At 45.6% G+C, this 144,179-nt stretch overlaps 1 protein-coding gene across 1 annotated transcript; it reads right to left on the bottom strand.

Annotated features, from left to right (window-relative positions):
* Positions 1–37,224: 37,224 nt before the first annotated feature.
* LOC121002577 (phosphatidylcholine translocator ABCB4-like) lies at positions 37,225–132,370 on the bottom strand. The gene is made up of 6 exons (XM_040434020.1): positions 132,201–132,370; positions 130,838–130,964; positions 90,168–90,365; positions 50,885–51,091; positions 50,651–50,797; positions 37,225–37,536 (listed from the first exon to the last, which is right to left on the bottom strand). The coding sequence occupies exons 1-6, from the start codon at positions 132,368–132,370 to the stop codon at positions 37,339–37,341; spliced, it is 1,047 nt and encodes a 348-aa protein (XP_040289954.1). The 3' UTR covers positions 37,225–37,338.
* Positions 132,371–144,179: the final 11,809 nt, after the last annotated feature.

The raw sequence follows: 144,179 nt of genomic DNA, 5'->3' as shown, positions 1-144,179 counted from the left end.
AGTATGGGGGATGCACGGGAGAAATCTTGGAGTCGATTGTGGGAAGAGGCAATAAGAGGAGAGGAGAGAAGGAGGTCTTGTGAGGATCGAAGAGTGCATGTGGGGATGTATCTGGAAAGTAGCTCAGAGATGTAGGGAGGGGACAGGTTATGGACGGCCTTGTATGTATTTGTTAGTACTTTGAAGTGAATTCGCTGGGCAATGGGGAGCCAGTGAAGGGATTGGCAGAGGGGAGAGGCAGAGGAGTAATAGGGGGAGAGGTGGATTAGTCGGGCAGCAGAGTTGAGGATAGATTGGAGGGGTGCGAGAGTGCTAGAAGGAAGGCCACAGAGGAGAATGTTGCAGTAGTCTAGGCGAGAGATAATGAGGGCATGTACAAGAATTTTCACAGATTCAAAGTTAAGGAAAGCACGGATGCGGGAGATGTTTTTGAGTTGGAGGCGGCAGGTGGTGGAAAGAGCTTGGATTTGCGGTCGGAAGGAAAGTGCAGAATCCAAGGTCACTCCAAGGCAGCGGACTTTGTTGACCGGGGAGAGTGAGCGATCTACATAGAAATAGTTGTGTGGGTGCAGGGCACAATCGTTTTACCCTGCCCTGAGCCCATTGACCAAAAAAAATAATAACTTTTATAATTCTGTTAGTTAGGTGGGCAGCGGCGGCGGCCATTTTATGCAAGCCCAGTGCACCAGCACTGCATCTGAGCTTTTGGGAAATCTACAACATCTAAATTAGTCAGTGTGCAATTTAAGGTAGAAATACACCCATCATTTTCTGGGGTTTTGAAAACACACTTTTTTGCCCAAAAATTTTATTTTCCTGATCTGCAAGTGTTAAATTCAAGTTTAATAAATACACCTTTCATATTCTGTTACAAAAAAAAAAAACTTTTTGGGCAATCTACCACATCTGCATTAGTCAGTGTGCTATTTAATCTAGAAAAACACCTATCATTTTCTGGGGTTTTAAAAACATACTTTTTTTTGCCAAAAAACTGTATTTTCCTGATCTGCAAGTGTTAAATTCAAGTTTAATATATACAGCTTTCATATTCTGTTACCAAAAAAACTTTTTTTGGGCAATCTACAACATCTGGATTAGTCAGTGTTCAATTTATGCTAGAAATACACACATCATTTTCTGGGGTTTTAAAAACACATTTTTTTTGCCAAAAAAAAATGTATTTTCCTGATCTGCAGGTGTTAAATTCAAGTTTAATATATACAGCTTTCATATTCTGTTACCAAAAAAACACTTTTTTGGGCAATCTACAACATCTGGATAAGGCCTCATGCACACAACCGTTTTTTTTTTTTGCGGTCCGCAAAAACGGGTTCCGTAGTTCCGTGATCCGTGTCCATTTATTCTTCCGTGGGTCTTCCTTGATTTTTGGAGGATCCACGGACATGAAGGAAAGTAAAAAAAAAGTCGTTTTGGTGTCCGCCTAGCTGTGCGGAGCCAAACGGATCCGTCCTGACTTACAATGCAAATAAATGGGGACGGATCCGTTTGACGTTGACACAATATGGTGCAATTGCAAACGGATCCGTCCCCCATTGACTTTCAATGTAAAGTCAGGAGTCCCTATTATACCATCGGATCTGCGTTTTCTCCAATCCGATGGTATATTTTAACTTGAATATACTAAGAACTGTGTACATGACCGCCCCCTGCTGCCTGGCAGCACCCGATCTCTTACAGGGGGCTGTGATCAGCACAATTAACCCCTCAGGTGCCGCACGGAAAACGGAACAACGGACACGGATGCACACAACGGTCGTGTGCATGAGGCCTTAGTCAGTGTGCAATCTACAACATCTGGATTAGTCAGTGTGCAATTTAAGCTAGAAATACACCCATCTTTTTCTGGGGTTTTAAAAACACACTTTTTTGCCAAAATAAAATTATTTTCCTGATCTGCAGTGTTAAATTCAAGTTTAATATATACAGGTTTCATATTATGTTACCAAATAAACACTTTTTGGGCAATCTACAACATCTGGATTAGTCAGTGTGCAATTTATGCTAGAAATACACCCATCATTTTCTGGGGTTTTAAAAACACACTTTTTTGAGAAAAAACACTATTTTCAGGCCTTGAAGCATCAGCAATTGTGAAATTACAGGCTTATATATTGCTGTCAAATTCAGTTGTTAAACAAAAAAAATTGTTGACAGCCTTTGATGCAGATGTCTTTGTGAGATACACCCTTAATACATTTGGGTTAGATTCAGAGATTTGAAATACAGCCATTTGGTGCACCAATATTTAATTCAGTCCTACACTAATTCAGGCCGTGTGAGATACACCCTCTACATACAGGGGTTTGATTAAGGCATTTGAAATACAGCCATTTAAAATTCAGCCATTTTGGGCAAATAAATATTTAATTCAGGCCTATACTAGTTCAGGCCTTGTGAGATACACCCTCTACATACAGGGGTTTGATTCAGGCATTTGCAATACAGCAATTTGAAATACAGCGATTTTGGGCAAAGAAATCTTTAATTCAGGCCTACACTGATTCAGGCTGTGTGAGATACACCCTCTACATACAGAGATTTGATTCAGGCATTTGAAATACCGTCATTTGTTGCACCAATATTGAATTCAGGCATACACTGGTTCAGGCCATGTGAGATACACCCTATACATACAGGGGTTTTATACAGGCATTTAAAATACAGCCATTTGGTACACCAATATTGAATTTAGGCCTACACTGGTTTAGGCCGTGTGAGATACAGCCTCAACATACATGGGTTTGATTCAGGCATTTGAAATACAGCCATTAGAAATACAGCCATTTTGGGCAAATAAATATTTAATTTAGGACTACACTTATTCAGGCCGTGTGAGATACACGGTCTACATAGAGGGGTTTGATTCAGGCCTTTGAAATACCGCCATTTGGTGCACCAATATTGAATTCAGGCCTACACTGGTTCAGGCCGTGTGAGATACACCCTCTAAATATAGGGGTTTGATTCAGGCATTTGAAATACAGCGATTTTGGGCAAAGAAATCTTTAATTCAGGCCTACAATGATTCAGGCTGTGTGAGATACACCCTCTACATACAGGGGTTTAATTCAGGCATTTGAAATACCGTCATTTACTGCACCAATATTGAATTCAGGCATACACTGGTTCAGGCCATGTGAGATACACCCTCTACATACAGGGGTTTGATTCAGGCATTTGAAATACAGCCATTTGAAATAAAGCGATTTTTGTCAAAGAAATCTTTAATTAAGGCCTACACTGATTCAGGCCGTGTGAGAAACACCCTCTACATACAGGGGTTTGATTAAGGCATTTGGAATATCGCCATTTTGTGCAACAATATTGAATTCAGGCCTACACTGGCTCAGGCTGTTTGAGATACACCCTCTACATACAGGGATTTGATTCAGGCATTTGAAATACAGCCATTTTAGGCAAATAAATCTTTAATTCAGTCCTACAATGATTCAGGCTGTGTGAGATACACCCTCTACATACAGGGGTTTAATTTAGGCATTTGAAATATCGTCATTTGGTGCACCAATATAGAATTCAGGCATACACTGGTTCAGGCCGTGTGAGATACACCCTATACATACAGGGGTTTTATTCAGACATTTAAAATACAGCCATTTAGTGCACCAATATTAAATTTAGGCCTACAGTGGTTCAGGCCGTGTGAGATACACCCTCGACATACATGGGTTTGATTCAGGCATTTGAAATACAGCCATTAGAAATACAGCCATTTTGGGCAAATAAATATTTAATTCAGACCTATACTGGTTCAGGCCGTGTGATATACACCCTCTACATATAGGGGATTGATTCAGGCATTTGAAATACAGCCATTTTGGGCAAAGAAATCTTTAATTTAGGCCTACACTGGTTCAGACCCTGTGAGATACACCCTCTACATATAGGGGTTTGATTCAGGCATTTGAAATAGTGATTTTGGGCAAAGAAATCTTTAATTCAGGCCTACACTGATTCAGGCTGTGTGAGATACACCCTCTACATTCAAGGGATTAATTCAGGAATTTGAAATACAGTCATTTGGAGCACCAATATTGAATTCAGAAATACACTGGTTCAGGCCGTGTGAGATGCACCCTCTACATACAGGGCATTGATTCAGGCATTTGAAATACAGCGATTTTAAGCAAAGAAATCTTTAATTCAGGCCTACGCTGATTCAGGCCGTGTGAGATACACCCGCTACATACTGGGGTTTGATTCAGGCATTTGAAATACAGCCATTTGGTGCACAAATATTTAATTCAGGCCTACACTGATTCAGGCCGTGTGAGATATACCCTCTACATACAGGGGTTTGATTCAGTCATTTGAAATAACACCATTTGGTGCACCAATATTGAATTCAGGCCTACAGTGGTTCAGGCCGTGTGAGATACACCCTCTACATATAGGGGTTTGATTCAGGCATTTGAAATACAGCGATTTTAGGCAAGTAAATCTTTAATTCAGACCTACACTGATTCAGGCTGTGTGAGATACATCCTCTACATACAGGGGTTTGATTCAGTCATTTGAAATAACACCATTTGGTGCATCAATATTGAATTCAGGCCTACACTGGTTAAGGCCGTGAGAGATACACCCTCTACATACAGAGGTTTGATTCTGGCATTTGAAATACAGCCATTTGGTGCACCAATATTGAATTCAGGCCTACACTGATTCAGGCTGTGTGAGATACACCCGCTATATACAGGGGTTTGATTCAAGCATTTGAAATACAGCCATTTGGTGCACCAATATTGAATTCAGGCCTACACTTGTTCAGGCCGTGTGAGATACACCCTCAACATACAGGGGTTAGATTCAGGCATTTGAAATACAGCCATTTTAAATACAGTCATTTTGGGCAAAGACATTTTTAATTCAGGCCTACACTGATTTAGGCCGTGTGAGATACACCCTCTACATACAGGGTTCGATTCAGGCATTCTAAATACAGCCATTTTGTGCACCAATATTGAATTCAGGCCTGCACTGGTTCAGGCCGTGTGAGATACACCCTTTACATTCAGGGGTTTGTTTCAACTAGGGATGAGCGAACCCGAACTGTATAGTTCGGGTTCGTACCGAATTTTGGGTTGTCCGCGACACGGACCCGAACCTGAACATTTTCGTAAAAGTCCGGGTTCGGGTTCGGTGTTCGGCGCTTTCTTGGCGCTTTTTGAATTGCTGCAAAGCAGCCAATCAACAAGCGTCATACTACTTGCCCCAAGAGGCCGTCACAGCCATGCCTACTATTGGCATGGCTGTGATTGGCCAGTGCAGCATGTGACCCAGCCTCTATATAAGCTTGGGTCACGTAGCGCTGCACGTCACTCTGCTGATGCAAGTGTAGGGAGAGGTTTCAGCTGCGACGTTAGGGCGAGATTAGGCAGTGATTAACTCCTCCAAAAGACTTCATTCAGTGATCGATCTACAGCTGTGGTTCATTGAACTGCTGCTATTCAATTGCTCACTATTTTTAGGCTGCCCAGAGCGTTTTTCTGTCACTTTTTTCTGGGTTGATCGGCGGCCATTTTGTGTCTTGTGGTGCGCCAGCACAAGCTGCCACCAAGTACATTTAACCATCAATAGTGTGGTTATTTTTTGGCTATATCCTACATCAGGGTCAAGCTGAGCCTGTCACCAAGTGCATTTAACCATCAATAGTGTGGTTGTTTTTTGCCCATATACTACATCAGGGGCAAGCTGAGCCTGTCACGAAGTGTGTTTAACCATCAATAGTGTGGTTATTTTTTGGCTATATCCTTCATCAGGGTCAAGCTATCATCAAGTGCATTTAACCATCAATAGTGTTGTTATTTTTTGGCTATATCCTACATCAGGGTCAAGCTATCATCAAGTGCATTTAACAATCAATAGTGTGGTTATTTTTTGGCTATATCCTACATCAGGGTCAAGCTATCATCAAGTGCATTTAACCATCAATAGTGTGGTTATTTTTTGGCTATATCCTACATCAGGGTCAAGCTATCATCAAGTGCATTTAACAATCAATAGTGTGGTTATTTTTTGGCTATATCCTACATCAGGGTCAAGCTGAGCCTGTCACAAAGTTATTCTCAATAACTTCACACACAAGCTACTGTGCAATTCCAAGTCTAATTCTGTGTGTAAACGTATACCTGTCACCCAGCGCCTAAAAAATAGGCCTCAAATTTATATTCATCCAAATCTGTCATTATTGCTTTAGCTGGTCAAGTTATTTAGTGTCCGTCAAAGCACAGTTTTTGTTCTGGGTTGAAATACAATTCCCAATTTTGCAATTCTCTAAATTAGTGGTTTCTGCTGTATCAGGCCTACTTTAAATCTATCCCTAAAAGGGTATATTAGATTCAAGGTGCTGATAGGGCAATTCTCAATAACTTCACACACACGCTACTGTGCAGATCCAAGTCTAATTCTGTCCGTAAACGTATACCTGTCACCCAGCGCCTAAATAATAGGCCTCAAATTTATATTCAGCTAAATCTGTCATTACTGCTGTCCCTGTATTAGTGTAATACGGTACCTAAATAGATAGCCAGATAGTGTTAGGTGTCTGTAAAAAAAAAAAAGGCCTGAATTTGAATTCAATACATTGGGCCAAATAATATTTTTCTTATTGTGGTGAACGGTAACAATGAGGAAAACATCTAGTAAGGGACGCGGACGCGGAAATGGTGGTGTTAGTGGACCCTCTGGTGCTGGGAGAGGACGTGGCCGTTCTGCCACAGCCACACGTCCTAGTGAACCAACTACCTCAGGTCCCAGTAGCCAGCAGAATTTACAGCGATATTTTGTGGGGCCCAATGCCGTTCTAAGGATGGTAAGGCCTGAGCAGGTACAGGCATTAGTCAATTGGGTGGCCGACAGTGGATCCAGCACGTTCACATTATCTCCCACCCAGTCTTCTGCAGAAAGCGCACAGATGGCGCATGAAAACCAAGCCCATCAGTCTGTCACATCACCCCCATGCATATCAGGGAAACTGAGCCTCAAGTTATGCAGTAGTCTCTTATGCTGTTTGAAGACTCTGCTGGCAGGGTTTCCCAAGGGCATCCACCTAGCCCTTCCCCAGGGGTCGAAGAGATAGAATGCACTAACGCACAACCACTTATGTTTCCTGATGATGAGGACATGGGAATACCAACTCAGCACGTCTCTGATGATGACGAAACACAGGTGCCAACTGCTGCGTCTTTCTGCAGTGTGCAGACTGAACAGGAGGTCAGGGGTCAAGACTGGGTGGAAGACGATGCAGGGGACGATGAGGTCCTAGACCCCACATGGAATGAAGGTCGTGCCACTGACTTTCACAGTTCGGAGGAAGAGGCAGTGGTGAGACCGAGCCAACAGCGTAGCAAAAGACAAAGAGGGAGCAGTGGGCAAAAGCAGAACACCCGCCGCCAAGAGACTCCACCTGCTACTGACCGCCGCCATCTGGGACCGAGCACCCCAAAGGCAGCTTCAAGGAGTTCCTTGGCATGGCACTTCTTCAAACAATGTGCTGACGACAAGACCCGAGTGGTTTGCACGCTGTGCCATCAGAGCCTGAAGCGAGGCATTAACGTTCTGAACCTTAGCACAACCTGCATGACAAGCATGAACTGCAGTGGAGTAAACACCTTAAAAACAAGGAAGTCACTCAGGCTCCCCCTGCTACCTCTTCTGCTGCTGCCGCCTCAGCCTCTTCCTCCTGCTGCCGCCGCCTCGGCCTCTTCCTCCGCCTCTGGAGGAACGTTGGCACCTGCCGCCCAGCAAACATGGGATGTACCACCAACACCACCACCTGCGTCACCAAGCATCTCAACCATGTCACACGGCAGCGTTCAGCTCTCCATCTCACAAACATTTGAGAGAAAGCGTAAATTCCCACCTAGCCACCCTCGATCCCTGGCCCTGAATGCCAGCATTTCTAAACTACTGGCCTATGAAATGCTGTCATTTAGGCTGGTGGACACAGACAGCTTCAAACAGCTCATGTCGCTTGCTGTCCCACAGTATGTTGTTCCCAGCCGGCACTACTTCTCCAAGAGAGCCGTGCCTTCCCTGCTCAACCAAGTATCCGATAAAATCAAGTGTGCACTGCGCAACGCCATCTGTGGCAAGGTCCACCTAACCACAAGTACGTGGACCAGTAAGCACGGCCAGGGACGCTATATCTCCCTAACTGCACACTGGGTAAATGTAGTGGCGGCTGGGCCCCAGGCGGAGAGCTGTTTGGCGCACGTCCTTCCGCCACCAAGGATCGCAGGGCAACATTCTTTGCCTCCTGTCTCCTCCTACTCAGCTTCCTCCTCCTCTTCTTCCACCTGCTTATCCAGTCAGCCACACACCTTCACCACCAACTTCAGCACAGCCCGGGGTAAACGTCAGCAGGCCATTCTGAAACTCATATGTTTGGGGGACAGGCCCCACACCGCACAGGAGTTGTGGCGGGGTATAGAACAACAGACCGACGAGTGGTTGCTGCCGGTAAGCCTCAAGCCCGGCCTGGTGGTGTGCGATAATGGGTGAAATCTCGTTGCAGCTCTGGGACTAGCCGATTTGACGCACATCCCTTGCCTGGAGCATTTGCTGAATTTGGTGGTGCAGAAGTTCATTCGCAACTACCCCGACATGTCAGAGCTGCTGCATAAAGTGCGGGCCATCTGTTTGCGCTTCCCGCGTTCACATCCTGCCGCTGCTCGCCTGTCTGCGCTACAGCATAACTTCGGCCTTCCCACTCACCGCCTCATATGCGACATGCCCACCAGGTGGACCTCCACCTTGCACATGCTGGACAGACTGTGCGAGCAGCAGCAGGCCATAGTGGAGTTTCAGCTGCAGCACGCACGGGTCAGTCGCACTGCGGAACAGCACCACTTCACCACCAATGACTGGGCCTCCATGCGAGACCTGTGTGCCCTGTTGCGCTGTTTCGAGTACTCCACCAACATGGCAAGTGGCGATGACGCCGTTATCAGTGTTACAATACCACTTCTATGTCTCCTTGAGAAAACACTTAGGGCGATGATGGAAGAGGAGGTGGCCCAGGAGGAGGAGGAGGAGGAGGAAGAAGAGGGGTCATTTTTAGCACTTTCAGGCCAGTCTCTTCGAAGTGACTCAGAGGGAGGTTTTTTGCAACAGCAGAGGCCAGGTACAAATGTGGCCAGACAGGGCCCACTACTGGAGGACGAGGAGGACGAGGATGAGGAGGAGGTGGAGGAGGAGGAGGATGAGGATGAAGCATGTTCACAGCGGGGTGGCACCCAACGCAGCTCGGACCCATCACTGGTGCGTGGCTGGGGGGAAATGCAGGACGATGACGATACGCCTCCCACAGAGGACAGCTTGTCCTTACCTCTGGGCAGCCTGGCACACATGAGCCTGCGCAACGACAGCAGAGTTGCCCACATTTTAACATGTGCGGAGTACTGAGTTGCCAGCCTGCTGGATCCACGGTACAAAGACAATGTGCCCACCTTACTTCCTGCACTGGAGCGTGATAGGAAGATGCGCGAGTACAAGCGCACGTTGGTAGACGCGCTACTGAGAGCATTCCCAAATGTCACAGGGGAACAAGTGGAAGCCCAAGGCGAAGGCAGAGGAGGAGCAAGAGGTCGCCAACGCAGCTGTGTCACGGCCAGCTCCTCTGAGGGCAGAGTTAGCATGGCAGAGATGTGGAAAAGTTTTGTCACCACGCCACAGCTAACTGCACCACCACCTGATACGGAACGTGTTAGCAGGAGGCAACATTTCACTAACATGGTGGAACAGTACCTGTGCACACCCCTCCACGTACTGACTGATGGTTCGGCCCCATTCAACTTCTGGGTCTCCAAATTGTCCACGTGGCCAGAGCTAGCCTTTTATGCCTTGGAGGTGCTGGCTTGCCCGGTGGCCAGCGTTTTGTCTGAACGTGTATTCAGCACGGCAGGGGGCGTCATTACAGACAAACGCAGCCGCCTGTCTACAGCCAATGTGGACAAGCTGACGTTCATAAAAATTAACCAGGCATGGATCCCACAGGACCTGTCCATCCCTTGTGCAGATTAGACATTAACTACCTCCCCTTAACCATATATTATTGCACTCCAGGGCACTTCCTCATTCAATCCTATTTTTATTTTCATTTTACCATTATATTGCGGGGCAACTCAAAGTTGAATGAACCTCTCCTCTGTCTGGGTGCCGGGGCCTAAAAATATCTGACAGTGGCCTGTTCCAGTGGTGGGTGACATGAAGCCTGATTCTCTGCTATGACATGAAGACTGATTCTCTGCTGACATGAAGCCTGAATCTCTGTTATGGGACCTCTCTCCTCTGTCTGGGTGCCGGGGCCTAAAAATATCTGACAGTGGCCTGTTCCAGTGGTGGGTGACATGAAGCCTGATTCTCTGCTATGACATGAAGCCTGATTCTCTGCTATGACATGAAGCCTGATTCTATGTTAATGGACCTCTCTCCTCTGCCTGGTTGCCGGGGCCTAAATATCTGACAATGGACTGTTCCAGTTTTGGGTGACGTGAAGCCAGATTCTCTGCTATGACATGAAGCCTGATTCTCTGCTGACATGAAGCCTGATTCTCTGCTATGGGACCTCTCTCCAATTGATATTGGTTAATTTTTATTTATTTTATTTTTATTAATTTCCCTATCCACATTTGTTTGCAGGGGATTTAACTACATTTTGCTGCCTTTTGCAGCCCTCTAGCCCTTTCCTGGGCTGTTTTACAGCCTTTTTAGTGCTGAAAAGTTCGGGTCCCCATTGACTTCAATGGGGTTCGGGTTCGGGACGAAGTTCGGGTCGAGTTCGGATCCCGAACCCGAACAGTTCCGAGAAGTTCGGCCGAACTTCTCGGACCCGAACATCCAGGTGTTCGCTCAACTCTAGTTTCAACCATTTGAAATACAGTCATTTAAAATACAGCAATTTTGGGCAAAGAAATCTTTAATTCAGGCCTACACTGATTCAGGCCGTGTGAGATACACCCTCTACATATAGGGGTATGATTCAGGCATTTGAAATACCGCCATTTGGTGCACCAATATTGAATTCAGGCCCACACTGGTTCAGGCTGTGTGAGATACATCCTCGACATACAGGGGTTAGATTTAGGCATTTGAATTACAGCCATTTGAAATACAGTCATTTTGGGCAAATAAATATTTAATTTAGGCCTATACTGGTTCAGGCCCTGTGATATACACCCCCTACATACAGGGGTTTGATTCAGGCATTTGAAATACAGTCATTTGAAATACAGCCATTTTGGGGAAATAAATATTTAATTCAGGCCTACATTGGTTCAGGCCCTGTGAGATACACCCTCCACATACAGGGTTTGATTCAGGCATTTAAAATACAGCCATTTGTTGCACCAATATTGAATTCAGGCCTACACTGGTTCAGGCCGTGTGAGATAACCCTCTACATACAGGGTTTGATTCAACCATTTGAAATCCAGCCATTTAAAATACAGCCATTTTGGGCAAAGAAATCTTTAATTTAGGCGTACACCGATTCAGGCCGTGTGAGATACATCCTTTACATACAGGGGTATGATTCAGGCATTTGAAATACCTCAATTTGGTGCACCTATATTGAATTGAGGCCTACACTGGTTCAGGCCGTGGAGATACACCATCAACATATAGGGGTTTGATTCAGGCATTTGAAATACAGCAATTTTGGGCAAAGAAATGTTTGATTCAGGCCTACACTGATTAAGGTCATGTGAGATACACCCTCTACATACAGGGATTTGATTTAGGTAATTGAAATAACGCCATTTGGTGCACCAATATTGAATTCAGACCTACACTGGTTCAGGCCGTGTGAGATACACCCTCGACATACAGGGTTTGATTCAGGCATTTGGAATACATCCATTTAAAATACAGCCATTTTGGGCAAATAAATATTTAATTGAGGCCTATAGTGGTTCAGGCACTGTGAAATACACCCTCTACATACAGAGGTTTTATTCAGCCATTTGAAATACAGCCATTTTGAGCAAAGAAATCTTTAATTCAGGCCTACACTGATTCAGGCTGTTTGAGATACATCCTCTACATACAGGGGTTTAATTCAGGCATTTGAAATACCGTCATTTGTTGTACCAATATTGAATTCAGGCATACACTGGTTCAGGCCGTGTGAGATACAACCTATACATACAGGGGTTTTATTCAGGCATTTAAAATACAGCCATTTGGTGCACCAATATTGAATTCAGGACTACACTGATTCAGGCCGTGTGAGATACACCATCTACATAGAGGGGTTTGATTCAGGCATTTGAAATACCGCCATTTGGTGCACCAATATTGAATTCAGGCCTACACTGGTTCAGGCCGTGTGAGATACACCCTCTAAATATAGGGGTTTGATTCAGGCATTTGAAATACAGCCATTTGATGCACCAATATTGAATTCAGGCATACACTGGTTCAGGCCGTGTGAAATAAACCCTCTACATACAGGGGTTTGATTTAGGCATTTGAAATACAGCCATTTGAAATACAGCGATTTTGGGCAAAGCAATCTTTAATTCAGGCCTACACTGATTCAGGACGTGTGAGATACAACCTCTACATACAGGGGTTTGATTCAGGCATTTGAAATACAGCCATTTGCTGCACCAATATTGAATTCAGGCCTACACTGGATCAGGCCGTGTGAGATACACCCTCTACATACATTGGTTTGATTCAGGCATTTGAAATACAGCCATTTTGAGCAAAGAAATCTTTAATTCAGGCCTACACTGATTCAGGCTGTTTGAGATACATCCTCTACATACAGGGGTTTAATTCAGGCATTTGAAATACCGTCATTTGTTGTACCAATATTGAATTCAGGCATACACTGGTTCAGGCCGTGTGAGATACAACCTATACATACAGGGGTTTTATTCAGGCATTTAAAATACAGCCATTTGGTGCACCAATATTGAATTCAGGACTACACTGATTCAGGCCGTGTGAGATACACCCTCTACATACAGGGGTTTGATTCAGGCATTTGAAATACCGCCATTTGGTGCACCAATATTTAATTCAGGCCTACACTGGTTCAGGCCGTGTGAGATACACCCTCTACATACAGGGGTTTGATTCAGGCATTTGAAATACAGCCATTTGAAATACAGCCATTTTGGGCAAAGCAATCTTTAATTCAGGCCTACACTGATTCAGGACGTGTGAGATACAACCTCTACATACAGGGGTTTGATTCAGGCATTTGAAATGCCGCCATTTGCTGCACCAATATTGAATTCAGGCCTACACTGGATCAGGCCGTGTGAGATACACCCTCTACATACATTGGTTTGATTCAGGCATTTGAAATATAGCCATTTAAAATACTGACATTTTGGGCAAATAAATATTTAATTCAGGCCTATACTGGTTCAGGCCCTGTGAGATACACCCCCTACATACAGGGGTTTGATTTAGGCATTTGAAATACAGCCATTTGAAATACAGCGATTTTGGGCAAAGCAATCTTTAATTCAGGCCTACACTGATTCAGGACGTGTGAGATACAACCTCTACATACAGGGGTTTGATTCAGGCATTTGAAATACAGCCAATTGAAATACAGCCATTTTGGGTAAAGAAATTTTTAATTTAGGCCTACACTGGTTCAAGCCCTGTGAGATACACCCTCTACATAAAGGAGTTTGATTCAGGCATTTGAAATACCGCCATTTGGTGCACCAATATTTAATTCAGGCCTACACTGGTTCAGGCACTGTGAAATACACCCTCTACATACAGGGGTTTGATTCAGGCATTTGAAATACCAGGCTTACACTGGTTCAGGACGTGTGAAATAAACCCTCCACATACAGGGGTTTGATTTAGGCATTTGAAATACAGCCATTTGAAATACAGCGATTTTGGGCAAAGAAATCTTTAATTTAGGCCTACACTGATTTAGGCCGTGTGAGATACACCCTCTACATACAGGGGTTTGAATCAGGCATTTGAAATACAGCCATTTAGTGCACCAATATTGAATTCAGGCCTACACTGGTTCCGGCCGTGTGAGATACACCCTCTACATACAGGGGTTTGATTCAGCCATTTGAAATACAGCCATTTTGAGCAAAGAAATCTTTAATTCAGGCCTACACTGATTCAGGCTGTTTGAGATACATCCTCTACATACAGGGGTTTAATTTAGGCATTTGAAATACCGTCATTTGTTGTACCAATATTGAATTCAGGCATACACTGGTTCAGGCCGTGTGAGATACAACCTATACATACAGGGGTTTTATTCAGGCATTTAAAATACAGCCATTTGGTGCACCAATATTGAATTCAGGACTACACTGATTCAGGCCGTGTGAGTTACACCCTCTACATAGAGGGGTTTGATTCAGGCATTTGAAATACCGCCATTTGGTGCACCAATATTGAATTCAGGCCTACACTGGTTCAGGCCGTGTGAGATACACCCTCTAAATATGGGGGTTTGATTCAGGCATTTGAAATACAGCCATTTGATGCACCAATATTGAATTCAGGCATACACTGGTTCAGGCCGTGTGAAATAAACCCTCTACATACAGGGGTTTGATTTAGGCATTTTAAATACAGCCATTTGAAATACAGCGATTTTGGGCAAAGCAATCTCTAATTCAGGCCTACACTGATTCAGGACGTGTGAGATACAACCTCTACATACAGGGGTTTGATTCAGGCATTTGAAATGCCGCCATTTGCTGCACCAATATTGAATTCAGGCCTACACTGGATCAGGCCGTGTGAGATACACCCTCTACATACATTGGTTTGATTCAGGCATTTGAAATATAGCCATTTAAAATACTGACATTTTGGGCAAATAAATATTTAATTCAGGCCTATACTGGTTCAGGCCCTGTGAGATACACCCCCTACATACAGGGGTTTGATTTAGGCATTTGAAATACAGCCATTTGAAATACAGCGATTTTGGGCAAAGCAATCTTTAATTCAGGCCTACACTGATTCAGGACGTGTGAGATACAACCTCTACATACAGGGGTTTGATTCAGGCATTTGAAATACAGCCAATTGAAATACAGCCATTTTGGGTAAAGAAATCTTTAATTTAGGCCTACACTGGTTCAAGCCCTGTGAGATACACCTTCTACATAAAGGAGTTTGATTCAGGCATTTGAAATACCGCCATTTGGTGCACCAATATTTAATTCAGGCCTACACTGGTTCAGGCACTGTGAAATACACCCTCTACATACAGGGGTTTGATTCAGGCATTTTAAATACCAGGCATACACTGGTTCAGGACGTGTGAAATAAACCCTCTACATACAGGGGTTTGATTTAGGCACTTGAAATACAGCCATTTGAAATACAGCGATTTTGGGCAAAGAAATCTTTAATTTAGGCCTACACTGATTTAGGCCGTGTGAGATACACCCTCTACATACAGGGATTTGATTCAGGCATTTGAAATACCGCCATTTGGTGCACCAATATTGAATTCAGGCCTACACTGGTTCTGGCCGTGTGAGATACACCCTGTACATACAGGGGTTTAATTCAGGCATTTGAAATACCGCTAATTATGTGAACAAATAATGAATTCAGGCCTACACTGGTTTAGTCCGTATGAGATACACCCTCTACATACAATGGTTTGATTCAGGCATTTGAAATATAGCCATTTAAAATACAGACATTTTGGGCAAATAAATATTTAATTCAGGCCTATACTCGTTCAGGCCCTGTGAGATACACCCTCTACATACAGGGGTTTGATTCAGGCATTTGAAATACAGCCAATTGAAATACAGCCATTTTGGGCAAAGAAATATTTAATTCAGGCCTACACTGGTTCAAGCCTTGTGAGATACACCCTCTACATACAGGGGTTTGATTCAGGCATTTGAAATACCGCCATTTGGTGCACCAATATTTAATTCAGGCCTACACTGGTTCAGGCCGTGTGAGATACACCCTCTACATACAGGGGTTTGATTCAGGCATTTGAAATACAGCCCTTTTAAATTCAGCCATTTTGGGCAAATTTATATTTAATTCAGGCCTATACTGGTTAAGGCAGTGTGAAATACACCCTCTACATACGGGGGTTTGATTCAACCATTTGAAATACAGCCATTTTGGGCAAAGAAATCTTTAATTTATGCCTACACTGATTCAGGCCGTGTGAGATACACCCTCTACATACAGGGGTTTGAATCAGGCATTTGAAATACAGCCATTTAGTGCACCAATATTGAATTCAGGCCTACACTGGTTCCGGCCGTGTGAGATACACCCTCTACATACAGGGGTTTGAATCAGGCATTTGAAATACAGCCATTTAGTGCACCAATATTGAATTCAGGCCTACACTGGTTTTGGCCGTGTGAGATACACCCTCTTCATACAGGGGTTTGATTCAGCCATTTGAAATACAGCCATTTTGGGCAAAGAAATCTTTAATTCAGGCCTACACTGATTCAGGCTGTGTGAGATGCACCCTCTACATACAGGGGTTTGATTTAGACACTTGAAATACCGCCATTTGTTGCAACCAGTGGCGGATTACAATAGGGACGTTTGGGATTGGCAGCCCCGGGCCCAGCACCGCTGGGGGGCCCAACGCTGACCCAAACGCCCACATACTGCAGCGGGGCACGGGAGCGCATAGCTCCCTGTCCCGTCCGCGATCACCGCCATAGGCTTCAGGCTTTGTAGGCCTGAGGCCTATGCGGTAGAGAAATCCCGGCGCAGGCGTGTGTGATGACGTCATCGCGCGCCTGTGCCGCGACGCAGCACTGTGACGCGCCTGACTCATCCCGCCTTCCTCTGCAAGCAAGCGCCTGGCCCTGGACATAGGTGAGTATTTATCTTTTCATTTTTTTGTTCCTTTTTTTATTTTTATTTCATTTGCCTACTTAGGGGGAGGAGTGTGGGGACAAATTACTATATGGGGCAGTGTGGGGACAAATTACTATGCGGGAGCAGTGTGGGGGCAAATTACTATGCGTGAGCAGTGTGGGGACAAATTACTATATGGGGCAGTGTGGGGGCAAATTACTATGTGGGGGCAGTGTGGGGACAAATTACTATGTGGGGGCAGTGTGGGGGCAAATTACTATGTGGGGGCAGTGTGGGGACAAATTACTATATGGGGGCAGTGTGGGGACAAATTACTATATGGGGCAGTGTGGGGGCAAATTACTATATGGGGCAGTGTCGGGGCAAATTACTATGTTGGGGCAGTGTGGGGACAAATTACTATATGGGGCAGTGTGGGGACAAATTACTATATGGGGCAGTGTGGGGACAAATTACTATGTGGGGGCAGTGTGGGGACAAATTACTATGTGGGGGCAGTGTGGGGGAAACTATTGTGTGGGGGCAGTGTGGAGAAATTGCTATGTGGGGGCAAATTACTATGTGGGGGCAGTGTGGTGGAAATTACTATGTGGGGGCAGTGTAGGGCAAATTACTGTGTGGGGGGCAAACTACTATATGGGGGGCAGTTTGGGGGAAATTACTGTGTGGGGGCAAATTACTATGGGGGGATTACTATGTGGGGGCAGTGTGGTGGAAATTACTATATGGGGGTGTTGCTATTGGGGAGGCATTGTAGGGGCAATTCTATTATTTCTGGAGACACTATACAGGGATTATTGCCTGGAGCACAATAGAGGGTGTTATTATTACTGGGGGCACTCTAGGGGACATTATAGCTGCTGTGGACACTATAGGAACATTTGGGGTAATTTATCAAACTGGTGTAACGCAGAACTGGCTTAGTTGCCCATAGCAGCCTATCAGATTCCACCTTTCATATTTGACAGCTCTTTTGGAAATCCAGTTCTACTTTACACCAGTTTGATAAATTACCCCAATTATGTCTATTAGGGTCACTATTTTTTCAGCAGTATAGTTGCTGGAGCATTGGGAAGCACAACGGGCACAGTATTGGGGGTGGCAGGATGACACTGGGGACACCAGGATGGGGAGGTTGATGGAAAAATTGAGAAATCTAACGTGTCTTTGTTACAAACTGTAGAGACGAGATGCGGCTGAAAGAATTTGCCATGGTGGTCTGGGTCAAATGGAGGAGAAGAGGAAAGAGAAGGTCTACATGAAAGGAGATGTCACTGGATGTAAGAGGTATGTGGTGCTGTATTCTCCTCCATGTCTTTTTTATTACAATTATATGTATTTTAAATTTGGGGTATTTTTTTTTTAGTCTGAAGATGTCATATGGCCTAAGAAGAGACTGTGGCGCCCATGAAGCACCGCAGCCTCTTCATACAAAAAAAAAAAAACTAAAATGGAGGGGGAGGGGGGGGGGGGGGGGGGGCCCCAAGTTGGGTAGACAGCCCCGGGCCTATCATGCACTTAATCCGCCCCTGGTTGCAACAATATTGAATTCAGGCCTACACTGGTTAAGGCCGTGTGAGATACACCCTCTACATACAAGGGTTTGATTCAGGCATTTGAAATACAGCCATTTTGGGCAAAGGAATCTTTAATTCAGGCCTATGCTGATTCAGGCCGTATGAGATACACCCTCTACATACAGGGGTTTGATTCAGGCATTTGAAATGCCGCCATTTGGTGCACTAATATTAAATTTAGGCCTACACCAAATCAGGCCATGTGAGATACACCCTCTACATACAGGGGTTTGATTCAGGCATTGAAAATACAGCCATTTGGTGCACCAACATTGAATTCAGGCCTACACTGGTTCAGGCCGTGTGAGATACACCCTCTACATACCGGGGTTTGATTCAGGCATTTGAAATACAGCCATTTGGTGCACCAATATTGAATTCAGGCCTATACTGGTTCCGGCCGTGTGAGATACAACCTCTACATACAGGGGTTTGATTCAGCCATTTGAAATACAGCCATTTTGGGCAAAGAAATCTTTAATTTAGGCCTACACTGATTCAGGCCGTGTGAGATACACCCTCTACATATAGGGGTTTGATTTAGACACTTGAAATACCGCCATTTTGTGCAACAATATTGAATTCAGGCCTACACTGGTTCAGGCCATGTGAGATACACCCTCTACATACAGGGGTTTGATTCAGGCATTTGAAATACAGCCATTTGAAATACAGCCATTTTGGGCAAAGGAATCTTTAATTCAGGCCTACACTGATTCAGACCGTGTGAGATACACCCTCTGCATACTGGGGTTTGATTCAGGCATTTGAAATACCGCCATTTGTTGCACCAATATTGAATTTAGGCCTACACTGGTTCAGGCCGTGTGAGATACACCCTCGACATACTGGGATTTAATTCAGGCATTTGAAATACAGCCATTTGAAATACTGCAATTTTGGGCAAACAAATCTTTAATTCAGGCCTACACTGATTCAGGCCGTGTGAGATACACCCTCTACATACAGGGTTTGATTCAGGCATTTGAAATACAGCCATTTGGTGCACCAATATTGAATTCAGGCCTACACTGGTTCAGGCCGTGTGAGATAACCCTCTACATACAGGGTTCGATTCAGGCATTTGAAATACCGCCATTTGGTGCACCAATATTGAATTCAGGCCTACTCTGCTTTAGGCCGTGTGAGATACATCCTCCACATACAGGGGTTTTATTTAGGCATCCGAAATACCGCCATTTGGTGCACCGATATTGAATTGAGGCCTACACTGGTTCAGGCCGTGAAGATACACCCTCAATATATAGGGGTTTGATTCAGGCATTTGAAATACAGCGATTTTGGGCAAAGAAATGTTTGATTCAGGCCTACACTGATTCAGGCCGTGTGAGATACATCCTCGACATACAGTGGTTTGATTCAGGCATTTGAAACACAGCCATTTGAAATACAGCCATTTTGGGCTAATAAATATTTAATTCAGGCCTATACTGGTTCAGGCCCTGTGAGATACACCTTCTACATACAGGGGTTTGATTTAGGCAATTAAAATACTGCCATTTGGTGCACCAATATTGAATTCAGGCCTACACTGTTTCAGGCCCTGTGAGATACACCCTCTACATACAGGGGTTTGATTCAGCCATTTGAAATACAGCCATTTGGTGCCCTAATATGGAATTCAGGCCTACACTGGTTCAGGCCGTGTGAGATACACCCTCTACATACATGGGTTTGATTCAGGCATTTGAAATACAGCCATTTGAAATACAGCGATTTTGGGCAAAGAAATCTTTAATTCAGGCTTACACTGATTTAGGCCGTGTGAGATACACCCTCTACATACAGGGGTTTGATTCAGGCATTTGAAATACCGCCATTTGGTGCACCAATATTGAATTCAGGCCTACACTGATTCAGGCCGTGTGAGATACACCCTCTACATACAGGGGTTTGATTCAGGAATTTTAAAATATTCAAATAATCACATTCTTCGTTCTATTAAAGGATAACTGTCATATTTCTTTTTTGGAGTATTGGATTGTGGTGATTAATATCACCTTGGTGGCCCTATTTCAACTTTTCACTGTGTATTCAATTACCCCATAATTCCACATTTTTGTTCCCTGTACTGCCTACTTTTACCTATGCTTAAAATAGGGTTGCTAGGCATGGTCCGTCTATTTGTTCATAGACGGAGCACACAGCGTGCAGGTTCACATTACTGACAGCCAGGGACTGTAAGTAAATGATTAAAGCCAGGTCCTCCCCAGCAGTTGATAACAGTGCCTGGGCAGTGTGCACTTCTCCCTGTCCCTGTGCTTGGCAGACGCTCCCTCACTCAGCAGAGCTTGAGAATGCAGAGTTGAAGCAGCACACACCAGGGAAGGGAGATCTGCCATCTGCTCAGTGTATAAATAAAAGCAACATGTGGTAAGAGGACCCCTTTGTGCTGCAGGAGATTAACCCTTTAGGGGGGAGGGCTCTGGTTACTGACACTTTTGGGGAGCTATTGTTACTGGCTAGAGAGGGCAGGCGGGATCAGCCTCAGGGTGAGGGCAGTGGTGGCCATCTTAACTGAATAGTGAGATTGCAGTTTTATGCAGACTGGTTGCTGAGGGCAGAATCTTATTAAATATGGGGTAAGTCAGTCTAATAATAACTGATTCTGGAATATCATGTTATTAGTAACTGCATATATGAAAATTGAAACTAGGGTCTAAATGTGACAGTTATCCTTTAAGGGATGTGGGGAGACTTATTACATCCATTTGTAAATAGATGATCATTGCTGATAAATAATTAAAATAATAATTGATAAATTATAACAAATAATTAATAAATTGCCTGCTTGGTTTTGCTGAGTCCAACAGTGCTATATATAACAAGTATACAAGTGTAGCAGAGCTGAGTTAGTTAGCTATGTAACATATTTCTGTCCAAGGAAACAGAAAATATATCTAAAAAATATAAAGGAAATAAAGATTAAAATGTGTAGATTTTAATTTGCATATGGAGTGTAATGATAGTCTATGCAGACATCCTGTTTTAAGTAATACTGTACATATTGGATCTCCTTGACTGTGGATCCACAGGCACTGCTGTCAGTGTGAAAGGGTGAAACAGCCTGTTTTTATTGTCACTGTATAATTGAGGGTTGTGTGGAGGAGCAGTACCAGGAAGAGCAGTGCAGAGATTTATGGATGTGTGGAAGATCAGGCAGAGATGAAGGGATATGGAGAGATTTATTAGATGTACTTGTGAATAGATGATAATTGCTAATAAACAAAAAAAATGAAAATAATAATTGATAAATTATAACAAAAAATAATAAATTGCCTGCTTGGTTTTGTTGAGTCTAACAGTGCTGTATATCTGTAAAGAATAAATCAAGGGAACTGGACTTACTGTAGATTTCTTGAAAACGTTTCACTCGTTCTTCCAATGAGCTTTCTCAATTCTGAGTGACTGTACAAGAATTCTCTGGGAATAAATATGTAACTGAATCAACATCTGGTAATTATACCCAGCATGGGGTCAGAGGTCATTATACCCAGCATGGGGTCAAAGGTGTTGATTCCATTATCCTAATTGGAGTCAGTAGTGATAATGACCTCCCAGAAAAAGGTGTCAAGACAGCATTGTATGTGGCAGACAATAGATGTCTAACCCCCCCACCTCTATTCAAGCTTGGCTTCTCCATTTTTACGTAGATGGCCTCCTTCACACCTCGTTTGTACCAATCGGCCTCCTTATCCAAAACACGTACTTGACTGTCTTCAAAGGTGTGACCTGTTTCTTTTAGATGTAAGTACACGGCTGAATCTTGACCAGAGGTTTTGGCTCTTCTATGCTGAGCCATACGCTGATGTAGTTCTTGTTTTGTTTCACCGATATACAGTTCTGAGCATTCCTCATTGCACTGGACTGCATACACAATGTTGTCCATCTTGTGTTTAGGGGTTGGGTCTTTGGGGTGAACCAGTTGTTGCCTCAGTGTGTTGCTGGGTTTAAAGCAGACAGGGATGTATCCTTTTGAGTTTCTCAGAATTGAGAAAGCTCGTTGGAAGAACGAGTGAAACGTTTTCAAGAAATCTACAGTAAGTCCAGTTGACTTGATTTATTCTTTACAGATATACCATGATCTGGATAAATGAGAACCTTCACAGACATAACAGTGCTGTAGATAACAAGTATACAAGTGTAGCAGAGCTGAGTTAGTTGAGATATTTCATGCAGCCTTCCTTTCACTTACTGCTTCATCTGATTACCTGCTGCACCACCATTATCATCACCTATTTAATTATTTATACACATTTGGTTATGTATCTTCGAACTTACTGTGTATGTAAACTATTAGATAGTTGAACTAACTCTACTTTGCTACTCTTGTATCATTGTGTTATCTAGAACAGATTGACTCTACCAGACCAGGCAGGTAATAGTGAGCTTAATGTAGGTTCACAGTCCTTGTACAATACACATAGAAAAACAGAGAAGGGTTAAGGAAGGGTTGATGTATGGGAGATAATTAACATACTGGCTCCTGCTTCATGCAGGACTGTCAGCTGTGGGGGAAGGGTGCAGTGGAAGGAAGACCACCTAGGTTGGTAATGTTTTGAGAGTAAGTGTCACTACCAGAGCTTTGGGACGTTCTCACAGCTCTGTTTCTCCACCCCTGTGATGATGTCACTACTAGAGCTGGGAGGAGTTCTCACTACTCTGTTTACTTTTGGTTTCTTTCACCACAGCTGTCCTTCATGTGTTTGATTTTCCTCTCTTTATATCACCCCACCTCCTATGATAGGATGTGGATTATAGTTCTCACTTCAGTTGTAGCTCTGGCTTTAGTTTCTTCACTTGTAGCTATCAGTTCACTGGACCTGTGTTCTGCTGCAGCTAGCACTCCGGATATTGCCAGCCTGTCCTTGGATCCGTCTTCTCTGCGGCTGCAACACCGTCAGCTAAGTGTGCAGACATTGTTGTGTTCCTGTTTATTTTCTGACTGGATCTGAGGTGGCCACGGTTCCCTCCATATACTGAGTAGGGCACTGGTGGCCGTGCCCCTTCCACTATTGTAGGGGTTACAGTGGTCATTAGTCTTAGGCACGTGGGCATGCCTCTTTCCGCCATTTGGATCCGGGCATGTGCTTTAGCAGAATAGGGAGAGCGTTGAGGGTCGGACAGGGGTCACCCGTTATCCTCCCTAGTTCTGGGTCCAGTCAGTAGCTCTGTACTGTGTATTACTATTGTTGCCCACATACAGCCGTGACATTATAATCCACCAAAACCGTCCTTTTTTGACATGGATCCGCTTTCTGGCCTGGTTGACCGCATGCAGGGTCTTTCTTTGGAAGTAGCGGATCTCCGTCAATCTATGACTCAGCTTCAAGCATTGGGCCCTGCTCCGGCTCATGGAGTCTGTTGCGAGCCAAAGGTCTCACTTCCGGAGACGTTCTCCGGGGGCAGTGAGAATTTTGTTCGTTTCAGAGAGGCATGCAAACTCCATTTTTGCTTGTGTCCTCACTCTTCTGGTAATCAAGAGCAGAGGGTGAGGATTGTCATCTCCCTGCTCAGGGGTAATGCTCAGACTTGGGCTTTTTCGCTGCCATCAGGGGATCCCTCCCTTCGATCCGTGGAGGGATTTTTTGTGGCCCTGGGGCAGATTTATGATGACCCGGATCGTGTTGCTCTGGCCGAATCTAACCTACGTGTTTTATGCCAGAACAAACGGTCTGCGGAGCTTTATTGTTCTGAATTTCGGAGATGGGCAGCTGATTCGGGTTGGAATGATGCTGCACTCCGGAGTCAGTTCTGTCATGGTCTCTCGGAGAGATTAAAAGATGCGTTTGCTTTCCATGAGAGACCAACGTCCTTAGAGTCTGCCATGTCATTGGCGGTACGCCTTGACAGGCGTCTAAGAGAAAGAAACGAGACCTCTCTGTCCAGCCATTGTCAGTCTAGGGGAAGTGGTGCGGACTCATTCAGTGTGCAGGGGCCTCATCCTGTCTCGCTCCCCTCTGAGGAGGAGCCCATGCAGCTAGCTCGACTTGCCCCTGATAAAAGAGGATTTAGTCCTCAGAGTATGGTCTGTTTTTGTTGTGGGGGCATAGGTCATTTGGTAAATGTTTGTCCATCTAGGAGATTCTTGAACCGTACTAAGAGCGATAATAAGAGAAAAATCTCAAAAGGTAAATCATCAAGTTCTGCTTCATCTGCTACTTTGGGCAAAGTTGATGTAGGATTTGATGCTTTTCCTCTGACCTGCAGTTCCCGTTTTCTCCTGTCTGCCAGGGTGGCGCTAGAGAGCAAAGTCATTTCTTGTGAGATTTTTGTCGATAGTGGAGCGGCCGTCAATCTTATTGACACTCAATTTGTAGCCATGCATGGTTTTCAGGTTTGCACATTAGATAAAGATATACCTGTTTTTGCTATTGACTCTGCTCCACTCTCACAGAGATCTCTGAAAGGCATTGTTCACAATATCCGGCTAGCTGTAGGTGACACTCATGTGGAGGATATATCTTGTTTTGTCCTTAACGGATTGCCGTCTCCTCTAGTTTTGGGGTTACCCTGGCTCACTAGACATAACCCCACTATTGATTGGCAAGGAAGGCAAATAAATGAGTGGAGTGACTTTTGTAGAGAGAATTGTCTCACAGCGACTTTTGCAGAGGTGTCTACTAAAACGGTGCCATCATTTCTCTCTGATTTCTCGGACGTGTTTTCCGAGAGCGGTGTTCAGGAGCTACCTCCTCACCGGGAGTTTGACTGTCCCATTAACCTCATTCCCGGCGCCAAGCTGCCAAAAGCACGCCTCTACAATCTCTCACAACCGGAAAGAATCGCTATGCGAACTTACATCTCCGAGAGTCTCGAAAAGGGGCATATTCGTCCCTCAAAGTCACCTGTGGCCGCGGGTTTTTTTTTTGTTAAAAAGAAAGATGGCTCTCTGAGACCTTGCCTAGATTTTAGGGAGCTGAACCGTATCACGATTCGCGATCCCTATCCCCTTCCTCTGATCCCGGACCTCTTCAATCAAATTGTTGGGGCCAAGGTGTTTTCCAAATTGGATTTGAGAGGCGCGTACAACCTGGTCAGAGTCAGAGAGGGGGATGAATGGAAAACGGCCTTTAATACCCCTGACGGGCATTTCGAGAATCTCGTTATGCCTTTCGGCCTGATGAATGCTCCGGCCGTCTTTCAGCATTTTGTTAATAGTATTTTCTATCATTTAATGGGGAAATTTGTATTGGTGTATCTTGATGATATTTTGATTTTTTCCCCTGATGTTCAGACCCATCAGGATCATCTTTTTCAGGTTCTGCAGATTCTGCGGGAAAATAAATTGTACGCCAAGCTGGAGAAATGTCTTTTTATGGTATCGGAGATTCAATTTCTGGGTTTTCTCCTCTCTGCTTCTGGTTTTCGCATGGATCCCGAGAAGGTCCGTGCTGTACTTGAGTGGGAGCTTCCTGAGAATCAGAAGGCATTGATGCGCTTTCTGGGTTTTGCGAACTATTACAGAAAGTTCATTTTGAATTATTCCTCTGTTGTCAAACCCCTCACTGACATGACAAAAAAGGGGGCGGATTTTTCCTCTTGGTCGGAGGAGGCGCTTGCAGCCTTTTCTAAGATTAAAGAGAATTTTGCGTCTGCTCCCGTCTTGGTGCATCCCGATGTTTCCTTACCTTTTATTGTTGAGGTGGATGCTTCCGAGGTGGGTGTGGGTGCGGTTTTGTCCCAGGGCCCTTCCCCTGCCAAGTGGCGACCCTGTGCCTTTTTCTCTAAAAAACTCTCCCCGGCAGAGAGAAACTATGATGTGGGCGATAGGGAGTTGTTGGCCATCAAGTTGGCTTTCGAGGAATGGCGCCATTGGTTGGAGGGGGCCAGGCACCCTATCACCGTTTTTACCGACCATAAGAATCTGGCATACTTGGAGTCGGCCAGGCGTATGAATCCGAGACAGGCCAGATGGTCTCTGTTCTTCTCCAGATTCAATTTTGTTGTTACATTCCGACCTGGGATAAAAAATGTGAAGGCTGATGCTCTCTCTCGCTGTTTTCCGGGAGGAGGAAACTCTGAGGACCCGGGTCCCATTTTGGCGGAGGGGGTAGTTGTTTCTGCTCTATATTCCGATTTGGAGGCCGAGGTCCAGGCTGCCCAGACTGAGACACCTGCCCGTTGTCCTTCTGGGAAGTTGTTCGTGCCTCCTGAGCTACGTCACAAACTCTTTAAGGAGCATCATGATACGGTTCTTGCTGGTCACCCCGGGAGTAGAGCCACGGTGGATCTCATTGCTCGGAGATTTTGGTGGCCGGCTCTTCGTAAGTCGGTGGAGGGTTTTGTGGCTGCTTGTGAGACGTGCGCTCGCGCTAAGGTCCCTCGTTCACGGCCTTCAGGTTCCCTTCTCCCGTTACCCATTCCTTCCCGTCCTTGGACACACCTGTCCATGGACTTTATCACGGATCTTCCTCGTTCCTCGGGGAAGTCGGTGATCCTGGTGGTGGTGGACCGTTTTAGCAAGATGGCTCATTTCGTACCTTTCCCTGGTTTACCTAATGCTAAAACGTTGGCGCAAGCTTTTGTCGACCATATTGTTAAATTGCACGGCATTCCCTCTGATATTGTTTCCGATAGAGGCACGCAGTTTGTGTCCAGGTTCTGGAAGGCTTTCTGTTCTCGCCTGGGGGTTCGGCTGTCCTTCTCTTCTGCTTTTCATCCGCAGTCGAATGGTCAGACTGAGCGCCTCAATCAGAATCTGGAGACATATTTGCGCTGTTTTGTTTCAGAGAACCAGGAGGATTGGTGTTCATTTCTCCCTCTTGCTGAGTTTGCTCTGAACAACCGTCGTCAGGAATCTTCTGATAAGTCACCATTCTTTGGTGCATATGGGTTCCATCCACAGTTTGGGACATTCTCGGGAGGGGCTCTTTCTGGTTTACCTGAGGAGGAGAGATTTTCCTCGTCTTTGTCTACCATTTGGCAAAAGATTCAGGGTAATCTTAAAAAGATGAGTGAGAGGTATAAGCGTGTGGCTGATAAGAGACGTGTGCCTGGTCCGGACCTGAATGTGGGTGATCTGGTGTGGTTGTCTACTAGAAATATTAAACTGAAGGTTCCCTCCTGGAAATTGGGTCCCAAGTTTATTGGGCCTTATAAAATCTTGTCAGTCATCAATCCTGTTGCCTTCCGTCTTGATCTTCCACGGGTTTGGAAGATACATAATGTATTTCACAGATCTCTCTTAAAACCATATGTCCAGCCCACGGTACCCTCCTCTTTGCCTCCTCCTCCGATTTTGGTTGATGGCAATCTGGAGTTTGAGGTTTCCAGAATTGTGGACTCTCGCATGGTCCGCGGTTCTCTTCAGTACCTCGTTCATTGGAAGGGTTATGGTCCTGAGGAGAGGATGTGGGTTCCGGTGTCGGACATTAAAGCCACTCGCCTCATCAGGGCATTTCATAGGGCTCATCCTGAGAAGGTGGGTCCTGGGTGTCCGGAGTCCACCCGTAGAGGGGGGGGGTACTGTCACTACCAGAGCTTTGGGACGTTCTCACAGCTCTGTTTCTCCACCCCTGTGATGATGTCACTACTAGAGCTGGGAGGAGTTCTCACTACTCTGTTTACTTTTGGTTTCTTTCACCACAGCTGTCCTTCATGTGTTTGATTTTCCTCTCTTTATATCACCCCACCTCCTATGATAGGATGTGGATTATAGTTCTCACTTCAGTTGTAGCTCTGGCTTTAGTTTCTTCACTTGTAGCTATCAGTTCACTGGACCTGTGTTCTGCTGCAGCTAGCACTCCGGATATTGCCAGCCTGTCCTTGGATCAGTCTTCTCTGCGGCTGCAACACCGTCAGCTAAGTGTGCAGACATTGTTGTGTTCCTGTTTATTTTCTGACTGGATCTGAGGTGGCCACGGTTCCCTCCATATACTGAGTAGGGCACTGGTGGCCGTGCCCCTTCCACTATTGTAGGGGTTACAGTGGTCATTAGTCTTAGGCACGTGGGCATGCCTCTTTCCGCCATTTGGATCCGGGCATGTGCTTTAGCAGAATAGGGAGAGCGTTGAGGGTCGGACAGGGGTCACCCGTTATCCTCCCTAGTTCTGGGTCCAGTCAGTAGCTCTGTACTGTGTATTACTATTGTTGCCCACATACAGCCGTGACAGTAAGACATAAATAGTAAGCATGCACCTCCGCTTCTCTCTAACTTGGGGCTGCCTTTTTTTATCCAGCACTACAGCTATGTAAGGCTACTTTCACACTGCCGTTTCTGGGTCCGCCTGTGAGATCCGTTTCAAGGCTCTCACAAGCGGCCACAAACGGATCAGTTTAGCCCCAATGCATTCTGAATGGATGTGGAACCGTTCAGAATGCATTAGTTTTGCTCCGTTCCGCCTCCATTCCGCTCTGGAGGCGGACACCAAAACGCTGCTGGCAGTGTTCGGGTGTCCGCCTGGCCGTGCGGAGCCAAGCGGATCCGTCCTGACTTACAATGTAAGGCAATGGGGACGGATCCGTTTACAATTGACACAAATATGGTAACCAAATGTGTATAAATAATTAAATGGGTGATGATAATGGTGGTGCAGCAGGTGATCAGATGAAGCAGTAAGTGAAAGGAAGGCTGCATGAAATACCTCAACTAACATGTGTTTGGTGCTAATTTTTGGGGTGTTCAGTACATTGAATCGTTTCGGCTGCTCTAAGCACTATATATGCATTATAACCCGGTGATCAAACACACGCTGCACTCAATGTGAATGGGTTAAACAGCCTGTTCTTATTATCACTGCACAATTTAGGGATGTGTGGAGAAGCAGTACCAGGAAGGGCAGAGATTGATGGATATGGGGAAGATCTGGGAAAGGATGGTCGGGCAGAGATGAAGAGACGTGGGGAGATTTATTAGAAGCATATGTGAATAGATGATGATTGCTGATAAACAAAAAAGAATTAAAATAATAATTGATAAATTATAACAAATAGTAAATTGCCTGCTTGATTTCGCTGAGTCTGACAGTGCTGTAGGTAACAAGCATACAAGTGTAGCAGAGCTGAGTTAGTTGAGATATTTCATGCACCTTCCTTTTACTTACTGCTTCATCTGATTACCTGCTACACCACCATTATCATCACCTATTGAATTATTTATATACATTTAGTTATGTATCTTCAACCTTACGGTGTATGTAAACTATTCCATAGTTGAACCAACTGGTACTCTGCTACTCTTGTAGCATTGTTTTATCTAGATCAGGTTTACCCGGCAGATCAGGCAGGGAATAGTGTGGGCAGAGGTTGCAGGATGAGGAGGAGCAGGCGGGGATGCCCAGGAATGGGCAGAGATGAAGGGAAGTGGAGGAGCGGGCAGAGATGGAGGGATGCCCGGATAAATGCTACCAGGAAAAGCTGGGCAGAGATTGCTGGATGTGGGGAAGATCTGTGCCGGGAGGATCGGGCAGAGATGGAGGGATGAGGAGGATTGGGTAGAGAGGTAGGCATGTGGAGGAGCGGGCAGAGATGGAGGGATGCCGAGGAGTAGGCATAGGTGGAAGGATGGGGAGAGGTGCCGTACCAAGAAGAGCAGGGCAGAGACTGATGGATATCGGGAAGATTTGTGTCGAGAAGATCATGCAGAGGAGCGGTGACAGAATGAGTGGGTCAGAGATAGAGGGATGCTGGGAGGAGCAGTAGATAAAACTCTTGGATCAGCTATCAGAATGCCACAAGTGTTTACTGCCTATCCTACTATACTGTAGCTCCATGCGCCATCTGCTGGTGGTAAAACCACATTACACCCTTGATTTTTCTAGCAATCCTTTTAACGCGTTCAACTACCTAAGGAAACATGATGCCGCTATGCGCTCACACCATGCGCCTGTGATCGCTAAGCCTGCTACATCTGTACATCTGTCACTGCGTAAGCAAGTGAGCAAACAGTTGGCCATTCTGGTCAGCGTGCCCAAAAGGCCAGTTCTTTCTGACTCTGCCCTCCGACTGAGGCTACTTTCACACTGCCGTTTCAGGGTCCGCCTGTGAGATCCATTTCAAGGCTCTCACAAGCGGCCCCAAACAGATCAGTTTAGCCCCAATGCATTCCGAATGGATGCCGATCCGCTCAGAATGCATCAGTTTGGCTCCGTACCGCCTCGATTCCGCTCTGGAGGCGGACACCAAAACGCTGCTTGCAGCGTTTTGATGTCCGCCTTGCAGTGCGTAGCCAAATGGATCCGTCCTGACTTACAATGTAAGTCAATGGGGACGGATCCGTTTACATTGACACAATATTGGTGCAATTGTAAACTGATCCGTCCCCCATTGACTTTTAATGTAAAGTCAGGACGGATCCGTTTGACTTACACTTAGACTTAGACTTTTTTTGACTAACTGTATGCAGACGGATCCGTACTGAACGGATACCATTGTTTGCATTTATAGGTGCGGATCCGTCTGTGCAGATACCAGACGGATCCGCACCTAACGCAGGTGTTAAAGTAGCCTGAGACGATTGCGTGTGTTAGCCAGTGCCATCCTCATCCATGTCCTCTTACTTCTCCACCTCCTCCTTTTGCAGTGGCATTATAGAGACAGTGGCAGCAGCAGCTATACAGAACGTGAATGTTTTGCAGGCAGCCTTTGTGGCATGATGGAGGCAGCTGCAGCAGTACAGAACGTGATGGTTAGCAGATCACATTAGTGATATTATGGAGGAAGCTGCAGCAGCAGCTGTACAGAACGTGATGGTTAGCAGGTCACATTAGTGATATTATGGAGGAAGCTGCAGCAGCAGCTGTACAGAACGTGATGGTTAGCAGGTCACATTAGTGATATAGAGGAAGCGGCAGCAGCAGCCTTACAGAACGTAATGGTTGGCAGGTTACATTACTGGCATGAAGGAGGCAGCAGCAGTACAGAACGTAATGGTAGACAAGTCACAGCATTGGCATAATGCAGATGGCAGCAGCAGTTGTACGGCTGATCCTTATCTCCATCATCCTCTTTCTCCATGGCAAATTCCCTTTGTGTGTCCGCAACAGCTATAAGGCAGGCAGCAAGATACGTCAACTGCTCTTCTTCTGCTGTGTTCCACTGCTGCATGTGCATCATTGTCTGTTCTGAGATATGTATGAGAGGGATGACATTGTTCATGCCACAGTTGTTCCTGCTGACATACCTTGGCGCACAGCGAGAATCGCAACGATCAGCCCTCGTTGTCTGCCATGTCAGAGTACAAGCCAGTGATGGATTTTTGTGAGAAATAATGCCAGCTATGAATCTTCCAATGTGGCCGGGAGTCAGCAGGGTGGAAGCAGTGGGAGGTTCGGAGCCAAATGTGCCCGGGGTAGAACCTACCTGCCTGGGAAGAAGTAGCGGTGCAGGGGTTCAGTCAGCATGGAGTGGTTAGACCCTTGCTACCGGTACAAAATGGGGGCCTTTTTCCACCCACTCAGAGGGAGGATAAACTGAACTACTATTGAGACATTCTATTTAGTCAGTTGGCGGCTGCCTATGTGCACCATCACCCTTCCTCACGAAGGTCTGCCTGGGAGCTCTCTGCACTCTTGTTCCACTTGTTTGGCCTTGTTAACATCACCATTTATTTTACCCTTCTTCTACTTCCATGTGCTGTTTTATTGGATTTTTCCGAAATAAACCTGAAAAGATTCAGCTTCATCTGCATCTGAAAAAATAGCAAAGTCCGGACCAAACCTGGTTCGGTCCAAACTGGTTCACTCATCCTTAGTTTCCAACATTGTGTGAACAGTTTGGTAAGGTAATTTTATGTTCTGGCATGACTGTGTCCCAGTGCACAGAGAAAAGTCTATAAAGGCATTGTTTAGTAGTTATGAGCGGCAGGGGCAGTATTCGAATTTGCGATATTTTGCGAATATTTAGTAGAATATTTGTCATATATTTGCGAATTCGCTATTATTTTCTTGATTGCGGAAATCAGCAATGTAATATTCATGTTGGCTCGCTATACAGGCGTGGGTCACTTTTGCTACATTTTCTAAGTTGCTAGAAGTTTCCTGAGACTGGAGAAAATGGTTGGCACGGCAAAACATTACAATAGCTTTATATGCAGATAGAGTGCGCCAATATATCCACGATTGCGCTAATCAGCAATTAAGGATGCACATATTTTGGTGCAATACGCGAAACTTCACATTTTAGCAGGTCTGACTGCATATTACTGATTGGTGCACTAAGTATTGTTGTGATATTACAGCACTATGTCTGTAGCATGTATGTATGGACAGCAGAACCTATCAGCTACACTATATCACAATCTAACCTACACTGACTATCTCCCACTAACTATCTGTATTATATATACAGTTTAACTATCTAATGTAATGAAGGGAAACAGAGACACTGCTGTCTCTCTCAGAAATTTAAAAAACTGTAGAAAATGGCCGCTGGGGAGGTTCTTATATAGTAAGGGGTAGGCAACTTTCCTATTGGTTGCTAGAGATGTTGCTAAGGTCAGACAAAGAGGGCCACAAGTGCAGGATTTGCCACAAGTGCAGGATTTGCTCCCCTATATATATGCACGACTGCATGTGGGTTTGAGCATTTCCTGCTTGGTTAATACCACGCTAGTCTTTTCAGTTTGTATATATAGAGATTCCTGGAGGTGTATAAACTCCAATTTAAATGTGCCTATTTTCCATCTACAGGTCACATTTAGGTGCACCTGTGAGGCCTGGGCCATATCAGCCAGTCTTGAGTGGGACTCGCAGACTCCTCCCTCCTCCCACTGCAAGCATGGCTACATGCTGGAGGTAACGGGTGAGTTGTTTGTGAGTCGGCCTTATGCTCCTGTAATTTGCCCACTGGCTCCGGGTATTGCCCATACGGCTCAGTTAGGAGAGTGTTAGGTCCCGGGCTACTTGAGAAACCTTGGCGTGGTGCCCGGGCTTAGACATGTCCTACACCGTAGGATATGTTGACTAATCTCTCAATTTTAAAATCAGTTTGAGGGTTTAGTAAGACCGCAGAGTGCACCTGTCTTTGCTATTATTTTGTTATATTGTTATATTGATTATTACATCCACACAATTGCTACCTTGTGTAGGATGTCTATTGTGGTACTTGTGGTTCGCTGCGGGCATCCTCCACCGTATGCATTTTTGCTGGGGATCGCCATTAGCAACGGGCCACAAGTGCAGGATTTGCTCCCCTATATATATGCACGACTGCATGTGGGTTTGAGCACCTCCTGCTAATACCACGCTAGTCTTTTCAGTTTGTATAAGGTCAGACAAAGACATTGCAGCCTTCTCATTGGCCCACAAGCAAGAAGCAGGGAGGGATCATGGGTTCAGATGAAAAAAAATCTAGAATATTCGAAAATGCGAATATATATCACAATATTCGAAATATTCACGAATTCTCGAAGTGCCGATATTCACGATTATTATTCACTATTCAAATATTCGCGCCCAACACTATTGTTCAGTGAGTTAGGTGTGGAAGAATAAACTGGTTCACACACAGCAGACTTCAACTCCATTGAAAACCTTTGGAATAGAATAGAGTGGAAATTGTAAACCAAGCTCTCACATCCTACAGTACATCAGTATCTGACCTCGTTGCTCTTCTGGATAAATGTGCAAAAATTCCAACAGATATGCTCCAGAATCCTCAAAAAATCCTTCTCAGAAGAGTTATTTTAGCTGCAAAGGGGGAGGGGCAGTTCCGAATTAATGCCTATACATTTAGAATATATAAGTGTATATATAGCTACTTCTATATATATATATATACACCCACCGATACATAAAGTCAACCCTAACATAGTATATGTAATAATGTATTGTGGACAGAATGTCTAATCTGTGTTTCGTAGGTACATATTTGTTCTTGGAAATATAGGACACTTTATTTAACATATGATTAATAATTATATATGATAATATATAATTTTTAATCATATGTTAAATAAAGTGTCCTATATTTCCATATTCCATATTCTTTCCACTATATATTTCAAACTTTGAGGGGTGACTCAAATTTTGGTTTGGAGCACCTATCCTGGGAGAATAGAGGTGAGCGGATCCCTTTTTCTGAATTACATATTTGTTCTTTGCTGAGTAGGTAGTTCCTTCCTGATTTTTTGTTGAGTAGGCATTTCCTTCCTGGTGTGTGCTAGTTCTGTGCTTACCATCCATCCTTTGCTCTTACTTTTGGTCCTCTATCCCTTTCATAGCTTTCAGCCTTAATAAGGCTTGTAAGCTTATTATTTTTTTTTTTTGTGAAGCCTCAGAAATAGGAAAAAAACATTATTGCAGTGAGCTACGGGGAAGAGCCAAAAGTAGTGGAGCACAGGAGTAATCGAGCAATGACTGAGATAGTAGGTACTCAGGGAGGCGGTTCTCATGCTGCTGTTCCCTTGAAGCCATGGGAAGGGTGCACTTCTCTTCCATTAGAGGCACTCGCTGGTGTGAGGGGGTCTGGTCTGGTGGTAGTTTGGAGGCCCTAAAACATTAGGAGATGGCAAAAATAATGTTCAAACTGCGCTAGAGTTTAACAATGGCTGGGTGCGGCCAGTATACTTCTCTACTCTGCCAATATAAGAAATAATAATCTTGAGCCAGGAGGTGGAGGTCCGAGAGGAGAAGGACGCGACAGTGTAGGTATAGGCGGAGACGGTTGCCAGCACTTTTTATTCGTGATGAAGCTGCTGAGAGCCTTTATAGTAGTGTAGATGTAGAACACTGCATTGCAGAAACATGCATAGGGAGTCTGCTGTGCTAGTGAAACAGTACTGAGAGTCAGTATGACACGCAGATGACAGACTCTTAGAATCACTTCACACTTCACTCATTTGGTCAGTTACGGGGCCAAAACTGACCAAATGACTCAAGTGTAAACTCAGCCTTACAGGTCAATGTTAGCGTTGGGTATAAATAATTGTGCAGTGGACCAAGATTCTACTATAGAGTGAAAGAACGCGCTCCTTTTACACCGTTTTCAGCTGATTCCACATTGATTTCTACAGAACCTGTTCTGTTACACCTTGAGACAAGTAGTGTCCCCCTGAGTGGAGAGGGTGTCAGGAGTAAGTTTGTGTTGACATCACTGTTTATTTAGCCCTTCTTCTCATCCATCATAAGAACAACCCCCAAAAAATGGATCCTGTCTGTTGAGCATCCGCCTTCACATGGTCAGCATTTGCTCAGTAATTCATCAGTATTGCTAAGGCCAAAAAAAAACAGGAGTGGATCCAAAACAGAAATGACACATGTAAATAATATTTGCATGTCTTCTGTGTTTTGAACCCACTCCTGGTTTTGGCTTCCAAATCATGATCTAATCCTGATGGAAAATAGGGATCGTGTGATACAGGCCTTACGGCTGCTCAAAAGGAAGTATCTGTGACAGATCAGAAGAAAGGTAAATTCAATGGTGATGTCAACAAGGCTAAACAGACACAATAGCAGACCAGTGAGAGTGGTGAGGTGGCAACAGCATGAGGAGTCAACATAGTGGCCCAATCACAGAATGGTGAGGTGGGGTGCAAAAGCAGTGGCAGTAACAGCACAAGATGGTGGGCGGAAGTAGGAACACATGGCAGCAGGTATGTGGCATCATACGGGTGGTAACATCCGAATAGCAGCTGAAGCAGGTGGCCAGAAGAAACGGGTCTCTTTTCACAAAGTTTTGGTATGGCACCCAGAATGATCTAGTCCGATGCATCAGGCACTGGCGTGTGAAAATCCTGGCTGATCCGTTTTCTATTGTGTCAGATTGTGTGTGAGAAAACCACTGGCGTGTGGAAATCCTGGCTGATCCATTTTCTATTGTGTCAGATTGTGTCTGAGAAAACGGATCCGTCCCCATTGACTTGCATTGTGAGTCATAACGTTTTGCTCCGCATCCCGTGATGGAAAGAAAACCGCAGCATGCTGTGGTTTGCTCTCCGGTATGGTAATGCAACCAAACGGAACGGAATGCATTTTGGAGCATTCCGTTCTGTTCAGTTACGTTCTGTCCCCATTTAAAATGAATGGGGACAAAACGGAAGCGTTTTTTTTTCCGGTATTGAGACCCTATGACGGATCTCAATACCAGAAAATAGAAACGCTAGTGTGAAAGTAGCCTAATATTAATACTTGGAGGTCTGTAATGCTATGGCCAGGATCATCAAAATGTTTGGCAACAGGGAAACTTGTCTTTTTCTCCTTTATGGAGTGACGGTCAGACCTTATCCTCGCCCCTGAGTTTCTGCCCTATTTCGCACTACTGGCTAACACGGTATCAAACCTTTTTCTTTTGATCCTATACAGTTGTGAAATTTCAGTTAAGCCTTAGGCCTAATGCACACGGCCGAACAGCCGGGCAATATGCGGACACTGGCCGTGTGCTCCCCGCATCACGGATGTGAACTTATTTACTTGAATGGGTCCGCAATCCGGAGCTGCAGTGCGGGACGGAGGCACGGAACCCCATGGAAGCACTACGGAGTGTTTCCGTGGTGTTTCTGTCCGGAAAAAAATATGACCATGTTCTATTTTTTTTGCGGTGCGGACGGATCACGGACCCATTCAAGTTGAATGGGTCTCGATTCGTCCTGGCCGCCGCACGGACACTGCCCGTGCATTGGGGACCGCGTATTGCGGTCCCCAATGCACGAAACGGCCGTGTGCATGAGGCCTTAAACAAGAAAACCATACAGACTCAAGTTGTGTGGATTTATTATACAGCACTGAAAGAAATCTATGGGCCTACTCTCTATACCTCCGATTTGATAATAAGGCACAAAGAAGTTTTTATTTCTCACATACTGTATATTTCTTTATTCTCCCCTACAGTGATTGCTTACAAGTAGAATACACAACCTCACAGCGCCACATGGAGTACTTAGAAGTTCTGTACTGGAGTACTGTAAGACTTTGCATGTGTATGAGGCCTAGTTTGAGTCTTGTGTGTTCACAAGAGCATAGTAATCAGCTTGGTTAGCCAATAGCTGGTTATGAGTGCCGTATTCCACCACTTTCCCGTTCTTAATCACTGCGATATTGTCAGCATTCTGTATGGTGCTTAATCGATGAGCAATCACTATGCATGTCCGTCCTTGCCTGGCAATATCCAGAGCTTGCTGCACAATCTGTAAAATATAAAAACTGTGAATTAATTTTTGCAATACACCTGTTGGGTCAAAATGCTCACTAGACCCCTTGGTAAATTCTGTGAGGGGCATGGATTCTAAAATGGGGGTCACTTCTTAAGGGTTTCTTTTTTATTTAATCTAAGAGCTTCTGCAGTTGTCAGCCAGTGCTGTATAAATCACCAATCTAGGCCTCAAATGTACTTGCTGCTCTTGCAGCAGAACCCTGCAGTGTGCCCAAACAGCATATTACGACCACATATGGGATTTTGCAGTATTCAGGAAGAAATGGGTAATAAATTGTGGGGTCCTTTTTCTCCTGTTACCACTTGTGGAAATGAAAGTTCTGGTGCTAAAGCAGTATTTTATTTGAAAAAAAAGCTATTTTTCATTTCCCAGTCAGGTGTTTCTAAATTCTAAAAAATACATGTGGGGTCAATGCACTCACTACACCTCTCAATACATTTTTATTAGGGTGTATTTTCCAAAATGGGGTAAGTTTTTGGTGGTTTCCACTGTATATGTATCTCATGGTCTCTTCAAATGTGACATGGTGCAAAATCTTCCCTTCAAAAGTTATATCCTTCCCTTCTGAACTGTGGTGTGCCCATACAGCAGTTTATGACCACATATGGTGCGTTTCCATTCTGGAGAAAATGTGTAAGAAATTGTGGGTGCTTTTTCTCCTGTTACATCTGGTGAAAATAAAAAATCTGGGGCTAAAATAACATTTTATTGGAAAAAAATATATATTTTTAATTTTCACAGCAAAATGTTTCTAAATTCCTGTTAGGTCAAAGCACTCACCACACCCATCAATAAATCCAAAAAACAATCCAGAAAAATGTGTTCCCTAAAAGCCATATGGCGTGCCTATCCTTCTGAGCTCTGTGGTGTGTCCATACAACAGTTTATAACCACATATGGGGCGTTTCAATAATCTGCAGAATCAGGGTAATAAATACTGAGGAGTTTTTTGCTGTTAACCCTTGAGGTATTCCCCACGGCCAGGAAAACATTAAAGCTCCCAAACAGCCATAAGAAACCCCACACAAAGAGCTGCAAAATATATAGCTGAATAAAGTCTGTGGACCATATTTATGAGTGAGTGCAACTAGATTCTAGCATAAATTGTGTTAAAATATGGTTTAATTTGGTACATATAGATTTACAGAAATTATCTGAGTGTGACTTAACGATTTTTCTGATGACAGAAACCCTTTATGTAGGTGGCTGACATTAGCGATGTGCTAATGTCAGCAGAACATAATTGTATGACTTATATCTTCCTGCCTGCAGCAGTTCGCACTAAATAATGACTTTTATAATATGCAAATGAGCCTTTAGGTGCTAGTGGGGCATTGCTGCAGCACCTAGAGGCTCCGTCCTCTCACAGTTTGGCATGCCCTTGTAAAGGTGATTGACGTCCTCGGTCTCCTCCGTGCCCTGCAAATCCCACGCCTGCGCAGTCCATTTTAGTATTAGGCGCAGGCGCAGTGAGTGAAGGACGCTCACCTGCTGCCATCCTTCACTCACTGTGCCTGCACCTAATACTAAAATGGACGGTGCAGACGTGGGATTTGCGCGGAACGGAGGAGACCGAGGATGTCAATCACCTTTACAAGGGCGTACCAAATGGTGAGAGGACGGAGCCTCTAGGTGCTGCAGCAAAGCCCCACTAGCACCTAGAGGCTCATTTGCATATGGTAAAAGTCACTATTTAGCGTGAACCGCGGTATGAGAGAGATATAAGTCATACAGTTATGCTCTGCTGACATTAGCACATCGCTAATGTCAGCCAGCTACATAACGATTTTTCTGATGACAGAAACCCTTTAATGGGAAAGCGGTGTGGCTTCATGAAAAAGAGGAAAGAGTGGGGCTTAATGTGTGCAACATTTAACACCAAAATTACACCACAATTATTGGGTAAAAATTAGTGTTGGGCGAGCATGCTCGACCGAACACTAGTTCGGCTCGAGCATCGCGATGCTCAGCACATTGCGGTGTTCGTCCGAATACCGCGTGTGCTCGAGCGCAATGCTCGAGTCTCCTCCACGCACGTTTGTTGGCTGCTACGCAGCCAATACACGTGCTAGTAAGTACTGCCATTCACTGTAATGCCGTAGCCATTTTGGCTGCTGGCATTACAGTGATTGGCTGGCCGGAACCTGTTCTCGGGTGCTATATAGCACCTGATGACACGTGATTGGCTCAGTATTAGTCAGGGAGAGCTGGAGAGCAGAAGGGAGAGATAGTGTAGGGATTGAAATAGCAATATTTTAGTTTATATACTGGTTATAGACCCAAAAGTCCTTTTAAGGATTATAGTTGTATTTGGCAGCAATATATATTTTTAGCGCAACCTGCGCTAAATAGCTTGGAATTGTTTGGCCGCTGCAGATAGCGACAATATCTGCGCTACATTTCCTGTCTAACGTGTGCACAGCCTAAAAATATCTGTGACATCCAGTGCACTTTTTCCGTAGATAGAGTCCGATGCGCACAGTTACATTACCTGCGCTATCTTCTGTATAACGTTTGCATATCCGAAATATCAGTGACATTCAGTCAAATTTTTTTGCTGCTAATGGCAGCGACATTACCTGCGCTACATCTCCTTTATAACGTTTGCCCATCCTAAATATCAGTGACATTAATTCAGTGTAAAATTTTATTAGCTGCTGGTGACCGCAACATTACTTGCGCTATACCTCCTGTATAACGTTTGTGCATCCTAAATATCAGTGACATTCATTCAGTGAAATTTTTTAGTAGGCGATGGTGACAGCGACATTACTTGCGCTATACCTCCTGTATAACGTTTGTGCATCCTAAATATCAGTGACATTCATTCAGTGAAATTTTTTATTAGGCGATGGTGACAGCGACATTACTTGCGCTATACCTCCTGTATAACATTTGTGTATCCTAAATATCAGCAACATTAATTCAGTGCAATTTTTTATCAGGCGGTGGGGACAGCGACATTACTTGCGCTATACCTCCTGTTTAACGTGTGCGCATCCTAAAAATATCGGTGACATTCTGTGTACTTTATTTGCGCATTTACTTACAAAACCTGCGCTACTGTACGTGTGACATACTTGCAAGCATATATACCATTTAATATGCGCAAGGTGAGCAGTAAGGGACGGGGAAGTGCGCAACCATCAACAAAACATAGCTTTATGTCCCAATTTGCAGGGCGGCGCAGGACACCACTCTCGAAGTCAGACCAGTGCAACCAGGTGTTCAGTTGGATTGCAGCAGATAATGCTTCCAGTCGGTTAAGCACCACCCCGTTTTCCACAAAGTCCAGTCTCAGTAGCCAAGAGTCTGGTAAACAGAATCCTCACCCTGATACTCCATCCACCCACCATGGAGAGTCTTGGCAAACAAGTGATCCCACACTCTGATATTCCGAGGAGCTGTTTTCATCACCATTCCTTAATTTTGGCCTCTCGCCAAGCCCGCTTGAAGAGAGACATGAGGAGATCTTGTGCCCTGATTTCCAAACTTTGGAGCATCCACAGTCAGAATATGATGATGGTGTGGAACAGCAATTAGTGTTTCAGGAGGTGAATGATGATGATGAGACACAGTTGCTAATAAGTCAACCACAATTAGTGTCTCAAGAGGTTCATGATGAGGATGAGACACAGTTGTCAATAACTAAGGTTGTTGTTAGGTCAACAAGTCAGGAGGATGACCAAAGCGAGGAAGTGGAAGAGGAGGTGCTGGACGATGAAGTCACTGACCCAACCTGGGAAGGTGGCAAGCCGAGCGAGGACAGCAGTACAGAGGGGGAGGGATCCACAGCACTGCAACAGGCTGGAAGAGGCAGTGGGGTGGCAAAGGGAGAAGGCGGACCACACCAAACAGGCCCACAACTGTTCCCCGGAGCACCCCCTTGCAGCAATCTCCCTTGCCAAGGGGTATGAGTTCCGGAGTCTGGTGCTTTTTTGAGGAAAATGCGGACGATAAAAGAATTGTCATTTGCAACCTGTGCCGCATCAAAATGAGCAGGGGCGTGAACACTAGCAACCTCACCACTACCAGCGTGATACGCCACATGGCATCAAAGCACCGTAATAGGTGGGCCGAACGCCTGGGTCCACAACCAGTGTCTGAGGGTCACACCACTGCCTCCTCTTCCCCTGTGTTACGAACTGGCGCTCTACATCTTGGAGGTGCTGGCCTTACCCGCCACCAGCGTTTTTTTCAGAGCGTGACATGAAAAATGAACAAGGCCTGGATTGCCCCTGACTTCTCTACTCCACCAGAGGAAAGCAGCTGAACAAAAAAAGGCACTCTAAATGTGGCTTTTATGGTGTATTGAATACACTGTATTCCCATGCAACCCTTCCACCACTAAAAAGGGTATATGGTTCATTCTCCCTTTTCTTGTCCTCCTCCTTCATCATATCAACATGATTATTAGGCTGCCCTCGCTCCTAATGTTTTAGAGGGTCAGCTCCGCAGCGGGCCCTCACCCATAATGTTTTAGAGGGTCACCAGCAGGCCCTCACACATAATGTTTTTGAAGGTTACCAGCAGGCCCTTACCCATAATGTTTCTAAGGGTCACCAGCAGGCCCTCTACTATAATGTTTTAGAGGGTCAGCTCAGCATCAAACCCTCACCCCATCCCCTATATTTTTAGATGGTTAGCTCGACAGCAGGCCCTCACCCATACATTTTTTTAGATGGTCAGCTCTGCAGCAGGCTCTCGCCCACAACAATTTTTAGATGGTCAGCTCGGCAGCAGGCGCTCGCCCACTAAATTTTTTAGATGGTCAGCTCGGCAGCAGGCCCTCGCCCCCATAATTTTTTAGATGGTCAGCTCGGCAGCAGGCCCTCGCCCACAAAATCTTTTAGATGGTCAGCTCGGCAGCAGGCCCTCACCCAAAAAATTCTTTAGATGGCCTGCTGCTGAGCTGACCGTCGCCCACAAATTTTTTTAGATGGGCAGTTCGGCAGCAGGCCCTTGCCCACAAAATATTTTAGATGGTCAGCTTGGTAGCAGGCCCTCGCCCACAAAATTATTTAGATGGTCAGCTCGGCAGCAGGCTCTCACGCCTAATGTTTTAGATGGTCAGCTCAGCAGCAGACCCTCACCCCTAATGTTTTAGATGGTCAGATACGCAGCAGGCCTTTGCTTCTAATGTTTTAGAGGGTCATCAGCAGGCCATCAATCATAATTTTTCAAGGGTGTGTATGATGCGCTCCTTTATGTGTAATAAAGGGTGTATTGGAGTGCTGGTTCCTTGTAATTTTTGGCAGCCCTTTCACTAAAAGGCTTTCCAGATTTGTAACAGGGTTGATGTTCCTGGAGGGATACACCAAATGGAAAAGGATTTAGGAAAACTAGACGAATGGTCAAAAATCGGGCAACTAAAATTTAATGTGGATAAGTGCAAAATAATGCACCTGGGGCGTAAAAACCCAAGAGCAGAATATAAAATCAGTGATACAGTCCTAACCTCAGTATCTGAGGAAAGGGATTTAGGGGTCATTATTTCAGAAGACTTAAAGGTAGGCAGACCATGTCATAGAGCAGCAGGAAATGCTAGCAGAATGCTTGGGTGTATAGGGAGAGGAATTACCAGTAGAAAGAGGGAGGTGCTCATGCCGCTCTACAGAGCACTAGTGAGACCTCATTTGGAGTATTGTGCTCAGTACTGGAGACCATATCTCCAGAAGGATATTGATACTTTGGAGAGAGTTCAGAGAAGAGCTACTAAACTGGTACATGGATTGCAGGATAAAACTTACCAGGAAAGATTAAAGGACCTTAACATGTATAGCTTGGAAGAAAGATAAGACAGAGGGGATATGATAGAAACTTTTAAATACATAAAGGGAATCAACAAGGTAAAAGAGGAGAGAATATTTAAAAGAAGAAAAACTGCTACAAGAGGACATAGTTTTAAATTAGAGGGGCAAAGGTTTAAAAGTAATATCAGGAAGTATTACTTTACTGAGAGAGTAGTGGATGCATGGAATAGCCTTCCTGCAGAAGTGGTAGCTGCAAATACAGTGAAGGAGTTTAAGCATGCATGGGATAGGCATAAGGCCATCCTTCATATAAGATAGGGCCAAGGGCGATTCATAGTATTCAGTATATTGGGCAGACTAGATGGGCCAAATGGTTCTTATCTGCCGACACATTCTATGTTTCCATGTTTATGAGTGTAGGATTCCCACTACCTGAACAATTGTACCACAATGTGAATGAGGCCCTCCTTTATATTATATACAGTTTGTATCTGAGTGCCTCTTCCTTGTAATTTGTAATTGGCAGCACTTGCACTTTATATGCAAGTAAATATACAGGAAAAAATATTTCCTAATCATTCCTAATCATTTTTCCACTAAAATCGATTTTATCTTTGGTTTGGAGCGTATTATTGTCAGTATGTAAAAGTGGCATACATCGTTCCCACAAGCGACCTGGGAGTCCAAGATGCATCCAGACATCCTCCCCATGCTGTTCCCGAACCATTTCAGTGGTGTTTCTATCAATTTCTGACCTTTTCCTATGAACCAGACAGGTGGTGCCTGGTTTAATGCTCGAGTTCTCCCATTGACTTCCATTGTGCTTGGGTGCTCGGTAGAGCACCAGAGCATCCTGAGGTGTTCTACTCGAGCACCCAAGCACTTTGGTGCTCGACCAACACTAGTAAAAATCCATCTCAAAATAAACCAACCAATTCATGGTATAAAGTTAAACATTGTCTAACAATGCACCAAATTTATAATCCATCCTGAGACACTGATAAATTTGGTGTATGTCTAGACTAGCGTTGTCACAGTACCAAAATGTGAACTTCGATTCCAATACCAATTGGACTATCACAATTCTCGATACCAAAGCAATACTTTGCCAAGTTATGAATAAGATAGGTTTGTCTTGGTTTTCTAATCGATTGTACATGTCGGGTTGCTTGATTTTGCCAGAAAACTGCTGTTTCAGCCATAAAACTATGTGTCCATTCGAAATCTAACAACTCGCAAGTTTTTTTGGGGGGAAACAGCACTTTCCTGGCAAAATCAAACAGCTGGACAATACTCTACAATCAATTAAAAAAACACAACAAGCATAACCTTTGGCAGTTTGCAGCCCAATGCCACTCCATGTGGCCTCACCTTATGTGGAACCATTATATGATGTACGGTACCTGGAGTTAATTGCTATAAGGGTCCATTCACACATCCGTAGTGTATTGCGGATCCGTAATACACCCGGCCAGCACCCCCATAGAACTACCTATTCTTGTCCGCAGTTGCGGACAAGAATAGGACATGTTCTATTTTTCTCCGGAGCCGCGGACTGGAAGATCAGGGGCTCGCTCTGGAAATGCGTATGTGGACAGCACACTGTGCTGACCGCATCCATTCCTGCCCCAAAGAGAATGAATGGGTCCGCACCCGTTCTGCAATTTGCAGAATGGATGCGGACCCATTCTACGGACTTGTGAATGGACCCTTAATGTGAGGTACATGAAGGTCCAATTTGACAAATCCATGTGCTACATATTAATGGTACTTGACCCCATCAAGTAGCTCCTCACATAATAGGCCACATGGGGATAAAATGTGAGATACATGGATGGATTACTTACTACTGATGTGAGACATATGTTTTTATTAATTCTGAGCCTCCATTTGCCTCACATTAATAATAAGTAACTTCATCATGTACCCACACATAAACCCTATTTTGCTCATGTGAGGTACTTAATGGGGTCTCTGATTATTAATGTAACGCACATGGAGGTACTAAAGTAATAATGTGCCTAACATTAATAATAAGACCATCATTTATCTCACATACAGTTGCAAGAAAAAGTATGTGAACCCTTTGGAATGATATGGATTTCTGCACAAATTGGTCATAAAATGTGATCTGATCTTCATCTAAGTCACAACAATAGACAATCACAGTCTGCTTAAACTAATAACACACAAAGAATTAAATGTTACCATGTTTTTATTGAACACACCATGTAAACATTCACAGTGCAGTTGGAAAAAGTATGTGAAGCCTTGGATTTAATAACTGGTTGAACCTCCTTTGGCAGCAATAACTTCAACCAAACGTTTCCTGTAGTTGCAGATCAGACGTGCACAACGGTCAGGAGTAATTCTTGACCATTCCTCTTTACAGAACTGTTTCAGTTCACCAATATTCTTGGGATGTCTGGTGTGAATCGCTTTCTTGAGGTCATGCCACAGCATCTCAATGGGGTTGAGGTCAGGACTCTGACTGGGCCACTCCAGAAGGCGTATTTTCTTCTGTTTAAGCCATTCTGTTGTTGATTTACTTCCATGCTTTGGGTCGTTGTCCTGTTGCAACACCCATCTTCTGTTGAGCTTTAGCTGGTGGACAGATGGCCTTAAGTTCTCCTGCAAAATGTCTTGATAAACTTGGGAATTTATTTTTCTTTTGATAATATCAATCCGTCCAGGCCCTGACGCAGCAAAGCAGCCCCAAACCATGATGCCCCCACCACTATACTTCACAGTTGGTATGAGGTTTTGATGTTGATGTGCTGTGCCTCTTTTTCTCCACACATAGTGTTGTGTGTTTCTTCCAAACAACTCAACTTTGGTTTCATCTTTCCACAGAATATTTTGCCAGTACTGCTGTGGAACATCCAGGTGCTCTTGTGCAAACTGTAAATGTGCAGCAATGTTTTTTTTGGACAGCAGTGGCTTCCTCTGTGGTATCCGCCCATAAAATCCATTCTTGTTTAGTGTTTTACATATCGTGGATTCGCTAACAGGGATGTTAGCATATGCCAGAGACTTTTGTAAGTCTTTAGCTGACACTCTAGGATTCTTCTTCACCTCATTGAGCAGTCTGCGCTGTGCTCTTGCAGTCATCTTTGCAGGACGACCACTTCTAGTGAGAGTAGCAGCAGTGCTGAACTTTCTCCATTTATAGACAATTTGTCTTACCGTGGACTGATGAACAGCAAGGCTTTTGGAGATACTTTTATAACCCTTTCCAGCTTTATGCAAGTCAACAATTCTTAATCGTAGGTCTTCTGAAAGCTCTTTTGTGCGAGGCATCATTCACATGAGGCAATGCTTCGTGTGAAAAGCAAACCCAGAACTGGTGTGTGTTTTTTATAGGGCAGGGCAGCTATAACACCAACTCCAATCTCATCTCATTGATTGGACTCCAGTTGGCTGACACCTCTTGGAGATGTCATTAGTCTAGGGGTTCACATACTTTTTCCACCTGCACTGTTAATGTTTACATGGTGTGTTCAATAAAAACATGGTAACATTAAATTTTTGTGTGTTATTAGTTTAAGCAGACTGTGATTGTCTATTGTTGTGACTTAGATGAAGATCAGATCACATTTTATGATCAATTTGTGCAGAAATCCATATCATTCCAAAGGGTTCACATACTTTTTCTTGCAACTGTAATGGCAACATTGGGGTTAATGAGAGTCACTTTAACACTAATGTTCCTCGAACTGTAGTAAACCACCATTCTCCTCCCACCCTTCCTGAAAATCCCTTCTCAGGCCAGGATGCATGATCATTGGTGGCAAAGAAGGAAGTAGAGCACCCCCCCTTTCACTGTGAGGTGTCTGGTCAATGTGAGAAGTGTGAGGAGCACTACTGCCACTACTGATCAGAACATGGCATGCACTGAGTAAGGGTACTTTCACACTTGCGGCAGAGGATTCCAGCAGGCAGTTTAGTCGCCGGAACTGCCTGCCGGATCTGGCAATCCGGACGCTAACTGATGGCAGTTGTCAGACAGATCCGGATGCGGATCCGTTTGACAAATGCATTGAAATAACGGATCCGTCTCTCCGGTGTCATCCAGAAAAACTGATCCAGTATAAAAAAAAAATTGCATTTTTAAAGGTCTCCGCATGCGCAGACCGAAAAGCCGGATCCGTTTTGCCGGAACACTTAATGCTGGATCCGGCACTAATACACTTCAATGTAAATTAATGCAGTATTGGGGTCATTTATTTAGACCAGTGTTTTAGACACTGGTCTTAATACCCCTGTGCTGGCGCAAGATACGCCTATGTAGAGGCTCAGGCCTCTACATTACTTTAATGCATCCACTGCCGGCCTAAATCTACGCCAGCTCACTTGCTGAGTAGATTTAGATAATTTTCCATGCCTAAAACAGGCATAGAAAATTATAAATGAGCGTGAGCTGGGAAAAGTCACAGATTCGGCCGCTGATCCCCTTTGCGACCGAATCTGTGACAGATATACGCCAAAAATTAGCATATATCTAATGATACTAAAGTATTGAGATGGCTCACCCTCTGGCTAGCAAGGAAAGGGTGCTCCTGCTAAAAGACCCACCCAATCTTAATAAATACAATAAAGTATAGTGTAGTAGGGCACACCTACATCTGGGCACAGCATAGATACACTGTTCTGTATAAAAACAATATAAATGTATTATATAAAATGTATACACTGTGAAAATAAAACAATGAAAAAATGATGAAAAAATATATGTAAAACTACTTTAAAAATACTTCAATCTCACACTTGAATCGCAGTATGTGTGACAACCTCTCTTTGTATTACAGGACGACGGTATTTAAAGGGAACCTGTCACCTGGATTTTGGGTATAGAGCTGAGGACATGGGTTGCTAGATGGCCGCTAGCACATCCGCAATATCCAGTCCCCATAGCTCTATGTGCTTTTATTGTGTAAAAAAACCGATTTGATACATATGCAAATTAACCTGAGATGAGTCCTGTACGTGAGATGAGTCAGGGACAGGACTCATCTCAGGTTAATTTGCATATGTATCAAATCTGTTTTTTTTACACAATAAAAGCACACAGAGCTATGGGGACTGGGTATTGCGGATGTGCTAGCGGCCATCTAGCAACCCATGTCCTCAGCTCTATACACAAAGTCCAGGTGACAGGTTCCCTTTAAGGTAAAATATTATTGCTTTGACACAATGACAATCCGCATTAGTGCCAACTGTGGTATCTTCTCATATACCTATAACTATTTAATGAGGAAAGTTATCCAGCAAAAAATATATTCCAAATAAAACTAATAAAGAAAAGGTAAGTCTGCACAGAGTTTTTTAGAAAACCACATGCACAAATACAAAGGCAAGTAAACCAAAACCAAATCATGTCACCTGTTCAAAGCATGTGGTAGGGGGATAAATCTGCTATGAGGAGCATATATGAGACATATTTCTCTTTTTCTGTATAAAATCACTCACTTAGGCCTCATGCACACGACCGTTGTGTGCATCTGTGTCCGTTGTTCCGTTTTCCGTGATTTTCTGCAGACCCATTGACTTTCAATGGGTCCGTTGAAAACTCGGAAAATGCACCGTTTATCATCCGCGTCCGTGATCCGTGTTTGCTGTCCATCAAAAAAATATGACCTGTCCTATTTTTTGGACGGACAACGGTTCGCGGACCCATTCAAGTCAATGGGTCCGTGAAAAAACACGGAGGCACACAAGATTGTCATCCGCGTCCGTGATCCGTGTTTCCGTAGGCTACTTTCGCACAGACGGATCCGCAGATCCGTCTGCATAAAAGCTTTTTCAGATCTGAGTTTTCACATCGTGAAAACTCAGATCCGACAGTGTATTCTAACACAGAGGCGTTCCCATAGTGATGGGGACACTTCAAGTTAGAATATACTAAGAACTGTGGACATAACTGCCCCCTTCTGCCTGGCAGCACCCGATCTCTTACAGGAAGCTGTGATCCGCACAATTAACCCCAGTGCGGCCCCCCTCCCTCCCTCCCCAGTATTGTATTCATTGGTGGCCAGTGCAGCCTCCCCTATCCCCCCCCCCCTAATTCAAAACACCCCCCCCCCATCATTGGTGGCACTTAGCAATTTTAGAAGCATTATACTTACCTGCGATGTCTGTGACCGGCCGGGCGCTCCTCCTACTGGTAAGTGACAGGTCTGTGCTATAAGCAATGCGCCGCACAGACCTTTCACTTACCAGTAGGAGGAGCGCCCGGCCGGACACAGACAGCGCAGGTAAGTATAATGCTTCTAAAATTGCTAAGTAACCATGGCAGCCAGGACTGCAGTAGCATCTTGGCTGCCATGGTAACCAATCAGAGCCCCAGCGATTAAACTGGGACTCCGATCGGAACTCTCCGCTGCCACCAATGATGGGGGGGGGGTTTAATTAGTGGGGGGGAGAGGGGAGGCCGCACTGGCCACCAATGAATATAATACTGGGGAGGGAGGGAGGGGGGCCGCACTGGCCACCAATGAATATAATACTGGGGAGGGAGGGGGGGCCACACTGGCCACCAATGAATTTAAAACTGGGGAGGGAGGGGGGTCTGGCCCCTGCTGCCTGGCAGCACCTGATCTCTTACAGGGGCTATGATACGCACAATTAACCCCTCAGGTGTGGCACCTGAGGGGTTAATTGTGCGGATCACAGCCCCTTGTAAGAGATCGGGTGCTGCCAGGCAGCAGGGGGCAGTTATGTCCACAGTTCTTAGCATATTCTAACTTCAAGCGTCCCCATCACTATGGGAACGCCTCTGTGTTAGAATATACTGTCGGATCTGAGTTTCACGATCTAACTCAAATCCGATGGTATATTCTAACATAGAGGCATTGCCATGGTGATGGGGACGCTTCAAGTTAAAATATACCATCGGATTGGAGAAAACTCCGATCTGATGGTATATTAATAGGGACTCCTGACTTCACATTGAAAGTCAATGGGGGACGGATCCGTTTGCAATTGCACCATATTGTGTCAACGTCAAACGGATCCGTCCCCATTGACTTGCATTGTAAGTCAGGATGGATCCGTTTGGCTCCGCACGGCCAGGCGGACACCAAAACGACTTTTTTTTTACTTTCCTTCATGTCCGTGGATCCTCCAAAAATCAAGGAAGACCCACAGAAGGAAAAACAGACACGGATCACGGAACTACGGAACCCGTTTTAGTGGACCGCAAAAAAAAACGGTCGTGTGCATGAGGCCTTATACAGGTATATGGTATATAAATTCTCATCAAGTCTATACCGGGTGCATTTACCTTTACAGTAAAAATATATTTTCTCTTTGTGTTTTATTTTAATTCGCATTACCTTTTCATTTTCAGAATCAAGTGCAGAAGTGGCTTCATCCAGGATTAACACTTTTGGCTTCCGTACAAGAGCGCGTGCAATGGCGATCCTTTGTTTTTGTCCACCTGAAAGCTGAGCTCCCTTATCTCCAACACGAGTGTTATATCCCTTCAATATCAAAAAGGCAGAGAAAGTTCAGTTGGGAAGCAAACGGTCAACACTTTAAATATAAGTAATATGATCTTAATAAATTACTTGTGGCAAGTTCATAATGAATGTGTGGATATTGGCTGCTTTCGCTGCCTCTATAACTTCTTCCTGTGGAACAAGTCTACTGTTGTCTCCATATTGAATGTTCTCTTTGATGCTGCAGTCAAAAAGGATTGGTTCCTGTGACACAATGCCTATCTGCGACCTCAGCCACTTCAGATGTAAAGACGTGATGTCGATCCCATCAGCAAGCTAATATGCAAAATATAATAGGTACAGTTACTACCATAACAAGTAACGTATATACAATATGCATTTTTCCTTAGGGGACATATTAATTATATATGTTCTAATAATTAAAACCAGATACTGATACACACATTTCTTTTTTAACCAGTTTCCTCTGTAAGCATTTGGGGCCTTTTTTCATCGGATTCTAAGAGCTATAATTTTTTTTTTTCTGTTGATGTAGTCGTATGAGGGCTTGTTTTTTGCAGGACAAGTTGTAGTTTTTAATGGCAACATTTTGGGTTATATTTTATAAAGTCTTTCAGGGATGGAGATGTGAAAAAAACGCACATTTTTTTAGACCTGATGCTAATGAGTAAAAGTTGCAAACTGCAGCGCAAATAACCTTTGGGCCAAAATTTGAACCAGAAATATGCCAAATATAGGCGTATTTCTGATCGTAAATGACACCCATCATTTTTTTTTTAAGTTTTAATGCTATTGCACAATTAAAAAAAAAAAAAAAAAGCTGTGGGAGCTGTTTGGGAGCTTCATTTTTGCAGAAAGATTTGTAGTAATTTTTGGGTACAATACAACACTTTTTGATTGCTTTTCATTCCGCTTTTTTGCGGTGAATAAGCAAAAACAGGAATTCATTTTTTTACGGCATTCATATGGGATAAATTACATGATAATTGTTTAACGTGGGTCATTATGGATGCAGCAATACCAAATATGTGGAGGGGAGTTTTTTTCCTTTTTTCTATTAACAGTTGTCCCCCCTCCCCCACTGGAAAAAAGATGCATTATTTTTATTTTTACTTAGTAAAAAAAAAAATTATTTATTTTTTAATCACTTAATAGTCCCACAAGGAGACTTAAATAAACGATCTTGTAATCACTTCTATAATTATGTGTTCCTTATGCACTGCAGAGAATTATACTGTGAGTGCTATATTGTCAATCACCAGCACGGCCTGCTCGGATACAGTGCAGGCAGGGCTGGGACCTTCATTGAGTAATGAACTCCCCATCTCCGCTGCATGGGAGACTTGTGCAGTGCTTAGGGTACTTTCACACTTGCGGCAGGATTGATCCAACAGGTTCTTCACCCTGTCGGATCCGTCCTGCCGCCCAAATGTAAAAGAGGAAAATCGGACAGCACTCCAGGTAAAAAATAAAATTTATTAACCCATGTGGCAAAAAGGAAGCAACATTTCGGCTCAACGCTCTTGTGTGCATGCGTGTACTCTTACTTGACAGATACCACACTCAAGATGGTGGTGTGTGGAGCGGGTATGAGGTGCGCATGCACTGTTTTTTGCTGCGTGTCACTTCCTGCTTCCGCGCACTGGTGTCGTATTCTGGAGCATGCGCACTGTGACTTACCACACGCCGAACATGTCGCTACTGTATATGATACATCTGATCCACCTGTTGGGTATGGCAATATGTTCTCTTCTCATTTGGTCTCCGCCCCTCGATTATGCTTGTATTGATGTTTTTAATTGGGTTACAAACTTTGTTATTAAGCACACAGGCACTTTATTATTTATATATTGATGAATTTTGTATATTATGTAACACTGCTAATTTTTATTACATTGTTGTATCACCTCATGTACATGATATGATATCGATCACTGTTTTTATCAGTATATAGTATTTTTATTTATATATTGATCAATTATGTCATTAATTTGCACATGGCTGTTTTGCATCATGTTCATTGATTTGATGAATTGTTTGGCATATATATATTTCACTTTGCACTTGTGTTCAATGCTTGAGATTGGGCTCAACAATAGAGCCTAACATTGCTTCCTTTTTGCCACATGGGTTAATACATTTTGTTTTCTTCCTGGAGTGCCATCAGATTTTCCATATATATATATATATATATATATATATATATATATATATATATATATATATGTTACCTTACAAATCCGCAAAAAACGGATCCGCAAAAAGACACGGATGACGTCCGTGTGCATTCCGTGTTTTGCGGAACGGAACAGCTGGCCCCTAATAGAATAGTACTATCCTTGTCTGTAATGCGGACAATAATAGGACATGTTCTATTTTTTTGTGGAACAGAAATACGGACATACGTAGATGGAATGCTCACTGAGTAACTTCCATTTTTTTGGTGGACCCATTAAAGTTAATGGTTCCGTATACGGTCTACAAAAGAAAAACGGAACGGTCACGGAAAGAATATACGTTCGTGTGCATGAGGCCTAAGAATCAAACAGAGGGCTGGGGGGATTGAAATCAGGCAACGGCTAAGAGTCAGGTTTCCTGTGTGTTCTGGATCAGTTTTGTCCTGTACTTAAAGGGAACCTGTCACCAGTTTTATGGTGTCCTAACTAAGGGCAACATAAATAAGTGATTGATTCTCTTAGCACAATGCTGGGTCACTTTCTTTAATTGACCCAGTCAATCTGCCAACATCTTGTATTGAAAAGCTCCAGCTGATAATGATGAGTCATGAATATTCATGAGCTCCTGACTCTCCCCGCCTACCTGCTGCTGAATGACAGTTTGTTTCCATATGAACCAGCAGCAGGTGGGCGGGGGAGTGGCTATAGCTCTGAATTAAATATACGCTGGACTCACTGACATCACGCTGGACTCCAATCAGCTTATTAGCATGCGGCATGTGGCATATTTGTGTGTATATTATGAGGTAACCATCTGTCACACCAGTAAGTGAATACATCTAAGGTACTTTTTAGTAGTTAAAGATTGTATATAATTAGTTAGATTATAATCAAATATTCACATGACAGGTTCCCTTTAATGCTGATCCCCTATTTCCTCTATAAACCAACTTTAGCTTGGATTTATTCTTCTAGTAACTTTCCTGATTGTGACCCGGCTAGCTGACTACTATTCTGTTTCCCTTTGGGTCATCTGGCATGGTCTGCTACCTGTGAGCTTGCACATACCGTAGTTTCTGTTGCCCTACTCCACAGATGTAACCTGAGTCATTAATAGTCAAGTCCATCTGGCCTTGCAGTGAGTTCTGGTGAACACCTAGGGGTTGAGTTAGATTGTACTAACTGGAGTGGCATATAAAGATTATTAGCAGTTTTGAGTTTGCTGGGTGTGGTTCTGGACAGTGACCTCCGCAGTTTACCTTAAATAATCTTAAATACAATATTGGGCAGATTAATAATCTTGTTGATCAACTATTAGTGATGATAACGGATGCTTGGCCGAACACCAGTCGAGTCTCCGCCCCGCACGTTTCTTGGCTGCTATGCAGCCAATAAACGTGCAGGTAAGTACTGCCCTCACTTTAATACCATAGCCATGTTGGCTGCTGGCATTAGTGATTGGCTGGCCGGAACGCATCATCGGGTGCTATATAGCACCCGATGACGCATTTTCGGCTTCTTCTTAGTCAGGGAGAGCTGTGCTGAAGAAGAGACAGACAGTGTAGGGAGTGATTTAAGAATATTTTTACCACCAAAAGTTTTCAGAGACCCAATAGTCCTTTTAACCGCCTCCGGACCGCCTAACGCAGGATTGCGTTCCGGAGGCGGTTGATTCATTCCTCCTTGACGCGCCGATGCGTCATCTCGCGAGACGTGATATTACGCTCACAGCAGGCCCGTGCATGCGCATCGCGGGCCGGACAAGTTCGTCATCAGCCTGCCAGCCAATGATCGTCGCTGGCAGGCTGATGATTTTCAAAAAAACAAATCACAAGCCAGTTAACACATTATATTTATAAATATAATGTGTTAAATGGCTTCTGTGCTCCTCTGCTGGTCCTTTTCGTCGGTTGGTCCCAGCAGAGGAGCACACATCACTGTGAGTATACACCAAACACTTCACTTAGCCACAGATTACCCCCCATCACCCCAATTAACCCCTTGATCACCCCTTGATCGCCCCTGTCAATCACCTAGTGAAAGGGAAAAAAGTGATCAGTGTAAACTGTCAATTTTTTTCCCCACTGGTATTGACTGTTAGGTTTTAGGATAGTTTAGGCCCCTTTGTTAGGTAGTTAGCGTCGGTTAGCGCCCAGCCCACCGCACCACAGTCACTGATTAGCGTATTGCTAATCAGCATTTGTACTTTTATAGTATCTGTAAGTGATCAGAACTGATCACAGTCAGATCTATAATAGTGTTAGTGTCACCTTAGCTCGCCCTCCACCCAAAACGCAGTGTTTGCCCGATCAGGCCTGATCGGTCGCCCACACGTGCGTTCACCCACGTCCGCCCCGCCGCAGTGACAAAAAAAATATTATTTTTTGATCACTGCACAATCACTTTACAAGCGCTGCGGCGATAAAAAAATCAGTTTTGATATTTTTTTATAAATTGCAGCGGCTTCCGGTACTTCGCTAGCCTCCCATTTGTAAGACAGGCTTGCTTTTTTTCTTGGGTAGTCTCAGGGAATACCCCCTAAATTTAGTTGACCAAATGGCAAATAAGGGGTATTCTTCTGAAGAGGCCTACAGGATTCTGACCCAGTCAGATGAGGAATGGGAACCCTCATCTGACGAATCTAGCGGGTCAGAATATGAACCTGTAGAAAGCAGTGGCAGTCTGACCCAAAGTTCGGACGAGGAGGTTGAGGTCCCTGATAGCACCAGGCGTACCCGGCCCAGTGTTGCTAGACCACAGGTTGCGCAGGATCCGCTTCAAGGGCAGCAGAGTGGGGCTGGCGCTGTCGGATTATGTGGTGAGGCATACACCAGCAGCGCAGCCCATCCTGGACCTAGTACCAGCACTGCCGTGCAACATAGTGAAGTGGCGAGCAGCAGAAGGGCAGTTGAAGCTGGTACGGTGGCACGTGCATTAGTTCCTCCGTCGCAGCCACCGCACAGACAGGCCCGTAGAGCCCCTAGAGTCCCTGAGGTGCTGGCAAACCCTGATTGGCAGCCCCCAACTTCAGCCGCACCAATAGTTCCCCCTTTCACCGCCCAGTCTGGAGTTCGGGTTGAGACAGCTCAGATCGGTTCGGCACTGGGATTTTTTGAGCTGTTCTTGACTGCGGAGCTCTTGGACTTAGTCGTGGCAGAAACAAATCGGCATGCCACTCAATTTATAGCCGCCAACCCGGGAAGCTTTTATGCCCAGTCTTTCCGGTGGAAACCCGTCCAAGTTTCCGAAATAAAAAAATTTCTGGGCCTGAAAAAAAAGCATGAATTGCGGTCATATTGGTCCACGAACCCAATTCATCACATGCCCATGTTCTCTGCTGCCATGTCCAGGACACGATTTGAGACCATCCTGCGTTTCCTGCACTTTAGCGACAACAGCACCTCTCGTCCCAGAGGCCACCCAGCTTTTGACCGGCTCCACAAAATTCGGCCTCTCATAGACCACTTCAACACCAAATTTGCAGATTTGTATACCCCTGAGCAAAACATCTGCATAGACGAGTCCCTTTTACCGGGCCCCTTGGCTTCAAATAATACATCCCAAGCAAGCGCGCCCGGTATGGGGTCAAATTGTATAAGCTCTGTGAAAGGGCCACAGGCTATACCCACAAATTTTGGATCTATGAGGGAAAAAGATCAGACCCTGGAGCCGGTCGGTTGCCCTGACTACCTGGGGAGCAGTGGGAAGACAGCCTGGGACTTGGTGTCACCCTTATTTGGCAAGGGGTACCATCTTTATGTGGACAATTTCTACACAAGTGTGCCCCTCTTCAGGCATTTGTTCCTAGAACAGATTGGCTGCTGTGGCACCCCCCAAGGGCTCGTTACCACCCGTCTTGCAAGGGGGGAGAGGGCTGCCTTGTGTAACGAAGAACTGCTCGCGGTGAAATGGAGAGACAAGCGTGACGTTTACATGCTCTCCTCCATTCACGCAGACACGACAATACAAATAGAACGAGCAACCAGTGTCATTGAAAAGCCCCTCTCAGTCCACGACTATAATTTGCTCATGGGAGGAGTGGACTTCAATGACCAGATGTTGGCTCCTTATTTAGTGTCCCGCCGCACCAGACGCTGGTATAAGAAGATATCTGTATATTTAATTCAATTGGCTGCCTATAATAGTTTTTTTTCTCTACAGTAAGGCTGGGAGAACAGGATCCTTCCTCAAATTTCAGGAAGAGATCATCGAGAACCTCCTGTATCCAGGAGGTTCCGTGGCCCCAACCTCCAGTGTAGTGAGCCGTCTACACGAGCGACATTTCCCCAGTGTCGTTGCTGGTACCTCAACCCAAGCGTCACCCCGAAAAAGATGTTGTGTCTGTAGCAGGAGTGGAATAAGGCGTGACACCTGCTATTTCTGTTCTGACTGCCCTGACCACCCTGCCCTATGCTTAGGGGAGTTTTTCCGGAAGTACCACACACAGGTACACTTAGCATAGGGATTGCGTTCCACAGGACAGACACACAGGGCTATTAGGGCCCTTCCACTCACAGCTGCTGCAAACCTCTCCTTTCACCTGGGACAAAGTGCATAATGTACTTCGCCACATCTCTGGGCGATTTGCTCTTTGCACATTGTCCCATGGGAAAGGAGAGGTTTGTCCTATAAAGGTAAAAAAAAAAAAGAAATCACCGGTAAGCAAAAAAGTTAATGTTCTGTTCAAAAAGATAAAGTTTATAAAAGTTAATGTTCCATTCAAATGTTATAAAAACTTAATGTTAATAAATTTATTGCGTTGCGGCCTGTTTTTTTTTTTTTTTTTTTTTTTTACCTTCTAGGTGGACCAACCGATGAACCAGCTGCAGCACTGATGTGCATTCTGACAGATGCATTGCGCTGCTGTCAGATTACACAAAAGTCAGTGTATGCGGCGCTGCAAGACGAGATTTCTCCTCTGCAGTAAAAGATATGTTTGCCGAGGCATATGAGCTGAGGGGCGCGGTGTTCATATGCTTTGGCAAACACTTTGTATATAAAAAAAAAATTATAAAAATCCCTGCAATGATTTATTCATCCACATCGATTGATGTGAATGGAGAAATCAGGTTTGCCAGGGCATACGAGCTAAGTGGGTTTGGATGTTGGGTGGAGCTCCTATGTCCTGGCAGACGCCTTTCCCCTCCTTTTTTTTTTTTGGCAGAGATTTTTTCATCCACATTGATCGATGCGAATGAAGAAATCTGTGCCGTTCATTTTTTCTTTCAGCCCAGAGGCTGAACGGAAAAAAAAAATCTCATTACCCGTGTGCTCAATATAAGGAGAATAGCAGAAACTAATGCTGGCCATACATGTAATGATTGTGGAGACCCTCAAATGCCAGGGTAGTACAAACACCCCACAAATGACCCCATTTTGGAAAGAAGACACCCCAAGGTATTCGCTGAGGGGCATATTGAGTCCATGAAAGATTGAACTTTTTGTCCCAAGTTAGCGGAAAGGGAGACTTTGTGAGAAAAAACAAAAGAAAATTTCCGCTAACTTGTGCAAAAAAAAAAATCTTCTATGAACTCGCCATGCCCCTCATTGAATATCTTGGGGTGTCTTCTTTCCAAAATGCGATCACATGTGGGGTAGTTATACTGCCCTGGCATTTTAGGGGCCCTAAAGCATGAGAAGAAGTCTGGGATCCAAATGTCTAAAAATGCCCTCCTAAAAGGAATTTGGGCCCCTTTGCGCATCTAGGCTGCAAAAAAGTGTCACACGTGTGGTATCGCCGTACTCAGGAGAAGTTGGGCAATGTGTTTTGGGGTGTCATTTTACATATACCCATGCTGGGTGAGATAAATATCTCGGTCAAATGCCAACTTTGTATAAAAAAATGGGAAAAGTTGTCTTTTGCCGAGATATTTTTCTCACCCAGCATGGGTATATGTAAAAGACACCCCAAAACATCCTGAGTACGGCGATACCACATGTGTGACACTTTTTTGCAGCCTAGGTGGGCAAAGGGGCCCACATTCCAAAGAGCACCTTTAGGATTTCACAGGGCATTTTTTACACATTTTGATTTCAAACTACTTCTCACGCATTAGGGCCCCTAAAATGCCAGGGCACTATAACTACCCCACAAGTGACCCCATTTTGGAAAGAAGACACCCCAAGGTATTCCGTGAGGGGCATGGCGAGTTCCTAGAATTTATTTATTTTTGTCACAAGTTAGCGGAAAATTATGATTTTTTTCTTTTATTTTTTTTCTTACAAAGTCTCATATTCCACTAACTTGTGACAAAAAATAAAAACTTCCATGAACTCACTATGCCCATCACGAAATACCTTGGAGTGTCTTCTTTCCAAAATGGGGTCACTTGTGGGGTAGTTATACTGCCCTTCCATTTTAGGGGCCCTAATGGGTGAGAAGTAGTTTGAAATCAAAATGTGTAAAAAATGCCCTGTGAAATCCTAAAGGTGCTCTTTGGAATGTGGGCCCCTTTGCCCACCTAGGATGCAAAAAAGTGTCACACATGTGGTATCGCCGTACTCAGGAGAAGTTGGGCAATGTGTTTTGGGGTGACATTTTACATATACCCATGCTGGGTGAGAGAAATATCTCGGCAAAAGACAACTTTTCCCATTTTTTTATACAAAGTTGGCATTTGACCGAGATATTTCTATCACCCAGCATGGGTATATGTAAAATGACACCCCAAAACACATTGCCCAACTTCTCCTGAGTACGGCGATACCACTTTTTTTTTATCAAAGACATGTAGAACAATGAATTTAGAGAGAAATTTAAATAGAAATGTAGTTTTATTTGAAAAATTTTACAACTGAAAGTGAAAATTTTAATTTTTTTGCAAAAAAATCTGTAAATTTCGATTAATAACAAAAAAAGTAAAAATGTCAGCAGCAATGAAATACCACCAAATGAAAGCTCTATTAGTGAGAAGAAAAGGAGGTAAAATTCATTTGGGTGGTAAGTTGCATGACCGAGCAATAAACCGTGAAAGTAGTGTAGTGCAGAATTGTAAAAAGTGGTCTGGTCATTAAGGGTGTTTAAGCTAGGGGAGCTGAGGTGGTTAAGGACTATTGTGCGTGGCAGCAATATCCATTTTTAGCGCATCCTGCCCTAAATAGCGTAAAATAGTTAGGCCGCTGCAGCGGCATTAGCTGCGCCCAGGGGCGTAGCTAAATGCTCATAGGCCCTGGTGCAAGAGTTCAGCTTGGCCCCCCTTCCCTCAGTGCTTTGTAACCAGGGGCGGGGAAATATATAGTTTTTGTGTGCCTGAGACAAAAATTAAAACGGGACTCCCCATGCCAAATTCTTGACCTAACCCCTTCCTTCCAGCCAGAGGTGTAACTTGAACAGCATGCACTTTCTATAATAATGGTGTCTTATGTGGAACAAAGGTCTTTGGGCCCCCTCAGGCTCCTGGGCCCAGTAGCGACTGCTACCTCTGCACCCTCTATAGCTACGCCCCTGGCTGCGCCACATCTTCAGTGTAAAGTGTGCGAATCCCCCAAAAAATCTGCGACATCCAGTGTACTTTTTCCGTAGACGTTGTCTGCTGCGGACAGTGACATTACCAGCGCCACATCTGCAGTGTAACATGTGCCTGCAGTGTAACATATGCACTGAAAAAATGTATCTGTGAAATACAGTGTACTTTTTCCGTAGATGGTGTCGGCTGCGGACAGTGACATTACCAGCGCCACATCTGCAGTGTAACGTGTGCCTGCAGTGTAACATATGCACTGAAAAAATGTATCTGTGAAATACAGTGTACTTTTTCCGTAGATGGTGTCGGCTGCGGACAGTGACATTACCAGCGCCACATCTGCACTGTAACGTGTGCCTGCAGTGTAACATATGCACTGAAAAAATGTATCTGTGAAATACAGTGTACTTTTTCCGTAGATGGTGTCGGCTGCGGACAGTGACATTACCAGCGCCACATCTGCAGTGTAACGTGTGCTCTGAAAAAAATGTATCTGTGACATACGTACAGTTTACTTTTTTGCGTAGACGCTGCGGACAGTGGCATTACCGGTGGTACCTCTCCTATATAATGTTTCCTCATACCAAATACCTATGACATTCCCTGTAATTTTTTATTAGCCGCTGGTGACAGCATTGACATTATCTGCGGGATATCTCCTGTGGGAAGTTTCCACATTCCAAATACCTTTTTAAATTTGTTTGCGCATAAACTTCCAAATCCTACGCTACAGTACGTGTGACAGACTTTCAATCATATATAAAACATTTAATATGAAGAAGGCGAGCAGTAAGGGACGGGGCAGTGGCCGTGATGCTGATGGTGCGCGCAGAGGCCGTGGCCCTGGGAAAACAAGAAAGAAAAACAATCATCCACGATACCTAGCTTCATGTCCCAGTTTGCAGGGCGGCGCAGGACACCACGCTTGAAGTCAGACCAGTTTGACCAGGTGGTTGGTTGGATTGCAGCAGATAATGCTTCCAGTCGGTTAAGCACCACCCTGTCTTCCACCAAGTCCAGTCTCAGTAGACAAGTCTGCTAAAACCAATCCTCACCCTGATCCTCCTTCCTCCCACCATTGACAGTCTGGGCAAACAAGTGATCCCACACTCGGATATTCAGAGGAGCTCTTTTCAGCGCCATTTCTTAATATGGCCCTCTCGCCAAGCACGCTTGAAGAGGGACAGATCTTGTGCCCTGATTCCCAAACTCTTGAGCATCCACAATCACAAGAAGATGACGGTGGATGATGATGAGACACAGTTGCCAACTCAACGGTAATTGCTGTCTCAAGAGGTTGATGAAGAGGATGAAACACAGTTGTCAATCACTAAGGTTGTGGTTAGGTCAACAAATCAGGAGGATGAGCAGAGTGAGGAAGTGGAAGAGGAAGGGGTGGACAATGAAGTCACTGACCCAACCTGGGAAGGTGGAAAGCCGAGCAAGGACAGCAGTACAGGGAGGGAGGGGAAGGGATCTGCTGCACCACAACAGGCTGAAAGAGGCAGTGGTGTGGCAAAAGGTAGAAGGCGGGTCACACCAAACAGGCCTGCAACTGTTCCCAGGAGCACCCCCTTTCGGAAATCACCCTTGTCAAGGGGTAGGTGTTCTGCAGTCTGGCGCTTTTTTGAGGAAAGTGCGGACGACAAAAGATTTGTAATTTGCAACTTGTGCCATACAAAAATGAGCAGGGGACTGAACACTAGCAACCTCACCACCACCAGCATGATCCGCCACATGGCATCAAAGCACCGCAATAGGTGAGCCGAACACCTGGGTCCACAATCTGTGTCTGCGGGTCACACCACTGCCTCCTCTTCCTCTGTGTTACGTGCTGGCCAATCCCCTGTCGAAAGCGCAGGCCTGGATGCATCCCGCCCTGCACCTGGACCTTCGCAAGCACCATCAGTGACCACATCCACTTCCGTGTCCCAGTGCAGAGTACAAATGTCCTTACCCCAGGTATTTGAACGCAAGCACAAATGTCCAGCCACCCACCCACAAGCCATAGCACTAAATGCACTGCTTTCTAAATTACTGGCCCTGGAAATGTTGCCATTTAGGCTTGTGGACACTGAGGCCTTTCACAGCCTGATGTCGGCGGCTGTCTCCCGCGTTATGCAGTACCCAGCCTCCAATATTTTTCAAGGTGTGCCGTGCACGCCTTACAGCAACATGTGTCCCGTAACATCACAAGTGCCCTTAACCAACACAGTTACTGGGAAGGTCCACTAAACCACGGACACACGCTACATTTCCCTGACGGCACACTGGGTGAATGTTGTGGAGGCCGGGAGCGAGTCATACCCTTGGATGGCACAGGTTCTATCGACGCCAAGGATTGCGGGCCCTATGTCTCTCAGGGTTTCTGCCAGTACCTACATTAGTGGCTCCAACCCCCACTTCTCCGCCTCCTCCTCCACTTTCACCTCCGAATTATCCACGTTCAGCCCCAGTCAGTTATCAGTAGGTAGCTGGAAGCAGTGTAGCACTGCAGTGGGGAAGCGGCAACAGGCAGTGCTGAAGCTGATCTGCTTAGGGGACAAACAGCACACCGCCGCAGAGCTGTGGCAGGGGATAAGGGACTAGACCGAGCTGTGGCTCTCGCCACTCAACCTACAACCAGGCATGGTTGTGTCTGACAATGGCCGTAACTTGGTGGCGGCTTTGAAGCTCGGCAACCTGACACACATCCCATGCCTAGCCCACTTCTTAAACTTAGTGGTTCAGCAGTTTATCAAAATCGACCGCAATTTTCCAGAGCTACTAGTGAAGGTGAGCCTCGTGTGTGCCTACAGCTTCAGCCGGTCTGTCAACGCTGCAGGAGCGCTTGCGGCTTCAAGCTCACCGACTGTTGTGCGACGTGAGCACCCGCTGAAACTCTACGTTCCACATGTTGTTGACCAGGCTTTGTGAGCTGTAGAGGGCAGTTGTGCAATACCAGCTGCAACATGGTCATCGCCATTTGAGTCAACTGCCACTATTCACAAGCAAGGAGTGGGCATTGATGTCAGACCTCTGTGAGGTTTTAAAAAACTTTGATGAATCCACACAGATGGTTAGTGGCGATAACGCTATTATCAGTGTAACCATCCCACTGCTGTGTCTTTTCAAACGATCGCTGCTCACAATTAAGCACGACGCTCTGAATGTGGCAGACGAGGAAATGGGGGAGGACATTACACAGCCCACCCTCAGTTCGTCTTCTCAGCGCAAATTGGACCATGAAGGAGGAGGAGGATCTGGAGAGGGTAGTACCCATGGAACTTTAATTCCATCTGTTCAGTGTGGATGGGCAGAAGAGGAGGAGGAGATGGAGAGTTATCCTGATGTCGACATCGACGTCTTGCCTGTTGGTACTCTGGCACAAATGGCTGACTTCATGTTAGGCTGCCTTTCCAGCGACCCTCGTGTTATACGCATTTTAGATAACACGGATTACTGGGTGTTCACCCTTCTCGACCCCCGCTACAAAGAGAACTTCTCATCTCTCATTCCTCTGGTGGAGAGGACAACTGTGCAATACCAGAAGGTACTTGTTGAGAGATTGCTCCAAAATTATCCATCTGAAATTGCGGCCGGCAGAGTCCATACTTCCTTAGGCAACCGAGGAAGGGAGACAAGGGGAACACACAGCAGTTCTAACAAAGGCAGGGCAATACTCTCCAAGGCATGGGACACTTTCATGACACCCCGCCAGCAACCTCACCCTGAAGAGCGGCCTAGTGGTACAAGGAGGGAAAAGTTTTGGAAGATGGTGAAGGAATACATAGCAGACCCTGTCAGCGTCCTAAATGATCCCTCAGTGTCTTACAACTACTGGGTATCCAAGCTGGACACGTGGCATAAACTTGCTCTCTACGCCTTGGAGATGCTGTCCACACTTGTCTGAGCATGTATTTAGTGCTGCTGGTGGAATAATAACAGATAAGCTTATCCGCTTGTCCACTGGCAATGCTGACAGGTTGACTCAGATTAAAATGAACAAGGCCTAGATTGCCCCCGAATTCTCAACTCCACCAGAGGAGAGCTGAGCTGATGATGAACATAAAGGCAATTTCAATCTACTATTTATAATGTACTCGATCTACTGTAGTGTATTCCCATGCACCTTTTCCACCTAAAAAAAAAAACTGTATATGGTTGAATCTTGTTTTCTCCTCCTCTTCCTCCAGATTGTATATATTCCCCCCACTCTAATTTTTTCTTATAGGATCAGCTCACCTGCAGGCCCTCACATATAATGTTTTACAGTGTCTGCTCACCTGCAAGCATTAGCATATATTGTTTTAGAGCTTCAGCTCACCAGCAGGCATTCACATATAATGTTTTAGAGCGTCAGCTCACCAGCAGGCACTCGCATATAATGTTTTACAGCATCATCTCAACAGCAGGCACTAGCATATAATGTTTTACAGGGTCAGCTCACCTGCAGGCCCTTGCATCTAATGTTTTACAGGGTCAGCTCACCTGCAGGCACTAGCATATATTGTTTTAGAGCTTCAGCTCACCATCAGGCACTTGCATATAATATTTTAGAGCGTCAGCTCACCAGCAGGCCATCGCATATCATGTTTTACAGGATCAGCTCACCTTCTGATGACGACAGCGAAGTTTTGTCTGTTGGTACTCTGGCACACATGCCTGACTTCATGTTAGGTTGCCTTTCCCGCGACCCACGCGTTATATGGATTTTAGACAACACGGATTACTGGTTGTTCACCCTTCTCGACCCCCGCTACAAAGAGAACTTGGCATCTCTCATTCCTCTCGTGGAGAGGATAAGCAAAACGGTGCTATACCAGAAGGTCCTTGTTGAAAAATTGCTCTATAGTTGATAGGGCAGACATCCAAACAGGGCCGGATTAACGTAGGGGCTGATGGAGCTGCAGCTCCAGGCCCCTACCATAAAATAGGCCCATCTGCCAGCCAAAAGGCCGTCCAGAGGGTTAAAAGTCCTCTGTTGTACACAGCGCAGCGTCACATAGCACACTGACAATGCAGAGACGCTCACCTCACGCTGGCAGCAGGGAGCCTGAGGGCGGGACTGGGAGGAGCGTAATATGATCCTAGAGTGGAAGCTGCTTCTGCCAGCCCCTCCCCTCCCCGCCCACCAACCAATCAGAGCTGAGGCAAGGCAAGCACTAGCAGCTCTGAGTCGTCTGAGTAGTACAGGGAGTCTTCACAGTGCATCTGCCAGGACCTGTGATGACATCATCTTCAGCATCACAGGTCCTGCAGAATCTAGCAAAGGAACTGCACCAAAAATGGTGTAGTTCCTAGGTTTGAAAGGTACATCTGCCAGGACCTGTGATGACATCATCACAGGTCCTTCAACCCCTAACAGCAAGTATTAGAAGTTCACAATCAGCTCTGCATTGATCCATACAGACTGGAATGGAGTGGTAAGAGGAGGTCCTCCACTTTTCATCATTTACCCCCCCTTCATGCCCTGTTTTTACTCATTGCTCACTCATGTATAATACTTCAGACAGTTACAGTGACCACTACCTCATGTACTTCACACACACAGTGACCATAATGTATAACTGACCACATATCTCTGTAAACACTGCATCTACAGTATTTTACCTTGTATGCCTCACATCTATATATATATATATATATATATATATATACACACACACACACACACACACACGCTGCATATATTAAACATTATAGATGCAATATGTACAGATATATAATATATATTGCAGTGTACTGATATGTGAGGTACAAGGTATAATATATGCAGTGTGTATAGATATATTGTATATACAGCAGTGTACTGATATGTTAGGTACGAGGTATAATAGATGGTGTGTACAGGTATATTGTATATACAGTATTGGATTGATATGTGAGGTACGAGCTGTAATTTATACCTCATATATCAGTACACTGCTGTATATACTATATACCCGAACACACTGCATATATTATACCTCATACCTCACATATCAGTACACTGCTGTATATACTATATACCTGAACACACTGCATATATTATACCTCGTACCTCACATATCAGTACACTGCTGTGTATACTATATACCTGAACACACTGCATATATTATACCACGTTCCTCACATATCAGTACACTGCTGTATACACTATACATCTGTACACACTGCATCTATTATACCTCTTTTGTGTGCCAGGCCTGTTTTGTAATCCCAATCCGGCCCTGATGGCATAAATTATAAAACAGCAGCGAACATAGTTCATGGAACAAAGAGAGAGGCCTGGAATGGGTAGTGGGAGGGGCTATAAAAGGGGAATGGGGGCCCAATTTAGATTCTTGCTATGGGGCCCAGTGATTTCTATGTACGCCTTTGACAGGAGCAGAGAGATAAGAGAAGTGACAGATGACACAGAGTTTAGATTACAGGTTGAATTAACCCTTTAGGATCAAATTGGCTTCTCAGGAGATAAATATGTTAAAGGCATCTCATTCAGTAGCTATATAACTAAGGGTGGGTTCACATCTCCTTTATGGATTCCGTTAAGTGGGGACTATTTTATTATCAGCCAGTGACTGTGTTACTGTAATACTGTTATCAATTCAGCACATAGTTTTCCCTGTGCGTGCATTCACATTTCACTTCACTACTGTCAGTGTCAGACTGTTGTCACTGTTGGTAACAATGCACAACAGACAACAATGCACACCACAGTGACAGCTCCTGAGTCCTCCTGTCCGGCGTCAGCCTCAGCTTCCCTTCACTATCACTATAATTAATCACTCTTCCTGATCCGGACTCACTCATTAGAGAGCTGAAGAGCCGACTGAGTCAGCAGCAGCAAGTGAATCGAATGGGCATGCGCACCGGCACCTAGAGTCTTCGGTTCACTTGCGAGTCAGCTCAGCAGTCAGTGACTCAGCAAGTGAACCGAAGATCCGATTCATGAATCGGTTCATTTGAATGAGCTGATTCAAATGAACCGATTCATCTGAAAGATCCGAACTTCCTATCGCTACTGAGGTCATATCCGGCGGGCCGCGGCATTACAGGAACAGCACCAGCTGCTCTGACGTCCTGCCGCCGGATATACGTCACAGGATATCCGTCAGAGCAGCTGGTGCGGTTCCTGTAATGCCGGCCCGCCGGATATGACCACAGTGCGCCCGTGGTTATCCCTCCTGCACGCTGCGCTGTGTACAACCTACTCAGCAGTTTCGACCAGCACACGGCCCACAGCGCTCAGCCACACCAGCCTGCGAGACAGCAGGAGCTTCTGGAGCAGGGCAGGTATCAGATAAACTCATCCAGTTGGAAGGGAGGGCAATCATAGTGCTATTATGATTTATGGACACAGCTCTCAGCATGCTTAGCCAGCCTTCTATCTGGCTGTTTCTGAGCCTGTGGACTGTGACTCTCAAGAAGCACAGCCAGATAGAAGGCTGGCTAAGCATGCTGAGAGCTGTGTCCATAAATCATAACAGCACTATGAAAATTACTGACTGGCTAAGCATGCTGAGAGCTCAGTCTAAATAACATAACACATAAAGAAATTACTGTTTCTAGCTGCTAGTCGACAGCAGCTAGAAACAGTAATTTCTTTAAAGGGATTCTGTCACCAGGTTTCACCCCTGTCAGCTAAACATATGCTGATGTTCAGGGCGTCTTCACGATTCCTAATGTGGGCTTATAAATGTCATCTGTGGGCTTATTTAGCTAAAAAAACAGCTATTACTAACCTGTCAGTCAAACAAATAAGGTGCCCAAGGGGATGTTAATGGGTGCAAGATGCCCGCCGCACCCACCGCCGTTCGTGCCCAGCGCCGCCTTTCCGGACTTCTGCGCCGCCTCCTAATCCTCTGTGCCGCCTCTCACTCTCCGTCCCTCCCCCCTCCTTCTGCTGTAAGATCTCGTGCTTGCGCACAGGGCTCTGCCTGATGCGCCCATGCAGACTTCTCCATTTGGCTTCTTACAGCGAAGTGCGCATGCGCCAGCACTTCGCTCAACCCCTGTATGCGCGAGATCTTACAGCAGGAGGAGGAGGGGGGAGGGAGGGAGAGCGAGAGGCCACAGAGGATTAGGAGGCGGCGCAGAAGTCTGGAAAGGCGGCGCTGGGCACCTTGCATTCATTAACATCCCCTTGGGCACCTTATTTGTTTGACTGACAGGTTAGTAAAAGCAGTTTTTTAGCTAAATAAGCCCACAGATGACATTTATAAGCCCACATTAGGAATCGTGAAGACGCCCTGAACATCAGCATATTTTTAGCTGACAGGGGTGAAACCTGGGGACAGAATCCCTTTAATGTGTTATGTTATTTAGACACAGCTCTCAGCATGCTTAGCCAGCCTTCTATCTGACTGGCTAAGCATGCTGAGTGCTGTGTCCATAAATCATAACACAGCTCTATGGAAATTACTGTTTCTAGCTGCTGTTGTCCACAGTCCACAGCAGCTAGAAAACAGTAATCTTCATGTTAAATGATCACTATAGTGTCAGGAAAACAAAGCGGTTTTCCTGACACTATAGTGCCCTGAGGGTGCCCCACCCTCAGGGTCCCCCTCCCGTGGTCCCCCTCCATGTTGCCAAGATAGACGCCAAATGAAGTGGTAGTTGCAGGAACAAAATACTTTAATGGTATCGATAAAATATATATGTAATTAAGACACTGAGTGCAGTTCCATAAAAAGGCCCAGCAAAATCCTCAGCACCAGGCCCATGATGCTCTTAATCCGGCCCTGCATCCAAATGGATCGTCACCATCACGGGGACATGCGATCGCCTCGAAGTTATCTAGAGTCAGAGCGGCAGCAGGCCCTTACCTACAAGTCCAGTCTCAGTAGCCAAGAGTCTGGTCAACACAATCCTCACCATGATGGCATACTGGGTGAACGTTGTGGAGGTCGGGAGCAAGTTGGCTGCTGGCACCAGACTTGCCCTACAATAGATCCTCTTTAACAGAAAGTGTACTCATTCCAATAACAGGGCCGCGTAGGAGTGCTGTATTGTTATTTATCGTCACTAGCTCCCTGAGTCGGGAGTGGGTAATTGCCGCGTGCCTGCTGCCTTCCTTGGAATCTTGTGCTTTGATAACTTGACCCACCCTCTCTGGGTGGTTCACAATTAGGAAAAAAAAAGTGGCAAGGCAACAACAGCCAATCAGATTTCAGCCGTTGACCTCCCTTGGATGTGGTAGCCTTTTCTTAGGCATCCTCTCCGGCATCGAACCCTGTTTCCCCGTTACCCGTGATCACCATGGTAGGCGCAGAAAACAACAGTGAAAGTTGATAAGGCTGAAATCCAAATGGATCGTCGCCGTCACGGGGACGTGCAATCGCCCAGAGGTTATCTAGAGTCAGCAATGCGGCAGCAGGCCCTCGCCCCTAAGGCTTTAGATGGTCAGATCAGCAGGCCCTTGCTCCAAATGTTTTTGAGGGTCACCAGCAGGCCATCAATCATAATTTTTCAAGGGTGTGTATGATGCCCTCCTTTATGTGTAACAAAGGGTGTTTTGGAGTGCCGGTTCCTTATAATTTTTGGCAGCCCTTTCACTTAGTGCATAGGCTTTATGAGTGTAGGAGTCACACTACCTGAACTATTGTACAACAATGTGAATGAGGCCCTCCTTTATGTGATATACAGGCTGTTTCGGAGTGCTTCTTGTTTGTAGTTTTTTGCAGCACTTGCACTTTATATACAATTTAATATACTGGAAAGAATGTTTCCGAACAATTTTTCCTGTAAAATAGTATTTTTTGGGGGGTTTTGTGCGTATTTTTGTCAGTCTGTAAAAGTGGCGTAAAACTCGGACAACATGGTTCCCAGCAGCGATCTGGGAGTCCAAGATGCATCCAGACATCGTCCCCATGCTGTTCCCGATCCATTTCGGTGGTGTTTCTCACTTTCTGACCTTTTCCAATGGAACAGGCACCCTCCCCTCTTCAGAGCTTGGGGTGCCTGGTTGTCTCCCATTGACTTCCATTATACTCGGGTTCTCGGCCAAGCACACGAATATAGCAATGTGTTCGGCCCGAATACCTGAACACCTGAATACTTTGGTGCTCGATCATCACTAGTCTGGAAGTTTTTTATGCGAGGCCAAATGACTGGACCGATCTTTACCAAATTTGGCACACAGGTACAACCGGGAAGGTTTTAGATCGGGTCTCAGCTCTCTAGGACTCCTGAGATATTCCCAAAAAATTAGCAATTAGCCAATAGAAGCCTGCAAGTCTTTCACTCATATCCCATACACACGGTCACATGTCCCTTATCAGCCAATAGAAATTCTCAGGTCCTACTCCAGGTTGCCATAACAACTAATCACAGGTTTCACCAGGTCGCAGGTCCTTAAATATTCAGTCATTTGACATATGACGGCACAACCACACTGCTACGTGCATGGGGGGCAGGGGCCACTATTAAACGGACAGGCGCTGTGGAGTTCACTGTTAAGGGGCAGGCATTGTGTAAGTCACTTTTAACGGGGCAAACACTGTGGATGTCACTGTTAAAGGGGTAAGCACTATGAAGGTCACTGTTAAAGGGGCGGGCACTGTGGAGGTCACTGTTAAAGGGGCGGGCACTGTGGAGGTCACTGTTAAAGGGGCGGGCACTGTGGAGGTCACTGTGAAAGGGGCGGACACTGTGGAGGTCACTGTTAAAGGGGCGGGCACTGTGGAGGTCAAAGTTAAAGGGGCAGGCACTGTGGAGGTCACCGTTAAAAGGGTGGCCGCGGCTTCCGGTTCCGGCGCCGACATGACTGGTCGCGTGTGAGTGAAGGTCCGTCCCTGCAGCACAGCGATTACACCCTCCCAGCCAAACTAACTGCCTATTACTCGCCGGCAGTTGGGACAATCAACTTCCAAGTTTATCGGGCGGTTTATGGACCGTTACCTAATCTTCATGGGGAGTAAATCAAAATAAAATCTGGCCAAACCAGAAAAGGCGCCAACTGAATCTAAAATGGCAACTCGCCAGAATGAACCTGCGGCTCCTACCTTGCCGATTGATTCACCTCAGCAGTCTTCGGCTCCTGCGGATGATGAGGATCTTCCCTCTGTGGATTACAAACAGCTAGCGCTGGAAGTCGCGGCTCGGATATCGCCCGACCTACAAGAAGCGCTCTCTTCTACAGTGTCACAGTCTCTTGCAGCGATACAGGCAGAGGTCACGCAGCATGGAGCCCGGCTGGAAGAGCTAGAGTCCAGGATGTCGGACATTGAATCTGATAATGAAATGCTCAAAAATCATCTAACCCAGTTGGTGTCTGAAAACACAAAGCTATGGAACAAGGTCGATGATCTGGAAAATCGATCCAGAAGGAGCAACCTCCGCTTGGTAGGCCTGTCTGAGAATATACCGGCACGGGAACTCATCGCCATCTGTGAGTCTGAATTACCTGAGGTGCTGGGTATAGGGGCCAAATGTAAAGTGGAAAGAGCTCATCGTGTGGGCCCGAGTGCACAACCTGACGACACCACTAGACCCCGAGGGTCACGCCAGAATCAAGCACGAGGAAACAGACCCCGCCAAGTTATAGTCCAGTATCTGGACTATGCGGACAAGTCCGCCATACTTCGGGCATTTAAACAACAAGGCGGTAGTGTGCAGCTACGAGGGCAACGTGTGCTTATCTTTGGGGACTTTTCTGCAGAGGTCACCAGGCGCAGAAGAGCCTTTGCCCCTCTTTGCTCCGCTTTATTTAAAGCTCAGATCCGCTTTTCTTTATTGTACCCGGCGCTGCTAAAGGTGCAACAGCCAGACGGGACTGTGGAAACCTTTGATTCACCAATAGAAGCAAGTCGTCATCTAAAGATCGCCTCGATGGAACGAATCCCATTACCAGCGATTACTTACCGAAGCAATACAGTCAGCGCACCGGCATCACCGGATTTGACGGCACCGAGAGTCTCGAGTGGTGCCTCAGGTCCAGCTGCTTGGAAATGGCGCTTCCCAGAGGCCATCCCGAAAGAAGCCGGATGAGGGACATATCGATATCACTAGGAGAAGTTGAGTAGTAATGTCTCACATGTTCCTGCTATTGTCCGGAGTAGCTATTTTATTTTATTTCAGTTTGTTCATGTTCAACAGGCCTCCTGCATGGGACGTTCGGCCAGAACTCAATTTTCCGTCGCTAATGGCGATCATTGCTGCTTTATTTTTGTGGTTGTTAACATTAATGTGGCTGCATGTTATCTATGTTAGGAGTCGCTGTGCGAGGGAGGAGGAGGGATGTGATTTATTATAGTTTCTTATGATTTGTGCACACGTGACCAGAGTGTTGGGAAGAAGTGAAGCCTTTAACACTATGTGTAGGGGTGAAACCCCATGGTTCATGTCTATGACTAGACTATTAAGTTTTGTTATATGTTGGGGTGGGCAAGTTGAGGGGGGGAGGGGGGGCTGGGTCTTGGGGCACGGGTTATCTCTCTTAACATTGCTTCTCAAGGTTCCTTCTTGGGTCTATCCTCATGGCTGACACTTTAAAAATAATAACTTGGAACGTAAAAGGTCTACATTCTCCTCACAAACGTATGATGGTTTTGAAGCACTTGAAACGTCTGAAAGCAGACATAGCCCTACTCCAAGAGACCCATTTAGATCAGGGGGATTTTTTTTAGGATGAAGCGACTCTGGGTAGGCGAGGTTTATGGGTCCCCGGCAGTGGGAAATAAAGCTGGTGTGCTCACGCTGTTAAAAAAAGGGCTTCCGTACAATGTGACGCAGCATTTTCATGACTCACGGGGCAGGATTGCTCATATTCATCTCACTTCACACTTAGGAGATTTAAGCTTATACAATGTTTATGGCCCAAATGAGCGCGATGCTGGGTTCTTCAACTCCTTGGGGGCCCGTATTACGGGAGATCCCATTGAACTGAAGATTGTGGGAGGTGACCTAAATGCAGTGGTGAACCCAGAGGAAGACAGGCGGAGAAGTCGACCTAGGGGCCAGAGTCTAGATGCACGGGATTCTAGACTACCCTTGTTACTCCAAGACGCTCAATTGACTGACACATGGAGGGTTTTTAATCCTGAGGGCAGGGAATTCACACACTTCTCTAACGTGCATTATTCTTGGTCCCGTTTAGACTACTTACTAGTGAGTAAGGGCGGTCTCTCTCTTGTATCTGATCCCCAGATAGAGGAGATGATTATATCTGACCACTCTCCAGTCTCAATCCTGCTCAGGGATCGTATCCTTAGGGGCTCTGATTTTATCTGGAGGTTTCCCTCTAATCTGTTTACGGATGAGGACTTTAAGAATAGATTACGGGGGTGGTGGCTGGAATATTTCCAGGACAATAGGGATTCGGTAGGTCCTCAGAGTCTCTGGGACGCGGGTAAGGCGGTTCTACGTGGTAGGATTATGGCATTTGTGGGTAGTAAAAAGAAAAACATTAAAACCAAAATAACAGAGTTAAGTGACAAATTGAGGATAGCTTACTCTAACTTTTTGAATAATCCACTCCCCAGTTTAAAGAACATTTGGCAGTCGGTTAAAGAGGAATATGAGCAATGGTTGCACAGATGGGAAATGATCTCTCAATCCAAATGGGAAGCCCGTCTGTATAGGCACGGTAATAAATCGGGGAAATTACTGGCGGGGGTAGCAAAAGGTCAACGACCTACTACTGTCATTCCTCCCCTCAGGAATAGTCTAGAACACTTGCAGACTCACCCCAAGGAAATAAACGCAGTACTGAGAACCTTCTATGAGGATCTGTACAAGGCCCCAAACACCCCTCTTTTGGATAGTAGTCAGTGGCTGGGGAGAGTTTCTTTACCTAAAATTAGTGATGAAGAAAAAAGGGTTCTTAATGCCCCAGTTTCCAAAGATGAAATTGAGCTTACGATCAAAAACCTATCCTTGGGGAAAGCTCCAGGCCCAGATGGGTTTTCTGGCGAGTTTTATTGTCTTATATCCCCGGAGATCTCATCTCTACTGGAACAAGTGTCTACGAGTTACATGCGGGGGGAGGTGATTCCGAATCAAACTAATACGGCCCATATAAAAATTTTGCCAAAACCAGGGAAAGACCCTGCCTATCCATCATCATATCGTCCAATTTCCTTAATAAATGTGGACTTGAAGATAATCTCCAAAATTTTAGCGGACAGATTAGCAAAAATCTTACCAAGACTGATCTCTCCAGCACAGGTGGGGTTCGTACGGGAGTTACTAACGTTCGTAAGGTTCTCACGGTTCTGGACGAGGTCAAGCTTCGACCTGATCTCCATCCATCCCCAGCATTAGTAACAGTAGATGCTGAAAAAGCTTTTGATAACGTACACTGGGGATGGATGGAGCAGGTACTGGAGGTGATGGGATTTGACGGTGCTTTCCGTCAGTACATTAGGGCACTATACTCAGACCCTTGGGCTCGGATCCATACCCCAGGTTTTTTGTCACAACCGTTTAGGTTGGGCAAAGGTACTAGACAGGGATGTCCTTTGTCCCCCCTTCTATTCAACCTAGCCTTAGAGCCCCTGTCCAGGAAACTAGCTGGAGATAGTAAGATTGAGGGAATTAGAGTAGGGAATAGGGAACTCAAACACGTTCTATTTGCTGACGACTTATTAGTCTTTCTAGAGAACCCATCCAGAGACCTACCCCATTTGTTCCAGTTACTTTCTGAATTTGGCGTTATATCAGGATACCGAGTTAACGCGACTAAGTCAGAGATCCTATTTATTGGCCCAAATATTCCAAAGGTTGGTGAGAAGCCGCTGGGAGTCCCACTTCAGGTAGCCACTAAGTCAAATAGATATTAAGGTATCCAGATAGGAAGGAATCCGGGGTCGCTTTACTCTTTAAATTATCCACCTATTGTTCAAAAGATCAAGAGAGAATTGCAGAGGTGGATGCAATCCCCTCTGTCCCTGGGAGGGAGAATACAGTTAATAAAAATGATGTGCACTCCAAAGCTCCTATACCCGATGCAAACGATTCCCATCTTGATCAAACATAAGGATATATTGGAGTTAGAATCGGCATTCAGGGCTTTTATTTGGAGGGGACGCAAACCCCGCATAGCTTTCCCAAAACTCCAACTACCAAAAGGTTTGGGGGGAATGGCATTACCTGACCTAAGGTCATATAACTTGGCCAGCCTATTAAGGCATGGTATTGATTGGATCTTCGGATCCAACTTCTATACCAACACACTGTTAGAGTCTCAACTAGCTAGACCGTGGTCCTTGGGGGCACTCCTTCACACTAAGTTCTCTGCTCTACCCCTTGTGGCCAAACGAAGCACTTTGTTGACAGACACTATAGCGCCCTGGAAGGGGGTGCGGAAAATTTTTAAGCTCCCATTCATGATCTCAAAATTTATGCCAGTCTGGGGACATCCGGAATTTCCTGCAGGCATCGAAACAAAACATTTTGAATCATGGAGGTGAGATGGTGTGAGGAGGGTCCAGGACTTCTGGGATAGACAAACCAATACATATGTGTCCTTTACTGAACTACAGAATAGATTCCCACAAGTCAAGCCACAACACTTTCTGGCATATGCTCAGTTGATGAGCTTTCTCAGACCTAGAGTGAAGAACATGAGTGGGGAGTTTTCTGTCAATGCCTTTGATCGTTTGTTGGGAGATGGATCCAAGAAAAGGTCACTTTCAGATCTCTACCACGAGTTGAGGGATAGCAAGCAAAAGTGTGTGGCAGATAATGTATTCTCCCATTGGAAAAAAATATTCCCTTCACTGGATGCAGATACTCTTGTAATTCAAGGATGGAATACAGTATAGTCAATAAAGTGATAATCAACCAAGTTTGGAGAGAATCCCATTTCAGATTTATCCATAAGGCTATCTATGGGTTCCAATTTTCTGCGCCCCTTCTATCCTCTGATAGATTGACTAGATGTCCTAAGTGTCATTTGGACAAATCTGATCTGAGTCATGGAGTGTGGTCCTGTCCAGCCTCTCAGAAATTTTGGAAGCTAGTTAGATCTCAGATTAAAAGGTATCTAAAAATCTCAGTTCCTTTGTCTCCTGATCTGATGCTTTTCCATGCCCAGACGAATGGGATCTATGTGCAACCAGTTATTCACATCCTTCTACTGGCAGCCAAACGCTGTATTTTCAAGCATTGGCTCAAACCTCAACTGCCGTCAATGACAGAGGTTCTTAATCATGCTAAGCTTTGCCTGGATATGGAAAAAATTGAAGCGGAACAATTGGGGGGGCGATTTATAAACACTTTTTTCAAGAGATGGGAGGCTTTTATAGGAGTGGTATATTCAGACAGGGACATGCGCACTTTAATGGCTCCATTCATTCTGTCAGAATGGTACTTGAAGAAAAAGTTAAGCCAAACCTTGGGGAGACTTCAGATTGATTGAAAGCAATGTTAGTACATTAGGGAAGCTGAGAGAGAGGGAGGGGGGGGGGGGAGGGGGTTAAATGTTTTCCCAGGTTGGGAGGAAGGGAGGGGGGAGGTAGAGGAATCGAATTGTATGGTATTGTACTGTATTGTACTGTTTATGAGTATCTTACATGCACTTTGATTAACTCTTTTGTTGAGACGAAGGAGCTGTATTTGTATTGTACAACTGTCTTGCTGAAAATAATTTGGAAAACTTAATAAAAATTATATTAAAAAAAAAAAAAAAAAAGGGTGGCCGCTGTGAAGGTCACTGTTAAAGGGTTTGTCAATGTTAATAGGCCAGGCACTGTGGAGGTGTCACGACCATGGTCATGGTCGTGACTAGTGTTGAGCGCGAATATTCGAATTTCGAATTTTCTTCTCGAATATCGCAATTTCGAGATTTCGCGAATATTTTGAATATAGTTCCAAATATTCGCGAAATCGAATATTCATTTTTTTTTTTTTTAAATTAATTTAAATCGTACGATTTTTTTTTTCCTGTATAAGGCAACGTTCCTATGACTATGGCTAGGCTAATAATCGTATGATTAAATTAATCGTACGATTCTTTTTTTTTTCCCTGTACAAGGCAAAGTTCCTATGACTATGACTATGGCTAGGCTAATATGTGTATTTTACGAAATTTCTTAATATTGCTCTAACTTCGTCTTTTAGAATATCCGTAATATTGCTCTAACTCCGTCTTTTAGAATATTACGAATATTCTAAAAGACGAAGTTAGAGCAATATTAAGAAATTTCGTAAAATACACATATTAGCCTAGCCATAGTCATAGGAACTTTGCCTTGTACAGGAAAAAAAAAATCAAAAAAAAAAATCGTACGATTAATTTAATCATACGATTATTAGCCTAGCCATAGCCTAGCCATGACTATGGCTAGGCTAATATGTGTATTTTACGAAATTTCTTAATATTGCTCTAACTTCGTCTTTTAGAATATTCGTAATATTGCTCTAACTCCGTCTTTTAGAATATTACGAAAATAAAAAATCGTACGATTAATTTAATCATACGATTATTAGCCTAGCCATAGTCATAGGAACGTTGCCTTATACAAGGGGGAAAAAAAATTAAAAAAAATCGTACGATTAATTTAATCACATATTATTCGTGAAAAATAAAATAATTACGAATATTCGATTTCGACGAAAAAAATACGAATATTCATTCGAATATTCGCAAAATATCGCGAAATCGAATATGGCACCTCCCGCTCATCACTAGTCGTGACTTATTGGGAGCCGCATGCATTTGCCCGCGGTCTGGTATTGTTGTCAACCACAGATGAGGGCTAGTATCTTGCCTCACGTGTGGTTGCCGCTGGCAACTTGTGGTTGTTGGGCAGTGGAGCAGCCTGAGCTGGTCGCTGGGCAGCTCGCTGTCCATGCATGCGGTTGTCTTTGGCAACGTGTAGTTTTGTGTATGCACTTTGTCTGTTTGTTGTGCACGAGGTTATGTTTGTATGCACTGTTGTAGTGTACGGGGACTGTAATACCCGTCACTACCAGAGTGTCACTTGGTGTGCTGTCGTCCCTCCTTAGTTATGGAGAAGTTGGTATATGTCAGTTTTATAAAATGTCATGTAATGCAATGCTATGTGTTTCCCTGTTACTATGACACTTGCATGTACAGGCCTGCTAGGGGTGTCATTCCAGCTTCTAGTCACTAGAGGGAGCTAGGGAGCCCTAGTCTATATAAGGCCCAGTCAGGGAAGGGAAAGGGAGACGGAGTCTAGTGTCTGTAATCTACAGTTGGAGATTAGACAATGTCAGAGACAAGTCCAGGCCTGAAGCCTGCTGTCCAGGAGAAGATTCCCTCCTGAATTCCCATATGCAGAAACAGGAATATCTTAGCTAAAGAGCCTGAGGAAGCAGCTGAGAGAGACCGAGGCAGAGTGCAGAGAAGCAAGAGGTACTAAAAATAACAGAGGAGGTACTTTCTAAAGCTATAGCCAAGGATATAAAGCCAGAACTAGGTTATTGGGCCTTGGTGAAGATTTGCTATATTCCAGGATCAGACAGAAATAGAGTGCAAGCTCCTGTACTGCAAGTCCTGTGTTCAACACTCTGTAATCACCTTGCTAAATCTGTAATTGCCTGCATCAACCGTATTGCAAAATCGACTGTATGCCAAGGAACTGCGATTCCAATATTGTCTCTGCATGAAAACTACTAAAGTTGGAGTTCTGTTTTAAGACCACGTGTTCCTCAATTTATTCCTGCTATCCGCAAACGGCGTGCCACCGTTTAATTGGCACTGGCGTCACGAACAATTTCTACCATCACCTGCTTATGCAGAGAGTCAGCCGTCTCAGGTTAGTGTCATTGCACTACTACACCCAGAAACTCTATTACACACAACTTGAGTACGCTGCACCTCTCTTTTGGCGTCACGAACAGGATACGCACGCTTTCTAGTGCAAGAAACGTGAACTTTGTGCCTTATACAGTTGCCCTGTGACCAAAGTGACAAATTGCCTGTTTATTTAAAGTGGACTTTGTGGACTGAAAATCATACCCAAAGTGTACCCAAAACTTCTAAAAAGCGCTGTGCAGTGTTGCGCTACCCAGAGGAAGAAAATTGCCGCATTGGAGTGTGGTTTTGTGGACTTTTAACAATCCTGCTTGCTGTCAGTGAATAGACAGCGTTTATACCCAAAGATGGCTGCTGGGCTTGCTGAATTTACTGCTGCGTCACCTTCATCCCGAAAAGGCGGGAAAAATTGGCGCCTTTCCGAGAAAAGAGCGGGAAGGAGTTCAAGGTCAGGCGCCACTGCTTATCTAGACATTTGCATGTCTGCCAGCATGGACACCGCCTTCCATATACTGGAATACCTGGGGGGCGGCCTCCCAGTGCAGTGGGAGGAGCTGGCTGCTGTAATTGACGCGACCCTATCGCTCTCCTCAGAAGGATCGAGCATGTTGGAAAGTGAGCATCATTGTGCTGCAATGTCTACGCCTAAAATACCGCAAGTGCCTGATGTTGGTGTAGAGCCAGAGGAGGCTCCACCGGCCTACTCTCCGGGACCGGAGACACCCGCCTGCCGCCCAAGGGAGAAAGAACCAGAGCCCTACTATGGCTCGTGGAGAGACTTTTTTCAGCCCTCGTTCAAGTGGTCATCACTTATGGCGGAGATCCGGGAGGCCGCTATAAAGCGGAATACGAAGACCAAAATCGTTTATGAAGAATTGACTAAAACAATCCATGAAAAGCGTGCTAACACCCAACCCCGCCTGGAAAGGAGAAAGGGAGTGGTGCTGTCATTCGACAAAACCCGTGGCTACGGGTTCATCCAGGACTATCTAACTGGCAGAGACCTCTATGTGAATCGAAGGTCTGTCAAAAGAGACTACCTACCTTCTTATCAGCACAGCCTCCGTGAGGGAGAGGAAGTGGAGTACACCCCTGCCGAGAGCCTGCGAGGCCCATATGCCACTGCCGTGACCCGTCCCAAACGAGCACCTGAGGACTGGGAGGCAGAAGAAGGAGAAGACTACACTGGCTGCGAGCGGGAACCTGAACGCTCTCCAGAGCCAGCCCATCACGCCTTTCAGGAGCGGAGCTCCTTCTATGGGCCTAACGTCTTCTGGCAGCCAACCGTGTTGGAGAAATGGGTGAGCCCCTATCCTTCCCCCGAGCTGCCTCGTCGGGAGAAGACCATACAAGATATGGAAAACTTGAAAGGACTTCATGCTACCTTGGAGAACATCCGGAGGGGTCGGAGACCAGACGCATCGCCAGAACCTGCGGAGGCCGAGTCCGTGCCATCGGTGACTGTACCTGCGCCGGCGGCGCCAGCAGATGACAGCGACTCCGACACAGAGAGCATCAGTGAGCAGATTGTCCGGCTGGAGGAGAAGTTGCGGGAGCTGCGCAAGATCGCGACCGCCAGGATCCAGACGCCGCCAAAGAAGGACGAGGTAAGGGTGCCTGTCACCACCCGTAGACCACCTTCTGCTGCCACCGCTCCGTCAGTGCCCCAAAGGAGACCCCCGGTTGCTGTGATTAGCCGCGCCGAGCCCACCGGACCGCTTGAGGCGGCGGTAACCATGCCATTCCATCCCACAATCCTTATGCCGGGACCGGTACGGTCCACCCAAGGGTTTACCCCTAGGCCCATGGGGCCAATACCTATTAGGGGCCCCTTCCCCCTACAGCTGCCCCCCAATACAGTTATGTGGGCCCATCCTCCTGTAGAGGACTACTACAGGCCGTACTTGCCAGCAGAGCCAAGTGGTTATGATATGCCACTGTGAATCAGCCTGCTAGGCCTTTGATTTATTTCACTGCAGAAGTTTGATGTTAACCCTTCCAGGACAGGAGTCCTATGTTTCTGGTCCTTTGTTGCGGCTGCCAGTTTGTCCACGGCTCAGTGGTAGGTGTTGACCACTGAAATCACAAAGTCAGCAAGGCCACGTTTGTTTCCAGGACCTCCTGCCTGCTTTTGCTACCCCACGCCAAGTTGTGCCTGTTCCTTTAGTTGCACCTTTTACCCTTCACCCCCTTTTCAGGTTGATCAGGGGTCTTACAGCACTTCTCTTTGCTGTCCTTTTATTGTGCAACTTCATACTAAGGAACCGTGCCCGGAGACAGACTCAAAAGAACCTGAGCCTCTGAGATTTTTGCTCTTTTAAAGGAAATGTGCCCAGAGATGGACTCCACCGCATGAGAGCCTCTGTGATTTAATAGAAAAATAACCTGGGTACGGACTCATGTTTGTTCTTTGAGCCTCCAAGAACTTTTATACTGTTTTATCTATTTTGCTGTTCTATCATGGACTTATTCATTGTCATGGACTATCCTGGTTATAATGTTACGCTGTGCCAGGTCAGCGCCCCCGTTCCATTCATTATCCTGAGAGAAGAGAACGACGCCCCTTGTCACTACCCTTCACCTTTGCCAATTGGACCTGATGTAAATGTAAATGCAGATGAATTACATGTATGTATGCCTGCATGTCTCTATTTTCTATTTCAGGTAGAGATTCCAGTTGGGCGACCCATGATGGAGTACGAGGTCGTACTCAGCCTAAAGCAGTGGGGTATGTAGTGTACGGGGACTGTAATACCCGTCACTACCAAAGTGTCACTTGGTGTGCTGTCGTCCCTCCTTAGTTATGGAGAAGTTGGTATATGTCAGTTTTATAAAATGTCATGTAATGCAATGCTATGTGTTTCCCTGTTACTATGACACTTGCATGTACAGGCCTGCTAGGGGTGTCATTCCAGCTTCTAGTCACTAGAGGGAGCTAGGGAGCCCTAGTCTATATAAGGCCCAGTCAGGGAAGGGAAAGGGAGACGGAGTCTAGTGTCTGTAATCTACAGTTGGAGATTAGACAATGTCAGAGACAAGTCCAGGCCTGAAGCCTGCTGTCCAGGAGAAGATTCCCTCCTGAATTCCCATATGCAGAAACAGGAATATCTTAGCTAAAGAGCCTGAGGAAGCAGCTGAGAGAGACCGAGGCAGAGTGCAGAGAAGCAAGAGGTACTAAAAATAACAGAGGAGGTACTTTCTAAAGCTATAGCCAAGGATATAAAGCCAGAACTAGGTTATTGGGCCTTGGTGAAGAATTGCTATATTCCAGGATCAGACAGAAATAGAGTGCAAGCTCCTGTACTGCAAGTCCTGTGTTCAACACTCTGTAATCACCTTGCTAAATCTGTAATTGCCTGCATCAACCGTATTGCAAAATCGACTGTATGCCAAGGAACTGCAATTCCAATATTGTCTCTGCATGAAAACTACTAAAGTTGGAGTTCTGTTTTAATACCACGTGTTCCTCAATTTATTCCTGCTATCCGCAAACGGCGTGCCACCGTTTAATTGGCACTGGCGTCACGAACAATTTCTACCATCACCTGCTTATGCAGAGAGTCAGCCGTCTCAGGTTAGTGTCATTGCACTACTACACCCAGAAACTCTATTACACACAACTTGAGTACGCTGCACTGTGACACCTCCCTTCACTTGCGGTTGTCCGCGGCAACGTCTGGTGTTGTGTGCATGTGGTGGCAGTGTCTCGGCCTGCTGGCTGTTCCTCAGGACATGGTTGCCACGCATGCCGTTGCCGGCGGTAACAGGTGAGTGTGTTTATGTGCTTTTCCCTTTAAGTGGCTTCACTACCCTGCCTGGTGTAGGAAGGGTTAACTCCCTTCTTTCTGTGTGAACACTGGGTGTGTCTGTGTGTGGGTGTGGCCGCTTGGGTTATTTAGCTTCCTGCTGGATGGCAGAAGCTTGAGGGGTACTCCAGGCATGTTGCTGGAGTCGTCCTCCTGGTATCCTGTTACCATCCTTCCAGTAAGGGCCACCCTTCCGGTCATAAATCCAAATCCCCGATGTTTACTTGATGTCCTATGCTTTTGGTTTTTATTGCAGCTATGGATGTCCTGGTTCCTCTGTGTTCTTAAGTGTGTGCTGTTTGTCTAATGTTTGTGTGGACAGCGTTTCTGAGCACGGGTTCCAGTCAGCAAGTCTGTGGCAGGTTAGTGTGGAACTGTTTGGTTTACCTGTCATATTCATAGGCTGTTCTTGTTCCTATCCCCTTGCAGCTTGGCCACTTTAGCCTCTGTCACCGCCAGAATCTTTAGCCACCATCCTTCGGCTATGGGAATATAAAGTCCCCTGACGAACCAAGTTCTTTTACTTGGGGAAACGCGTCGGGACATTTCACTACCGTCATCTTTAGGACGATTCATCCTGTCCTTTAGAACAAGCAGCCCACTGTGAGCTAGCACCTTAGGGTCATGTAGGGGTAAGTAAAGGGCCTAGTCACTAGGTATCTATAAGGATATCCGACCTGCAGCCCGCACTGATAACACATCTATCTCTTAAGGATATCTTCTAACCGTAAGTGCAATATCCGTCTTACCCATTATTTATAAATTATTCTCCCACTACCCTAACTCCAGAGGTGGGCTTAGCTTCTTTTTGTCTGGCATACAAAAATATACTATCATGGAATATTTGGAATGATGCTTCTTTTAATATAATTTAGTAAAAGTTAAATTTTAAATTGGTAGCTATAACCTTCTGTACCCGGCCCATTAACAGTGACCATCACAGTGCCCGGCCCATTAACATTGACCTTTACATTCCCCTTCCCTATCATAGTGCCCACACAGGAGAGGGTAACGTACCAACCAACGACAGTTGGTAGCAGATATCCATGTACTAATCAATGTACTAACCTCTATTAGCCTGTGAGCCTGAGTGAAATAAGTGGTGTGAAGTATATGTATAGATGTGCTGACATTGCAAAACCTCTGGAAAAACGCGCACGCATGTGTATTCAGTAGAACATCGAGGAATATAACTTACACAAGTTCACTATAAGGCCTCATGCACACGACCGTTCAGTTTTTTGCAGTCCGCAAACCGCGGATCTAAAAAAACGGAAGCCGTCCGTGTGCCTTTCGCAATTTGCGAAACGTAATGGGCGGCCCATTGTAGAAATGCCTATTCTTGTTGGCAAAACGGACAAGAATAGGACATGTTCTATTTTTTTTTTTTTTCTGCGGGGCCACGAAACGGAGCAACGGATGCGGACAGCACACGGAGTGCTGTCCGCATCTTTTGTGGCCCCATTGAAGTAATTAGGTCCGCATCCAAGCCGCAAAAACGGTGGGGACTCATCACTGGAAGCAGCACAGTGACCCCTAGGGGTGGTGACTCACAAGTACTATTAGTCATATTATAGTTCCAGATATAATTTTTGAATATTGTATAGTGTTTTTATGCTATTACATGTATGTTCAATAAATAATGTATATTTTCCATGACAAACCAGTCCATGTAAGTCCAGCTATTTGAGTACCAGCCAGAAGCCTATAAATTACCACAGTGATCCTATTTAGTTCACGATAGTCAATACATGGCCTTAATCCCCCATCTGTTTAGACACAAAAAAGAAACTGGCCCCTACAGGAGACTTTGAGGGGTGAATAAAACCTTTGGTAATATTCTCTTGGACATAATCACTCATGGCCACCCCACTAAGCAGGGAAATGACTAAGCCCATCCGAGTCTTCTCATCGCCCAAGGACGTGGGTCTAAGTTGGAAGTATAGCTTGCACCTCTCACAAAAATTAAAAAACTGCTTGCGATCCCCAGAAAAAAAAACTCAGGTAGGGGAACCTTAAGCTTTGAAGATTCCTCTCACCCTAACCCAGGACTTAAAAATGGCTTAGTTGAGGCTGCTGGAGTTAACTAGGCCAAAGCCTGAGTATGGTGTCCCACAGTCATAGCTAGATTCTGAAACATATTTAACAGACTATGCATCTGATCACCAAGCGGGTTCCGAGAGATTTAAGTCCTTAAGGCAGAAGTGCCCCAGGAATCAATTTAATATCTCAATCATAGGGTCGATGAGGTGGTAAAATCGAACCTCCTCCGAAAACACTTCAGGAAACTCCTTTATGTACCACGGGACCTGTGTAGAGAAGCATCCAATTTGACTGATCTTTTGAATACATTTACCCTGACACTCCTTACTCCAACTATTAAGGAGTGTCAGGGTTAACATCCCCACTGACCCAATCAATACAGGGATTGTGTTGTCTGAGCCAGGGCAGGTTCAAAACCACAGAAGCAGCGAGAGAATAATTAACCCAGAAGGTAATCTCTTTCTTGTGAAGACACCCCACCTGCAGGGATACTGGTCTGTCAGTAACCGCCTCAATACTTCCGGCAAGAAACGAACCGTCAAGTGAGGTAGTCTAATACCTGACTCCAAGGCTCTAAAAGCCTCTGCTCCAACTAGGTGCAGTCGTTTCCCAACTACTCCAGACGAGGGCGATCCCGCACCAGATGTTTAGATGACTCACAGAGCAGACACAGTCTCTGTTCCCAGCAACGTCGCCTTACATCAAGCGAAATTCGGGTGGTCTTTCCCAGCTGCATAGGTTCTTCACCCAGAGGAGTTCTTGGCCCTGCCACAAGCGAGACCCCCTTGTAGGCGGACTTATCTTGTAGACGTTCACGTCGCCTTCTATCAAGACAAACAGTCAGGTAGGGGAACCTTAGGCTCAGAATATGCCCCTCCCCCTAACCCAGGACTTAACAAGGGCTGAGTTGAGGCTGCTAGAGTTAACTAGGCCAAAGCCCGAGGATGGTGTCCCACAGTCATAGCTAGATCCTGAAACATATTTAACAGACTATGCATCTGATCACCCAGCGGCTTAGCAGGATCCATAGATTAGGATGATTATTCTGTAATGCTAATGTAATGATAAAGCAAAAATGACTGCCAGCAAAAGTGCCTTACCAGACACACTTTGCGCAAGCCGTCATACTCTGAACACCTTTGAGGGCCGGGGTACTCTTCACCTGCATCCAGAAGGAAGGGGGACTTTGGCAGAGCCCTTCTCAGGTGTCAAATAGCAGGGCGGCTAGTGGCTGGGCACACCGGCCGTAGTTGGGCAAAACCCCAAAGTAAATACCGTGACACTATGCAATGGTCAATAGAAAACACGAGAATGGTCAGTAAACGTAAGCCAGGGCACAAGAACCAGAAGACAACCAAAGCCAGAGCCAGAGTCAATAACCAGAGAAAACACCAGATAGCTTTCCAGTTCAAGAACCAGGGAAGTAACTGAATAATCAGCAGTGAGTGGGGGAAAAGACCAGGTTTAAATATCCCTCCACAGATCACCTGACACTGCTGAGGTCAAACCCAATCTCCACCATCAGACCAGGGAAGGACAAGTGAGGGCTGAGAGTGTGCAAAGGAAGGAACCTCCCACCACATGTCCAAGTCAGGAGACATGACAACAGAGGTTCCCTGGCAACAGCTGATGCTAGGGGTTCCGGCATCCTGGGACCCCTGACCAGTGTCAGCGCTGGGAATTATGGCATCCCATGTCCCAGCAGTACCAGAGTGGATCTCACAGAGTGACGCGCGTGCGTAAAATGCAAATCTTTACTAGCTCTGTCCTCCGAGGGTTACTCCCCACCAGTCCCGCCAGAGACCACATGGGAGAATGAGAGACACGTCTTCACTTGGTGGCATGCTTTCGGTGAGACTGCGTCTGTCTCCCTGGCTGCCTGACAAATACATGTTCAAAGCAAAATACCATTAAGTTCATGGTATGGAGAGATCCACTGGAGTTCAAATTTTGCTTTACTGCACAGTGATGTAGAATTTGTTTAAAACTTGTTGAGGCTGTCAGAGTGACTCAGAATATTTTTTTTTATAACCGAACGTGTTAGCTATAAATGATGAATTTGGGTCCAATTGGTGGTGTGTTTTGTCTGGTAATACCGTCATAGTTCCAACGATAAATTGCAATAACGGTGCAGACTAATTTTTTTGCTAAAAGAACGTATTAGCTACAATGAATTTCGGTCAACTTGGTGGAGTCATTTGTGTGGTGCATTCTGATAACTGAGACTCCTCCTTTATGGCAATAATCCAGCTGCCACGTTTGATCCATCCAGCAAGTTTGGCCTCTCTGGTTTTAACAGTTTTTTTTACAAAAAGTAAAAGACGTTATGGAGGGATCCACATGGGTTAAAATTTTGTAGGTCTGCACAGTGACAGTGACAATTTGTTTTAAAATTTGTTGTGGCTGTCAGAGAGACACAATACAATTAATTTGGGTTGAGTTGGTGGTGCGATTTGTGTGGTTCAGCACTAACTGTTCTTTGATGCCCCTATGTGTGCGTGGGCTGCACACTCTGTACTGAAGGGATCGCCGTGTGTTTAGTGTGCTGCCATGGAGGGGGGGAAGAAATGTGACACAAAGGGGTGATGTAAAAAGGAGGGGGTTATGTGACATGGAAGGGGAGAAATGGGACATGGATAGAGGGGGAGTAATGTGACATTAAAAAAGGCCCCCATTTTGGACCAGTAGCGAGGGTCCAACAAGGTGGAGAGCCAGAAGTCATCCCTCTGCCGAATGATGACAATTAAGGTCTGTCACTACGCAAGCAAGTGAGCATGCATCAGGCCATTTGTGCAAGTGACTCAGAGGGACTCCCTGCCTCCATCTCCACTGCACACTGCCATGATGTGTCTGGGTCCTCTGCCTCGTCTTTCTCATCGCCCTGTAGCTCCTCTGGCTGATCCTGCTCTCCGGTCACCTGAGTACAAAAACCACCCATTTCGCTACACCATGCTTGTGCATTAATGTCCTCCTCCTCCAGTTCAGCCCCCACAGGGCTCATGTGGCATTGAGATCTAGACCCACGTCTCCGGTGCCCTGACCAGCCATTGTTACCAGCACCTGTTCCAGGACTTGAAGCAGTAGAATGATGTTGTTCATCCCGTAGTCCTGGCGACTGACAAATAACGACTAACAAAGGGCCTGAGTAAATGTCATGAGCTGCCACTGGCTGACATAGAAGTTACACAGGGGAGTACTCCTATCCGCTTGGATCATTAGGAAATCGTTGATGGCCTTTCTCTGTTCATATAGTCGGTCCAACATATGGAGGGTGGAATTGCAACAGGTGGAAACATCGCATATCAGCCTATGTTGGGGGATGCTGTTCTGACACTGCAGCTCAAGGAGGGTGTGCTTTGCGGTATACAAGTGGCTGAAGTGCATGCAAAGTTTCCTGGCCATTTTTAGGATGTCTTGCAGATGGGTGGAAGCAGAGGCGGCTCTTCTATTAGGCCACGCTCTGGCTCCCACCCGCACCCGACACCGCCACAATTTTTATTAGCTTCCAGGTGGCCTGCAGACCAGTGCGCAGATTGCTAAGCGGACTAATAAGATAAGATAAGAGCCGCCGCGGCCAGGCCGCTCTGAGCCCCTCTGCTCTCTGCCTCTTTAAGAGAGCAGTGGCTGCTGGGGCTCGGAGGGTGCTGCCGCACAGGCACGTCTTCTCTGACTGAATGCAATGTCAGCCCCGCCCTCAGAGCGCTGCGCAGCCACAGGGGAGAAGGAGCCAGGGCCCTGCCTCACGTCACCTCAGTGCCGCCGGTGCCTGAAGACAGACAGTGGAATGTGGACTGGTGCCCGAAGAAGAAGCCCAAGGTCGGGTCACCTGACTCAGGTGTGTGTCCTGCTGGCCGCTGTGGCCGTCTTCCCCCCGGCTGGCCTGATGAAATGAATCTGATGATAAAAACTTACTGTTACTGGTGGTGCCAGTAATGTGCCCATGGAGGGGGAGGGGGGTAAGATGTGCTGCTGCCAGCCTGCCAGGCTGATGGAGAGGGAGAAATGTGCAATTGGGAGTGGGGGTTAGATGTGCTGCTGCCAGGCCAATGGAGGGGGAGAAATGTGCCATGGTGGGGGGGAGTGCTGCCATTTAGGGGGGGAAGAAATGTGACACAAAGGGGGTGATGTAAAAAGGAGGGGGTTATGTGACATGGAAGGGGAGAAATGGGACATGGATAGAGGGGGAGTAATGTGACATTAAGGCTGGGGGGCATCATTGGGGACACTTTTTACTGGCACATTATTAGGTGGCACTATAGGTGTGACGTCACACAGGAACCGTTCTTGGACTTACTTTCTTTGGCTTCCCCGCGCTCACACCAGCTACCGGCTGGAGCGGCGCACGCAGGAGAGGGGAGTCGAGAGGACAGAGCAAGTTAACTACCACGAGGAAATGAAAAAGGAAGAATAGAGAGAGGAAAAAGGGACTTAGGACAGTACACGCATCCCACTTACATCACAGGGAACTTGGAGGCAACTGACAGCATTCTATTGCAGGTGAGAACGCTGCATATACAGATTGTGTCTAACAGGATTATTACATCAGGTCATATCTTTTGTAGTATCCAAGGGAAGTGTCTTTTTTACAGCGCGGGATTCCATTAACCTTATAGTTTCTATTTTAATTTTTAATTGTTCAGTCCAGGCACAGCAGGGGCTTTCTATCGGAACCCAGCAGCGGCCCCCAGAATTATTCCTAAATCACTTATTTATGTAGCCATTGTTTGAGCCTATTTATTACCATATCCCAGAATCTATTGTGAAACAGGAACAAAACTGAAAAGCTGGTGGGAGTCCAGCTTCTAAAAAGTTATGCTTTATTTCACACTTTATTTCACGCGGTAAAAAAGTTCCATATACAAGACAGGCAAGCTGTCTACGCGTTTCAGAACTATGTATCACGGTCCTTACTCATGACAATGCTGCCATGAACTCGTGCTCCCTATGAATCACACTCCCGCCAATCCAATTAGGAGTACAGGTTCAAGTGGTTCATACGAATCAACAGAAACCTGGATTAAACTACCCTTAAAAGTTAACATATGCCAAAAAAAGGAAAGAAAGAGAAAAAAAAACACACTGTGCTGCTTTGCTGTTTTCAAATCATGCATAAAGTATACTGCAGGTTGCCTGTGATCTCCTTTTCTATTATACAAAGATCTATGACATGAAGTATGGTTCTATTACATTTCACATACAATATAACAATAACATTACCACTTGTCCTTCTGCAGGGTCATAAAAACGCTCCAAAAGCTGAACCACTGTACTTTTTCCACAGCCGCTTCTTCCAACCAGTGCGAGAGTCTGACCTTTAGAAACTTTCAAGTTAAATCCATGAAGAATCTGAACATTGGGTCTTGTTGGATAAACAAATTGGATGTTTTTAAACTCCAGATTTCCCTCCATTTGTTTCTTTAAAATAAATATATAGAGAGAGGTTATACAGAGATGCAGTGCTTATAGGCTTTTATCATGACAATGTTAGGGTGGGTTCACATCTGCGTTCTGGATTCTGTTATGGCTTTCTGTTATAACATATTTATAACGGAATCCATAAGATGGAAGTCAAAACGGAAGCCTTAAGAGGCATTCCGTTTTGATCTGTCTTAATAGAAGTCTATGGGGATCCGTCTGGGTCCCGTTATGCAAGACGTGAAAACAAAGTCCTGTTGACAGGATTTTTTTCTCCGTTCTGCATAACGGAAACCAGACGGATCTGTTATGCTTCCCCATAGACTTCTATTAACCACTACAGGACCGCCATACGCAGGATTGCATCCTGGCGGCGGCCCTGTTGTTCCTCCTGGACGCGCCGGCGCGCCCTCTCGCGAGAGGCGAGATTTCCTATGAAAGCGCGCACACAGGCGCGCGCGTTCACAGGAACCGAAGGTAAACGTGTGGATCTGCAGCCCGCCAGCGGCGATCGTTCGCTGGCAGGCTGTAGATGCGATTTTTTTTAACCCCTGAAGGGTATATTAGACGCTGTTTTGATAACCCCATCTATTATACCAGCTACCTGATCCTCTGGTGGTCCCTTTTGTTTGGATTGACCACCAGAGGACACAGGCAGTTCTGTAAAGTAGCACCAAACACCACCACACTACACCCCCCCCCTGTCACTTATTAACCCCTAATTAACCCCTGATTACCCCATATAGACTCCCTGATCACCCCCTGTCATTGATCACCCCCCTGTAAGACTCCATTCAGACGTCCGTATGTAATTTGCGGATCCGCGGATCCGCATAACACATATGGACGTCTGAATGGAGCCTTACAGGGAGGTGATCAATGAAAGGGGGTGATCACCCCATATAGACTCCCTGATCACCCCCCTGTCATTGATCACCCCCCTGTAAGGCTCCATTCAGACGTCCGTATGTGTTTTGCGGATCCGCGGATCCATGGATCCACGGATCCGCAAAACACATATGGATGTCTGAATGGAGCCTTACAGGGGGGTGATCACCCCATATAGACTCCCTGATCACCCCCTGTCATTGATCACCCCCCTGTAAGGCTCCATTCAGACGTCCGTATGTGTTTTGCGGATCCACGGATCCGTGGATCTGCAAAACACATACGGACATCTGAATGGAGCCTTACAGGGGGATTATCACCCCATATAGACTCCCTGATCACCCCCGTCATTGATCACCCCCCTGTAAGGCTCCATTCAGACGTCCGTATGTGTTTTGCGGATCCACGGATACACGGATCCGTGGATCTGCAAAACACATACGGACGTCTGAATGGAGCCTTACAGGGGGATGATCACCCCATATAGACTCCCTGATCACCCCCGTCATTGATCACCCCCCTGTAAGGCTCCATTCAGACGTCCGTATGTGTTTTGCGGATCCGTGGATCCGCAAAACACGGACACCGCGGATCCGCAAAACACGGACACCACGGATCCGCAAAACACGGACACCGGCAATGTACTTTACGCATTTTGTGGATCCGCACATTGCTAGAACTATATAGAAAATGCCTTTTCTTGTCCGCAATTGCGGACAAGAATAGGTCATGTTCTATAGCAGGGGTCTCCAAACTTTTCAACAGGAGGGCCACATTGAAGATTTTACAAGTATTCGGGGGCCGAAAAAAAAAATCAGTTATGTATTAAATTAAATGTATATATTTTACATGGATCGTTTTTGTAATCAGCATGATATGACTGAGAACAAAAGAGAAAAAACTTTAGCAAAACAACGCAAAGACACCCGTGTCCCTATCAGCGGTGTCCCCATCAGCACAAAAATGTCCCCATCAGCACAGCAATGTCCCCATCAGCACAGCAATGTCCCCATCAGCACAGCAATGTCCCCATCAGCACAGCAATGTCCCCATCAGCACAGCAATGTCCCCATCAGCACAGCAATGTCAGCATCAGCACAGCAATGTCAGCATCAGCACAGCAATGTCAGCATCAGCACAGCAATGTCAGCATCAGCACAACAATGTCCCCATCAGCACAGCAATGTCCCCATCAGCACAGCAATGTCAGCATCAGCACAGCAATGTCAGCATCAGCACAGCAATGTCAGCATCAGCACAGCAATGTCCCCATCAGCCGTGTCACCCTTAAGCACAGCAATGTCCCCATCAACGATGTCCCCATCAGAACAGCAATGTCCCCATCAGCGGAGTCCCCATTAGCAGCTGATAGGGGCCACCACTGATGGGGACACTGCTGTTGGGGACGCGGCTGATGGGGACACCATTGATGGGGACACCCGTGTCCCTATCAGCGGTGTCCCCATCAGAACAGCAATGGCCAAATCAGAACAGCAATGTCCCCATCAGAAAAGCAATATATTACCATAAAAAAAAAAATATTCCCATCAAAAAAACAATATTCCCATCAGAAAAACAATATTCCCATCATGGGGACACCCACTGATGGGGAGGCTGCTGTTGGGGACATTGCTGTGCTGATGGGGACACCACTGATGGGGACGCTGCTGTTGGGGACATTGCTGTGCTGATGGGGACACCACTGATGGGGACACCATTGATGGGGACACCCGTGTCCCTATCAGCGTTGTCCCCATCAGCACAGCAATGTCCCCATCAGCGGTGTCCCCATCAGCACAGCAATGTCCCCATCAGCGGTGTCCCCATCAGAACAGCAATGTCAGCAAACTCAGAATACATTTTATTTTGCCCCCTCTCACTCAGAATACATTTTATTTTGCCCCCTCTCACTCAGAATACATTTTATTTTGCCCCCTCTCACTCAGAATACATTTTATTTTGCCCCCTCTCACTCACAATACATTTTATTTTGCCCCCTCTCACTCAGAATATATTTTTATTTTGCCCCCTCTCACTCAGAATATATACAATGTGAGAGGGGGCAAAATAAGATATATACAATGGGGAAAGTGGAATATCGATAAAGAGGGGAAAATGGAATATATACAGAGGGGGCAAAATGGATATAAATAGAGGGGCCCTGTATATATCCATTTTGCCCCCTCTGTATATATTCCATAATCATTTATCCCCTGTGTGTATATATTGCATTTTTGCCCCCTCTGTTATCTGTTTAATTTTTTTTCCATTTTTTTTGCCTTTTTTTCTTATTGAAATATATTTTTGTTCCCCATTGGTCCCCTGTGGAGGATTTCTTGCCTGACATTTAGTTCCATGCCAGGTGCCCCCCTGTGAGTTATAGCCAGGCAGTGGTGGTGTGCACATTTAAAAAAAAAATACTTACCTCGTCAGACTGCTCCGCTCCCGCCTTCTTGCTCTTGCTTGCAGCCCACAATCCTGTCTTCCAGCGTGCGTTGTGTGATCCCGCGAGACCTGGCTGGCGCGATATCACAGCGCCACCAGGCCTGAATGGGTGGAGGCGGAGCCCGAATGGATGGAGGCAGGGCTGGGGTTGGTGGGGCGGCGCAACTACTCACAGAGGCCGGGGGCCCAAGCGACCAGCCATTTACATAAAAATGTTAAAATTACTTGCGATGGGGCGACGGAGCTGCGGGCCCCCCCCACCGCCGGGCCCGGTCGCGGTCGCATCCTCTGCGACCGCGATCGTTACGCCCCTGGGCGGTTGTGCGGATTTGGTTCCTGCAACCTGCCAGCTGCGGGCGGGCCGGATCGAACGCACAATCGGGCCGGATGTGGCCCGCGGGCCGGGGTTTGGAGACCCCTGTTCTATAGGCTCGACAAAAAACGCAGTGTTCGCCCGATCAGGCCTGATCTTGTGCGCACACTTGCGTTCAGTCCGCCCCACCGCAGTGGCCGAATTTTTTTTTTCTGATCACTGCAAAAACACCGTAAAATCGCAGCGGCGCTATAAAAAGATCACTTTTGAGGGGCATGGCGAGTTCATAGAAGATTTTTTTTTTTTGTCAAAAGTTAGCGGAAATTGATATATATATATTTTTTTGTTTGTTTTTTCTTACAAAGTCTCATATTCCACTAACTTGTGACAAAAAATAAAATCTCACATGAACTCACCATACCCCTCATGGAATCCAAATGTGTAAAAAAAAATTGACATTTATATTCCAGAATTCTTCTCACGCTTTAGGGCCGCTAAAATGCCAGGGCAGTATAAATACCCCACATATGACCCCATTTTGGAAAGTAGACACCCCAAGGTATTCGCTGAGGGGCATATTGAGTCCGTGGGAGATTTTATTTTTTGTCACAAGTTAGCGGAAAGGGAGACTTTATGAGAAAAAAACAAAAAAAATAAATTTCCGCTAACTTGTGCCAAAAAAAAAAATCTTCTATGAACTCGCCATGCCCCTCACGGAATACCTTGGGGTGTCTTCTTTCCAAAATGGGGTCACATGTGGGGTATTTATACTGCCCTGGCATTTTAGGGGCCCTAAAGTGTGAGAAGAAGTCTGGAATCCAAATGTCTAAAAATGCCCTCCTAAACTGAATTTGGGCCCCTTTGCGCACCTAGGCTGCAAAAAAGTGTCACACATGTGGTATCGCCGTACTCAGGAGAAGTAGGGCAATGTGTTTTGGGGTGTCTTTTTACATATACCCATGCTGGGTGAGAGAAATATCTCTGTCAAATGACAACTTTGTATAAAAAAATGGGAAAAGTTGTCTTTTAGAGAGATATTTCTCTCACCCAGCATGGGTATATGTAAAAATACACCCCAAAACACATTGCCCTACTTCTTCTGAGTACGGCGATACCACTTGTGTGACACTTTTTTGCAGCCTAGGTGGGCAAAGGGGCCCAAATTCTAAAGAGCACCTTTAGGATTTCACAGGGCATTTTTAACACATTTGGATTTCAAACTACTTCTCACGCATTAGGGCCCCTAAAATGCCAGGGCAGTATAACTACCCCACAAGTGACCCCATTTTGGAAAGAAGACACCCCAAGGTATTTCGTGATGGGCATAGTGAGTTCATGGAAGTTTTTAGTTTTTGTCACAAGTTAGTGGAATATGAGACTTTGTAAGAAAAAAAAATAAAAAATCATCATTTTCCGCTAACTTGTGACAAAAAATAAAAAGTTCTATGAACTCACTATGCCCATCAGCGAATACCTTAGGGTGTCTACTTTCCGAAATGGGGTCATTTGTGGGGGTTTTCTACTGTCTGGTTATTGTAGAACCTCAGGAAACATGACAGGTGCTCAGAAAGTCAGAGCTGCTTCAAAATGCGGAAATTCACATTTTTGTACCATAGTTTATAAACGCTATAACTTTTACCCAAACCAATAAATATACACTTATTGCGTTATTTTTTTTTTATCAAAGACATGTAGAACAATACATTTAGAGAAAAATTTATATAGAAATGTAGTTTTTTAAAAAAAAAATTACAACTGAAAGTGAAAAATTTCATTTTTTTGCAAAAATTTCTGTAAATTTCGATTAATAACAAAAAAAGTAAAAATGTCAGCAGCAATGAAATACCACCAAATGAAAGCTCTATTAGTGAGAAGAAAAGAAGGTAAAATTCATTTGGGTGGTAAGTTGTATAATCGAGCAATAAACCGTGAAAGTAGTGTAGTGCAGAATTGTAAAAAGTGGTCTGGTCATTAAGGGTGTTTAAGCTAGGGGAGCTGAGGTGGTTAAGACGGAAAGCAAAACGCAATGCCTTTTAAAGGCTTCTGTTTTGCATTCCGTCATAATGCAAGTCTATGGGCAGCCTAACGGATCCGTCCTTCCGTCTTATGGATTCCGTTATTTTCAGTTATAACCATTTTATAACGGAAAGCCATAACGGAATCCAGAATGCAGATGTGAACCCACCCTTATAATAACGAGTGGTGTAAATTTGTGTGGATCCCGAATATTCGAATTGCAAATTTTAATCGCGAATATCGGCACTTCGAGAATTCACGAATATTTAGAATATCGCAAAATATATTCGTAATCGCGAATATTCGATAAAAAAAAATACCAGTTCATGTGAATTTTTATGCAAATTTTTGCAATCAAGAAAATAATGCCTGGAGATTATGAATTCGCAAATTCTCAAATATATGGCGAATATTCGCCCAAATATTCGCAAAATATCGCGAATTCGAATATTGCCCCTGCCGCTCATCACTAGTGTAAAAGCAGTTTTATTTTACTGAGCTCGAAATCTCTTGCTTTACTTCACAGAGATTAAATATTTTTAGCTGCCTGCAGCTGACACTAGGTTGAGATTATATTATATTTTGTTTAAAGGGATTGTCCGGTTTTATGATTGTCATCAATATCCGTTTGGTACCCATGACAATCAATTGGTTGAAGGGACCGTGTTGCTCATGCGACTACTGTGTCCATTTCAATGTTTACCTACACGCCGACACTATATATATATATATATATATATATATATATATATATATATATATAGTGAAGGCTGTTTACAGCCTGTAGTTGTGTGAGGGGCTGCCTCCACTACTTATACCCAGCGGCCGGGAGTCAGAGGGTCCCGACGTTGGTCTCGTTCAGGTAGCACTGCGGCGATTGCGACGTCACTTCCGGTTCTGTCAGCTTCCGGCTCCTTCCTGCAGCGTGCGGTGCCCGCGGTGAGTAGGTCCTTCGGATCTTCCGGCCCTGGCCCCAGCTTCCCCATAGCTAACAGCCGCACTGCCTCCCACCCTGCACGAGTCTGCGGCCGGACGCGCCCTGCAGCCTGGTTGGGGGCACCCGCCGCCGGAGACACCACTCCGGTCTATCATCCCAGGCGGTCGGCCCTGTCACTAGGCTGCCTTGCACACACCTTCTGGGTGTCAGGTTGGTGTATAAGTGTCACATTGTCTTGTAGGTTTGGACCATGCGATTTATAGGTGATATGCTAATAAGCAGGCCTCATTAGGCTTTTCCTTCATGTTGTGGGTTATTACTTTGAGCAAGCTGACCAAATCATTGTAGATTATAGGAGCCAGGTGGGATGATGCCGGTAGCAGGCAGACATATCACTGCCAGAGTGGTGTACCATGGTCCTCTCCTATCTTGCTTTCTCTGTATGATCTCCTCCTTCTATTCCTCAGGTGCACAGGTACTTGGGCTTTCTCCACAGTACTCGGCTGTTTCCCAGTTAGGGCCGGCCCTGCTTCACTTCACAGGTCCGGTATCTTTCATATAGAATCACCTGTTTCACCTAGGTCATCTTTCATGCTGTTTATTATAGGTTCCTGATTCGCTCAGGCCAAGGTTTGTGTAAATGTAGATGCCTAGGTCACTCTTCATACGGTGTGATGTGGCTTCCTGAATCGCTCAGGTCTGGTATCATGTTTATTGCCTGGAACGCTCAGGTTATCCTTCATGCAATGTAGCGTTGGTTCCTGAAATATCTCAGGTCATGTATCAGTCATGTATAATTGCCTGGATCACTCAGGTCGTCTGTCAAATTACGTTGGTTCCTGATTCGCTCAGGTCATGTTTCAGTCATGTATTGTTGCCTGAATCACTCAGGTTGTCTGTCTTACAATGTTACATTGGTTCCTGAATCGCTCAGGTCATATGCAATTGTCTGAATCGCTCAGATATTCTTTCTGCAGGGTATCGTTGGTTCCTAATATCAATCAGGCCATGTATCAGTCATATTTTATTGCCTGAATCGCTCAGGTTGCCTGTCTTACTATGTTACATTGGTTCCTGAATCGCTCAGGTCCTATGCAATTGCCTGAATCACTCAGGTCTTCTTCCTGCAGGGTATTGTTGGTTCCTGATATCACTCAGGTCATGTATCAGTTATGGATTATTGCCTGAATCGCTCAGGTTGTCTGTTTTACAATGTTACGTTTGTTCCTGAATCGCTTAGGTCATATGCAATTGCCTGAATTGCTCAGGTCTTTTTTCCCGCAGTGTACCGTTGGTTCCTGATTAGCTCAGGTCATTGATCCCGCATGTATAGTTACCTGAATCACTCAGGTCATTCTTCATGCAGTGCAGCATTGGTCCCTGAATCATTCAGGTCATGTATCGTTTGTTTAGTTACCTGTATCACCCAGGTCGCTTCCTTGTCTTCAATCTGTCTTGTCTTCCGGGTCAACCAGGACGCACTGTGCTGGTTATTGGTTCATCCGAATCTCAGTCTCATTCGGTTGTCTTCCTTCGGTCATTTCTGTTTTTTCCTGTACACTCCTCACCAGGTCTCGTGTCAACACAAGCTTATTTTTCGTTCAACCGGACCACAAGCCACCGGAATTCCCCGTCCAGCTTCATATGATTCTCAGTACTTCTCCGTTGCTGGTCATTCCACGGTGCCAGGTTCCAGGTAAGTTAAAGCTAGGTTGCGACATTTGGTCATGCCACTGCTTGGAGTTTTTCCTTATTCATTGCGAGCTTTCATTTCTAGGTCTCCAGTCCCGTCAGAGAAATTAGTCAGGGTTGACGGTTGGTTCGGGTAGGTTTGTGAATCTTTTCTATGTCACGCTTTTTCCAGTTTCTCACCGCTCTCGCCCGGTCGTTTCTATTGCAATATACACTCACCTAAAGAATTATTAGGAACACCTGTTCTATTTCTCATTAATGCAATTATCTAGTCAACCAATCACATGGCAGTTGCTTCAATGCATTTAGGGGGGTGGTCCTGGTCAAGACAATCTCCTGAACTCCAAACTGAATGTCAGAATAGGAAAGAAAGGTGATTTAAGCAATTTTGAGCGTGGCATGGTTGTTGGTGCCAGACGGGCCGGTCTGAGTATTTCACAATCTGCTCAGTTACTGGGATTTTCACGCACAACCATTTCTAGGGTTTACAAAGAATGGTGTGAAAAGGGAAAAACATCCAGTATGCGGCAGTCCTGTGGGCAAAAATGCCTTGTGGATGCTAGAGGTCAGAGGAGAATGGGCCGACTGATTCAAGCTGATAGAAGAGCTACTTTGACTGAAATAACCACTCGTTACAACCGAGGTATGCAGCAAAGCATTTGTGAAGCCACAACACGCACAACCTTGAGGCGGATGGGCTACAACAGCAGAAGACCCTACCGGGTACCACTCATCTCCACTACAAATAGGAAAAAGAGGCTACAATTTGCACGAGCTCACCAAAATTGGACTGTTGAAGACTGGAAAAATGTTGCCTGGTCTGATGAGTCCCGATTTATGTTGAGACATTCAAATGGTAGAGTCCGAATTTGGCGTAAACAGAATGAGAACATGTATCCATCCTCTGATGGCTACTTCCAGCAGGATAATGCACCATGTCACAAAGCTCGAATCATTTTAAATTGGTTTCTTGAACATGACAATGAGTTCACTGTACTAAAATGGCCCCCACAGTGACCAGATCTCAACCCAATAGAGCATCTTTGGGATGTGGTGGAACGGGAGCTTCGTGCCCTGGATGTGCATCCCTCAAATCTCCATCAACTGCAAGATGCTATCCTATCAATATGGGCCAACATTTCTAAAGAATGCTATCAGCACCTTGTTAAATCAATGCCACGTAGAATTAAGGCAGTTCTGAAGGCAAAAGGGGGTCCAACACCGTATTAGTATGGTGTTCCAAATAATTCTTTAGGTGAGTGTATATGCATACTTGTTTCCCATGCAGGCGAAAGATGTCTCAAGCGTCAGATGTGGAGGATAACATGTCATTGCCCAGAGAGGGATTCATCATCCCGCATCAGCGAGGAAGGCAGAACTCTACCGTCTCCTGATGACGGAGTCAGGGGGTTCAAGCGAACAGCCCTCTCTCTCTTCTATCCAGCTGACCCTGCTGCAGCTGCAGTCCACTATCGGCAGCCTGGCCGGATCAGTGGCAGATATCCAATCCAGAATGGGGGAGTTGGAATCTCGTTCTCCGGTGGCGTCACAGTCGGCTGCTCCGCCACCTATCCCTTCCAATTCTCAGGATTCGGCTTCAGGTACGGTCTGTGCCAGTCCCCAGATCGCTCCGTCTCATTTCATCCCGGATAACTTAAAAAAAGATATCCTAACAGGGAATGATGTTAACTTAGCTTCCATCCTCATTGCGTCCCAGGACGTTTCGGAGAACAAGATCAATTGTGGGGAGGTGTCAGTCGTGCTCAGAGCCAAGGACGCTTGCTTGAATAGGAAGCTTTCAATTCCAGAATTTGTGCTGGCGTTAAGCCTGTACAGAGACACCATTTGCTCAGCGCAATCCCACAGGCGAGAGGAATTAGACTCCTATTTGTACCGCATTACTGATTTGGGTTATAAGTATGGTGGCACAAATTTCTACGATTACCAAAGGTTATTTTTGGCCAAAGCAGCCGCAGCCCTTGCCCAGTTCCAGTTTATCACTAACTGGGCGAACCTTGACATGGAACTCTTCTGTCGGCATTTCGCCGGTCTAAGAGCTCCTACTTGCGCAGCTTGCCAGTCAATCTTGCATACTGCAGACTGGTGCCCCAACCTGACAACTCCAGCCCGGGAGGGTTCCCTACCCTACGCCCATCCACAAGGTGACTTTGACGAAGTCACTTTCCTCATGGCGTTTATAGCCTATTGTCATTCCCACCGCCACCTATCATTTAATACTATCAAACTGCATCTAGTGGGAATACAGCACCATCGGATGCTCAGCAACCCCACCAGCAAGTCCATCAAAGCTATTTTTAGGGGTATTCAAAAGAATAGCATGGGTGTTCAGGTTCGCAGACAACCGGTCTCAAGCGAGCTGTTTCGCAAATTGTCATTAGCCCTGGACGGTCTTCCTTTTGGGCACTTGGCCAGCATCACCATCAAAGCGGCCATGTACCTCGGGTTCTATGGTTTCCTTAGACCCGGGGAATTCACCTGCAGCTCTTTCAGCCACACCACGCTCCTCAAGCGGCATCTCATCTAGCACGATAATCACTTCACGCTGTACATACCAACCACCAAGACCAACCAGGCAGGTCCTCCCACCGAAGTCGAGTTTTTCCCCACATCCAATAGCTGGTGTCCTGTCAAAGTTCTCAAGGAACTTACGGCCTTACGTCAGTCAGCTGCCTTGGACGACCCGTTGCTCCCGTTAGATGGCAGGCCCCTTTCATCTGCCTTATTCATCACAAACATACGCATACTAGCGGCAGGGTTAGGATACAATCCTAGCTCAATTTCCGGGCACTCCTTCCGTATAGGAGCTGCTTCAGCGTCTTCAAGGCATCAGGTTCTGGCCCATGTGATCCGTAAGATGGGTCGCTGGAGGTCATCATGTTACGCAAGATATATTCCTAATCCACAGGTTGAAATATCTAGAGCCTTTTGTTCATTAGCTTTGTAAAGGTCATGTTTTGCTCAATTAAACTCTTGCACCTACCAGAGTGGCGACCGTCATTATTTTGCCCACATATTTAGGCCTTACCTCGAACCTGGCTCCGGGCACACTCCAGCCAGATAGGTCAGGGCAGTGTTGTAGGCATGCCTCTTCCGTCACACGCGCATCTCAGCTCATACCACAAATAGTGAAGGCTGTTTACAGCCTGTAGTTGTGGGAGGGGCTGCCACCACTACTTATACCCAGCGGCCGGGAGTCAGAGGGCGGTCGTTCTGTGCCCCACCCTCCCGTCCCCTTTTGCTCATATGTCTCTCCTTGGGTGGCCCACATATTTAGGCCTTACCTCGTACCTGCCTCCGGGCACACTCCAGCCAGATAGGTCAGGGCAGTGTTGTAGGCATGCCTCTTCCGTCACACGCTCATCTCAGCTCATACCACAAATATATATAAATATATATATATATATATATATATAGGATAAAGAAAGACACCGCAGCACATCCGTTTGGTGAAAAAAGTGGGACCCTTTATTCACCTGTGCGACGTTTCGGTCCGCTTACTGGGACCATTCTCAAGCAATTTCTTTTCCTATATATATATATATATATATATATATATATTCAATTCGGTCGGTTTGAGGAACTTTAAAAAAAAATTGGGTTGGATCCGAATTTATTTGTGGCGAATTGCTATAAAAAGGCTATTTCCTGGCTGCAGAGAGCCTTTATAGTGGTGCAGAACACTGTGCCTTGCAGTAACATGCATAGGGAGTCTGCTGTGGTAGTGAAACAATACTGTGAGTCAGTATGACATGCAGAAGACAGGCGTCGCTCTTAGAATCACTGCATACTTCACTTATTTGGGCAGTTACGGGGCCAAAACTGACCAAATAACTCAAGTATGAACTCAGCCTTACAGGTCGATGTTAGCGCCATGAAGAAGCGCACTCCTTTTACACCATCGGCAGCTGATTCCACATAGATGTCTACAGAACCTGTTCTATTTACCACTTATACAAGTAGAGCCCCCCGACAGAGTGGAGAGGGTGTCAGCAGTAAGTTTGTGTTGACGTCACTGATTATTTTTCCCTTGCTCTGATCCGTCAGAACAATAACCCCCAAAAAATGGGCCCTGTCTGTGGAGCATCCGCCTTCACTCGGTCAGCATTTGGTCAGAAATCCATCAATATTGCTAAAGCCCAAAAAAAACAGGAGAGGATCCAAAACAGAGATGACACGTGAATGAAATATTTGCATGTCTTCTGTGTTTTGTACCCACTCCTCATAAGTCAATTCTAATGCAAAATTGGGACCATGTCATGCAGGCCTTACAGCTGTAGACAGGATCCATTGTGCGTCTCATTTTTCCTTCCTTCTGACCGATCAGAAGAAGGGTCAAATAAATGATGATGTAAGCCAGGCTGGAAGGCAAAATAGTGGACCAGTCATGAAGTAGGGAGGGTGGGAACAGCATGATAAGTCCACAGAGTGGACTTATGACATAGTGGTGAGGTGGAAGCAGCAGGAGGAGATTACAGAGTGCCCCAATGACAGAGTCTGGAGGTGCTAGCAGCATCAGGAGGAGGCCACAGGGTGGCACAATGACAGTGTGGAGGTGGCAGCAGCATCAGGAGACCACAGAGTGACCCAGTCACAGAGTGGGGAGGTGGGTGGCAATACCAGCACCAGCTGAAGATGGTGGGTGAAAGGAGCACTTGGCATCAGATGTTTGGCATCAGGCGCTTGGCAGCATCAGAATAGTAGCTGAGGAAGGTAGCCAGAAGTAATCGGTCTCTTTTGTCAAAGTGTTGGTGTGGCACCATGGATGATCTAGTCTGATGCATCAGGCATTGGTGTGTGGAAATCCTGGCTGATCCACACTTGATTCATCTTGACAAAGGTCAGTCTCTCCACATTTTGGGTGGACAGGCGAGTTCTTCTTGGGGTAACTATGGCCCCCGCCGCACTAAACACCCATTTTGATGCCCAGGGCTGGTGCAAGGATTTTTGCCACAAGCAAAGCTACATTTTGCCCCCCCCCCCTCACAGGTCACCTGGCCCTGGTCCCGTCTGCAGCAGCTGGCTTCTCCTCTGTGTGGTCCTTCCTGGTATCTTCTCTCTGCTTCAGACAATCGCTGGTTTGAGGACTGTATTTTTCGCCCTATAAGACGCACCGGCGCATAAGAAGAAATTTTTTTTCCATTACACCTCAGGTCAGACCAGCAATCAGACCCCCAATGTTAATCAGACCTCAGCTCACAGCCCCATTCAGACCCCGAATGTTAATCAGACCTCAGATCAGACCCCTAATGCCTCAGATCAGCCCTCTGTGTCAGCCATCAGCCCCCATCCATCATGCCCCCATGTCAGTCACCATGCCCCCATGTCAGCCATAAGCCCCCCATGTCAGCCATCAGCCCCCAATGTCAGCCATCAGCCCCCATCCATCATGCCCCCATGTCAGCCATCATTCCCCCATGTCAGTCATCATGCCCCCATGTCAGTCATCATGCCCCCATGTCAGCCATAAGCTGATAATATTTCATAAACCTCAGGTCAGACCAGTAATCAGACCCCCAATGTTAATCAGACCTCAGATCAGACCCCCAATGTTAATCAGACCTCAGATAAGTCCACTAATGCCTCAGATCAGCCCCCATGTCAGCCATCATGCCCCCATGTCAGCCATCATGCCCCCATGTCAGTCATCATGCCCCCATGTCAGTCATCAGGCCCCCATGTCAGCCATAAGGCCCCCATGTCAGCCATCGTACCCCCATGTCAGCCATCATGCCCCCCCCATGTCAGCCATCATGCCCCCCCATGTCAGCCATCATGCCCCCCATGTCAGCCATCGGGCCCCCCCCCATGTCATCCATCGGGCCCCCCCTATGTCAGCCATCAGCGCAAATAAAATAACTTACCTCTCCTGTTCCTGGACGCTGCCGCTCCTCACCACCAGCGCTCTCTCTCTTCTTCCTGGTTCTCAGCTGTCAGCTGTGAAGACTGCACACAGCGAGGTCACATCAGAATCAGCTTTATTCGCCAAACCCAACACAGTCGATCGTGCTCGGAATTGGGTTAGGCACAGATACAGGCATAGTACTAGGGGTGGGAGGGGGGGTAGGGTTATGCAATGGGCACATCAGGGGCGAGGGATTATGGGCGAGAGATGGGGCGTGGTGAGTTCAGCAGTCTGACGGCCGTTAGGAAGAAAGTGTTCAGCCTCCTCGATGTCCTTGCAGGGATGGCCTAATACCTGCGGCCGGACTTTAGACGTCTGAAGAGATGATGGCCCGGATGGGAGTGGTCATTGGATATTTTCAGAGCCCTGGAGCGCAGTCTGTTGGAGAAGATAGAGTCAAGGGGTGGTAGTGGCAGTCGAGTAGTTCTTTCCGCCGAGCTGATGACCCTTTGTAGTTTGCGCTTGTCACTGGCTGATGAGCCGGCATACCACACCAGAAGGGACGAGCGCAATACTGACTCGATGGTACAAAAGTAGAAGGACTTCAGTAGGTCCTGAGCCATGCCAAACTTCCTCAGTTGTCGAAGGAAATAGAGCCGCTGGTGAGCCTTCTTTATGATGGACGAGATGTTGGGACGCCAGGATAGGTCCTCAGAGATTGTCGTGCCTAGGAGGCGGGCACTGGGTACCCTTGCGACTTCAGATCCATCAATATAGGTCGGGGGGGACTACCCTTCCCTTCCTGAAGTCGACGACCAGCTCGACCGTCTTTGTGGCGTTTAGGACCAGATTGTGCGAGCCACACCCGTTGCTGACCCTGATTTCCTTACGGTAGTTGTCGCTAATCAGGCCCACGAGTGTGGTGTCATCTGCGAACTTGATGACTTTAACTGAGGCCTCCTCTGATCTGCACTCGTTCGTGTACAGAGAGAACAGGAACGGCGATAGTACACGTCCCTGAGGGGCGCCAGTGTTGGTGACCCTCGGTTTGGAGGTCAGATTGCCTAATCTGACGACCTGGGACCTGTTAGTGAGAAAGTCCATGATCCAATGTCGTAGTGTTGGGTGCACATCAAGCACCATAAGGTTCCTCTGCAGGATGCTGGGGGAGATGGTATTAAAAGCCGAGCTGAAGTCTAGAAGGAGGATTCTCGCGTATGTGTTGGGTTTGTCAAGGTGTTCAGTGACGTATTCTAGGCACATGTTAATCGCATCGTCAGTGGATCTGTTTGCCCTGTAGGCGAATTGCAAAGGTTCCAGCCGGTCCAGAGTGGCGGTCTTCAGGATGGAGAGGACCACATTCTCTAGGGTCTTCATGACCACCGAAGTCAGAACCACGGGCCGGAAGTTGTTTAGATCAGAAACGCCCTGTTTCTTCGGTGCAGGGATGATAGTTGAGTTCTTAAAGCAGGCGGGTGCGCAGCCCTGCACATAGTGCGCAGCCCTGCACAGCAGACAGCCAAGTGGAATTAAAAAAAATAAAGTTTCATTTTTCCGTTCCCCCGTCTCTGCGCCCTAACTAAGGCAGCCGCTTGGTCTGCCTTATTATAGCACCGGGCCTGCTGATGCCACACTACTGGCCGGGCAGGACAGCTTTTCTAGGGAAAACTCTGCCAGTGGTGGCCACAAATCTAGTTTGGCTGCCCAGTAGTCCAGCAAATCTTCAATGTGGGGAGGCAGGGTACTGGTCGAGTATGCGACCACCTGCTGGTTCAGGTCCTGTTCCAAGTCTAGCTGATGCTGGTAGTTTCTTCACTAGGCGGGTGAATAAAGCTGCTCATGGGCGACTCTAGACTCAAGTTGCTGCTGATAGAGCTGGAACTGCTCCTACCCCCCCACCCTGCCGCAGCAGCCATGGTAGAGGAACATGAGTGCAGAGGGCCCCTTCGGTCAGACCTGCAAGGGGATGGACGATGGCACAGATGGTAAGCAGCCAACTGACTACATAGGATGTCTCTAAAGTAGTTCAGCTTGTCCTCCCTTTCAGCGGGTGTAAAATAAGTCGCCCATTTTGAACAGGTAGTGGAGACCCAGAAGTCATCCCTCTGCAGAATGGTGACAATTCGGCTGTCACTACGCAAGCAAGTGAGCATGCAGCGGGCCATTTGTGCAAGTGACTCAGAGGGACTCCCTGCCTCCATCTCCACTGCATACTGCCACGGTGTGTCTGGGTCTGCTGCCTCGTCTTCCTCATCGCCCTGTAGCTCCTCTGGCTGCTCCTGTTCCTCCTCTCCTGTCACCTGTGTAGAAAAACCACCCATTTTGCTACACATTGCTTGTGCTCCAATGTCCTCCTTCTCCTCCTCCTCCAGTTTAGCCCTCACGGCGCACATGTGGCCTTGAGAGCTCGGCGGCGCATCTCCAGTCCCCTGACCAGCCAGATTTACCAGCATCTGTTCCACGACATGAAGCAGTGGAATGACGTTGTTAATCCCGTAGTCCTGGCGATTGAAAAGTAACGTGGCCTCCTCAAAGGGCCTTAGCAAACGGAAGGTGTCACGCATGAGCTGCCACTGGCTGACATCGAAGTTACACAGAGGAGTACTCCTGTCAGCTTGGAACATCAAGAAATCGTTTATGGCCTTTCTCTGTTCGTATAGTCGGTCCAACGTATGGAGGATGGAATTCCAAATGGAGGAAACATCGCAAATCAGCCTACGTTGTGGGATGCCGTTCTGCCGCTGCAGCTCAAGGAGGGTGTGCTTTGTGTTTTACAAGTGGCTGAAGTGCATGCAATTTTTCCTGGCCATAGGATGTCTTGCAGATGGGTGGAAGACTTTAGGAACTGCTTGACAACCAGATTGAACATGTGTGCCATGCAGGGCGCATGGCTCAGCCCTTCTTGATGCAGTGCTGACACCATGTTCTTCCTGTTGTCGGTCACCATGGTTCCGATTTTAAGTTGTTGCGGAGAAAGCCAGGATTCAATTTCTTGATGGACACGGAGCAGTTCCTCCCCTCTGTGACTCGGTTTGCCCAAGCAAACGAGGTGCAGAACAATGTAACAACACCGTGCCCTGCACATGTGATATGCTGGAGGGGCACTGTGAATTGTCTCTGCAGTGGAGGCTGAGGAGCAGAGGCGGACATTGTCAGAGGACCAACGGCGTGAGAACGTGGAGGTTGAAGAGGCGTCACCTGGCCAAGTTGCTGGTGTGGCTGTGCAGGAACCACATTCACCCAGTGGGCCGTAAAGGACATGTATTGTCCCTGACCGTAGTTACAGCACCACACGTTGGCGCTGCCGTGCACTTTGGCAGACACCGACAGGCTCAAGGACTGGCCAACCTTCTGTTCTACACGTGTGTGCAGAGCTGGTACTGCCTTTTTGGCAAAGAAATGACGGATTGGGACTCTTCACCTTGGCTAGGCACAAGCCATCAGTTCTCTGAAAGGTGCAGAGTCCACTACTTGCAAAGGGAGGGACTTCAGCACTTAGCCAGGAGCACATTCAGCTTCTGCACCGTTGGATGAGTGCACGCATACTGTTGTCTCTTGTCAATCGCTTTGCTGATCAATTGCTGACAGAATGACTGACGAGGAGTAGGAGGAGAAGCAGGAGCATCAGGACCAGAATATGATGGGAAGGACAGACAGCTTCCTTCGGCTGAGGTGGTGGAGCTTTGACTGCCTGAAATCGAGTGCGTGCCACTGGGTGATGCAGCGGTTGCTGTGGCAGGCTTTACCACCACATTGGAGCCGCGATTCTCCCAGGCTTCTTTATGGTGACGCTGCATATATTGACGCAGGGCAGTGGTGCCAACATTGGCACCCTGGCCATGTTTCACCTTCTGCCTACAGATTCTACAAATGGCCATGTTCACCTCTTCCGGTGGCTTAGAAAAAAACTGCCACACCGCCGAGTAGGTGATTTTACCCTCAACACTTACTGACTGACTGCTACCCCCACTGCTTCCGTGAACCCCTGCACCACTACTTTCCGGGCAGGTAGGCTCCTGCAAAGCGGGTGGTCTACCACAGGCATGCCTGGCTCCCGACCTCCCACTGCTGCCACCCTGCTTAATCCTGGCCACGCTAGCAACTTTCTTCTCCCAATGATGAAGATGAAGCCCCTAATTCACCCGGCTCCCAAGTGTGATCAGATACATCATCATCATCATCGAGTACTGTCTGTTCATCACTGATGTCCTCCTCAATGGTCTCTGGGTCAGGAGCCTGATCGCTCGCAACACCAGTTCCTATGCCACTCTCCTCCAAAAAAACTGATTGAGGGGTGCGATATACCTGCTTCCACCAAATATTGATTGAGGCCTGCGATACATCGGCTTCTACAAAATAAAGATTGAGGGGTGCAATTTCCTGCTTCCACCAAATATTGATTCAGGGGTTCTATATACCTGTTTTCACAAAATACTGATTGAGGGGTGCGATATACCTACATCTACAAATTACTGATTAAGAGGTTCTATATACCTGCCTCTACAAAATACTGATTTGAGGGGTGCGATATACCTGCTTCCACAAAATACTGATTGAGAGGTGGAATATACCTGCTTCCACAAAATATTGCTTCAGGTGTTCTATATACAGTGCCTTGCAAAAGTATTCACCCTCCTTGACTTTTTTCGTATTTTGGTGCCTCACAACCTGGAATTAACATGGATTGTTTGAGGATCTGCATCATTTAATTTACAGAACATGCCAACAACTTTGAAGATGTTTTTTTTTTATTGTGAAGCAAACAACAAATACAACAAAATAACAGAAAAGGTCAATGTGCATAACTATCCACCCCCTAAAGTCAATACTTTGTAGAGCCACCTTTTGCGGCAATCACAGCTCCAAGTCACTTTGGATAAGTCTATATAAGCTTGCCACATCTTACCACTGGGATTTTTGCCCATTCCTTCTTGCACTGCTGCTTGCACTGCTGCTTCAGCTCCTTCAAGTTGGATGGTTTGCGCTTGTGAACAGCAATCTTTAAGTCTGACCACAGATGTTCTATTGGATTGAGATCTGGGCTTTGACTAGGCCATTCCAACACATTTACATGTTTCCCCTTAAACCACTCAAGTGTTGCTTTAGCAGTGTGTTTTGGGTCATTGTCCTGCTGGAAGGCGAACCTCCGTCCTAGCCTCAAATTACACACAGAGTTGTACAGGTTTTGCTCAAGAATATCCCTGTATTTAGCACCATCCATCTTTCCCTCAACTCTGACCAGTTTCCCAGTCCCGGCTGCTGAAAAACATTCCCACAGCATGATGCTGCTACCACCATGTTTCACTGTGGGGATGGTGTTCTTTGGGTGATGTGATGTGTTGTGTTTGCGCCAGACAACATTTTCTTTGATGGCCGAAAAGTTAAATTTTAGTCTCATCAGACCAGGGCACCTTCCTCCATATATTTTGGGAGTCTCCCACATGCCTTTTTAGCAAACTCACAATGTGCCGTTTTTGTTTTTAGCTGAAAGTAATGGCTTTCTTCTGGCCACTCTGCCATAAAGTCCAATTCTATGGAGCGTACGACTTATTGTCATCCTATGTAAAGATACTGCAGTCTCTGCTGTGGAACTCTACAGCTCCTCCAGGGTTACCTTAGGTCTCTTTGCTGCCTCTCTGATTAATGCCCTCCTTGCCTGGTCCATGAGTTTTGGTGGGCGGCCGTCTCTTGGCAGGTTTGCTGTTGTGCCATGTTCTTTACATCTATGATAGATTTGATAGTGCTCCTGGGGATCATTAAAGATTTGGATATTTTTTTATAACCTAACCCTGACTTCTCAACAACATTGTCCCTTACTCCTTTGGTGAGTTCCTTGGTCTTCATGGCAGTGTTTGGTTAGTGATGCCTCTTGCTTAGGTGTTGCAGCCTCTGGAGCCTTTCAAAAAAGATGTGTATATGTAATGAAAGATCATGTGGCACTTAGATTGCACACAGGTGGAATGTACTTGGTTGCACGAGAGCATTTTATGGGCTTCTTAATAAATACGCACATGCCAATTTTCTGTTTTCTATTTCTAAACAATAGTTTTATTTATATATTTTTCTCATTTCATTTCACCAACTTAGACTATTGTCTACATTGAATTCAAGACTATAATGTAACAAAATACGAAAAAAGTCAAGGGGGGTGAATACTTTTGCAAGGCACTGTAACTGTTTCAACAAAATACTGATTGAGGGGTGGGATATACCTGCTTCTACAAATTACTGATTGAGGGGTTTGATATACCCGCTTCCACAAAATACTGATTGAGGGGTGCAATATACCAGCTTCCACCAAATACTGATTGAGGGGTTTGATATACCTGCTTCCACAAAATACTGATTGAGGGGTGTGATATACAGTACCTGCTTCAACCAAATATTGATTCAGGTGTTCTATATACCTGTTTCTACAAAATAATAATTGAGGGGTGCGATATACCTGCTTCTACAAAATGCTGATTAAGGGGTTCTATATACCTGCTTCCACAAAATACTGATTGAGGCCTGCGATATACAAACCGGATTCCAAAAATGTTGGGACACTAAACAAATTGTGAATAAAAACTGAATGCAATGATGTGGAGATGGCAAATGTCAATATTTTATTTGTAATAGAACGTAGATGACAGATCAAACGTTTAATCCGAGTAAATGTATCATTTTTAAAGGAAAAATACGTTGATTCAAAATTTCACGGTGTCAACAAATCCCCAAAAAGTTGGGACAAGTAGCAATAAGAGGCTGGAAAAAGTAAATTTGAGCATAACAAAGAGCTGGAAGACCAATTAACACTAATTAGGTCAATTGGCAACATGATTGGGTATAAAAAGAGCTTCTTAGAGTGGCAGTGTCTCTCAGAAGCCAAGATGGGTAGAGGATCACCAATTCCCACAATGTTGCGCAGAAAGATAGTGGAGCAATATCAGAAAGGTGTTACCCAGCGAAAAATTGCAAAGACTTTGCATCTATCATCATCAACTGTGCATAACATCATCCGAAGATTCAGAGAATCTGGAACAATCTCTGTGCGTCAGGGTCAAGGCCGTAAAACCATACTGGATGCCCGTGATCTCCGGGCCCTTAAACGACACTGCACCACAAACAGGAATGCTACTGTAAAGGAAATCACAGAATGGGCTCGGGAATACTTCCAGAAACCATTGTCAGTGAACACAATCCACCGTGCCATCTGCCGTTGCTAGCTGAAACTCTACAGTGCAAAGAAGAAGCCATTTCTAAGCAAGATCCACAAGCTCAGGCGTTTTCACTGGGCCAGGGATCATTTAAAATGGAGTGTGGCAAAATGGAAGACTGTTCTGTGGTCAGACGAGTCACGATTCTAAGTTCTTTTTGGAAATCTGGGACGCCATGTCATCCGGACCAAAGAGGACAAGGACAACCTAAGTTGTTATCAACGCTCAGTTCAGAAGCCTGCATCTCTGATGGTATGGGGTTGCATGAGTGCGTGTGGCATGGGCAGCTTGCATGTCTGGAAAGGCACCATCAATGCAGAAAAATATATTTAGGTTCTAGAACAACATATGCTCCCATCCAGAAGTCATCTCTTTCAGGGAAGACCCTGCATTTTTCAACAAGATAATGCCAGACCACATTCTGCATCAATCACAACATCATGGCTGCGTAGGAGAAGGATCCGGGTACCGAAATGGCCAGTCTGCAGTCCAGATCTTTCACCTATAGAGAACATTTGGCGCATCATAAAGAGGAAGGTGCAACAAAGAAGGCCCAAGACGATTGAACAGTTAGAGGCCTGTATTAGACAAGAATGGGAGAGCATTCCTATTTCTAAACTTGAGAAACTGGTCTCCTCGGTACCCAGACGTCTGTTGAGTGTTGTAGGAAGAAGGGGAGATGCCATACAGTGGTGAAAATGGCCTTGTCCCAACTTTTTTGGGATTTGTTGACACCATGAAATTCTGATTCAACATATTTTTCCCTTAAAATGGTACATTTTCTCAGTTTAAACTTTTGTTCCGTGATTTATGTTCTATTCTGAATAAAATATTAGAAGTTGGCACCTCCACATCATTGCATTCAGTTTTTATTCACGATTTGTATAGTGTCCCAACTTTTTTGGAATCCGGTTTGTACCTGCTTCCACAAATACTGCTCTTCTCTAGGGAATTTGGCACAGCATCATTTTAAAAATGACAGGCAGAGGAAGAAGCAGGCTGTGGGAAGTTGGAGAAGTTGCGTGCGATTATGTCAAAGGACGCACCAGACTTGGTTGAGTGGCTCACTCAGCCTTCCGCTTCTGCACCCTCCTCATTCTCTGTATCTGCACCCTTCTCACTCTCTGCTGTGTGCACCCCCAAAGACACCACCACCACCACCACCATAGCCCCTCCACTTGAGTCATAGGAATTATTTTCCCATTCATTCCCAGACCTTACAGATGCTCAGCCATTCTTGGCATCGGATGACGAAGAGGAGGTAGCAACGGCTGCCACCCAGCGGTCTGACGACAGTACCAAGATCAGCCCAAGAAGGGTGGTTCCCGCTGTTACTGCCTACTCCGAGATCGCTAATGTCAGTGGTGGTGATGATGACGTGTTGATAGACGTCACGTGGGTGCCCACAAGAGAGGAAGAGGAGGGGATTTCAAAGGGAGAGACGAGCAGCAGATAAAGAGGAGAAGCAGGCAGAACTCACAGTGCAGAGGAGGCAAAAAGCAGACTGCAAATGTATCTGGAGCAAGCCATCCACCATGAACGGTCACATCTTGCAATAGTGTTTCCATCTGCAGCCTGTGCTTTCAACGCATAAGTCGAGGTAAGCACAACACTCGCCTAGGGACGACCACCTTAAGAAGGCACCTGGCCTCCCATTACCGAGCCCAGTGGGAGCAACGCAGTTAGAACCCACAAAGCCACACTCCCGGTGCTCCACGTCCTGCCTCTTCTCCTTCTCCTCTCTCCTCCCATTTGTCCTCCACTCCACCTTCCACTATGCCATTGTCACGTTCATCTGGCAGAAGGCAGGCTTCCGTGGCCCAAATGTTTGAGCGTAAAAAGTTGACGCTGGATAACCCTCTTGCTCAACGGCTGACCGCTGGCTTGTTGGAACTACTAGCCCGCCAATTACTGCCATATAAACTGGTGGACTCAGAGGCCTTTAAAAAATTTGTGGCCATTGGCACACCGCAATGGAAAGTCCCCGGAAGGAAATATTTCTCCCAGAAGGGAATCCAAGAGCTATATGGCCATGTTCAGCGGCAATTGAATATATCTCTGGCACACAGTGTCGGTGCCTAGATACATCTGACCACACGTGGTCTAGCAAACACGGGCAGGGAAGGTACATAACTTTTACTGCCCACTGGGTGAAACTTCTGATGGCCGTCAAGCATGTAACCCGTGGCACTCGTGTAGATTTGGTGTTAACGCCACGGATTGCATGCAGGCCTGCTCTTCTTCTCCTCCTCCATCTCCTCCTTGGCTGAAAAATCCTTTCCCACTGCTATTGCCTCTTCTGCTGCTCCCCCCAACCTCCCCAGAACCTGTTTGACGTGCCCGGTGAGACGTTGCCATGCTGTGCTGCAGTTGTTGTGCCTGGAAGCCAAGAGCCACACCGGTCCTGCACTGCTTTCAGCTCTGTGGTCACAGGCCGATCAGTGGCTAACCCTGCTCAATTTGACGGTTGGTAAAGTGGTGTGCGAAAACGGTGCCAATCTGCTAAGCGCACTGAAACAGGGCAAAATGACACATGTGCCATGCATGGCACACGTCCTGAACTTAGTCGTGCAGCGATTCGTTGCCAAATACCCCGTCCAGGATGTCTTGCAGCAGGCCAGGAAAATCTCTGACCGTTTTTTAGAAGATCTTACACGGCCATGGCTCACCTTGCTGGCGTTCAGCAGCGACACCACTTGCCCATCAGACGTCTGATTTGTGACTGCCCGACGTGCTGGAACTCCACCTTGTATATGCTTGATAGGCTTCTCCAGCAGAAATGTGCCGTTAACGACTACCTGTACAAACTCTGCGGCAGGAAAGGTTCTGGGAGCTTGCTTTTTTTTTCACCACGCCAGTGGCTGTTCATGCACGATGCATGCAGACTTCTGCGGCCATTTGATGAGATCACCAAACTGGTCAGTCGCAGCTAGGGCGCCATCAGTGACATCATACCTTACGCCTTCTTTATGGAGCATGCATTGCGTCGTGTCATTGATCAGTCCGTCGAGGAGCAGGTTCAGGAAGATGAGGAAGTCGCAATGCTGAATGAATTCCCAGGGGGGGCTACTCCATCTGAAACAAGTCAGCAGGAGTCTGAAGAGGAGTCAGGGGAGGGTGGTGCCTGGGGGGGGGGGGGGGGGGCAAGAAGAGTAGGCTTTAAACTTTTCAGGGATCCTTGGTGTTGTCTGTGGATGGGGGGAGGCGAGCGATGACGACATTCTCCTGGGCGATGAGCAGGAGCCAGGCCGCTCCACCACTTCCAATTTAGTGCAAATGGGGGTCTTCATGCTCCAGTATTTGTAGAGGGACCCCCGTATAAAAAGCATAAAGGGAAAAGAACATTACTGGGTGGCAACGTACTTAGATCCCCGGTACAAACACAAAATGGAGGACATGCTACCAGCATCACAGAAGGCTGTCAGAATGCAGCATTTCCAGTTCTTGCTGCGAGAGATGCTGCATTCTGCTGTTGCAGGTGCTGGCAGAGGAATTTACACCGAAAGAGAAACCGTTGCAAGTACCAATCCAACAGCGCATGCAAGAAGAGGGAGGTTTGAAGATGTATTGGTCACTTTGGATATGAGATCATTCTTACAGCCAACCCATCGACAGCCACCCTCCGGATCCCGCCTCAGGCAACACCTAGACCGACAGGTGTCTGACTACATCAGGTTAACGGCCGATGTGGACGCTCTGAAAAGGGAGGAACCCCTCGACTACTGTGTGTGCAGGCTTGACCTGTGGCCAAAACTGGCACAATTTGCCATGGAACTCTTGGCTTGCCTCTCTTCGAGTGTCCTGTCCGAAAGGACGTTCAGCGCAGCAGGGGGGATCGTGACCGATAAGTGCACTCGCCTAGCTCATGACAGTGTGGACTACCTTACATTTCTAAAAATGAATGAGGCATTGATCTCGGAGGAATTCAACAGCTGTGATGACCACATTTAATTGAATTTCCTCATGACAGCCCACAAATATCCGCCACCACCCAGAACAAATAATGGCCCCTGTCTTGATAAATGCAGCGGCATGAAAGGCATTTTCTGTCCGTGAATGCCTAATGTTTGGGACCTCGAAGGAATTCAACACCTGTGATGACCATGTATTATCAAATTTCAACTATTATCATTTGGGGTTTTTTCAAGAGGGAGGATTTCGTTAGCCATGTTTTTAATCCAATTTTATATTTTTTGTTCTTTTAAACATATATATTTGACATCTATTTGTACTGGCCTGCAGTAAAATTGATATCATATGACCGTCTAATAGAGATGTCCCGAATAGTTAGCCGGCGAATAGTTCCCGGCGAACATAGCTTGTTCGCCGCGGCGGGTGAACATATGCGATGTTCGGTCCGCCCCCTATACATCATCATTGAGTAAACTTTGACTTGTCTTTCATGCTGTCATGTCTGTTGAGGGACCCTCGTATAAAAAGGATGAATGAGAACGACCTGTACTGGGTGGCCACGCTACTAGACCCCCGGTATAAGCAGAAAGTGGCAGAAATGTTACCAAATTACCGAAAGTCAGAAAGGATGCAGCAGTTCAAAACAAAACTAAAAAATATGCTTTACACAGCTTATAAGGGGGATGTCACAGCACAACGGGAATCTAACAGGGGAAGAGGTGAAAGTAATCCTCCTACCACGACCACGGCGGCAAGGACAGGACGCTTTACAGATGTGTTGTTGATGGAGGACATGCGGAGATTTTTCAGTCCTACACATCGCCATAGCCCTTCGGGATCCAGCCTTAGAGAACGACTCGACCGACAGGTAGCAGACTACCTCGCCTTAACTGCAGATATCGACACTCTGAGGAGCGATGAACCCCTTGACTACTGGGTGTGCAGGCTTGACCTGTGGCCTGAGCTATACCAGTTTGCGATAGAACTTCTGGCCTGCCCCGCTTCAAGTATCCTGTCAGAAAGGACCTTCAGTGCAGCAGGAGGCATTGTCACTGACAAAAGAAGTCGCCTCGGTCAAAAAAGTGTTGATTACCTCACCTTCATTAAGATGAATGAAGCATGGATCCCGAAGGGACTGACAGTGGGGGATATGTTTGACTAACAAAAGGCCTGATGACATGCCTTGGCCTCAAAATGGTCCCCACGCTGCTGTATTTAATGTCTGCATACCTGATGACTTTCGTGAATTCTCCGCCACCAACTAGGGTTCAAGCCGCAATGTTTTAGTCACCTTTCTGCCTTGAAAACATCAATTTTTTCCGGCCGCTGCTACAACAGTGGCTGCAACAATAACATTATTTTTTAGGCATGTGTACATGCCTAATTTTTCTGGCCTCTGGTGCTGCACTGTGGTTGCAAAAACAAAACAAAAAAAAAAGGCACATACAAGTGTCAATTCCCCTTTGTGATCGTTACCTTGTTGTGGTGAAGGGGCTTGCGTATCACAATGAAGCGATCATCCCCTCTATGAGTGTGTTGGCAATTTTGCCACACCCCAGATGATAGGGCCGTTGCTTCATTATGATCAGACCAAAAGCGATCGGCTGGATAATTTTTCATAGAAAAAACATAATTTTTTTCATTTTTTTTTTTAAGTTGTATGGGTGGGTTTTAAATACATAAAATAAAAAAACATAATAAAGTCTCAATAGTTTATTAGAAATAATGCAGACAATTAAAAAAATCCCCATCAATTCCAATACAAAACAAGTACAAAGCTCAGAACTAAATTATTCCAGGATGTCGTAATGGTTCGTTAATTCGACAATGGTTAATCAATTCGACACACGTCCCCGGATAGGGGACGTAACAGGGATTAAACTGATAGGAATAGTACTAGTTAAGACACCACTCATATAGGGTGTCACAGCACATTGCTCCGTGCACGCGCAGTGCCCCAACTTGGGAGTAAGAGGACCGACCAAGCTGCTTTTTCCATCTCCCGGTTCCTAAAATCAATTCAGTTTGGTGTATCAGAGTTTGGTCTGTCACTGTGAAGGCAGTCGAAGGTACCCGGCCTAAAAATTTTTTCACAAAAGGCAATCCCTGATATGGGACGTAACAGGTATTAAACTGATGAGAATAGTACTACAGAAAATACCACTCATATCAGGTGTGACAGTAAATTGCACGGCGCAGACGCAGTGACCGTGGCGTGGATTCAAACAAAGGGGAGGGAGCCAGTGTTTTTTTAACCATCTCCCCGTTCGAAAAATCAATTTAATAAATGGATCCCAGATTGGGGACCATACAGGGATTAAACTGATGAGAATAGTGCTACAGAAAATACCACTCACAGGTGTGTGAGTAAATTGCACGGTGCAGACGCAGTGACCGTGGCGTGGATTCAAACAAAGGGGAGGGAGCCATCGTTTTTTTAACCATCTCCCCGTTCGAAAAATCTATTTAATAAATGGACCCCAGATTGGGGACGTAACAGGGATTAAACTGATGAGAATAGTACTACAGAAAATACCACTCATATCGGGTGTGACAGTAAATTGCACGGCGCTGACGCAGTGACCGTGGCGTGGATTCAAACAAAGGGGAGGGAGCCAGCGTTTTTTTTAACCATCTCCCCGTTCGAAAAATCCATTTAATAAATGGATCCCAGATTGGGGACCATACAGGGATTAAACTGATTAGAATAGTACTACAGAAAATACCACTCACGGGTGTGACAGTAAATTGCACGGCGCAGACGCAGTGACCGTGGATTCAAACAAAGGGGAGGGAGCCAGCGTTTTTTTATCCATCTCCCCGTTCAAAAAATCAATTTAATAAATGGACCCCAGATTGGGGACGTAACAGGGATTAAACTGATGAGAAGAGAGAACTACAGAAAATACCACTCATATCGGGTGTGACAGTAAATTGCACGGCGCAGACGCAGTGACCGTGGCGTGGATTCAAACAAAGGGGAGAGAGCCAGCGTTTTTTTAACCATCTCCCCGTTCCAAAAATCAATTCAATTCACCTTTCGTGGACCCTTGGTGTTGTACGTGGCTGGGTGGAGGAAGAAACCTTCAATGACATCAACGGGACATGGCTAGCTTGGTATCCAACCTTGTGCAAATGGGAAGTTTGCGGTTGGGCAAATGGACTGTTTGCGGTTGTTTGCGGTGCATTAAAAGGGGAGTTTGGTCTGTCAATGTCTGTGAAGCGGGCGTAACCCTTACACTACCTGATCGATACAACATCATACCTGATCGTATACACACACTGGATGTTTTAAACCACGTTGTTTAAAAAAAACTTTGGATTGTTAGGTGATTTATGCCCTTTATGGATTAAAATCCAACTCTGCGTCAACTATGTAATTTTCCATGGGAGTTTTCCCATGGATCCCCCTCCGGCATGCCACAATCCAGGTGTTAGTCCCCTTGAAACAACTTTTCCATCACTACTGTGGCTAGAAAGAGTCCCTGTGGGTATCAAAATTCGCCTGCCTATTAAAGTCTATGGCGGTTCGCCCGGTTCGACCGTTCACGAACATTTGCAGAAATTCGCGTTCGCCGTCCGCGAACGGAAAATTTTATGTTCGCGACATCTCTACCGTTAAATATACCTCCAGCCACATAATTACTTGCTCTTTTCTGTCCAGTGAATTCCTAATGCTTGGGGCCTGTACTACACTGGCCTGCAGTAAAATTGATATTAAATGTACCTCTAGTCACATAATCACTTGATCATTTATGTACGGTGAATGCATAATTTTTGGGGCCTGTGATCTAACTGGCAAACAGTAAATTTATTATACGGTGACCGCCTAATTTACCTCCAGCAACATCATCATTAATTGTGCTTTTCTGTACTGTGAATGAATAATTTCTAGGGCCTGTAGTCCACTGGCCTGCATTAAAATTGATATCCATTGACCGTCTCATATACCTCTGGCCACATAATCACTTTATCATTTATGTACATTGAATGCATAATTTTTGGTCCTGTAATATAACTGGCCAACAGTAAAATTGTTATACGGTGACCGCCTAATGTACCTCCAGCCACATAATTACTTGTTGTTTTCTGTCCGGTGAATGCCTAATGTTTGGGACCTTGCGGTTCGCGAACATTTGATCGCGTTCGCGAATCGTCCCGGCCAATGTTCGTCCATCACTATTGATGGAAGACAGCATGGTGCTTAACTGACTGGAAGCATTATCTGCTGCAATCCAACCGACCACCTGGTCACACTGGTCTGACTTCTGGAGCATTGTCCTGCGCAGCCCTGCAAACGGTTACATGAAGCTAGGTATGGTGGATGATTGTTTTTCTTGTGCTCTGGCAGCAGGCACAGTTTCAACGTGCCCATGGCCACGGTCTCTGCGTGCATCATCATCACGGCCACTTCCTTGTCCCTTACTGCTCGCCTTCTTCATATTAAATGTTATATATTCTTGAAAGTTGGTCACACGTACAATACCGTAGGATTTCTAAGTGTATGTGCAAAAAAAAAGTTATTTGGAATGTGGAAAAGTCACACAGGAGATATACCCCAGATAATGTCACTGATGTCAGCAGCGGCTAATATAAAATTACAGGGAATGTCACAGGTATTTGGGATGTGAAAATGTTACCCAGGAGATGTACCCCAGGTAATGTTACTGTCCGCAGCGGACACCGTACTCTGGATGTCACTGATATTTTTTGGATGTGCACATGTTACACAGGAGATGTAGTGCAGCTAATGTCATTGTTCGCAGTGGACACATCTACGGAAAAAGTACACTGGATGTCACAGATATTTTTGGGATGTGCACACATTACAAAGGAGAAATACCACAGATAATGTCGCTGAAGTCAGCAGCGGCTAATACAAAACTATAGGGAATGTCACTGGTATTTTGGATGTGTAAACGTTACATAGGAGATGTACCCCAGGTAATGTCACTGTCCGCAGCGGACACCGTTTACGGAGAGAGTACACTTGATGTCACTTTTTTTTTTTGGATGAGCATACATTACACAGGAGTTGTAGCGGCCTAACTATTGCACGCTATTTAGCGCAGGATGCGCTAAAATTAGATTTTGCTGCCACACACAACAGTCCATAAAAGGACTTTTGGGTCTGTAAAGTTTAAGCAATTTAGTCTGACAAGTTTTTCTTCTGAAAAAAAGAAAATTTTACTCCCTATACTATCTTTGCCTTCTTCAGCACAGCTCTCCCTGACTAACATTGAGCCGAACATGTCATCGGGTGCTATATAGCGTTTCGGCCAGCCAACCACCGTAATGCCAGTAACTAACATGGCTACGGCATTACAGTGAAGGGCAGTACATACGTGCACGTTTATTGGCTGTGTAGCAGCCAACAAACGTGCAGGGAGGAGACTCGAGCATTGCGCTTGAGCACATGCTGTATTCGGCCGAATACCGCTATGTGCTGAGCATCGAGATACTCGAGCCAAACTGGTGCTCGGCCGAGCATGCTCGATCAACACTAGGGACTAGTGTTGGGACGATCTTTAGAAAGAAGGAACTTAACCAGAATTGATCTTGAGTGAGCCCCTGGTATTCCCCCCTTTTTACTAGGGACCCTATGGGCTTCTCTCTATCGCAAAAAGACTAGAAAGGGTACCCGGTTTACAATTTTCAAGGAACCGTTTCTCCATAAATTCTTCACAGTTAGATCCCTCTGTCCCCTCTGGTATTCTCACACATGTCAAATTTGTTCTCCTTGACCTATCTTCTAGGTCTATCAATTTATTTTCTGTGGTCTCCTTTGTTTGTTTTAAAGATGCTACATCCTTCTCCAATTTATATATTAGATCTTCCATCACTGATGTTCTATTCTCCATCTCCTGCAGACGCTCTCTTAACTTTACTAAGTCGTCCCTAATCAGAGTTACATCTGTTTGTACCGACCCAATCTGAATTACTAATTTCCCCAACACATCTTCTAGTCTGGTCACAGTATGAAAAATCTCTTTAACCATTATATCATCAATTTCAGTTGTTACGTCATTCATTACAAAACCCCCTGAGTCATTCAGGATCTGTTTTTCCTTCAGCTGAGGGTCTAAATAGAGATGTCTCGAACTATTCCCCGGCGAATAGTTCCCGGCGAACATAGCTTGTTCGCGTTCGAGGCGGCATTTCAGTAAGGCCTCTTTCACACGAACGTGTTCGCTCCATGGCCGTATTGCGGACCGCATTTGTGGATCCGCAATATACGGGCAACGTTCCGTGGGCATTCCGCATCACGGATGCGGACCCATTCACTTGAATGGGTCCGCAAATCTAGAGATGCGGAACGGAAGCACAGAACACAACCCAACGGAAGCACTACAGAGCGCTTCCGTGGGCTTTCGTACCGTACTCCCGTTCCGCAAAAAGATAAAGTATGTCCTATCTTTTTGCGGAACGAGTGGCTCGCGGACCCATTAACCACCTCCCGTCACACTAACGCCGATAGGCGTCAGTGCGGCGGCACTCTCAGGTCTCGATGACGCCAATATGCATCATCTCAAGAGACCCGAGATTTCCTGTGAACGCGCGCTCACAGGAGCGCGCGTTCACAGGATCGCGCAGTTCAGAAGTTTAACTACAGCCTGCCGGCAGCGATCATTGGCTGGCAGGCTGTAGATTTTTAAAAGATCCAATGAAATGGGTATGTCAGAAGCTATTTTGTAAATAGCGTCTGATATACCTGCTACCTGGTCCTCTGGTGGTCCCTTTTGCTTGGATCGACCACCAGAGGACACAGGCAGCTCTGTAAGTAGCACCAATCACCACACATACACTACAGCCCCCCCTGTCACTTATTAACCCCTTATTAACCCCTGATCACCCCATATAGACTCCCTGATCACCCCCCTGTCATTGATCACCCCCCTGTAAGGGTCCCTCATCACCGCCAGGTAGTTAGCTACTTGTTATGTAGTTAGCGCCCAGCCCACCGCACCGCAGTCACTGATTAGTCACTGATTAGCATCATCGCTGTCGCTAATCAGCACTAGTACTATATAGTATCTGTAAGTGATCAAGACTGATCGCAATCAGATCTATATAAGTACATTAGGGTCACCTTAGGCTCTACAAAAAATGCAGTGTTCGCCCGATCAGGCCTGATCTTGTGCGCACACTTGCATTCAGTCCGCCCCACCGCAGTGACAGAATTAATTTTTTTTCTGATCACTGCAAAAACATTGTAAAATCGCTGCGCCACTATAAAGATCACTTTTGATCATTTTGGATCTTTATTAGCGATCGCAGCTTTACTTCGCAAGCACTCCTTTTTACTATACAGGTTTGCTCTTTTTTCTGGGTAGTCTCAGAGGAATACCCCCTAAATTTAGTTAGTCCAAAATGTCAAATAAGGGGTATTCCGCTGAAGAGGCCTACAGGATTCTGGCCGTGGTGGATGAAAGCGATGGGGACGCCTCACCCGCTGAATCCAGTGGTTCAGAATATGAACCTGTAGACAGCAGTGGCACTCTAACCGCTAGTGAAGATGACGAGGTTGAGGTCCCTGCTACGGTCAGGCGTACCCGATCCCATGTCAGTGTTCTGCCTACCCCGCATGATGAGCCTCATTTGCAGCAGAGTGGTGCTAGCTCTGATCTTTTTTATGGTGCGGCATACACCAGCAGCGCAGCACATCCTGGACCTTCTACCAGCACTGCCGTATTCCCTGGTGAAGTGGCGAGCACCAGAAGGGCAGTTCAAGCTAGTACAGTGGCACGTGCATTAACTCCCCCGTCGCAGCCCCCACGTTTACAGGCCCGTAGAGCCCTTAGTCTCCCAGAGGTGCTGGCAAACCCTAATTGGCAATCCCCTGCTTCCGCCGCACCCGTATTGCCCCCTTTCACCGCCCAGTCTGGAGTTCGCATGGAGACAGCTCATTTAGGATCGGTCCTTGAGTTTTGAGCTGTTCTTCACGGTGGATCTCTATGACTTAGTTGTGGCAGAAACCAACCGCTACGCCACAGACTATATAACCGCCAATCCGGAAAGCTTCTATGCCCAGCCTTTCTGAATAAATTTTTTTTTTTGGGCTTTATCCTCAGCATGGGTCTAACTTAAAAAAAATGTATTGCGGTCCTATTGGACCAAAGCGCGCCCGATATGGGGTGAAACTGTATAATCTCTGTGAAAGGGCCACAGGCAATACATATCGTTTTAGGGTCTATGAGGGAAAAGACTCAAAACTGGAGCCTGTCGGATGCCCTGACTACCTGGGGAGCAGTGGTAAGATTGTCTGGGACTCGGTGTCACCCTTACTCCACAAGGGGTGCCACTTATACGTGGACAATTTTTACACAAGTGTGGCCCTCTTTCGGCACTTACATCTAGTCGGAATTCAATGCTGTGGCACCGCGCAACCTACTCGCCGGGGCTTCCCCCAACGGCTCGTTAATACCCGACTTGCACGGGGGGAGAGGGCTGCCTTGTGTGACCAAGAACTGCTTGCGGTGAAGTGGAGGGACAAGAGGGACGTTTACCTTCTGTCCACCATTCACGCAGACACGACTATCCAAATTGAAAGGGCAACTGGAGTCATTGTGAAACCCCTCTCTGTCCACTACTAAAACCTTCACATGGGAGGGGTGGACTTCAATGACCAGATGTTGGTCCCTATTTAGTGTCCCGCCGCACCAGACGCTGGTATAAGAAGGTGTCTGTTTATTTAATTCAATTGGCTGTCTATAATAATTTTGTTCTCTACAGTAAGGCTGAGAGAACGGGATCCTTCCTAAAATTCCAGGAAGAGATAATTTCGGAACTCCTGTATCCAGGAGGGTCCGTGCCCCAAGTCTCTGATGTAGTGAGCCGGCTACATGCCAGACACTTCACGAGTGTCTATCCTGGTACCCCAACTCGGCATTCCCCAAGAAAAAGATGTCGTGTCTGTAGCAGGGGTGGAATAAGGCGTGACACCACCTTTTTTTGTTCTGACTGTCCTGACCAGCCTGCTCTATGCATAGGGGAGTGTTTCTGCAAGTACCACACACAGGTACACTATTAGTGTAGGGATTTCGTGACACAGGACAGGCACACAGGGGTCTTAGGGCCCTTTCACACAGAGCTTCCACAAACCTCTCCTTTCACCTGGGACAAAGTGCATAATGTACTTCGCCACATCTCTGGGCGATTTGCGCTTTGCACATTGTCCCATGGGGAAGGAGAGGTTTAACCTCTAAAGGTAAAAAATAAAAAACAAAGAAAAAATTACAGGTAAGCAAAAAAGTTAATGTTCTGTTTCAAATGTTCAATAAAGTTTATAAAAGTTAATGTTCTGTTTCAAATGTTATATATAGTTAATGTTAATAAATTTATTGCGTTGAGGCCTGTTTTTTTTTTTTTTTTTTTTTTTACCTTCTAGGTGGACCAAGCGATCAACCAGCTGCAGCACTGATGTGCATTCTGACAGAAGCATTGCGCTGCTGTCAGATTACACAAAAGTCGGTGTATGCGGCGCTGCAAGACGAGATTTCTCCTCTGCAGTAAAAAAGATACGTTTGCCGAGGCTTATGAGCTGAGGGGCGGTGTTCATATGCTTTGGCAAACACTTTGTATAAAAAAAAAATAATAATAAATTCTGGCAATGATTTATTCATCCACATCGATTGATGTGAATGGAGAAATCGGGTTTGCCAGGACATACGAGCTGAGTGGGTTTGGATGTTGGGCGGAGCTCCTATGTACTGGTAGACGCCTTTCCCCTCTTTTTTTTTTTTGCACATTTTTTGGCAGAGATTTTTTCATCCACATTGATCGATGCGAATGAAGAAATCTGTGCCGTTCATTTTTTCTTTCAGCCCAGAGGCTGAACGGAAAAAAATATCTCATTACCCGTATGCTCAATATAAGGAGAATAGCAGAAACCCCTAATGCAGGCCATACATTTAATGTATGCAGTATAAACACCCCACAAATGACCCCATTTTGGAAAGAAGATACCCCAAGATATTCGCTGAGGGGCATATTGAGTCCACGAAAGATTGAACTTTTTGTCCCAAGTTAGCGGAAAGGGAGACTTTGTGAGGAAAAAAAAAAACAATTTCTGCTAACTTGTGCCAAAAAATAAATCTTCTATGAACTCGCCATGCCCCTCACGGAATACCTTGGGGTGTCTTCTTTCCAAAATGGGGTCACATGTGGGGTATTTATACTGCCCTGGCATTTTAGGGGCCCTAAAGCGTGAGAAGAAGTCTGGTATCCAAATGTCTAAAAATGTCCTCCTAAAAGGTACTCATTGGAATTTAGACCCCTTTGCGCACCTAGGCTGCAAAAAAGTGTCACACATGTGGTATCGCCGTACTCAGAAGAAGTAGGGCAATGTGTTTTGGGGTGTATTTTTACATATACCCATGCTGGGTGAGATAAATATCTCTGTAAATTGACAACTTTGTATAAAGAAATTGGAAAAGTTGTCATTTACAGAGATATTTCTCACACACAGTATGGGTATATGTAAAAATACACCCCAAAACACATTGCCCTACTTCTTCTGAGTACGGCGATACCACATGTGTGACACTTTTTAACAGCCTAGGTGCGCAAAGGGGCCCAAATTCCAATGAGTACCTTTAGGATTTCACAGGGCATTTTTTACGCATTTGGATTCCAAACTACTTCTCACGCTTTAGGGCCCCTAAAATGCCAGGGCAGTATAAATACCCCACAAGTGACCCCATTTTGGAAAGAAGACACCCCAAGGTATTTTATGAGGGGCATGGCGAGTTCATGTAAAATTTTCTTTTTTGTCACAAGTTAGTGGAATATGAGACTTTGTAAGAAAAAATAAAAAAACATTTTCCGCTAACTTGTGCCAGAAAAAAACAATCTTCTATGAACTCGCCATGCCCCTCACGGAATACCTTGGGGTGTCTTCTTTCCAAAATGGGGTCACTTGTGGGGTATTTATACTGCCCTGGCATTTTAGGGGCCCTAAAGCGTGAGAAGTAGTTTGGAATCCAAATGCGTAAAAAAATGCCCTGTGAAATCCTAAAGGTACTCATTGGAATTTGGGCCCCTTTGTGCACCTAGGCTGCAAAAAAGTGTCACACATGTGTTATCGCCGTACTCAGAAGAAGTAGGGCAATGTGTTTTGGGGTGTATTTTTACATATACCCATGCTGGGTGAGAGAAATATCTCTGTAAATTTACAACTTTGTATAAAAAAAAAAGGGAAAAGTTGTCATTTACAGAGATATTTCTCTCACCCAGCATGGGTATATGTAAAAATACACCCCAAAACACATTGCCCTACTTCTTCTGAGTACGGCGATACCACATGTGTGACACTTTTTTGCAGCCTAGGTGCGTAAAGGGGCCGAAAGTCCAACGAGTACCTTTAGGCTTTACAGGGTTGCTCACAATTTAGCCCCGCCCAAAATGCCAGAACAGTAAACACACCGCACAAATGACCCCATTTCGGAAAGTAGACACCCCAAGGTATTTACTGAGGCGCATAGTGAGTCCGTGGAAGATTTTTTATTTTTTGCCAGAAGTTAGCAGAAATCGAAACTTTTTTTATTTTATTTTTTTCTCAGAAAGTGTAATTTTCCGCTAACTTGTGTTTTTTTTTTAATCATACATAAACTCACCATTCCCCTCTGCGAATACTTTGGGGTGTCTTCTTTCTAAAATGGGGTCATTTGGGGGGTATTTATACTATCCTGGCATTCTAGCACCTCAAGAAACATGACAGGTGCTCAGAAAGTCAGAGCTGCTTCAAAATGTGGAAATTCACATTTGTGTACCATAGTTTGTAAATGCTATAACTTTTGCGCAAACCAATAAATATACACTTATTGGATTTTTTTTTATCAAAGACATGTAGCACAATAATTTCTGACACAAACTTGTATAGAAATGTAATTATATTTGAACAATTTAACCAGAGAAAGTTAAAAATACACTTTTTTTTGAAAATTGCGGTCTATTTTGATTAATATCAGAAAAACGAGAAATCTCAGCAGCAATCAAATACCACCAAAAGAAAGCTGTATTTGTGAGAAGAAAAAGAGGTAAAATTCATTTGGGTGCCAAGTTGCATGACCAAGCAATAAACCGTTGTTGTGAAGTTCCGATTTGTAAAAAAAGGGCCTGGTCACTAGGGGGGTATAAACCTGTGGTCCTAAAGTGGTTAAAGTGAATTAGTCCACGATCCGCTGTGGCTGCCCCACGGTTGGTGTTCGTGCATTGCGCCCCGCATTTTGCGGGCTGCAGCACGGCCAAAGGGCACACACGTTCGTGTGCAAGAGGCCTAAGGAATATATTCCAGATATTAAATAAGGGATAACCAGTATGGAGCCACAGCATTCAACAACTCCCCAAATATGGCAACTTTGTTAGTAAATGCTAATTATTGTGTTAGAGTAACAGGTGCAGTACAGTTCCCAATCCACACTCTCTACTTCTGTCCATCCAGTATATTACAAATTCAATCTTCCCTCTCACATCACTGATGGCAACGTAAGCCCAAAGTTGATAGGTGGAAGAATGGGGATTGAGAGGCTTTTTCCTACATTCATTAGTAGGGGATTAGCGTGGAAAAAAGGCAAAATAAGTGAGACACTGTTTGATATATTATAGGCTTAGAGGGAACCTGTCACCGGGATATTGTGTATAGAGCTGAGGACATGGGTCATCTCAGGGACAGGACTCAACTCAGGTTAATTTGCATATGTATCAAATCAGTTTTTTTACACAATAAAAGCGCACAGAGCTATGGGGACTGGGTATTGCGGATGTGCTAGCGGCCATCTAGCAACCCATGTCCTCAGCTCTATACACAAAATCCCGGTGACAGGTTCCCTTTATTTCAATCTTCCTTCACCAAACACCAGCAGCAGCGAAAGCCCAGGATTATAAAATAGGAGGATTAAGGATTAACAGGCCTTTGCCTGAGTTCATTAGTAGGATGTTAACGTAGGAAAGAGGCAAATACAGTTAATAAATTAATATCCATGTTCAACACTTTTTTTTTTTCCTCTTTTTTTCTTCCTCTTTCTTCCCCCTCTCCTCCTTTCCTCAGATGTTCGTGGACGGGAATCCTTTTTGGGGGAAAGCTAATACACTTATTCTTATGGGGGGGCACATACAGCCAAATGGTTAAATACTCCTATTCTTAAACTGGCGTTTTATGTGCTGAATTACTCAGTTTTCCCTGCTACATTAGCGCGGATCCAGAACTGTTGATTCTGGTAAATGAAAGGAGTCAGGACCTTCTCCTAAAATGGATCCTGCTGCTCACTTGTGACATCTCCCCAGAAACACCAACGTAACTTTTTCTGGGGGGCCCTCTTCACTCATGCTCTTCAGCAAGTGGCATTTATCATGTAGACAAAGTTAATACAATGCACTTACTAATGTATTGTTATTATCCATTTTGCCTCCTTTGTTGGCTAAATTCATTTTTATATCACATTATACACTGCTCCTTTCCATGGTTACAGGCCACCCTGCAATCCATCAGTGGTGGTCGTGCTTGCACACTATAGGAAAAAGCGTCAGCCTCTCTGGTGTCTGGGACCATGGGAGCGCACATGGGCTAGTGCTTTTTCCTATATTGTGCAACCACGACCACCACTGATGGATTGCAGGGTGGTCTGTAACCATGGAAACGAGCAGTGTATAATTAATCCAGCCAGCAAAGGAAGGAATATGGATAATCACAATACATTAGTAAGTGCCTTGTATTAACTTTCTCTACATGATAAATGCCACTTACTGAAGTGAGACAACCCCTTTAAGTCTGGAGTCTCTAATAAGCACTTTTCTTCACCCGCTTAGTGAAGAAACCACCCAGTAACAGCAGCAGCAGGACATGGAGCAGAACTTGAAACAGCAGGTGGTGGCATATTTGGACTTCACCCTGCCACCCCACATCCAAGATCCCTCGGACAACTGGGCAGCCAAACGTGTTTTTTGTGGCAGTAACTGGCCGAGCTTGACCTGGACAAGCTTTCCTGCCCGGCCAGAAGTGTGACATTAGAGCGGGTGTTTACTGAGGCAGGGGCATGGTTACCCCAAAGAGACCTCGCCTTTCCACCAAAAATGTGGAGAGACTGACCTTTGTAAATATGAATCAGGCGTTGATCAGCCAGGATTTCCACATGCCAGTGGAAACCCAAAAAGGACCTTGAGATGGGGAGATCTGTCACCTTGCATGTTGTCTCCCTCACTATCCATTTCTTGTAGTTTGAGTGTGGGTTCACTCACAGAAGTACTGCTGGGGGACAATTTACGAGACTGGGGAGGCCTTGTTGGAGCAAGTTGATTGGCACTTTTGTACAAATGAGTCTAAAGAACCTGTTTGGCATGAGGAAGTCGTATTCCTGGACTTATGAGGTCCAATTTTCACCATTGCTGTTAAATTTGATCTGACTCTCGTTGCATCTTGTCAATTGCCAGCGGTTAGGAAATGATTTTGTCTCTTCTAGCTGGTGGCCCCATTTTTCTGGGTGATGAAAACCTAGTGCAGTATTTCTTAGCACAGGTTAGGTTAAGATACTAAGTGAGCATTGCTGGTGGTTGTCTTGAGACAGCAGGAAAAATTGGATTGCTGACCCTTTAAGTCTCCCTGTAAAGTGGACCTTAGATGCCCAACATCCGAAAAAATTAAGGCTGTGCCTTTAAGGGTTTGGTGCAAGGAGGAGTGTGCCCTCTGTTTGCATTGCAGGTCTTTAGGCAGACCTAGGATGTTTGCTGCTACTGCTCTTTAATGCGGGGTCTCTGAGGCAAGGATAGCCCAAGTGCTTGACCCTGTGCAGTCTTAAATGCAGACTCTGATCTGGACGGAGCCCATATTCATAACGTAGTTTTTAAAAGGATCGCTCAACCCTACTCCAGAGGATGCCATATTATTAGAATTTTACTGCATATATAATGCCTGAACCTATCACAGTGCACTTTACAGATACTGGGGGATATTTATCAAAACTGGTGCAAAGGAAAATGGACTTAGTTGCCCATAGTGACCATTCAGATTCCACCTTTCATTTTTCAGCGCTCCTTAGAAAAATGGAAGATGGGATCTGATTGGTTGATATGGGCAACTAAGCCAGTTTTCCTTTGTTCCAATTTTGATAAATTCCCCCGATCCCCCTGTATCCACTGACATCAGTCTCTGTTCCCAATGCATTACAAACAATACAGAAAAAATATATACTGCATATGCATATATTTACTTACCAAAGTTTCTCCTTGTTCACTGAATATGTCAATAGTTGGTGTTCTATCCAACAGCTGAAAAATGCGTTCAGCTGATAATTTTGCTCTTCCAAAATTTAATGTTAAGGAATCTTGCCTTGCCAGTTTACTAACAGTAAACATAATGACAAAAAATGTCCTAAAAGAAGGCACATTAGAAATAATCCATAAATAATAAAAAGTTAACTTAAAAGGTAAGCTTAAAATGACCATAAAATAATGAAACATAACTGATTGTAATATCATCTAGAGCTTCGTATAATCGGATGCCAGCAAGCCATACAAAATTAGCAGTTTGTTACATCAGGAGAGGTACTAGATGGGATAACTAGAGGCAGATTGCCTTAGTTTTAAAGTTTAAACTTTTAAAATGCATACTGTCCCAGTGGACTTCAGGCTTCACAGTGGGAGCAGTACAGTGCTTAAACCAATGGGACAGGCGTCACTTCGGCATTCTTTGCACAGTCCTCACAAATTTACAATCACTATTGATCTCTCACTCAGAGGTTTCCACTTGCAGATACTCCTTCCTGCTCAAGCTGGGCACAGCTCCAATTGGCTGCAGGTCCCACAGCCTTGGGTCTCTTAAGGGTAGACTGCAAACACAACACCCTTCCTTGACATGTCGATGACTGGTGGGAACCGGGATCCGACTGACTCTACCATGGGTGGCGCAACACCACTAACATCAATGCCCCTATGCTGGAAAGAGGAACTGGCATGTCTACCCCTCCCATCAATCATGGCAGATGGAGTGATTATTTCCCAGCACCATATTGCTCAATAATGCACCACACCAATACAACCCTCATTACTCCACTGGAGATCCTACCCATATTTAATGTGCAATCCCATTGCTGCAGGCTACTGACATTTTTTCCCAATAAATGCTGCTGTCAAGCCGTTATCTAACACAACCTCCAGCTGTTGGGAAACTAGAACAACTGCATCAGGTGGGGCCAACACAAGTAGGTTGGGTCAGAGAACTATTAGCCATAGTCACAAGGTCCAATCCGCCCCTTAGTGTCAGATTCATTAAAAAGCAGTGGGTAGCTTCTCCACGGTAAGACACATATTGCTAAATAATATTAACAAAGACAAATGCACTCTGTGGTCTTCCTAAACCCTCAAACTGATGTTAAAATTGAGAGATTAGCCAACATATCCTACTGTGGAGGACATGTCTGAGCCCAAGCACTGTCTGAATAGTGTTATACAACAGTTCAATAACGCGAAGCAGAACAGTAAAAGGACACCCACGTGGCGGTCTAGAGTAAATGGAGACGCCATTACTGCAGTACGAATCTAAGATCAGGAACAAAGTACCAGACTGATAACACGTTACCACCGACACAGCAAGGCAGGGAGAACATCCCCAATGCCCAGCAAGACGTCGCATGTGTCCAGATCTTCACGATCTAGCAAGATGTCCTCAGCAAGTTCCTCAGCAGTTAGAGCTCGTGCCAAGGCAGACGCTGCCCGTGTCCAGCTACAGTACGCAGAAAAAGAAGCCATGATGATGCAGGAGTTAGCAGCAAAGAAAGCTGCCATAGCACAAGAGAGAGCAGCTAAGGAAGCTGCCCTAGCACAAGATAGAGCTAAGGAAGCAGCTAAGGAAGCTGCCATAGCTTAAGCAAGAGCAGCTAGGGAAACTGTCATGGCCCACGAAGAAACTGAATTAGAATCAAAATTGTTCATCCTGCAGCTACAGACTGTCGCTGCAGTTGCTGAAGCCTACATGGGAACAAGTCGTTAGGAAGTGAAAAATCATATAAATACCCAAAGGTTCCAGAAAAACCTCTATCCCCAGCAGATCCTACAAGTGAGTACATCCAGAACCTTACTGATGTGCATACAAAGGAGCAGTCTCTTAAAGCCTGAAGCAAAGGAATTCAGGCCGAGATCGACAGTCCCCATGGGCTGGCCCAATCAACCACATGAGATCAGTGGCTGCCAGCAAACCAAGAATAAAGCACCAGAACCCCCTAGGAACAAAAAACTAGTGTTCCCACCACCTCAACCTAAAGATTATATGTGCAAACAACAGTGTGCAGTGGACTGAGCTTATCACCAGCCGAGATGCTCGATTTAATGATAAAATGGCTGGGTACGGAGTCAGCAGATCATGCAAAAAGGATGAGAAGAGCAAGCCTGTTCAACCCTGCAGCAGTACTCAACATGACATGGAAAAGACTAAAAGAAACGTATGGATCCCCAGAGGTAATTGAAGGAGCACTGTTGAAAAAGCTTGAAGTCTTTCCTAAAGTGGGCTACAGAGACGTGAGGCTACAAGAACTGGGTAATCTTCTGCTAGAGATAGAATACGCCAAAGAGGATGGCAACTTGCCAAGACTTTCATATCTAGATACAGCTCGAGGTACTAATCCCATAGTAGAGAAACTACCTTCAAATCTGCAAGACAAGTGAATGTCTGTGGGAGGTAAATTCAAAGAGGATTATGGAGTCGCTTTTCCCTGTTTTTCTGTGTTTTCTAGGTTTGTCCGACAGCAAGGGAAAATCCGAAGTGATCCCATTTTCGCTTTCACCACCGGCGGAAATCAATCACACAGACCTGAAAGGCCTCACAGACCTCATGGTAGGACCTCTGTATCCACACACAAAACAGCTGTACCTTCAGAAGTCACAGACTGTCAAAGCACCTACAAGGTACATACCATAGAAAACCCTGATAGACATTGCCCAATACATAAAAAAACACATCCACTAAAGAAATGCAAAGGCTTTAGAAGCAAACCCATTGCAGAGTGGATGTCCTTCCTTAAACAAAACGGCATCTGATTCAAGTGCTGCGGATCTACTTATCACATTGCGAAAGACTGTAAAATACCAGTAGAATGTACAGAATGTGGCAGTGAGAGACACATTGCAGCTTTGTACCCTGGCCCTGCTCTTCCATCATTAGAGACTGTAGAACCCATGAAAGATCAGGGCAGGGAGCAACAAGAGACCCCACTTTCCTCAGTAATGTCTAATTGCTCTGAAGTATGTGGACAAGGCAAGAGTGCATGATCATGCTCTAAAATGTGTTTAGTGACTGTGTATCCCACTGGCAAGAGAGAAAGGGCAGTGAAAATGTATGCAGTGCTAGATGAACAGAGCAACAGATCCCTTGCAAAGTCAGACTTCTTTGATATTTTTAACCTTAAGGCAAGTGCAGTTCCATACACTCTAAGGACATGTGCGGGGACAATTAAAACCACAGGGAGAAGAGCTACTGACTTTACCATTGAAGCCTTCAATAAGAAAGTGCAGTTTCCCCTTCCTACCCTAATAGTGTGACATCAAAACTGAGATTCTCCAGAAGTAACCCATTATCACCTTCACCTCTGCTCAATTGCTCACCTTATCCCAGCTGTTGAGCCAGATGTTTCTATCCTTCTACTTCTTGGAAGAGACATCCTTCAGGTACACAAGGTGCGCCAGCAAATCAATGGAACTTATAATGCCCCCTATGCACAGAGACTGGACCTGAGGTGGGTCATTGTAGAAGAAGTTTGCCTGGTGACAGTGCACCAGCCTGACAACCAGCCTGACAACATTAACACTTTGAAGACATCTGTGTTAACAAATGGACACACATCTCTTCTCAGTCCTTGTCACAACAGCTTTGTGGTCAAGGAAAGTTTTGGCAGGTCAACACAACACTGGGACTCTTCTACACTATATGGCAAGGAAGAAGTCAATTCCAAAATTGAGACGGACAATCTAGGGTGTACAGTGTTCCAGAAAACTAAAGATGATGATAAACAGGCCCTCTCTATAGAGGATCAGACCTTCTTGCAGATTATGGATAGCGTCCTACCAAGATGACAATCACAGTTGAATGTCCCATCTCCCCTTTCCTACACCCAGACGTGTTTTGCCAGGGAGCAAGCCATGAAGCAATTGCATTCACTCAGCAAAACACTGCAGAGGAAGCTAGAAGTGAAAAGAGATTTCACTGACTTCATTAAAAGGATGCTAGACAATGATCACACTGAAGTTGCAGGACCACTTGAGACAGATAGGGAACACTGGTATCTACCAATGTTTGGTGTTTACCATCCACACAAACCTAACCAAATCAAAATAGTTTTTGATTCCAGCGCAGAGTATGAAGGAGTTTCTTTAAATGACTTACTGCTAAGTGGCCCTGACCTAAACAATACTTTGCTAGGTGTCCTCATGCGCTTCAGAAAAGAGCCCTTTGCCTTCACAGCAGATGTACAACAAATGTTTTATTGCTTCCTTGTCAGAGAAGACCACAGAGACTTTCTACGTTTTCTGGTACAAAGACAATGACATAGACAAAGAAATTGTCGACTACAGAATGAAAGTGCACGTATTTGGCAACAGCCCCTCTCCTGCTGCCGCTATATACTGCATGCAAAAGGCGGCCCAGAAAAATGCAGAGTACTATGGACAAGAAGCCAAACACTTTGTATTCAGGCATTTCTATGTAGAGGATGGACTTGCTTCTGCTAGCACAGCTGAAGATGCAATTTCTATCCTCAGTAAAGCAACGCAAATGCTGGCGGAATCCAATCTGTGTCTTCATAAAATCGCTTCCAAAAACCAAAAAGTAATGGAAACATTCCCTGTAGCAGATAGAGCTAAGGACCTTAAAAATCTTTGCCTGGGTACAGGCACCCTACCCCTGCAGAAAATCCTAGGTCTAATGTCACCGCCAGCTCTCTGAGAAGCTGTGGCAGACGTTCTTCTGTACCTCTTGCATGATGTTCTTTGTTTCGGTTTCACTTTGTCATCTCTTTTCCTTCTCCCAGCTGTCATCTATTTACACTGATTGCCTCCCTTTATATTCCCTACCATACTGCCTCACTTTGCGGTTTACACTACTTCCCGGATTGTGTTCACTGCAAGAGGCTGCAACTGCTGGTTCCTCAGATAAGTCTTTTCCTTTATTTGTGTTTCCGTGCTGGCTTGATTCTAGGTGACCCTGACTCCCTCCGTATTAAGTGCAGGAAGCCGGTGGTCGTGTCCCCTCACTATTATAGGGTTTTCAGGTGTCACTCAGTCTAGGTACGAGGGCATGCCATTATCTATCATAAAGATCTTTGCATGGGCAAAGCAGTCAGGGAGAGCTCTAGGGGTTTTATAGGGCTCACCCATATGTTCCTTAGTTTGGGATCAAGTCAGTCGGATGTTTATTTATAACTTCCAGTTTTCTGCAACACCATCCATGACATTATAAACCGCCATAACCGTCTTAAGCATGGATACGGTTTCAGTCTTGATTGACCACATGCAGGGTATTTCACTGGAGGTAGCAGATCTCCGTAAAACTGTGTCTCAGTTTCAGGTGACCGGTTCTGCTTGCGTTCATGGAGTTTGTTCCGAGCCTAAGATCTCGCTTCCGGATACGTTCTCCGGGGGTAGTGAGAATTTTGTTCGTTTTAGAGAGGCTTGAAAACAAAATTTTCGCCTACTTCCCCATTCCTCTGGTGATGAGGAGCAGAGGGTGGGGATCATCATCTCGCTGCTCAGGGATAACGCTCAGTCTTGGGCCTTTTCGCTGCCGGTGGGGGCACGGCCCCTCCGATCGGTGGATGAATTTTTTGTACCCCTGGGGCAGATATATGATGACCCGGATCGTATTGCTCTGACTGAATCTAAACTGCGTCTTTTATGCCAGGGTAAACAGTCCGCAGAGATATATTGTTCAGAATTTCGGAGATGGGCAGCTGATACTGGTTGGAATGATGCTACACTCCGAAGTCAATTTTGCCATGGTCTTTCGGACAGATTGAAAGATGCATTTGCCTTTCATGAGAGACCTGCCTCCTTGGAGTCTGCCATGTCTTGAGCTGTTCTTATTGACAGGCGTCTTAGAGAGAGAGGAGAGATCACTCCTTCCTGTCATATTCAGTTCCAGGACAGTGGGGCGGTCTCATTCAGTGCGCAGGGGCCTCAGCCTCTCTCAATCCCCTCTGAGCAGGAGGCCATGCAGCTGGGTTTTCTTGCCTCTGATAGTAGAGGATTCAGCTCTCAGAGGAGGGTTTGTTTCTGTTGTGGAGGTATAAATCATTTGGCAAATGTTTGCCCTCTAGGAGATTCAGGGAGTTTTCTGAGAGTAATAAAGAAAAAAAAGAAAAAAACCCTCTAAAAACTTTCCATCTGTTACTATTGGCAAGGTTTATGGAGAAATTGAGGGTTTGCCGTTTGCTTCTAGTTCCCGTTTTCTCTTACCTGCCAGGGTTGCGCTAGATGGCAAGAACATTGTTTGTGAGATTTTTGTAGATAGTGGAGCAGCTGTCAATCTCATTGATAATCAATTTGCTATAACACATGGTTTCCAGGTATGCACTTTGGGAAAGGATATACCTGTTTTTGCTATCGATTCCGCTTTACTTTCTCAAAAATCGTTAAAGGGCATAGTTCACAATATCCGTTTGACTGTGGGTGATGCTCATGTTGAGGATATGTCATGTTTCGTCCTAAGCGGATTACCTACTCTAGTGTTGGGGCTACCCTGGCTCACTAAACATAACCCCACCATTGATTGGCAAGCAAGGCAAATAAATGGTTGGAGTGACTTTTGCAGAGAGAATTGCCTCACGGCGTCTCTTTCAGAGGTTTCTATCAAGACTGTACCATCTTTTCTCTCTGAATTTTCGGATGTGTTTTCAGAGAGTGGTGTCCAGGAGCTGCCCCCTCACCGGGAGTACGATTGCCCTATTAATCTCATCCCAGGCGCCAAGCTGCCAAAATCACGTTTATATAATCTCTCCCAACCTGAAAGAGTCGCTATGCGTACTTATATCTCTGAGAGCCTGAGAAAGGGACACATCCGACCCTCGAAGTCACCTGTTGCCGCTGTTTTTTTTTTTGTTAAGAAAAAAGATGGTTCTTTAAGACCATGTCTGGATTTCAGGGAGCTGAACTGTATCACAATTCGTGACCCTTATCCGCTTCCTCTGATCCCGGACCTGTTTAACCAGATTGTTGGGGCTAATGTTTTTTCTAAGTTGGATTTAAGAGGGGCATACAACCTAGTCAGGGAAGGGGACGAATGGAAGACGGCCTTCAATACCCCTGAGGGCCATTTCGAGAATTTGGTTATGCCATTTGGTTTGATAAATGCTCCAGCCGTCTTCCAACATTTTGTGAACAGCATTTTTTATCATTTAATGGGAAAATTTGTACTGGTGTATCTAGATGACATTTTGATTTTTTTCTCCTGATTTCAAAACTCATAGGGACCACCTACGTCAGGTCTTGCTCATTCTGCGGGAGAATAAATTGTACGCTAAACTGGAAAAATGTGTGTTTGCGGTTCCAGAAATTCAATTTCTGGGTTTTCTTCTCTCCGCTTCTGGTTTTCGCATGAACCCTGAGAAGGTCCGCGCTGTGCTTGATTGGGAGCTTCCTGAGAATCAGAAGGCTCTGATGCGGTTTTTGGGTTTTGCCAATTATTACAGGAAGTTCATTTTGACTTATTCCTCTGTTGTTAAGCCACTCACTGATATGACTAAAAAGGGGGTAGATTTTTCCTCCTGGTCGGTAGATGCGCTTAAGGCCTTTTCTAGTATCAAAGAGAGTTTTGCTTCCGCTCCCATCTTGGTACAACCTGATGTCTCTCTGCCTTTCATTGTTGAGGTGGACGCTTCTGAGGTGGGTGTGGGTGCGGTCTTGTCTCAGGGTCTTTCTCCTGCCAAATGGCGACCGTGTGCCTTTTTCTCAAGGAAACTCTCCTCCGCAAAGAGAAATTGCGATGTGGGAGATAGGGAGTTGTTGGCCATCAAATTAGCTTTTGAGGAATGGCACCATTGGCTAGAGGGAGCCAGACACCCTATTACCGGGTTTACCGACCATAAGAATCTGGCCTACTTGGAATCAGCCAAGCGTCTGAACCCGAGACAGGCCAGATGGTCTTTATTATTTTCTAGGTTTAATTTTGCTGTCACGTTCCGCCCTGGGGTTAAAAATGTGAAGGCTGATGCCCTGTCACGTTGTTTTCCGGGAGGGGGGAACTTTGAAGATCTGGGTCCCATTTTGGCTGAAGGGGTGTCGTCTCTGCTCTTTATCCTGATTTGGAGGCAGAGGTTCAGGCAGCCCAGGCAGAGGCTCCTGATCTTCGTCCTCCTGGGAGGTTGTTTGTGCCTCTCGCTTTACGACACAAGGTACTGTCCTTGCTGGGCACCCGGGGAGTAGAGCCACAGTGGATCTCTTTGCTCGGAGATTCTGGTGGCCGGCTCTTCGTAAGACGGTTGAGGGTTTTGTGGCAGCCTGCGAGACCTGCGCTCGTGCCAAGGTCCCTCATTCATGGCCATCGGGTTCTCTCCTCCCGTTACCTATTCCTTCCCGTCCTTGGACGCATCTGTCCATGGACTTCATTACGGACCTGCCTCGTTCCTCGGGGAAGACTGTGATTCTGGTAGTAGTGGACTGTTTTAGAAAAATGGCGCATTTCATTCCCTTTCCTGGGTTACCCAATGCTAAAACGCTGGCGCAAGCATTTGTTGATCACATTGTCAAATTGCATGGCATTCCTTCAGACATAGTTTCTGATAGGGGCACGCAGTTTGTTTTCAGATTCTGGCTCGCTTGGGGGTTCGGCTGTCGTTCTCTTCTGCTTTTCACCCGCAGTCGAATGGCCAGACCGAACGTGTCAATCAGAATCTGGAGACATATCTGCGCTGTTTTGTGGCAGAGATTCAGTAGGATTGGTGTTCATTTTTGTCCCTTGCTGAGTTTGCTTTAAATGACCGTCGCCAGGAGTCCTGGGATAAGTCACCATTTTTTGGTGCATATGGGTTTCATCCGCAGTTTGGGACATTCTCTGGAGAGGGGTCTTCTGGTTTACCTGATGAGGAGAAATTTTCCTCATCTTTGTCATTTATTTGGCAAAAGATTCAGGGTAATCTGAAGAGGATGAGAGAGAGATATAAGCGTGTGGCGGATAAGAGACGTGTGCCTGGTCCGGACCTGAATGTGGGTGATCTGGTGTGGTTGTCTACAAAGAATATCAAACTGAAGGTTCCCTCCTGGAAGTTGGGTCCTAGGTTTATTGGGCCTTACAAGATCTTGTCCGTCATCACTCCAGTTGCCTTCCGTCTTGATCTTCCTCAGACTTGGAAGATCCATAATCTTTTTCACAGGTCCCTATTAAAACCGTATGTCCAAACCACTGTACCCTCCTCTTTGCCTCCTCCTCCGATTGTTGTTGATGGTAATCTTGAATTTCAGGTCTCTAGGATTGTGGATTCTCGCATTATCCGCGGTTCTCTCCAGTACCACGTTCATTGGGAGGGTTATGGTCCTGAGGAGAGGATGTGGGTCCCAGTGGCGGACATTAAGGCCACTCGTCTTATCAGGGCTTTCCATAGGTCCCATCCTGAGAAGGTGGGCTCTGAGTGTCCGGAGTCCACTTGTAGAGGGAGGGGTACTGTCACCGCCAGCTCTCTGAGAAATTGTGGCAGACGTTCTTCTGTACCTCTTGCATGATGTTCTTTGTTTTGGTTTCACTTTGTCATCTCTTTTCCTTCTCCCAGCTGTCATCTAGTTACACTGATTGCCTCCCTTTATATTCCCTCCCATACTGCCTCACTTTGCGGTTTACACTACTTCCTGGATTGTGTTCACTGCAAGAGGCTGCAACTGCTGGTTCCTCAGATAAGTATTTTCCTTTATTTGTGTTTCCGTGCTGGCTTGATTCTAGGTGACCCTGACTCCCTCCGTATTAAGTGCAGGGAGCCGGTGGTCGTGTCCCCTCACTATTATAGGGTTTTAAGGTGTCACTCAGTCTAGGTAAGAGGGCATGCCATTATCTATCATAAAGATCTTTGCATGGGAAAAGCAGTCAGGGAGAGCTCTAGGGGTTTTATAGGGCTCACCCATATGTTCCTTAGTTTGGGATCAAGTCAGTCGGATGTTTATTTATAACTTCCAGTTTTCTGCAACACCATCCGTGACATCTAAGTTGGGATCTAGAAACAGATTTTCCGAGTTTCCTCAGAAGAAAAGCCTTTTACACATAGAAGTATTCTATCCACCGTAAATAGCCTCTATGATCCCTAGGGTTTTTATCACCTCTGACAATAAAAGGTAAGGCCTTAGTTCGGGAACTGTCATCTGGGAAAAGTGAATGGGATGCATTGCTTCCACAGGAGAGACTTTGTGAGTGGGTTCAATGGACAGAATCCTTGCAAGAGTTAGAGCACCTATAGATGGACAGATGCTATGTTCCTGTATCTTTATCATCAGCTTGCAGGAAAGAACTGTGCATCTTCTTAGATGCATCCACAATAGCGATAGGTGCAGTAGCTTACTTGAAAGTAATTGACACAGAAAATGTGTGTCATGTTGGATTTGTCATGGGAAAGTCCAAATTAAGCCCTAAACCAGCCCACACGATTGCTCGTTTAGAGTTGTGTGCTGCTGTACTTGCTGTTGAAATGTCTGAGCTAATCACAGATGAACTAGACACTGACTCTGATGCTGTGAAATTCTTCACTGATAGCAAGACTGTCCTAGGGTACATTTGCAACACCACTAGGTGATTCTATGTGTATGTCTCCAACAGAGTGAATAGAATCAGGCAATCTACACACCCAGATCAGTGGTTCTATGTATCTACAGAGCAAAAACCTGCAGATTTTGCCACTAGACCTACTCAAGCAGCATGCTTGCAGAACTCTATATGATTCTCAGGCCCATCCTTTCTGTTCCAACCACACTGTGAGGATATAGACACTGCTAATGTTTATCCACGCTTAGCTAATTGAAGCCATGTCAACATCAAGACTTTTTAATGCCTTGAGGAGATTCTTCTCAATTCGTGGCCTAGCAAAACTGCTCCGTTCTGACAGAGGAACAAACTTTGTGGGAGCCTGCAAGGAACTTAACATTTTGTGCCACAATTTTGTGCCACAATTTTGTCACAATTGCAAGAACTTCTCCAAGGAGATTCTTCTCAATTCGTGGCCCAGCAAAACTGCTCCGTTCTGACAGAGGAACAAACTTTGTGGGAGCCAGCGACTCACAATTGCAAGACTTTCTCCAAGACAGAGGATGTACATGGGTCTTTAATCCTCCACACTCCTCACACATGGGTGGTTTCTGGGAAAGACTTATAGGTATTGCCAGGCGAATCTTGGACACTATGTTTCTACAAACTAAACATGCTCACTTGACCCATGAGACTTTAAGCACCTTTATAGCAGTAGTTATATAGGTAGTGACATAATAAATTATGCCAGACAGAGAGTGTTCTGCCCATATTGTTATAGCAAATGTATGTAATCTACTGTTATAGTAGATCATACTGTGATGTTAATTTGACATTGCTGCCAACTAGTGGTCAGAGTTAGTTATTATTATGCCAGGACCTGACAGGAAGTGGTAATTTTCACTGAGAGAAAGACAGTAACCTTTAACCTGGAACTTTCTATCCTCCATTTCGTGACTGCTTCTGGATCTGGCAAGCAGCATTCAGTGGAGCTCTGAGCTATTCCTGGACTTATGGTGGAATTGTCCGTGAGTACTCTCACTGATGCAATCAGGCTGTTGTATAATGTTTAATGTGCTGATACATATGTTTTGTTTGTGCTTATGTTGTAGTTTTACAAAGTTATTCAGAACAAAGAATACATGCAGATCTGATGTCTCACGTTTCTTGACTTCTGAATTATTGTTATACTGTCTGACTAGTGTTATACAACAGTTCAATAACGCGAAGCAGAACAGGCAGGAAGTGCTCAAACCCACATGCAGTTGTGCATGTATATACAGGGGAGCAATTCCCGCACTTGTGGCCCATTGCCAATGGCGATCCCCAGCAAAAATGCATACAGTGGAGGATGCCCGCAGCGGACTGTTAAATGAGCCTGTTTTCCATCTACAGGCTACATTTAGGTGCACCTGCGAGGCCTGGGCCATATCAGCCAGTCTTGAGTGGGACTCGTAGAATCCTCCCTCCTCCCATTGTAAGCATGGTTACATGCTGGAGGTAACTGGTGAGTTGTCTGTGAGTCAGATCTCACGCTCCTGTAATTCGCCCACTGGCCCCTGGTATTGCCCATACGACACAGGTAAGTGAGTGTTAGGACCGACCAGAGCTACTTGAGGAACCTTGACACAGTGCTCGGGCTCAGACATGTCCTCCACAGTAGGACATGTTGGCTAATCTCTCAATTTTAACATCAGTTTGAGGGTTTAGGAAGACCGCAGAGTGCACCTGTCTTTGTTAATATTATTTTGCTATATTGGTTATCACATCCACATAATTGCTATCCTGTGTAGAATGTTTATTGTGGTAATTTTGGTCCGCTGCGGGCATCCTCCACTGTATGCATTTTTGCTGGAGATCGCCATTGACAACGGGCCACAAGTGCAGGATTTGCTCCCCTGTATATACATGCACAACTGCATATTGGTTTGAACACTTCCTGCCTGTGTAACACCACGCCTTTTTTATTTGTCTGTATATTAAGACACATATTGCCATATATGTTATAAAATATTGGAAAGTCAACATCAATAATATACATGTTAAGAAAATACGGTACATATAGAAATTAATTCAACAATCTCAGTTACATCCTATGAAAAAACATTTATCTGACTGCATCAACTGGAGATTTGCCAGAACTGAGTATATCTGCACAATACAACAATATTACAAAAGTTGGAAAAGAAAGCATTTAAAAACTTAGTATGTGACTGGTTGCATTTGGCCAAGCTACAAACACCCACAGCAGCCAATGGCCACATGATTCTACCAGAGAATTATGTGGCCACTGGCTGCCATAGGTGGGTCTGGCTTGGTCGCAAGGCATTGGGGCTTGCCCTAACATTTACTATATAACAGGCTCTGCAGTTTACCTGGAGGACTGCCATGCCCACAGTATCACATCACATACATGATGCACACACTCATGATTCAGACATGATGCATATACATATTCACATACTGTATATAACACAGGTGGTATAAAATGACAACATGCCTCACTGACTACATTCATGGACTAGGAGCAATGCCCAGCAATAGCCCATGCTGTATACAGAAAACACTGATGCAATTTTTCTGCATCTTAATACATAGAAAATATGACACCACATAACCTCTGTCTCTGGAAATTAAGTCACTGTACCAAGCAGGCTTGGACTGGCCCACAGGGGTACAGGTGGATCCGCCAGTGGCCCCCCTGTCATCCACTCCCTGCACAAGTGGCACATAGCACAGTAAACTTACTGCACTACATAAAAATAAGCTGTGTACAGCACCTAAACCAGTCTACATTCAGCTGCTGTATGAGCATTAAATATTTGGATGTATCCATATGGTGGGCCCCCAAAATAA

This window comes from Bufo bufo, chromosome 5, assembly GCF_905171765.1.
Source record: "Bufo bufo chromosome 5, aBufBuf1.1, whole genome shotgun sequence".
Taxonomy (NCBI): domain Eukaryota; kingdom Metazoa; phylum Chordata; class Amphibia; order Anura; family Bufonidae; genus Bufo; species Bufo bufo.
The sequence above is the reverse complement of the archived record's forward strand: the minus strand, read 5'-3'. Positions and strand labels throughout refer to the sequence as shown.

Coding starts and splice junctions, on each gene's coding strand:
- LOC121002577 (XM_040434020.1), bottom strand. CDS start 132,370: ATGGCTTCTTTTTCTGCGTACTGTAGCTGGACACGGGCAGCGTCTGCC. Junction 130,965..132,200: donor CCTGCCTTGCTGTGTCGGTG/GTAACGTGTTAT, acceptor GTTTACTGTTAG/TAAACTGGCAAGGCAAGATT. Junction 90,366..130,837: donor GTGAACAAGGAGAAACTTTG/GTAAGTAAATAT, acceptor TTTATTTTAAAG/AAACAAATGGAGGGAAATCT.